We start from the raw sequence: 144,179 nt of genomic DNA, 5'->3' as shown, positions 1-144,179 counted from the left end.
TTTTCCTTGACCAATCATCCAGGTAACAAATATTTCTTGGGCACTTTGTTGAGTAAGGCACTTTGGGAACACAAAGAGATGTACTTAAGACTTAGCTCCTGCTCTCAAGGAGCTAACATTCTCCTTGGGAAGATAAGATATATGTACATGGCAAGTGACCTAACAATCCAAAATAGTACATGTCAGTACCAAGAGCAAAACAAAACAAAGCAACAGACCTTTCATTTGCAAACTATAGATGTTTGCTCCAAGGCAGAATAAAATTAGTAACTACCAAAGCAGGATTAAATTTCACTCCCTTGGTAAGTCTCTAAGCTTGAAAGGTTAGAGGCATATAATTTGGGAATGAGAACTATTCGTCTACAGATAGTGCAAGTCTAGATTGTGAGCCAGATCCTTCAGACAGGTTAGTAAGTGGAAGAAAAACGAATTTCATAGAGGCTACGTGAAATGACTGTTTTATCAAAGTAACTATTGGAAAGGGGACAAATCATTCCAGCAATTCCCAGGCAGGCTGGAATGATTGGACACCAAGCATCAGTAGAAATAATGTTAATGAGATTCCTTCTCAGGTGCCACAAAAAGCATTATTCTTCCTCTGTTCATATCATTGCGGAATAACCACAATGGCTGATGTGCTATTGACTTTCTGGAACCAAAATCTTGTGCAGCTAAATCAGCCTTTCTTACGGTTCACGCTGGGATTCTCTAGATTTCACCATCAGAGTCCTTGTCACATACAGGGTTCTCCCTTCCTGCTTCCCTTGAGGAGGTAGAATCATCATTGACAAAAGAGGCCAGTTGCTTCTCTGCTCATTCATCCCACCTGAGATGAGTGTACCTGAGCTGTTTCAAACAATGCCCCTCCAGATTAGAAATGACCTAGAATGAGATCAGACTCTGAAAGGTGGTCCATATCTGGAGAAGGTTAAAATATGAATGTGGCTTTGTACAAGACATCATTAACAATGCCTGAAAACCAACAGTTGAAGCCAAGGACCGGTGATGACCAACCATATAACCAATTTGTAATACGTGGAGGTTTGGGGGGACCACTATTACTTTCAAGCACAAAATTTCCCGTTGCTACAGAAAAAGGAATATAGAAAGAGCTATGAGAAGGGAAAGAGGCTGACTCAAAACTCAAACAGGAATATTTCATGTTAACAAGCTGCCTGCCAATAGTTTAAAAAAAATTCAGGAGTCTCCATTAAATTGAATTTCAAACGCATCTCTTTTGTGATCTGTTAATGAGGACAGTTTGACATTTTCCCAGGTGAAATAATTTAAGTAGAAACCATGTGACATTATAATCAATTTAAGCAGCTCTCTAACTACTTCAAGTTTGTCAAAGTGTTTTACAGTTAAAGCTATAATTAGCTAGCCCTTCTAAATTCACTGTGAGGTAAAGATTTGAATTATCAAGGAAGCTTTATAACTGTGGAAACAAAGAACAAATAATTTTCAGAAAGAGGCAGCCATTTGGGTGCTGGTTACAAAGATACGTTCATCTTGTGAAAATTGATCAAGCTACTTAAGGTGTGTGCACTATTGTGAATGTATATTACATATCAATGACAAGTTAAAATAAAAATGTGTGTGTGTGTGTGTGTGTGTGTGTGTGTGTGTGTGTGTGTATTAAGAAACCTGGTATAAAGAGAAAGAAGAAAGATCTCCTTCCAGACTAACTTTTCTGAAACTACCCAGTAAGGGCGTTTGTGTTTAGTGTAATGGGCCTTTGTCCTGCTGAGCCAGACGCTTGAGGTGCTAAAACTAACTCAGTTCCTCCTAGACTTAAGTTGGAGTTTGAAAAGCATAGAATTGTGTGTTCAGGTGTGTAGATGGGAGTTCAAGTGGCAAGAAGACAAATAGATGGATTATCACATGGTTTGTTTACCGAGGGGTTTGCTTCCTCCACGGAACTCTTGGGTCTTCACGGAACTCTTGGGTCTAGACGGCCCGGTGCACTAGAAGCAAGTCATGACTGTGACCTCCAGGTTCAAAGCTTTCATCTCACGGAGATGGGAACAAGCTCCTAGAGGTGAAATTGCTAGAGAGTGGCTGACCTGCTCACTCCCAGGGCCTCGGTGCTTTAGATCCAGATAGACCTGGAAGCAAATTCCAGCTTGATGGTACCCTGGGCTGTGGGCAAACCAGTGGACCTTTCTGACTCAATTTCCTGAGAAGTTTAAAGAGAGAATATAATAATGCCCATACGGTAGAACTGTTGGGATGATAAAAGGGAAAAAACACACAAAGGTCTGGCAGGCACTGTGTTGTATGAATTCCTGCACCACACACACCACTCCTTTTTTCATTTAAAACCAGAGAAATGGATCAGATTAGTCCCAGAGTTCTCAGAAATGGATCAGATTAGTCCCAGAGTTCTCAGCAGGCAGGAAATGGAAGGTGACAGCACCTTCTTAAAGCAAAACTCACCTCCGTCTCCCTCCCTCTGTCTCCCTCCCTCTGTCTCCCTCCCTCTGTCTCCCTCTCCCTCTCTCTGTCTCTTTCTCTCTCTCACACACACACACACATACACACTCTCACACACACGTTCCTCCTTGACCTGAGTCTCCTGACTATTTTCTGTCCCTTCTTTCCACTAGCTTTCGATGTCAAGCTTCCTGAAATTTGAGTCTGCTCTGCTGTTTGCGCTCTCGCTTCTCCCATTCAGTCTTCAGTCTCTGAGATCTGGGTTCTAGCCCCACCACTCCACTGCAACCACTCTGCCAAGATCCTCAGAGATGTCACGCTTACAAAAGTCAAGTCCCTTCTTCAACTTGATCTTATTACTTTTCTGTGGCATTTGTCCCGTCGATCGCTCTTTCTCTGAAACACATTCCCTCCTTGGATTTTACATGGCTCTCACGGTTTTCATTCTGCCCACTGCTTTTCAGTCTCTTTTTCAGGGTCTTTGAAATGCAGGTGATCTTCAGGGCTCCCTACCTCTCCTTGACCATCTATCTCACCCCCACCTGTGACTCCTCCTACCTTCCAGATGACACACAAATGTATCTTTCTATCCTGTCCTGTCTCCTGAGCTCTACGTCTCTGTATCAATCACCCGTGGGATCTCCATTGATTAAACATCTTGTCTCAGCTGTGTCCACCATTGCCGCTCTCTCTACTTCCTCCTCCTCTATCAGGCTCCCTATTCCTGAGCCCTGAATTGTACCACCATCTATGCTGTCGCTTTAGCTCTCCCTTCACTACCAGCAACGAATCCATCGACAGGTTTGTTACGCTCATTTCTTATAAATCCTCTTGAAGCATATGTGTTTCTTGTCCTCACACTCACTGCTCTAACCTGGCCTTTTCTTTTTTGCGGTACACGGGCCTCTCACTCTTGTGGCCTCTCCTGTTGTGGAGCACAGGCTCTGGACGCGCAGACTCAGTGGCCATGGCTCACTGGCCCAGCCGCTTCATGGCATGTGGGATCTTTCCGGACCGGGGCACGAACCCATGTCCCCTGCATCGGCAGGCAGACTCTCAACCACTGCGCCACCAGGGAAGCCCCAGGCCTTTTCTTTTTAACTATTATTATTTACTCTTTTAAAAAAATATTTATTTATTTATTTTTGCTGCGCTGGGTCTTCATTATGGTGCGCAGGCTCTTTGCTGCGGTGCGTGAGCTTCTCTACTTGCGGCTCTTGAGCTTCTCTAGTTGTGGCACCGGGCTCTAGAGCATGTGGGCTCAGTAGTTGCGGCTCGTGGGCTTAGTTGCGGTATGTGGGATCTTAGTTTCCCAACCAGGGATCAAACCTGGGCCCCCTGCATTGGGAGCATGGAGTCTTAACCACTGGACCACCAGGGTAGTCCCTAGCCCTGCCTTTTATCCTAGTTGGTTTTCTTGATTTGAGTCATTTAGAAAGGAGGTGACAGCCTATGTACAACACTGATGCTGTGAATACAAATTAGATTAATCCCTTCTTAAACATGCTAGTCATTGCTTCCCATCTACTTCAGAATGAAGTTCAAGCTCTTAGTATAGCCTTCAAGACCCTCTATGATTGCCCTGGCTCTCTTTTCCAAATTTCACTTTTTCATTCCATATCTCATATCTTGAGACTGTGCAGCTGAGATTGCCAGGAATGTCCTTCGCTTTTCCTGAACAACTTCCATTCATCTTTCAAAACACAGTTAGCTCTGGGAAGGATTCTCTCACCTTCACCTCCTGCACTCCATCCCCAGCTGGGTTGGGTGCCTGGTTCATAACATTCTGCTCATAACAGGAGACCTCCCTCTCTGCATTGTGATTGTCTGTCTACTTGTCTGACTTTTTCATTAGAGGCAGGAAATGTGTTCTTTCATCTGTTTTGCCAGGGCATAACATGATGCCCGCATGTACCAGTCCCTCCATAAATGCAATTTGAGTGAGTGATGAGTTGGCTAGAGCAAGTCTGTGGGAAACTTTGGTGAGGCTTTGGAGGAGGAGGGAGGTGTGAGTGTGTATGAATCGGGTGGCTTATCGACTCCTCCACAGTCTAGAACTAGCTCAAAAGTAATTTAAATACAAAATGAGAAGCTCATTTTTTTCCCCTGATCCACCCACATTATCATTTCACTGCTACCTGAAGACTAAAAACCATATAGCTTTCTGTTGCTTGCATGACCCTGTCAAGTGATCTGAAACATGTCATTCGTGAGCAGTGTCTCTGGCGGGGCTGACACCCACAGGAGAAGATTTCTCCCAGCCTTTGCTTTTTCTCTCCTTCATTCTTCTGAAACACATCATATATTCCTGTGAGCTTTTTCATCCCGGAACAATTCTCCTCTGACGAAAACATCCTCTTCATCTTGTTCCAACCTCCCTCTTCCCCCAAAAACCTCCATGGATAGAACAAAGGTGATGACTTTTTAAAAATTTTAATGAGGCATCCAGGGGAGTGGCGTAGAAGGAGATTTTAATGTTGCACTTAAAAGAAAAAACAGACAATTTGTCTGAATCTTCTTTTGGAAATGTATCAAAGGAAAATATTTGGAATTCAAATGTAAATTGTAAAACAGAAAACAGAATGTCCATTAGAATGAAATTGATTCTGACCAGTGGCCCAACGATCCCACAGAAACAAAGATTTTTGTTCCTTTGAAGTTAAATAAATGTTAGTTATACTATGTTTTTGACCTCATCTGTTTTTCCTTAGAAATACTAGTATAGAATGGAAGATAAAAATCCATAGGCAAACGACTAAACTCAATCTTATCTTTGTTCATCTGTCTTCATTGTTATTTTACATCAAAGTCTGGATCAACTTAATTTATAAGGAAAAGAATATTTATTCCATGACCCTGTGTTGAAGGAAAATTGTTGAGTTAAAAAACAGTTATTGGGTAGAGGGAGCATGAAATATTGAAGAAATTTGTTACCTTTGTGGACATCAGTATCTGTAAGCAGCTACCTTACAATTATAAAAATTCATTTTGCTTAAGTGAGAGAAAGCCTCTTAGGGTTATTATTTAGTCACAGACTTCCTCCATTTTCAGTGGGTGTTTACTAAGAAAATGGGAGTAGAAGAGTGATTATTTGAGCAAAATGTGTTTTAGTGCTGATTACCAAAAGCCTTATTTTCTCTACAGAGTTAAGATCTCTTCAAATTCTCTCTCAATTTCTCTTTTTGTTTTTGTATTTGTTTCTTTTTTTACTTTGAGTAAACACAGCCATTAATGACTGAGCTACTGCGGCCAGGCCCCCAGTCACCTACTGCTGTGGCTGCTGGCCTGGAGATAATTTACCAGGGAGGAAATAATGTAGACGAGAAGCTGGCAGGGGGCAACGCGTAGCAGAGGGTCTCTTAGTAACACAGATCTTCTTTCTCAGTTCTCATCTTTCATTTATCCAAGTTCCATTCCCCCAAAGAGGTCTTCCTTTCCTCTCCCTCCAGGCCCTCTGGTTCCATAGCCCTCAGCAACTACATTCATACCTATGCTTATTTATGGACTTTTCTCATGTCCCTCTCAGATTATTGTCCATCAGTAGGTTTGATTTTCTCTAGTAATTTATATATTCTCTAGGAGACTGGGTTTCTTGAGTTGGGAGTTGAGAAACAGACAGAACCCTCATTCTCTGTCAGTGAAGGTGACCCTTCCACTGGGATATTGTATTTACCGTGAGTTTTTATACTGTTGGTTTGGTAGTCTAGATAGCACCCTTTTCTGAAGGATGAGGTCATTGACTAGGTCAGTCATTCGAGGAAGATTTGCAGCACTCAGATGCTTATGGAAAGTTGAGAGAAAAGAGGTCCAGGAGGGCTGTGGGATGGGAGTCTGTTGGGGTTTGGGCCAGAGGGTCTCAAGAGGTCCAGGAAGTAGTTCCCAAATGTTGGATCATAAGATGGCAATCTCCACAAAGAACTAAGTTGGGAGCAGAAGAGACCAGGAGTTTGCAGTTCTGGGTTTGTCTTTGGTGCTGGATTAGAAGGCAGAGACTAGACATGCTATGCTCAGTCAACCACGACAGGGTCAGATCCCAAAGACCCATGTCAGAATGTCTGTAAGCTTATTTTATTCTCTGTGTTCATTTCCATTTTATCTGCTGAAAATACTGAGTAAAATCTTTTTGAAAATTTGAGCTTTTTTAAGATATGCTAAGAGGAGCTAAGGGAAAAGGTATAGGGTTAGGTTATGCCTCTAGACCAGGAATAAATATTTTAGGTTTGTGGGCCATATGGTCACTGTCACAGCTACTCAGCTCTGCTATTGTAGTGTGAAAACAGCCACAAGCAACACATAAATGAATGAGTGTGACAGGGTTCCAATATAAGTTTATTTACAAAAACAAAAAAGTTTATTTACAAAAACCCTGGTGATCCAGTGGTTAGGACTCAACGCTTTCACTGCTGGGGGCCTGGGTTTGATCCTTGGTTGGGGAACTAAGATCCTGTAAGCTGCGTGGTGCCTCCCCCCCAGAAAAAAACCCAAAACAGGTAGGAGGTTGTCGTTGGCCCACTGACCTTAGTGTGCTGTAGACAGGAAAGGGGGTATGATCCGTCTCTGAGGGCCAGGGTAGCGGTAGCAGAAGGAAACCAAGTAAGAGATGCAGAAGGCATAGGTGGCTCAGGAGACAGGCTAGGATCTCCTGGCTGCCTAAGACTTGAGTGTTTGGGTTTTAATTTATTAAGAGAGATACTTCCCTACCCCTACCTCAAAAAAATCTTGAGAACAGGGATTTTTTTTCTTGTTTGTTTCTGCTGTATCCTCTGCACCCATGCAGTTGCCTGGCACTCCAAAACACTTGTTGATGAGTAAATATGTAGTGAATAAAATTATCTTACATAACAGGGTTGAATGAACATTTAGTATCTCTGTGACCCTGGGCATGATTCAATATATGAACAAACAAGCAAAAATACTAGTTTCAGTATTGCAAGGCTAGAAAAAACAGTTGCAAAGAGAAGAAATCAAATATACACTTTCAATTTAAAGCTAATTGAAGATGAGTGTTGTGTCTGCTCATCTCTGCATCCAGCACAGGACTGTGCCCTATGTAATCCACACTGTGTTGGTAATGAGATACTTGAGGGTGGAGCCAAGTCTTGAAGGCAGACCCTAATGGTGGGCAGTGCTATGGTCTGAATGTTTGTGTCCTCCCCCCCGCCCACCCCCAGAATTTATATCTTGAAACCTAATGCCCAATGTGATGGTATTAGGATAAGAGGCGGGGGGCTTTAGGAGATGCTTGGGTCATGAGGGTGGAGCCCTCATGAATGGGATTAGTGCCCTCATGAAAGAGATGCCAGAGAGCTTCTTTGACCCTTCCACCATGGGGGTGACAGTGAGAAGGTCCCATCTATGAATCAGGAAGCAGGTCCTCACCAGATGTCAAATCTGCCAGTGTCTCCCATTCTCCAGAACTGTGAGAAATAAATTTCTGTTGTTTATAAGCCACCCAGTCTGTGGTATTTTTGTTGTTACAGCCTGAATGGACTAAGATGGCAGGGGAGGGGAGGATGACTTAGCAAATCTTCACTAGGCTTCTTACAGAATTATCCATTGCACCCATGTGGAAACCACCCTACCTGCACGTTTTGGTATTTTCACTAATAATACCTTTTTGGAGACCATGCTATTAGGTTATATTGTATTATGTTTAAAGTATTATGTGGCCTAAGTGCTTACATCTATGCTTCTTGCAAAGGGAAGGCAAGTTCCCTGCACTTTTCAGATTTCTCTAAGACAGGGAGATTCCTGAGCCCAGAGAGAGCACGTCTCAGTGTAAGCAGAGGCCAGAGGGCAGTGGGAGAGGACAGACAGGTGAGCAGGGGGAAACCCTCCAGCTATCAGCCACCCGGCTCTGTGTGTGTATGTGTGTGTCTGCAACCGTGCACACGTGTGAAAATATTGCCTCTCCAAGGGCCTTCTAAAATCAAACCTCCTGGAAATGATAATCCTTTAAGTCTTTCAGTGATTATTGCCTCATTATAAATTGGTTTATCAGATACTCTTCTCGGGCTGCTCTTTCTTGATTAGTGACCACAGACAGGCATTTTGCTGAGTACTCTGCATGTTCTATAATTTAATCTTCTCACCCAAATCTGTAAAACAGTTACATTATTTTCCCTGTTTATTACAGGGAACACCGAGGCTCAGAGAAGTGAAATAACTTACTGAGATTACTCAGTAATAAGAGGAAAGGACTAGGGTGAGGCAAGTGAGGCATGCGGAGTACCAAGTTTAAGGACGCAAACTCTCAGGTTTGAGCAAGTTCAGGCTGATGCTTGCAAGAACCTGAGAGTATCTCAAGTTTTGCATCTAGCCTGCCTCACCCCCGTCCCAGGAATTCTTAGGTCTTCCAGCCTCCAAAGCACATGCTCTGGACCACTACACCACAGTTGAAAGCAGAATATTCTGCAGTCAAATACTCTACCCCTGAGCTATGCCTGCCAAAGCAGAGCATCACAGATGGTAATACTGAGAAGGGAAGAGGTGTAGATTGGAATAAGGTAGCCCAATGGTCTTCAAAGTTTTTTGTTTATATATTCCAGGAGAGAATTTTCAAAAGCTATGTATTCTTTGCACCTGTTTAAGTTGATATCTAAAAATTTTCACGTGAAGTTTACACAGTTGCAAAGGATTTAATTTCCTCTTTTATTTAAAATAAAATTGATACATCATTTTAATGTATTCAACAAAGCCTAAATCTCATAGTGGTAAGAAAGACATGGGTATAGATGAGGGGAAATTTTATACCATCTTCTTTGTTCCTTACCCTTTGAAATTGTATTTCTATTCCACTCCCTGATAGAAATTTTATCCTAGTGCTTTCTGTATTTGAAAGTCTTAAATATTTTTCTCAAACAAAAATATGTATAGAAATTGAAATTAATTTTTTGACCACAGGACCCTAAGCATAAAGGTTTTCTTCTAGAATTGAGTTATCATTACAATTATTATCAGGACTCAGTGGGTTCTCAGCTTAATTATATTACAAATGTTAATAATTACTAAATATAAAAATAAAATTCTATTAGAACTGCATCTCTTAATGAGATAGATGGGATGTTTAAAAAGTTATTTCATGAATTCATAGAAGAATATTACTTATGGTCAGAAAAAGTCAGGGCTCAGCTCTAATTTCCATTATGCATTTTTATAGATGTGTTGAGAAATTTTGTTCACTGAGTAAGTAGGTGGTAGTGGAAAGAGTTTTGTTGTTAGGAAAGCCTCTCACCTCTTCAAGATGTAGCCTAACAAAAATCACATAGTAATCTGTGAAAGAAAATTATTTTTAATGATTTATCAGCTTTTTTTCCAAAAGAATCAGGAGCCACTTGACTTGCAAAAGGATTTGTTAGTCACTATAGTTGCAACACCAATACTACTACTTTTTTTTTTTAATTAATTATTTTATTTTTGGCTGCATTGGGTCCCTGTTGCTGGGCACGGGCTCTCTCTAGTTGCGGCGAGCAGGGGCTACTCTTCGTTGCAGTGCGTGGGCCTCTCATTGCAGTGGTTTCTCTTGTTGTGGTGCATGGGCTCCAGGCATGCAGGCTTCAGTAGTTGTGGCTCACGGGCTTATTTGCTCGGCGGCATGTGGGATCTTCCCAGACCAGGGCTCAAACCCATGTCCCCCACATTGGCAGGCAGACTCCTAACCACTGCACCACCAGGGAAGTCCCACTACTACTTATTTTAAATTGAAGTATAGTTGATTTACGTTTCAGGTGTGCAGCAAAATGATTCACTTATACATTTTTTTAGATTCCACATAAAAGTGATATCATATATTTGTTTTTCTCTGTCTGACTTACTTCACTTAGTATGATAATCTCTAGGTCCATCCATGTTGGGGCAAATGGCATTATTTCATTCTTTTTTATGGCTGAGTAATATTCCATTGTATATATGTACCACATCTTCTTTATGCGTTCATCCGTCGATGGGCATTTAGGTTGTTTCCATGTCTTGGCTATTGTAAATAGTGCATTGGGGTGCATGAATCTTTTCGAATTAGAGTTTTCATCTTTTCTGGATATATGCCCAGGAATGGGATTGCTGGATCATACAGTAACTCTATTTTTAGTTTTTAAGGGCCTTCCAAACTATCTTCCAGCCAACACTACTACTTTAAATTGATTTTACCTTAGTTGCCTCAGAGAGTTTTAAGCCCTCTGGTAATACACTGAATTGAGTCCTGATAGGTGAGAGGTATGCCTTCTTTTTCTGTTTTTTTTTTTTTTTTTAGGTGAGAAAAGGGTGCCTATGAAAGGGGGGACAGGAACAGAGAACCAAAAGGACACCTTGACCACAGGCTCTTTCTCAGGGAGAATGGTTTTAATAAAAAGCCCATATGAAAAAAAAAAAAAAGCCCATATGGACGCTAAGGATTTGGGAACTGATTCCCATAACATTACCTGTGTCCATTTTGAGGACCACTGGGGTAGGGCATGATGGAAATTCTTGAAAGAGTTGATAAGAACTCTTTCGAATGATAGGATGACAAGGGTGGGAGGGAGGTGTAGAAAAGGCAGTGGGGAGGAGGAAGGCAGCACCAGTCCGGTAGGAAAATCGGGGAGAACTGAAAGGGCACAAAAGAGTTAACTCACCTTTGCCTGTGATTGGCCCCCTGTGTCATATACTGGGCATTGACTCACCCTCACCAGCACAAGATTTAGAACCTAGTGTTTTTGTCTTGTGTTTGTTGGACGAGCTGATTTTTATTCAGGGTTTCAGTCAGGAAAGGAATCAATATTAGAATATGTGGTTTACAAAACAGGTCAAGATTAGACGATAGAAAGGGTACAATTTGGAAAAAGGAGAGAGGACTTAAGGCAAAGTCTGGGCAGGCTGATTTTGTGTCCCTGGCTTGTGTCATTAGCACTGTTAGCAGCAGATGTTGCTTGCTCTTCTCAAATTAAATTTTAATGTCCTTAGAGTTGGAATAATGCAGTTCAGTTATCTTTCAACCAGAGTATACCATCTCTCGGTACTTTCAGAACTGTTAAGGTGTATTTTGTGTGTAACCTTTATTTTGTGTGTAATACATATGAATGTTTTTGAGCATCATTTAGAGACAGGCCATTTCTCTTTGACAGGTCTGTATCGATTCAGGGAAATGTTTGCTATTAGGCTTACACTGTTGTCAGCTTAATCCAAAATAACCTATGTTAAGATTAGGCTCTATAGGTGGAAAAGTCACTAAGCTAAGTTTTAAAAACTACCTTTGAATGAACAGATGAAAAGAAATAAGAAAATTAATTTTAAAAATCTTTACTTGAATTCAAAGTTCACGAAACTCTTTTGTGAACTTACTTTTAATACATAACTTTAAAATTGAAGAAAATATTTGAAAATTAGTTTCATATTTTTTCAGCACTGCTTTTAACTCTGTTCACCGGAATTGCAAAACTTATCTATTTGTAGAAATTTTGCTTTCTAAATACGACTCTTAAGCATATGTATTTATCTCATTGTTAACACATATCTTTACAAAAGAAATAAGCAAAAGTTATAGTCACACAATTATCAAAGTATCCCGTGTAGATGATTTCTATTTTAATGAGAAGTCGAAAAAGACTTCTGAGACAGAGCCTTCCCTATTAAATACTATATAACCCTCTCCCTGCTGATGCCAACTAGATCATATTCCAAACTGATGATCCAGCTGTTAATTCATAAAATAAAGCAGGTGAGAAGGTCTCTATTTTGCCTTTAACTTTCATTATTTTAACAATTTTTTCTTTCTCGCTTCAAATGCAAGTCATTAGCAAATGTCACCTAAATGGTACTTCCTTTGTGACTTTGCAGCTCTCTTTGTTATACATTCAGCAGGCCTGAAGCCTCTTCTGTGTATTTCTGGAAAGCTATTCCTCTGTGTAAGCTAAACAAATGGTGCTGTTTAAGCTGTTAAAATACAGTACCATAGTTGTTTGTTTTTTGGTTTTTTGCATCCTCAAGTTGCATCTAAATGAGAGGTCTGACTAATTGGTTCTAGGAATAGTATCAAAAGCAGCCCTGGAGAATTTCTCCTGGTATTAAGGGAATGCACTTCCGGCGCTCTCGCCGACCTCAAACAGAAGGAAGGGCGTCCCGGTTTCCCCTGGAGCCGCTTGCACTTATCTCCACCAGCTTAGTGGTAGTGGGATGCGGTGGTGGGGAGAGCAGGAAGAAAGATAAACGTGGCATACTGCAGGCAGACCCGTGCTTGGAGGGGAAGGAACTGCTCCAATCGAGAGAGGAGCCGGGGCAGGGCTGGCCACGTGGGCGAGCGACCAGCGCTGTCACACAGGGTCCTGCGCCCAGAAGGGGGGCCCCCCCGCACTCCCAGTTTCTGCCGTAGCCGTTTTACCATAATGATTTATCTTTGAATTTGTGTCAGGTAAGTGAAGTCGGACGGGACAATGAAGTACGGGCCGAGATCCTGGAGCCTCCCGCCGCCCTCCCGCCTCCCCGGGGACCGCGCATCCTCGCAGCAGCCCTTCTCCCGCGCCGGCTGGGCAAGGGCTCCGGGAGGGCGGGGGGCGCGCGCGCACCCTGACTCTTGGAAAATGAAGGGAGGGCACTAACCGAGAGTGTGGAATATGGCACATGAAGGGATCGACTTCTTTCCGACCCCATGCCCTCTCCTCTTTAAAGCTGCTTGAAAGGTTTATTAGTGGTTCCTGGATCTCTTTCCCAAAGGGTTGGAGTAATGCCCTGAGGGCTTGTCACGTAGGCCTTAACCCCTTCTAATCAGCCAGATGGCAGCTGCGGGAAGCAGCCAGGGAGGCAACAATCACGGGACAGTGTTGACAGGGAGGTCTTCAACTGAATGGGGAACACGAGGAAGCATATGCCGTGGAGTTTCTCCGCCTGGGATGTTAGATTCGCTTTTGTCAGTTGGGTTTTACGTATTAGTTGGGAATACTTCAATAATAAACAACAGCTATTTGATTATGTTCATTTACTGGGCCAAAATAGAAAATTGCTTTAAAAAAAAAGCCCTTCTAGATTAAAATTTCATCTCAGAAACATGGATAACTTGTCACCGCTCTTAATCTAAAAATTTTCTTACCTTTGTAAGTGGTTCAAGGTGTGTGTGCTGTTTGTGCTTGTGTATTTAGTTTTTTATTTTTATATGAGAAATTATATAAAAAGAAAACACACTCTCTTCAGTAGCAACCTGTAAATCTCATAATCCTTAAGGGAAAAGGGACCAGAGAAATGGAGCTACAAGGAGAGACGTTGCCTGCCTTTGCAGACCTCAGTGTGGTCACTGGCTTCCCTCAGCAAGGGCAACATACCGTGCAGATGTGCAACAGAAAGCAAGCAGAGAGTCTAATGAAAATGCCAGTAAACCCTTTGGGAAGCTGGCAAAGTGTGTGACAAACGCGGACACAAGCTCCATCCATAGGCCTATTATTAGAATAGGGACAACGTCCAGCTCCCTTAACTGTGGAATGACATACTTATACCTGCCACTGAATTGCCTCAGTGTCACCTGTGAACTATACCTAATCTTAGACAGCAAGAACATTTGCTCATTCAGTTATCTGTCTATGTGTCCATCAACTCATCCATCCATCCAAAAGATTGAATGTGGTCCTTTAAAACTGTATACAACAGGCTCTTCTGTCAGTACAAATATTCCCTCTTGGAAACCATAATGTGACATGAGTTATGATTAAGTGGATTATATTTTTCCTACCAAAACAGCATCAAAATTGAGAGCTTGCTTCTGTTCAAATCCCAGAAAAAAGGTAAACAAGACACAAAATATTTGGCAAAAGCATCAATACAAGTAAAACCCCACAAGCCTCTATAATCTATAATACAGTAGAAGTATATGTGAGAAGACCAAAGCTGTGAGAGAGGAAAGGACTTGCCTGGTGTCAGTCACTTAACTCAAAAAAGCTAAGCTTATAAACCTGGTCCTCAGATCCACGTTCCTTTTCTGATACCATATTTCCTCTCTCAGAAAAATCCAAAGATTTATTTAAGGTTGCTTAAGTAAGAGATCACAGTATACTGTAATACGTGCATACAACATGAAAGGTTACAACTATATTTCATATGATTAAATTAAATCATTAGCCAAAATATATATTGAAATAGTTAAAGATTGTTATTCAATTAAGAATGTAAATCAACTATACTTCAATAAAAAAAAATAAAAATTGTTTGCTTTATTAAGAGCTACTAAAATTTGGCGGGAACAGGGGGGAAGCCCATTTCCCTTAATAAAAGTGCTCAGGAACTTCTGAGCCAGTAATTAAGTGGGCTCGGTCCGTTGTTTGCCTGACTAGGTTCCATCCGTTCCTTCTTCTTTCCCCACAGACCCTGATTTTATTTGGGTTCCTGTCACTTCTCTGCCCCTTTGTGCCTCAGTGGCGTGGACCCCTTCCCAGCTCTAGGGCTGGTCTCCATGAGTGAAAGGAGATGTCCACACCCTTGCCCATGATTGGTTTTGGGAAAGTCATATGACTTAGTCAAATGGGACAAGAGGGGAAGACTGTTGGAAGCTCTGGGGGAGATTTCCAGAAGATGCCGTCTCTCTGAGGTTATTTTGTCAGGGCTGAGATTTGCAGCAGCATCTCACTACCTACCCATGAACTAACAATGAAGTGAGTCAATGAATGGTGTTTATTGTTTAAGTCCATTGAATGTTTTCCTTTGTTTGTATCCCCAAAATGGATGCACGGATGCAGCAAGTGCCCCCCTCCTCCCCCCCCTTCCCTGGCTCCCTATGTCCCCCTAGCATGTTGCTATGCACAGGTGTCCTCCTCATTGTGGAGGATGCTTAAGTGAACGTGAATTCAGAATCCCTGCCCCCAAATGGCTTACAGCAGGCTTCACAACTTTTTTCATAACCAGTGCCCTCCCATGAAAATGTAATACCACAGGTATACTATATATGTGTGTGTAATATCTATCTATCTATCTATCTATCTATCTATCTATCTATCTATCTATCTAAGCTTTATACATTAAAATAGTAAGACTTTTTTGTCCGCCCAAGAAGCAATTTTTGCCTTCTTGGGAGAGATATTGCCTCTGTTGAGAACGGTTTAGAGGGAGAGATGGAAGCAGGTAGTCATGATGAGATATATTACGATGAGGATATCTCCAGGATGGGAGCACCTATACACATACAGAAAGCAGAGGCATTGCAGATTCTTTTACAGAACAGTCATTGCAACACACAAATATTTAAAACTATTACCATGGGCTTTATTTGGTCTTAAATTTATCTTGTTCCATTCTTTTCTCTCTTTCCCCATCATCTTCTCCCACAACAGCTACATTCGGACAGTCTGAAAGAAGAAAAGCAGAACCCAAGGACAGCCAGGGTTGGGGAGGGGCTGTAGGGAAAGAGGCTTCGGGTCATAAACCTCAGTTTTGTTGGCAAATCATCTTATTTTCTGTCATGTCTCTGAAATCTCTTTTTCATCTTTCTCTTCTTTTTTGTTTTCTTTGCTATCATCCTCATAAGCCTGTATTGCCTCTGGTCTGGGCAATCATTTCTCTCTTTTTTAAAATTATTTACTTAGGACCAACTGAATTTCAAGTACTTCCTATTACAGTCTCAAGCAACACAACAACCATGTGGATTAGGTATTAATGCCTCCATTTTACAGACAAGGAAACTGAGGCTCGAGTGTTTTAGTGACTGGCTCAAAGCTAGAAGCTAGTAAGATATAGACAGAGCTGACACTTAAACCCAGTTTGCAACCTATGCTTATGCTCCTTCTGCTGGTGTTTTGTAATGTATTTTAAAAATTACACATGTGATAAATGAATACCTTCTCTTGGCAAAAAAATCAAAAAGCTATCACAACTTAATATTCTTATGAATCACCCCTCCCTATTCCTATTCTTCCTGTCCCCATCCCCAAAGGTAACCACAGTCACAGTTCGGTGTGGAGCTTTCCAGATCTTATTCTAGGTATTTCATGTGACTATTCGTGCTCCACTGCACTGGAGGGACCAATACAGCACCTCAGGCATTGGCCCCCCTGCTTGGATGACTTCCCATGACACAGTCCAGTACCTTGCATGTAGCTGAGCAGCTCCACTTGGTAACTGGCTGGTTTGCAAATCCTTCTCCTCATAAATTACAGCTTGCCAATGTGCAAGTGGCTCTCTCCTCTGCTCCAGACCATGCCGTGAATATTAGGTATGTTCCTTTTGGTTTATGTTTTCACCCCTTCCCCTCTTTACACCATTTTTCCTCATCACCTTTTAACCAGAACACTTGGGTCCCTTTTTCTCTTTAGGATAGCAGTGGTTCTTTTTGTTGCTGACTGGGAAGAGTACTTAGGTAAATATCAGTGTGGACTGTAAAATAAGCTTAAGATAGCGCTTTTCTACCATGGACTAATTTACTACCTCCTTCTTTTTTTGCACCTTTTTCTTCAGTTAACAGAACTTGTGAGCTAGTGATAGAGAAAATAAGTTATTTTAAGGTTACAAACTGCCTGCAGTCAGCCCCGGGGATTATCACTAGACTAGATACACGCCGTTGCCCTTGCTCCCCATACACTGCTTCTGCAGCCCCTTCCGAGCTCGGCAGTAGGACACTAGGGAGGAAAGGGGAACATATTTGCAGGGGAGAAGCTGGTGTTGCTGACCTTTATGGAGATAGGCAAGTGGGGCATGGAGTCCAGAGGGACCAACCTCAGCCTCTGTGCCTATGCACCCCAGAGCCCCTACCCAGCCTGGAGCCCTGGCTGTGCACTCCAGAGCCCGCTTCCAGCATGCAGATCTCTAGGTAGAGTTCTGGGTAGAGACCATGCACGACACCAATCATATGGCCATGATGCTGAAAGGGGAGGTGGCTCATCTTCCCTGCAGAGACAGAAGTCAGACCTCAGGGCCTTTCTTGCCGTACTTAGTGGACTGTGGACACACACTTGGTCCTCGCTGGTGTTACTTGAGGCACCAGTCAGGGGGTTATACCAGCTGGAAGGAATGTGGAGAATAATGGAGGAATCAGCCACTGTCTACACCCCACAGGTAGGGGCAGGGAGATGAGAGAGCGCCAGCCACTGTGGTCCAGAAACTGCCCCAGCCTCTGGGAGTCACAGGTGGGTAGTCACAGATGCTGCCACCCTCCCCCATAGGGATGGACACCATGCTGCAGGGGTCTTGTCAAATCTTATCAGCTTCCTGATGAAGGAGGGCTGGGAGGAAGGTGAGGCCTGACAGATGAGAAGAATGGAGAGAGGGGAACGAATCTGGGTGAAGTTTTGGTCAAGTTTGCCATCCCCATTCATCTTCTCCGTCTCAGGACTCCTTATATGAAAACCAGCCAACATGTACTTTACTCAGCGATTCATCCCTAAGTCCCGCTGATGGACAGAAATGCAATGTAATAACTTCCACCACAAGGTGGCAGCAGCATCTCCTTGGCTGTGCTCAACTAGCCTGGTGGGCACATTTTCTTTAACTACAGAAGAAATGGTTTTCTCCCCGCTTGTACTTTCAGAAACAAGTTGCTCTTTGAGCACCCGAGGATCTTCACAGTACTTATCACAAGGAGTTTTCTGAATGTTTCTCTTTCCTTAAATTAATGTCTTGGAAAAAATGAGGTTATGCATTAGCAGGTGCCTCTTCTGTCTTTGCCTAACAGCCAGTATTTAAAATCTAACTCTTCGTATCTGTGAAGCCAGTGGTTTTACAATGGGATTAAGGGGACAAGGGAAGGTGACCAGATGTTCTAATTGAGGCAGACAGTCTTGGTTCCGGTAATGAGCAGGTGCTCTGGAAGAAGTCCCAGGCAGGCTCTGCTGCGCCCCTTATCTGAACCAAGCTGATGAGCTGGCCCCTTTCCAGAGGAGGGTGACCAGAGCAGAGAGGGATCTGGAAACCAGGCGCAACCGGGACATGTGGAGGCGAAGGGGGATGTTTGCTGAGGAAGAACGCTGCATTTAGACATTTGAAGGGCTGTTGTGGAGAAGACAGGTGGTTGGAATCAGATTGGTTAAATGCTAATTATGGAAGGGACCTTAGAAATCCCATCAAACACACTCCCCAGTTTACAAAAGGGGAAAATGAGGCCAAGAGAGTGACACTTTCCTAGTGTCACACAACTGGCTGGTAATAGAGCTAGGACAAGAACATTGACCTTGGACTGTACCTAAATATGGTCACTTACCAGGTTGTAAGCTGTACCCAAGGTGGGGGGAGGGAGGGTGATGGCTTCTGTTTAGTGTTGAAGCAGAAACTGAATGTCCATAGAGAGAGTTCCTGAATTGCACAGAGGGCTGGCCACAGCCCAGCCACTAGAAAACCTCTGCGGTTACTTCTAGGTTCTCTGCCTCTGTGCCGTTGCCGTGGACTCTTCCAGTAACTGGTAGATAATTCATTGTGTGTAGTTGGGTGAGGTGAGGGTCGGAAAGGCAGTCCCCAGGAAAGGTCTGGCCTTCAGAAAAGGCCACGTTTGTGTGCTTCTCCACAACAGGAGGCTACGGAGTTCTCCGGCCTGGGATCCCCTAGTGTTCTTGCCCTTGCAGAGTCCCCAGGCTCTGACTTGGGAGTGGGGTGGGGAGAATGGAGCCAGGAGAAAGGGGCATTGCAGGATTCTCTACGCAGCAGCCAGGCCCTTGGAAAGGGGGCGGGGCTACTTGTGATCTGAACTTGAAGCTCCCATTGCCAGCTTCACAGGACCCCACTCTTGTCTTTATCCCTGAAAAATCTTTCTAAAGCACTATATGATATTAATGTTCTATCAGCTTTCCATGTGTTTATTCTTTATTAAGGTGCCTGCCTGACCTGGGCATGAGGTTTCATCACACCTTGCATGCCTTTTTTTTTTATTTTTAAATTGATGTATAGTTGACTTACAATATTGTGTTAGTTTCAAGTGTACAGTAAAGTGATTCAGTTTCATATATGTATATATTCTTTTCCATTATAGGTTATTACAAGATATTGAATATAGTTCTCTGTGCTATACAGTAGGTCCTTGTTTATTTTATATATAGTAGTGTGTATATGTTAACCCCAAACTCCTAATTTATCCCTCCCCCCTTCGCTTTAACCATAAGTTTGTTTTCTATGTCTGTGAGTCTATTTCTGTTTTGTTAATAAGTTTATTTGTATCTTTTTTTAGATTCCACAAGTAAATGATACCATGTGATATTTGTCTTTCTCTGACTTACTTAGCTTAGTATGATAATCTCTAGGTTCATCTGTGTAGCTGCAAATGGCATTATTTCATTCTGTTTTATGGCTGAGTAATATTCCATTGTATATATACCACATCAAAAAGACAACATACGAAATGGGAGAAAATATTTGTAAACAATGTGACCGACAAGGGCTTAATTTCCAAAATATACAAACAGCTTATACAGTTTAACATAAAAAAATCCAAACAACCCAATCAAAAAATCGGGAGTAAACCTAAATAGACATTTCTCCAAAGAAGACATACAGATGGTCAACAGGCACATGAAAAGATGTTCAATATCACTAACTATTAGAGAAATGCAAATCAAAACTACAACAAGATATCACCTCACACCAGTCAGAATGGCCATCATCAAAAAGTCTACAAATAATAAATGCTGGAGAGGGTGTGGAGAAAAGGGGACCCTCCCACACTGTTGGTGGGAATAAATTGATACAGCCACTATGGAGAACAGTATGGAGGTTCCTTAAAAACTAAAAACAGAGCTACCATATGATCCAGCAATCCCACTCTTGGGCATATAACCAGAGAAAACTCTAATCTGAAAAGATATATGCACCCAATGTTCAGAGTAGTACTATTTACAATAGCCAAGACATGGAAGCAACCTAAGTGTCCATTGACAGAGGAATGGATAAAGAAGATGCGGTACATATATGTGCATTTGATGATTATCTGGGTGATGAAGAAATGAGTGCAGGCCATTCCCTAGATATGAGACACTGCAGCAATTAATTAAGCACTTAATGACTATTTTCTTAAGATGGATAGGAGTGACAGCAGTGCCCAGAGGAAAATGAGGTCCTTCCACTGCATTCAGCCAGAGAGTGGAAAGGTCATGCTAGAAGAAACAAGGGCAATTATGCTCCCAAATGTGTCCCACATACCATAGGGATGCTGAAATGACTTAGGTGTGAAGAGGAACATTTCCAAATGGAATTGTTGTGTACATATTTTCAAGTGTGCTAGAAATCCATGGCTGGTGTATTAAATATATTTGCTTAGAATGAGGCCAAAGCAATTACTTAAGTTAAAAAAGTAGGTAGGTTAGAAAAATGACAGCTGATACTAAGTGCAGTGTGCCTAGTCTTGTACTAAGTGCTTGATAGCTAGTCCCTCATTTAACCTTCTCACAGCCATCCTATGAGTTGAATTCCATTTTACAGGAAACTAAATGAGAGCAAAGAAAAATTGCATAACTTGACCAAATGCACACAGTTATAAGGGGCAGACCTGTCTGGTTGCAGACAAACTCAGATCTGTCAGAATTCAGAATCTGGACCCGGAACACCGTGAGATACGGCTCTCCAAAATGTAAGTCTGGACCCAGAACACCGTGAGATGCGGCTCTTCAAAATGTAATCACTCCTCCTCCCCAACAGAGGGGCTTTGTTTCTGCTGGATCCCCAGTGCACAGTAGGGCCTTAACAAATCTTTGCTGAATGGATGAATGAAAGAATGAGTAGCACGTGATAGATGCTGATTGAGGCAAAAGTCATAAGGTGGTACATGGATGCCTGAAGCTTAGGAAACCCTGACCTAGTTTAATGGTTTCAAAGTGTGTTCTCAGGAACTGTCCTGGGATTTAAGCCGCAGAGGAGCCTCTGGGGCTGCTATGAGAAGGGGGGGAGGTCAAGAGGCAGGCTTCCAGCCCATTCTATCAGCTTCAACCAGGGCAGCTCTCTTTGTTTTTAACGTTTATTTCCCCTCCTCCCACTTTAATTTTTGAAAGTCTTTACTGCTGCTGCAAACAAGACAAAACAAAGCAAAAATCAAACAAACAACAAATAACCCCTCACAACGAAAACCTCCCAGTGATCCCAGTGCAATAACCTCATGATACAGATGAAGAAACAGTCCCAGAGAAGGAAAGTTTAGAACAAAGCCAGAACTTGAATCCAGTCTCTCTGACCCTTATCCCAGTGCTTATTCCATCACACTGAGAAAGTGATATTTGAAGTTTTGTTGGAAAACATCATTGTAGTACTGATGTCTGTATCTTGTATGTGGAAAGATAGCTGTAAGGTCCAACCCTGACCTACACAGAGATGCATTTTAAATGCTGGGGCATTCTGTAAAATGCTGGGGCATTTTAAATGCCCTCTACAGAAATGTCTTAGGTGAGTTCAATTCCCATCATTCACTTGCATAAGGAACAGGTAATTTGGAAGCATAAATTTAGGAGGAGTAGGCGGAATTAGCCAATCCGATCTTTCAAAAAGGGTTTAGTACACATTGTAACAAAATATATTGCTCAAATGAAGGTGACTTAATAAATCATAGTTCAAACCCTAAACATAGATAAAAGATAACATTATTACACAATACATGGTAAGTGCAAGATGAACTGTAGACAAAAAGTGACTAGTTAAGCAATAGGAAGAAAGTCCTTCCAACTAGGGTGGCTTCAATGCTTTAAGATACCAGCAACTCCTGAGGGGGCCTTGAAGGATTGATGGGGTCCAAGCCTTCATGATATAGGGAGGGGGAAGACTTTGGGGAAGGCAGGTAAGGATTTTGGAAATACTTTTATGATTGGAGCTGGGGCATTGGGCTGGGTAGCTGATGAATGTGGTAACATTCTTGAGGCAGAACATCTGTTATACTGTTTACTTGAACTAAATGATGGGAAAGAATTTTTAAACATTTAAAATAATGTGGAAATCAAAGAGGTATGCATTATTATCAATAATAGTAAATTTATCATTTAAAAATACAGTTTCCTTCAACTATATGCAATGTAAGATTTTTATTCTTTAAGATCTATTATTGTTTTAAAATCACATATTTGTCCAGTTTTATGGAATAAATGTAAATTGTTAAATGTAAATCAATTTTAAAAATCAAAATCCTATTTCAAAGGAACTGGAGATTTTTTTACTTAACATAATCATACTGTGAATTTTTTTTGTTAAGTAATGAATCACTGTACGTAAAAAATTACAAGTTTTGTGTTTTAGAGGAAATAGGACTTGACACATTCATTCTAAAAATAAGACTTATTGTGAAGAATAATTTGTGAGATTACTAAGAAAACTCAGAAAAGATAAGTAATGAGGGAAAAGTACTGAGGATTAAATCAAAAAACCTTAATATAATAGCTTTATACTCATACAATAATACACATAAATCAATGGAACCAAAATACGTACTAGTTCATAAGGGGATTTTATATGTGATACGGAGGGTACATTACTTTCCTAGGGCTGCTGTAATGAAGTACCACAAACCGAGTGGTTTAAAACAACAGAAATTTATTGTCTCACAGTTCTAGAGGCTAGAAGTCCAAATTCAAGGTGTCAGCAGGACAATGCTCCCTCTGGAGATTCTGAGGAAGAATCCTTCCTTGCTTTTTCCTAGCTTCTGATAGTTGGTGGCCATCCTCGGTGTTCCTTGGCTTGTGGCAACATGACTACAGTCTCTTGGAGCCGCCTTCATATGGCCGTCTTCGCCCTGTGTATCTGAGTCTTCACTTGGAGTTCTCCTCTCTGTCTGCTTCTTTTCTTCTTATAAGGGCAAGCATCTTATTGGATTAAGGGCCCATCCTACTCCAGCGTAACCTTAGCTTAACTAACTACGTTCTCAATGACCCTATTTTTTTTTTTTTTTTTGCGGTACGCGGGCCTCTCGCTGTTGTGGCCTCTCCAGTCGCGGAGCACAGGCTCTGGTCGCGCAGGCTCAGCGGCCATGGCTCACGGGCCCAGCAGCTCCGCGGCATGTGGGATCTTCCCGGACCGGGGCACGAACCCGTGTCCCCTGCATCGGCAGGCGGACTCTCAACCACTGCGCCACCAGGGAAGCCCAATGACCCTATTTTTAAATAAGGTCATTATGAAATACTGAGGCTTAGGACTTTCAACATATCTTTCTGGAGGACACATTTCAATCCATAATGGATGGTATCACAAAATTGTAGGGAAAGAAACCATTGCTCAAGAAATGACAATTTATTTAACTCTTTTGGACAAAAAATAAAGTTGCTTGGACACACCTTACACTTCAGCCCCAAATAAATTTCAAATGGATTAAAATTAAGCCTAAAATATGAAAAAGCAAAACAGAAAAATAGAAGAAAAATGACTACATCCTAGGAGGTCAAAGACTCTAACTATAGAAGCAGTAGTAGATGTTTGTCTAAATTTGTCAGAAACCCTTAAAATTAAAAAAATGAAAAAAAATACTAAGGCAGGGAAAACACTTGCAATAAATATGACAAACATATGCAGAATTCTTCAAACTCAATAAGAAAAACACTAATGCAACAATAGAAAAAAGTGATAAAATTGTGAACAGTTAGTATATTTCAATCAGACTTTAATGTAACATATTCAAAAATAAATTTAATGTAAAACCTGCATAAATAATAGGATAACCATGAAAACTATGTCTAAATATATGAGCAGAAAAGACCTGAAGGTAAATATCTCAAAATGTCAACAGGGGTTTTCCCTTGGTGCTGGAATTACTGTTGATTTTTATTTTCTTCCGTATATTTTCTGTATCCACCCAATACACATGTATTCTTTTTACAGATAAAAAAAGTTTTCTTTTAAAGGCCACCCACTCCAATTTATTTCTGTGCAAATAAAGATTGCTAAAATTGAATTGCTTAATGTAAAATTATAGCCCTAGTATACTAAATTAGTTTTCCAAACTGATGTAACAGAAATGCACAAAGTTGGCTCGAGACTGCTTGTATGTTAGAGATATATGTGTGTCGTATCATTTTTTTGGTTTTATTGCATATCTGAATGTTCTGAATTTCCTTTTCAGAACAAGTAGTACATACAGCATTAGTTTTGATGCTTTAAATGGGCCCTTTAAGTGGTTTGGCTTCCCAAGAGAAGTTCTTTGAATATCTCAGATCATGGGAACGAGGGTCAGGAATATGCAGACAGAGACTTCAGGCAGAATTTGGCTTTTAGACAACTTCCCCCAACTTGGGGGACCTTTGTTATACTCCAAGGTGCTCTTCTCTCCCTCTCTTCAGTCAGATTCCAGTTGTTGCCTTTCTAGTGCCTCTGACTGGACTATAAAAGCAGAGCTGTTAGTCACCCAGTCACTGGTGTGCATCTCTGCTAGTATGTTAAATGAAGACCTAAGGAATTTTTGGTTGTGGGAAGCTGTGTGTGTGTAGGTTGTACAGAGGGTGGGGAGAGGACTTCTTTTTCTTTTTAAGGTGAAAAATATTTCCGGTAATCTTCATTGCCATTGTTCTGATTTCTCTTTACTCCTCCAGAAAGGTTAATGACTCTTTGAACAAAGTTGCCCCAATTCACAGTACCCAACACTTGGGAAGTGACCAAAGGTAGCAAGGGAACTATGCCTGTATATTACAGGGTAGCAAGTTTGGAGGTTAGCAAGGAAGGGTAGCAAGGAAGTTGAGCACCATCCCTTTTTACTTTTTAAAAAATTAATTAATTAATTAATTAATTTTTGTCTGTGTTGGGTCTTCGTTGCTTCACGCAGGCTCTCTCTAGTTGCGGCGAGCGGGGACTACTCTTCGTTGCAGCGCACGGCCTTCTCATTGCGGTGGCTTCTCTTGTTGCGGAGTATGGGCTCTAAGCGTGTGGGCTTCAGTAGTTGTGGCACGCGGGCTCAGTAGTTGTGGCACGCGGGCTCAGTAGTTGTGGTGCATGGGACTAGTTGTTCCGCGACATGTGGGATCTTCCCGGACCAGGACTCAAACCCGTGTCCCCTGCATTGGCTGGCAGATTCTTAACCACTGGGCCACCAGGGAAGTCCCAGACCACCATCACGTTTGACCCGTAAAATAAAATATACTCAGGATTATAGTGTCTTTAACCCACATCTCTGGTTTGTGACTGAGTTGGGGGCAGATCTGCATTTTACTTGCAGATGGTCACTTAATATTTGTCTCATGAGTTTCATCGTTCTTGCCTTAATGGGATGATATAATTAATATAGTCAAATTGCATCACGAGGCTAGCTGACCATACATAAATTGTTAAATATAAATGGATAAACAGAGGTTCATTTTTTCCAACTGGCCCCATCTGATGGCAAAGGAAGTAGAACTGCCAAAAGCTAAGCCTGTGTTTTGAAATCAAGTAATTATTCTGGGTAGAGAAACTGACACAGGAAGGCACAGTGGCAAGCCAAGCATACCCCCGCCTAATGGGGTGTGTGGCATGTTAAATTGCCTTAAATTCCCTGAAGTGGTAGGTGTCTGGCAGGCTAAAAACAAAAGTCAGGAAAGTACTGATCCAAAATATATTGGTCATCTCTATTTGGAAGTGGATACTTTAAGCCAATCCCCCTTAGCATTCCTGTACTTTCATAACTCTTGTTGCCTTATCCGTAATTCTGAAGACATGACCTTTTTCGTTGGCCAGGTTCTAGACTAGAAGAAATTGTGCATCCAGCTCTGGCATTTGTCCCTTTGGAAAACGAATGAACTACTCAAAACTGTCTAAAAATCCTTTCTCAAATCTCCAGAGGAGATGATTTTCTCCTAGACTATGCAACCCAGCTATTGATACCCTCTCCCTGTGTCTGGCTGGTTAATTAACCTGGGCATGAAATTCTGGGGCGTCCCTCTCCTTTCATTCTCTCTCCCTCCCATTTTGCTTTTCTTCTCTTCTCTTCCTTCTTTCTCAAAGCAAAACACATTCCTCGACTTGCCTCTTGAATCTCAATTTAGCATTTTTCTCACTTGAAACCTGATCTTGAGGTCTTGTCTTACCCTCAGTCCCAATCAATTTATCAAAATATTTTTTCCAGATAAACATAGAGCACTTCCTCAGAGGAATTCCAGTGAGTAAATTTTCTCTGTCTCATTCCATTTATAACAGTGATGTTATGGAACTTGAAAAGTATAATATTAAAGACAAAACGTTGCCTTACTTAAAAGATAAACAATATTTATGATGCAATCCTTATGTATTGATCACTCTCCAAGTGATTTCCTTGCCTTCTCTTACTAGCTAACCTTTCTGGCAACCCTAAAAAATAAATGTTTTATTCCCTGTTATTAAGCAACTTGTCCGAAATCACACAGCTAGTAAATGGTGAAACTGGGATTTGGACGTAGGAGTTTGGTTTTTACTATGACATACACTTACATCTAGGGAGGCATGAAGGACATTAATTTTTTTAAATTTCTTTTTGACATTAAGTTTTGAACAAGGTATGAACAGAGAAGCAGGAGAGAGTATTAGATAAGTAAAATATATTTGGGAATAGGTACTCAAAAACTGCTTTATTAATTTATTAAATATTCTCTATTTTAGAATTGCTTTTTTTCACTGCTATAAAATTATTTTATTGTCATCATTCATTCATATATTGAGCATTTTTGCATTCCTTTTTATTTATTTATTTTTTAGTTTATTCTTTTTTATTGAATGAAAGATTTTTTTTTAAACATCTTTTTTGGATATAATTAGTTTACAATGGTGTGTTAGTTTCTACTGTATAACAAAGTGAATCAGCTATACGTAAACATATATCCCCATATCTCCTTCCTCTCGTGTCTCCCTCCCACCCTCCCTATCCCACCCCTTTAGGTGGACACAAAGCACCAAGCTGATCTCCCTGTGCTATGTGGCTGCTTCCCACTAGCTATCGATTTTACATTTGGTAGTGTACATATGTCCATGCCACTCTCTTGCTTTGTCCCAGCTTACCCTTCCCCCTCACTGTGTCCTCAAGTCCATTCTCTACGTCTGTGTCTTTATTGTTGTTCTGCCCCTAGGTTCTTCAGAACCATTTTTTTGTTTAGATTCCGTATATATGCGTTAGCATACGGTATTTGTTTTTCTCTTTCTGACTTACTTCACTCTGTATGACAGACTCTAGGTCCATCCACCTCACTACAAATAACTCAGTTTCGTTTCTTTTTATGGCTGAGTGATATTCCATTGTATATATGTGCCACATCTTTATCCATTCATCTGTCCATGGACACTTAGGTTGCTTCCATGTCCTGGCTATTGTAAATAGAGCTGCAATGAACATTGTTGTAGATGACTCTTTTTAAATTATGGTTTTCTCAGGGTATATGCCCAGGAGTGGGCTTGCTGGGTCGTATGGTAGTTCTATTTTTTTTTGAAGGAATGTCCATACTGTTCTCCATAGTGGCTGTATCAATTTACATTCCCACCAACAGTGCAAGAGGGTTCCCTTTTCTCCACACCCTCTCCAGCATTTATTGTTTGTAGTGAATGAAAGACTCTTTAAATTCTATAGTGCTTTACAATTTTCAAAAGTTTCACACACATGATTTCATATAATCTCATAATAACTCTTTTTTAAATGCTCTGCCCCTATATTGCCCCTCCTCCCTTCCCTCTCCCCATGGATAACCATCTGTTTGTTCTCTATATCTGTGAGTCTGCTTCTTTTTAGTTTTATTCACTAGTTTGTTGTAGTTTTTAGATTCCATATATAAGTGATATCATACAGCATTTATCTTTCTCTGTCTGACTTATTTTAATGCCCCCCAAGTCCATCCATGAGGCTGTAAATGGCAAGCCTTCATTCTTTTTTATGGCTGAGTAGTATTCCATTGTGTATATACACCACATCTTCTTTATCCATTCATCTGCTGAAGGACAATTACATTGCTTCCATACCTTGGTAATTGTAAGTAATGCTGCTATGAACATTGGGGTGAATGTATCCTTTTGAATTAATGTTTTTGTTTCTCATTTGGTATGTGAGCTAGTCTAGGCACAAAACAGTTCTTGACTTCAAGTTTGAGTTTTGTCTTCTAACCAGTTCAGAACCCAAGGAGGAAGTTGGGGCGGGGATGGGAGGTGGTGGTTAGGGGTGGCTTTTGTACCCTGCCAAACTCCACTCCTAGCTCCTAAATGAGGGATGGTCCTTCAGTCTCAGCCCCTAGGGCCAGTGCCCCATCCTACCCTGTTGGACATCCCTTTCTATTTAGATACTCATCTCTCCTTGGACTCTCTGTCTCCTCCTTGTTGGGTCTTCTAGCCCCTTCTGACCTCTGCTGCCTCCAGGGAAGAATGCTACTCACTTATCCATTCTGGATGGGGTGGGCTGAAAATGTATAGTATGTGTGACATCTGCAAGACAATCAGTACATATGCCCCTAGGCTTTCTGTGTAGTTTTTATGCCCTCTCTCTAGAACTGCGATCCCTAATGCCCTCTTCTCATATCTAGGCTTCTGTAAGTATCAAGCCCAGAAGGGTATATGGTGGTGAGAGTCAGAGGATAGAAACCATTTTTCTTCTATAAGCCATTGCTTTTATATCTCTGTGCTCCTGAATATCAGCAATGAGTATACTTTACTATTATAAAATGTACTTTTTGGCGAATGGCAGAATAGTGACTATTGCTTGGAAGGGACCACATTATTTTATATATATTTTTTTTGCTTAAAACAACACACTCCAGAAACTGACACACCATTGTAAAGCAATTATACCCCAATAAAGATGTTAAATAAAAAATAAATAAATAAAACGAAAAAACCCAACACACTCATACAATCATTATTACTACCATTATACCATTTTTTTAAATATGAAAGGACTTTCATATATATCATTTTACTTAATCCTCACAACAAGTTTTAGGAAGGTAAGTTAGATATGATTATCTGCTGTGAATCTCAAGTTTGTATGTTCTCCTTATTTCCTATCTACATTTTCTGGCCTGTGATTGTTATGTTCATGAAGATATGCTATCTTACCGTGTCTGGTTAGTTTTTCTAAACTCTTTTCCGTGGATTAACCTCTGTTTTATTCTTTTTTATTTCTTGGATTGACAGGATATAAAAATATTAAATAATAGTTTTACATTTGACATTTTTTATTGGTACTGACTTTAAAGAGAATGGCTCCAATATTCCCCCACTTTTTCCTATTTTTAAATTTTATTTTCCCTTTGTATTTTTTGAATGCTTTATTCTTTTCAGATAGCAAAATTACCATACATCATAAAAATTTTGGAAAATATCTTAAAAAGCACAGAGAAGAAAATAAAAATAAGTTAATATAAAAAACTCCACTTAGAAATAAACCTATAAACTATGTTGTGTCTATTCCTTCTAGCGTCTCATTTCTCTCAATTTTATACTATCATAAATTATTAAAGCTCCCAATTGTTATACATGTTTAATGTTTATAATTTTCCTATATTTTAAGGGATGCCATAATAAACATTTACTTACCTATATATTAGAATACTTCTGGGAAGTTCCTAGTAAAATTGCATAATCAATTTTAAAGCTTTTGATGAATTATACCAGATGGTTATTCAGAAAGTTTTACCAATATATGCTTTTAAAAATGTTGCGTGAGTCTATGTGTTTTACCACGTGCTAAATAATCGTAGGTATAATCATTGTTTCAATCTTTGCCTCCTTGATGAGTAAAGTAATACTTTAGTGTTGTTTCATTTTGTATGTTAAACTCTGATGAGGCTGAGTATTTTTGTGTGTATGAATTGCCTTTTCCCATCCTTGGCTCATTTTTTTTTTTAATCGAGGAGCTAATAAAAGAAAAAACCTTACTCTAAGAACTTTCTATACTAAATATATTAATCCCTTGTCGATTACATATTCTAATTAGCCTGTTATTTGCCTTTTTAATGGCATTTTAACAATTTTTTTGAATTTGAAAATTATGAATGGTTATTGAGTTTTACCAAGTATCTTATTGATACTTATTAATAGTTTTTCTTATTTTTAAATCTATACATGTGATACATTGCAGGAAGAAAAAGAAACCATATGTTGGACTATCCTTGTATTCCATAAACTCTTTTAGACATGTCATAATTTTGTTTGAATCTGATGATATTTTTCGGGAGAACAAATCATTTCGTGTTATTAGAGATGCCAATTATTTCCTGCCTTGGGGATTCTTCTGCAGCTGAGCTGTGGCACTGCCTTCCCAACTCCAAGTATCAGGTGACTGCTGTAGAATTGGACACCTGACCAGAGGGTTCCCTCAGTAGACTCACCAGAGACCAGGCTGGCATGACTCTTAGGAACGTGGAACTTTGAGTGATTCAACGGTGAGCACCTGAGCTGCAGGTGTGTTGGGCCACATACAAGATAAACAAGCAGCTATGCAAGAAACCCTGTGGTTCCTGAGAGGTGGGAGGTGCAGGGTGGCTTCTTGAGGGCTCTTGAGTTTCTCAAGTTTCCAATGAGTCTCAAAGGCACTGTCTGCCCCTGGATTCTGAGCCCCTCCAGGGTTCTTTCAATCATATACTTTCCTCTCTTTTAAGGTAGTTGGAGATTTCTGACTTATGCAACCAAAACGCCTTCAGTTGACACTCAGGATGTCACTGGCCTCCTTCAAAAATAGGAAAGGGGGCTTCCGTGGTGGCGCAGTGGTTGAGAATCCGCCTGCCAGTGCAGGGGACACGGGTTCGAGCCCTGGTCTGGGAAGATCCCACATGCTGCGGAGCAACTGGGCCCGTGAGCCACAACTACTGAGCCTGCGCGTCTGGAGCCTGTGCTCCGCAACAAGAGAGGCCGCGATAGTGAGAGGCCCACGCACCGCGATGAAGAGTGGCCCCCGCTCGCTGCAACTAGAGAAAGCTCTCGCACAGAAACAAAGACCCAACGCAGCCAAAAATTAAAAAATAATAAAAAAAAATACGAAGGGGACGAACTCAGCACTATCTGATCTGGAAGTTTCCCTTAAGCCCCACAGTTCTATAAGTCTATGGAATTAATGGTCCCCTTTATTGGGACAGTTTCTAAACCCAGCTTGGTAGAACTCTGGAATAACAAAGATTCAGTGAAAACCAGGAGCCAGATGGCGATGTGTTAAGACAGACCTCTTAAGACAGGAAGACATTTCCAATTTTCGAAAAATTGTGTTTCCTTAAAACCTGAAGGAGCATTTTGCTTCTCAGTCCCTGAATTGAACGAGTACCTCTGCTTCCTAAACAGTGTAATTTCAGCTGTCTGTGCTTCTCTTCACGTACCTCAGACTGGGCATCTGGCAGTGACAGGTAATCAAATCATATCGAGGGACACTGAGCCATCTGCCTTGATCTCAGTCCTCAGAACTGAGCTATTGGAAAGGGTTTCAGCTTTTCATCTGCAGCTTGCAAGCCCGCATGGTCCAGTTTTCTCAATGAAAGTATTGATTTAGGCCTTTAAAAATAATTCCCGGCCTTGCTGACATCAAGGAGACGACTCATAGCATCAAGATAAAAGAGAATCAGGCTGTGAATAAAGCCATTCAGTTTTCTTTTACGCACAAAACAAAAGTCTGAAATGCCCGCCTTCAATGGCCAAAAAAGAGCAGCGAGATAATTAGGACTTTAGGATTAAGAAAGCACAGTGTTGGGAGGTAATGAGGAGGTTGAGGGTGACAGCAATTCCTGGGCTGCTGTCAGACGGGATATATGAAGAGGGTTGGAGCTTATGCTCGATGCAAAGAAGGATACCTTTATTTCTGTTAAAGACTTGAATGTACAACAAACATCAAAACTGATTGGCTTTTAAATTACTTTTAAGTCCCTTAGTATCTTAGTCAGTTTGCTATAGCAGATTACACTAGACTAGATGACTTAAACAATAAATGTTTATTTCTCATGTTTCTGGAGGCTAGAAGTCCAAGGTCAGGGTGCCAGGATGCTCTTAGTGAGAGTCCATGTGGTTATGTCCTCACATGGCCTTTCCTTGGCATGTGCACAAAAAAAAAGAGGGAGAGAGATCTCATGTCTCTTCCTCTTTTTATAAGGGCACTTATAATCATGGGGACTCCACCCTTAAGGCCTAATTTCCTATTTACCACCACCAAATACCATCAAATTGGGGACAAAGTGTTTCGACAAAAGAGTTTTGAGAGGACACAAACATTCAGTCCATAGCACTTGGGAATACGTATTCTATTCAGGGGTCTTTGGATTGCATCTTAGGTTGAGTTTCCCATAAGTGGACCCTGAGATAAGGATTCATGGGAAAGTAGTTTATTAGGAAATGTCCCTAGGAGAAACTGGTAGGGGAGTGGGATTGTGCAAGAGTGTCAGATCAATATCTCACAGGGCATAACTCTTACTCAATCCTGCAGTAAGTAAAACCATCCAGAGTAAGGCAAGGGTTACAAATAGCTCCCAGGGGATGTAAATTCCCGGGTAGTTACAGCTCTTAAGACCAACAGGCTGGGCAGCCTGAGAGTAGTCCTCTAACAAAGAGCTGCAGGTACTGGTTGGTAGGAGTGAAACCACCTTGAGGGAAGGTCCTTGTGCAGGAAAAGGATCCATAGGGTATGGATGGTGCAAAAACAGCAAGTTGCAAGAAACAAAAACCCACCCAAGGTAACGTAAGCAAAGGGGTATCTCAGTTAAGATTTCATCTGGCTGCATATAATAAAAACTGGATTCAGCACCCAACCAAAAGAATTTATGTTTCTAATAAAATAAGAAGTTCAGAAGTTGGCAGTCTGGGATTGGTGTAGCTGCTTCCTGATGGTATCAGTGAACAGTGTTCCAGCTCAACCTTCTTGCTTTTTGCTTCATGCTTGCAAGACGGCTCTTCTACCTCCAGCCTCATGTGTGCATTCCTGTAGGAAGAAGAAGAGGAACAGAAAGAAGGCCATATGTGTATCAGGAAAACAAACACCAGAAATCTAGAACAGCCTTCTGATTATTTTTTATTGGCTCTGAGTTGCATAATTACCTTTAGATGTAAGGAATTCTGGGAAGTGGCATATGGCTCCCCTGAAAAGACTAACTTTTCTTTTAGTAAAGAAGAGAGAAAGGACAATGACTGGGCATCCAATAGGGGATTTTTTGCAAAAATACAGTGGGCCATCTTATGGGCATCCAAGGACAAGACACAAGCACAGCTTGGATTCCTGAGGGATGGTGCCAGAACTGGCCAATGAGGAGGCTGTGTTTTGTAAGTTAAGTCTGAATAGATAATGGAACAAGCCTGTGCAAAGAGGAGATACGTGAAGTGACAGCACACAGCACACACGCACACACACACGCCCTCATGCACGCTGGCTTAGTCCTGTGGCACTGTGAGCAGTGGCCAATGTTCGTGCTAAGCAGTTAGCTTGGCTGCACACGCCAAGGCTGGGACCTGGGTCCGGATGGTGGTGATGATGGCGACAGCAGCAGCAGAAGCAGCAATAGTGGCAGCAGTAGCCATAGCTCTGGAGAGAGGAGGGTCCGCGTTTGAAGACGATGCTAGGATCCATGGTGGGTGCCTGTCTGCTGATCTGGTCGTGGAGCCTATCTCTGGGGCACTGACACAAATCTTAAATCTTTGGCCAGGAACTGCTGGAGCTCAGCTGGTAAAACTTTGTCAGCAAATTATTACTAAATAAAAAAAGACACATGGGCATTGTAATAAAGCCTATCAGTGAGTTGCTAGAATTCTTCATAATTTAAAATCTCTGGTTTTGAAAACTGTTGCAACGTTGCCAAATACATATCCACAAGCCTAGAAATAGAAATTAAACTTAAAGATCATCACATCTGATGGAAAAGAACACTATTGTCATATGAAGCATCAGGTGAACCAATTATTAATGAAGGAAATCATTTTAAAATTAGTTTTCTCTTGTAATGGAAGATACAGTGATAGAATACATAAACAGATGTTTGAATTGTATATAAATCATGAAGTCAGATTTCTGTATAACCCCCACAAGTTACAGGAAATATAAGAGGAAATGTTAACATGCCATTGTTCAAATTTGCATTTAAAATTAGATCCAGACTTACATGAAAGGGATTTGTATGAAGGATCACATTTTTTAAGAAAAACTGTTCTGCAAGAATCATCAGCTCTAGATGTACTGATATTTGTATTTCAAAATAAATAATCAGAAAATTTCCCCAAAGTTTTCACAGCCTATAAAATACTCTTAACGGCTCCAGTAACTGGAGTTATCAGAAGATAGACATGGGCTTCCCTGGTGGCGCAGTGGTTGGGAGTCCGCCTGCTGATGCGGGGGACGCGGGTTCGTGCCCCCGTCCGGGAAGATCTCACATGCCACGGAGCGGCTGGGCCCATGAGCCATGGCCGCTGAGCCTGCGCGTCCGGAGCCTGTGCTCCGCAACGGGAGAGGCCGCAACAGTGAGAGGCCCGCGTACCGCAAAAAAAAAAAAAAAAAAAAAAAATTCGATCTTGAATTTTCCAAGAGCATCTCACATTGCTTTCAATATCAATTGAAAATGAAGTTGCTAAAAGTATAAATTTTGATGGCCTAATAATTATGTTTGCAGTAGTGAGCCAGAAAAGCCTAATGATCAATCAAGCCACCACACTAATAAACTATTATTTATTGTGTTATATGAGATCGTGACACAAAAGAATATTATTTTGTTCATTTTGTAAGTTCAATTCGTAAATGATTCCTATGTGTCACGATTATTCCCTTGTTATGGACTGAATTCTGTCCCCTGTCCCCAGTTCATATGTTGAAATCCTAATAACCTTCTATGTGACTGTAGTTGGAGACAAGGCCATTAAAGAAGTAATTAAAGTTAAATAAGGTCATAAGGCTTGGGCTCTAATCTCATAGGACAAGTGTCCTCATAAGAAGAGGAAGAGACGCTCGACATGTCTCTCTTTCTGTGTGCACAGAGTAAGGGTTGTATGAGATACACCAAGAAGGCAGCCATCTGCAAGCCAGGAAGAGAGGTCTTACCAGAAACCCTAGCAGCACCTTGATCTTGGACTTCTAGTTTCCAGAACTGTGAGAAAGTAAATTTCTGTTCTGTAAGCCACCCAGTATGTGATACCTTGTTAAGGCAGCCTTAGCTGACTAATATACCCCTGTACATTTTATGAATAATTTTAAAGGAAAAATCTTTATATTTTAGTACCTTTAGTGGCATTTTCCCCCTTGCTTTTGAATAAGGGGGTCCACATTTCCATTATGTGCTGAACCCTGCCAATTATATAGCTGGTCATTCTCTGAATTGAGGTCACACTCTGCGTCTCTCCTAGGGTCTCTTCTCTCTGCTTCCTTTCTTTCTAATCAGCTTTTCATGGTTGCATATAACCCAACAGGCCACTTCCATCCCGATTCTACATGACCTTTTAGGTCAAGTGCTCAACATCAACCCATTAGTTTCATCTCAGAGCCCTGACTCTATATTTCCAAGGGAAAGAATCTAACTGGCTTGGCCACACATGTGTTCCTGGATGTCCAGGCCTCCAGCTGCAGGAGCTGAGATGGAAGACGATTCCAAAGGCTGAGGACTGGGCTTGTGCTCTTAAGTGAGGCAATTAAAATGCATACGTGGGGACTTCCTTGGTGGTCCAGTGGGTAAGACTCTGTGCTCCCAATGCAGGGGGCCCGGGTTCAATCCCTGGTCGAGGAACTAGATCCCGCATACATGCCACAACTAAGACCTGGTGCAGGCAAAATAAATAAGTAAATAAATAATTTAAAAGAAACAATAAAATGCACATGGGGAGGATAACTGGCTTCAATTCCAAGCTCAACTTCTTTTCTAAGGGTGTGCGCTATCTTCACTCCTAAATGTAACCAACCTCAGTTTAAAAAGGAAAAGCAGAAACCACTGCTCTGTGCTAGCAAGTATTTCAGGGCTGTGTTGCTCAGTTCTCCATCTACAAAGAACCCATTAAGAATAGGATTAGGTGGAAATTTTCAACAGAATAATGCAATGTCCGTGAATTTTTAGTTGAGGATCCTCAATTCATTCCAACATGGATTTTTGACATACTGTCTCACTTAACATTAAACTGTATTTGAAAAAGTTAAACAGCCAAGATATAAATAAAAATAGCAACATAAATATTTTCCAATGAGATAAATTTTAATAACATTTTTGGGTTAGATTCATACCTATAATTTTTAAAATGTACTAAAATCAGGAGTCTTGCTATACATTTCCAGAAGCAAACTTGGAAGAGTCCTGTTGAATTAAACGTACAAATTAAAATCATTGATTACTGACAACTACCATATGCTATCACTTATATGTGGAATCTAAAATATGACACAAATGAACTTATTTACAAAACAGAAACAGGCTCACAGACAAAGAAAACAAAATTATGGTTACCAAAGGGGAAAGGAGATGCGGGAGGGATAGACTAGGAGTTTGGAATTAGCAGATACAAATTACTATATATAAAATAGATAAACAACAAGGTCCTACTGTATAGCACAGGGAACTATATTCAATATCCTATAATAAACCATAATGGAAAAGAATATGAAAAAGAATATATATATATATATATATATATATATATATATATATATATAACTGAATCACTTTGCTATACACCAAAAACTAACACAGCATTATAAATCCACTCTGCTTCAATAAAATAATCACCAATTACCAAAAAGTTTAATATAGTCACACCTTAGTTACCTAGAATTCAGGCTTATTGACAACTCCTGCAATCTGGAACCCAGCAATGGAACAAAGTTCCCTGAGGTACTGAGACATCTCTCACAGAATCAGTGCACTGAAGCTCATTTGCGTTAATTGTAGATGCGGGACCCAGTCAGAGCCCGCTCACCCTTACTTTATACTCTCTCTAAATAATTTTGATTTTCTGGTTTGCCAGCCCACAGCAGATTAAAACCCCAAATTTATTAGGATAGTGGAAATAAGTGAATGGAAAGCAGAAATGCTGCTAAAACATATAAAGTGATTATTGACATTGGAGAGGAAACTGAAAGAAGGAACTGTAAAACCACAGTAGTTTGGAGACATTTAATGCACACATGCATCCATTTTGCATTCTCACATACATTTAATGAACATAAGCCAAGTGCCTCCTATTAGCCCATCACTGTGCTTGGTGTCCAGGAAACTCAGTGCCTACCCACAAGGGCTTATAATCCAGCATAAAGATTGACAAATAAAAATGCCATTATGATATAGTAGGGCGAATGGTTAAGTGCTGGATAAGACTGAGCCCAGGGCCATGAGCCAGAATACATTTAAAGTGTTCCGGGTGAGACGCGAAGAAGCCCTAATTAAGACAGTGGAAATGAAGAAATGTGTGAGATATGAAAGATCAAGGAGGTAGAATTTCCACTTCAGGATGACTGATGAGTTGGGAGAGGTGAGGGAGAAGGAAAAGTCAAGGATGGCTCTGAGATTTCTGGCTGGCATGAAGAAACAGTGAGAGGCTCCAATCTCTCCAATAAGGGCATCACCTTATTACAGCTGACATTTTAAAGGAAGACTTGGGAATCATGACATAAGGTCAGGGAAGTATGAAATCCATTTAGTAGTGATTTTCTGTATTGGGGAATAAAACACCTCATTGTAAATGAACGGTATACAGAGAAGTCCTTGTAAGTTCCTTGAGGGCAGGACATACATGATTTATCCTGGTGTCCCCAGTGCCCAAATCTGGTAGGTGCTTAATAATAATTTATTTATTTGACTTATAGAAACCAATTAGAATCACTCTGACCTTTTCTAGTCATCTCCCTTTAGGGAGTAAGATAAAACGGAGGAAATTTGTAAATGTCTTTCGTGCTTGAGCAGATAGCTATTGGCTCCAGACACAATCTTTCAAACAGAATTTTTCTTAAGGCAACTGAAAAGTCTGTGTTGTCATATTGGATCAGATCTTCTGAAGACCCTGGCAAGTAGCCTTTCCATCTCCTTAGATTTCCAGTGGCTTTTACAAAAGTAGCAGACACCAATTCGCTCTCTGATGCTGTAGGATCTGGAAGGACGCTGGCAGTGCCACCTCAGGGCAGCGGGAGTGGCCCTGTGTACTCATAGGCACTCTGCGTGCTCACAGGTCCAGGGATACGTGTGCAGTAGGAGCCTGTCATTCCCTAAAGGCAAGGAGGCCTCATTCAGCCTTCCTGACCAAGTCCTCATGGGAATCTATTCAGAAAAGAAGTTTATCTCCAAGTGGCAACTTGTAAACAATTAATTAAGTCAAGATGCACTTAAAAGAAAAGCTCAGAATTAGGTCAGGGTTGAATGAAGGGAAAACACAGTCTAGATGCATTATGGAGCTTCTCTGAAAAGAACTGTTTTCGTGATTTTAATCACTGACATCTACTGGAGCAATGTAATTTTCTTTTATTTGAATGTTTAATTTTGGAAGTTAAGCCTGAGAAACAGAAGCATTTTATCCTTTATCAGATAGCTATGAGTCATGATTGATACGTATGAAAAAATGAGTTATAAAATCTCAGTTGGCTTTGAAGCAGGAACAGAAACAAGAGAAAATAAGAATCACATTGTGTAAGGAAAACCAACTTCCAAAAACACTCCTGAGGATGTTCATCCTTGCCCATGAAATATAACTTCCTCTATCAGATTGCTAAATTTGTGAGATCAAATAGCAGATTTTGTCACTACAAAATCTCTAGTTGGATCAACACTATACTGCAAGGATATGGGTGTGCGAATTCAAACGACACTGGGCAGTGGGCCTTCTTGGTCTTTATGTCTTATTCTTTATGTCTCTCGGTTGGAGGAGCCATGCTTTTATTTCTTTTGAAACCCTCCCTCCCCGTCCCCCGCGAGCAGCTGGGATTTTCTGTAAACCTGAAAGTTGTTCAGTAAGTGTGGCTGGCTAGTTGCCAGGTAGAGGTGAACTGTTCCCACTTCAGCCACCTCTGGGTGGGGAAATCATTCTGGAAGCATTTAGCTGGGAAGGGGGCCGCCAAGGAAAGGGCACACAGCCTAGCTCCTGGGGGCAGAGAGAGGCTCATCACCTCTCCCTGGACTTGCTGCCCCCGACCAGGGGCTGTGGGATTGCGGGAGGGCTTGGTCAGCTCAACGTTCACCTGGGAGCAGGTGGGGCCTGTAGATAGGCAGGCAAAGGAGGCGCCTGGGGGCGGCAGGGTACGGGCAGGCAGCGCGGGGCGCAGGGACTAACCCTGTACCGTTTCTGAATGTAAGTGGAGGGGGCGCGCTGAGAATGGGCTCTCCTGTCACGAACGGCTCCTCGTCCTTAGGGGAGGGTGATGAAGCCGACTCTCTTCTGAAACGACCGTTGGACCCGAAGGAGTCAGTCTGGGATGTAAAGGTCAGTGGCTTTGCCTGCTGCACTTCACGGAAGACGGTCGGTGCGCTCTGCCTTCCCGCGCTGAGCCAGCCACCTCCCTGGAAGCTGAGCCTCAGGAACGCTCCGCGGAAGGAAAGGCGGCAGGGGCTGCACCTGCTCGCAACTGCTTCCCACTCCGGCTTTCTCAGAGTCCTGACCCCGGCAGCAGCGTGGAACTCAAGTCAGCAGATGCTCAGGGATGTGAAGACGGCTTGGGCGGCTCCGCAGTTGAGGGCATATGTAGGAACCAGAGGCGGGAACCTTCTCTGTCAGAGACAGGCCGAGTTTATGTATTCGTAGATGAATTCTGGGCTTGTCTGAAATTTTGCTGGGGGTCTCCAAATGTAATCCTTAGGCGCTGATTTCTGTACTTTCCCTGGAAATACAGCTATGACTCAGAGATATTTATGTTCACTAACTGCCTTATCAGATACGTAGGGTCTTTAATAATTATTTTCTATCATACCTACCACCTAGCCTTGAATGCTGTTTAAAAGGCAGACTTATTGAGGGTTAGGGCCCTTGCTCCTACAAATATATTTGCATTTCGGATTCTAAACAAACCAAACATGGCTTCCTAAGAGAGCATCTGTTTATATCTAGCAGTATTGAAATATTCAGCTAATTCATTCCACTTACAACTACAAAGTTTACTTTGGTTCTTTTAAATAGTTAAAATTAAATGTTCCCAAGGTTGTATGAGCTCCTTTTTCTGGGACTGCGTTGAAGAGCTATCATTATTCTTCGGGTGGTAGACTGCGCTGTTTGCTAATTTCCAGCCTGATAGACGTCTCAGGGGACGATTCACCGTCAGCGTGCCTATCAGGTTTTACTTCCTAATTTCAAATACATTTTTGAATGTTCCTCTCTGAGTTTATACACTGTGCCTATACTTATAACATTGTTGGAAGGATGTAGTTCATTTAATTCTCACTGTTCCATCCTAATTACTTTATCTGTGAGTCTTTGGTCTTTAAAAATGCGATAGCTAGGGCTTCCCTGGTGGCGCAGTTGTTGAGAGTCCGCCTGCCGATGCAGGGAACACGGGTTCGTGCCCTGGTCCGGGAAGATCCCACATGCCATGGAGCAGCTGGGCCCGTGAGCCATGTCCACTGAGCCTGCGCGTCCGGAGCCTGTGCTCCGCAACGGGAGAGGCCACAACAGTGAGAGGCCTGCGTAACGCAAAAAAAAAAAAAAAAAAAAAAAAAAAAAAAAAAAAAATGCGATAGCTAGAGGCCTCTCTGTCCTTGAGGGTGGTGCGGGTAATAGCAAGAATGTGCTCCTAATAGAATTTCCACACTTTTCTAAATGTCACAAGTGATGCATGACCATGATGAAAATGAGAAAACATGTAAGCAGAAAGAAAAACAATGCATTCTTATATGCATATTTATAAAAAGTATTTATAAAAATGTATATTTGTAAAAATGTGATTCATTTCATCACTTTTTAATATTTTCCTGCTTAATATAATATGAACATGTTCCTTGATTCTAATGGTTGCCTAATTTTGCCTTGTATGGATGTAACAAAATTAATCTTTTGTTGCTGGAGATTCAAATTATTTAAAAATCTTTGCTATGGTCAATGCAGTGATGAACATAGTTATATTCCTGTGCATTTGCTCAAGTATTTTTGCAAGATGAATTTCCTGAACCCAGTTTCTTTTTGACAGTAGCTTTGCTCATGGCCTCAAGTGGCCTCCCCCTTCAGTGGGACTTGATTCTCCCAACACAGAAGCTTTTGCCTCTACTTGATTCTTCATATTAGTTTTTCTGATCTCGAGTCTTCATTTTAGTTGCTGTATCTCACTTTGGGATTTTTTTTACTTTTCAGTTTTGGCTGTGTTGGGTCTTCGTTTCTCTCTTTTTTAAAGTGAAGGTGACCACTATCTACCTGCACACAGTCGTCCAGATTCAGTCAACTGATGTTTGTCGACTGCATCACATCATATCCGTCTCCTGCATAAAACTTTCTGGTGGCTTCTCATTGTCATTAAAGTGTAACCCAAACGTCTTACAGCTGCTACATATGGTCTTCATATGATATCACTTACATGTGGAATCTAAAATATGGCACAAATGAAGTTGTCTGCAAAACGAAAACAGACTCACAGACCTAGAGAACAGACTTGTAGCTGCCAAGGGGAATGGGGTGTGGGGGAGGGATGGGGTGGGAGTTTGGGATTAGCAGGTGCAAACTCATATACAGAATGGATAAACAACAAGGTCCTACTGTGGAGTACAGGGAACTGTATTCAGTATCCCGTAATAAACTAAAATGGAGAAAATATGAAAAAGACTATATATATACATATTACCGAATCACTTTGCTGTCAGCAGAAATTAACACAGCATCAACTACATCTTAAAAAAAAAAAAAGCTCCTGGTTTTTACCTGCCCCCTGCCTTCATCTTCTTCCAGGTTCCTCCTCGCTCACTATGTACTACCTGCCTTCCTTCTGACCTTCCCTTCAAACTGCAAGTACATGTACATCCCAGAGACTTAGCACTTGCCCTTCCCTCGGCCAAGAACCCCTTTCTGGAATATATTTTTGGTTTGGTAATTAAAAACTCATTGTTAAACCCAAGGTCACCTATTCTACTATGTTTTCTTCTGAAAGTTTCATAGTTTTGCATTTTAAATTTAGGTCTGTGCTCCATTTTGAGTTAATTTTTGTGAGAGGTGCAAAGTCTTTGTCTAGGTTATTTTTTTTGCCTGTGGATGTCTAATTGTTCCAACACCATTTATTGAATACATTATCCTTTCTCAATTCAATTATTGAATTGCCTTTGTGGCTGGATCAAAGATCAGTAAACTACATTTGTGTGGGTATATTTCTGGGCACTAATTCACATAATTTTCAAGATTCATTTATTCATATTTTCCATCAGCAAATATTTACTGAGAAACTACTATATAATAGACACTTATTTAGGTGCTAGGAACATAGAGTGAAAAAAAAGGTCAAAATCCCTGCCTTCAATATTTTGGTCCACTTGGCCCTATGAAACATCTTTACTCATGAAACTACTAAAATCAAAGCTTTGATCAATCCACTATCAGAGATCTTAACTTTGGATCTAAACAGAGATGTAGCCTCACTGAACACAACTCACCGTACCTGAAAAGAGTTCGTGTTGATATATTCCAGTATTCTCATTGACTTGACCCAAATTGATCAATTCAGGTAAATATAATTTGAAACCTTAAAAAAAATCCCTGCCTTCATGGAGTTTACATTCTAGAAGTTAGGTAATATATTACATGTAAGAATATTTTTAGAGTTATTCACATTCCTTTCCCAACTAAGTACAGTGTGCCCTTAAATGCCCCTGTCTTTGCTCACACTTTCCCATGCACTTGCTTGTTCATCACAAGTTTGAGCTGAGTGCTGCGCACTGTTCAAGGTGCTGGGCTATGAAGAGACCCCCTTCCCTCCCATCTCTGTTCATTCGATTCTCACTTTCTCTAGCTGTTGGAAAAGAACGATAATATGATATTTAGACCTAGGCATACCTGAGACCTTGAGTACACTAAGAAACGAGATACTGGCTAAGTTGTATTTACCAGCTTACTCTGATGCTTCCAGCAAAGAAACCTCTACTTCAGTGCTAACTACCTTGGGCTTTTCTGTATAATTGGAAGGAGAACAGATAATATTTATTCAGGTTGAAGGGTGATATAGGCAATGTTTCTAAATTGTAAACCACTCTTAACCTGTCATTTATTTGTACTTCTTTGATACATAGCTGTCTGGTCCTGGTCTCAGAGTCAGAAAGAGATTTATGGAAACAAGATGGGTCCTGAGCCTTATTTGTGTGAAGTGTTCCCTTTTCTGACAACCCAAAACCTTCATTAAGGAAAAAAAAATGATAAAAGAGACTTGCTTAGGCAGGATAGCAATGACAAGGAGAAATAATTTTTAAAAAGACACTGGTTTTTAGACTCACACTGTTTTTTTGTAAGGGAGAGAGCTCAGAAGAGTCTGTCTAGTGCCAAATGCTTCAGGTGGGAATTTTTCTTTTTCTTTTTTTAAAAATATAACACTTCACTCCTTATTTATTTATTTATCTATTATTATTTTTTTTGCGGTATGCGGGCCTCTCACTGTTGTGGCCTCTCCCGTTGCGGAGCACAGGCTCCGGATGCGCAGGCCCAGCAGCCATGGCTCACGGGCCCAGCCGCTCCGCGGCATGTGGGATCTTCTCGGACCAGGGCGCGAACCCGTGTCCGCTGCATCGGCAGGTGGACTCTCAACCACTGCGCAGCCAGGGAAGCCCCTTATTTTGTTATTTTTATTAAAAAAATATTTTTTTTGGCCGCACAATGCGGCCTGCAGTATCCTAGTTCCCCAACCAAGGATCAAACCCAGCCCCACGGCAGTGAAAGTGCAAAGTCCTAATCACTGGACTGACAGGGAAGTCCCCCAGGTAAGAATTTCTAAGCTCTTGTACATCACATTCAGGGAAAGGCACTACTTGGCTCGCCTTAGCTGTCCACAAAGAGCAGGTCTATGGCAATTTACGAAAAACAGGATGAGTGACTAGCTAGTGAACTGCCTGGAAGAAAAAGGAGAAAAGGGGGGGAAATAAAGAAGATCCCAAATATTGTTTTTTCATAGTAGACATTTAGAGGCAGAAGAGAACTTAAAGACCACCTATGTCAACCCCCAGCCCCATGGAGGAATCCTCTCTGCAAAAGCGTCAGCAGAAACCAGCCCATGCTTGAACCTTTCCTGTGACAGGGAACTCAGTTCCTCATATGGTTATGAATTACGAGCTGCCACTTAATTATAGAAAGCCCTTCCTTCCTTGGAACTGAACTCTGCCTTCTAGCAACTCCCAAATATGTGTCCTAATTTCTTTCTCTGGAGCAATAAACACGTGGCCAATGTCCTCACTCATAGAAAAGTCCTGTGCATGTGGCAGTTGTTTGGACTTCACTAAGCCCTGGATTCCCTCCACACTTCCCCTTATGTCCTGGCTCCTGGGCTCTCTTTGAGACGCTTTTTGGTTGTTCAAGCCTTTGTTAAAATGTGATGCTCAGAATGAACATACACTCTAGGTTTTTGAAACTGGGGTTAAGATCATGTGGGTGGCTAAGAAGAAATATTAGCACACCTTAATTATACTTCTGTTTATACTTCATTTGGGGGAAAGTTAAATGTTTAAAGTTCATCGTTATGCCTGGATTAAAGGCGTTTCCACTTGAAAGTGTTTAAATTTGTAATTTTGCAAATTTTTCATTTTGGAAGCTGCTGGCAACAAGCTGGCTGGAAATATGGGACTTAGGAAAAGCAAACACATTCTATTTGCCAATGGTCACTAAGCATGTGTAACCAAGGCAAGCTTATTACAGAAAGGAACAGTTAGCTGGAGTGTAAAGGCAGAGCATTTGAAAGTCGTAATCCTTCTCTGCATCCTAAAAGCAGCAGAGATCAACTATTAGCTGCTTCATAAGGAAGGGATTTATTTACATTATGTAATTTTTGTCAGTGGGACTGCCTGCCTGCCTGCCTGAGATCTTTTATTTTTGCGGTACGCGGGCCTCTCACTGCTGTGGCCTCTCCCGTTGCGGAGCACAGGCTCCGGACGCGCAGGCTCAGCGGCCGTGGCTCACTGGCCCAGCCGCTCCGCGGCATGTGGGATCCTCCCGGACCGGGGCACAAACCCGTGTCCTTGCATCGGCAGGCGGACTCTCAACCACTGCGCCACCAGGAAAGCCCGCCTGAGATCTTTTTAACTCATTATTACCTGTGAGTAGGAGAAGGTGCTTGCATTTCAGAAGTTTGTGTGAATCACGTGTCCTCCTCACTTCCTGCCAGGGCTCAGGTATTCACTCTTTGAATAATGGCAGTTCTCAGCCGAGCCAAGGCACGCCCTTCACCACGGAAACCCAATGAATCAATTGGTCAATAGTTCTTTTCTGTTCAGAATTTTAGGCATAATCAAATCTTGGGAAACTAAGAAGATCGGTAAACAGAATATCGTCATAAAATACTTGTTTCCGACTTGCAAGGGAAAATGTTTAAGAGCGATCATCATTCCAAATAGCTTTACCAATGGTACAAAGCTGACACTGGTTATGGAACCTATGAGAATGACACAAAATTTAGGGGCTTTGGGGTACCATTATTGTTTTCCTTAATTAAATATATACACATTAGAGGATATATTAATACATATGTGCAGTTTAAAGAAGAATAATCAAAGGAATACACTGCTTCTACCATGTTTAAGGAGACTGTTACTAGTTCCGCTGAAGTTTCCGTGAGCTCTGTGCACTCCCATCCCCTTCAGTCCACGGGGGGAATCCATGATCTTAAACTTTGTGTTAATCATTTCCTTGCCTTTCTTTATAGTTTTACCATGTATATATGACTAGTGTTTAATTTTGTATTTCTCGAGATGTTATGTAAATGGATTTATCCTCTGTATATTCTCTAGAAACCACTATTTTTGCTCAACACGCCTGTGAGATTCACGTTGCCATGTGGACGTGTAGTTCCTTCCTGTCCATGGCTTTCTTCCGCTGATAGATAAATACACTCATTTTGTGTCAGGCACTCTTCTAAGAACTTTCAATATATTGATTCCTTTAAACCTCCCACAACCCTAGGAGGTAGGGACAATTATTATCCTTATTTCATAGATGAGGGAAGTTGGTCCCAAAAGGTTAAATAAATTGCCTAAGGTAATGTGGATGAAAAATGTCGCCTGCCGTATCCTGACGGTGCACGCTGAGGTGTTTCAGGATGGAGAAAAGCAGGACGTTGGCCATAGATAGTTAAGGTGCATATCAAAGGAATGATTTCAATGAGCCCAGACTCTTGGATCTTCCCAGACATGGAAAAGCACTAAATTCATTAACTTGATATGTCTGGTTTTCTTTAATTAGCAGTAGTCTTTTGATGTTCTGATTGATCGTGTTTTTTTTTTAATTTTTATTTTATATTGGAGCATAGTTGATTAACAATGTTGTGTGAGTTTCAGGTGTACAACAGTGATTCAGTTACACATATACATATATCTATTCTTTTTCAAATTCTTTTCCCATTTAGGTTATTACAGAACATTGAGCAGTGTTCAATAGATCGGGATAGATCGGGAGTTGGGGATTGACATGTACACATTGCTATATTTAAACTAGATAACCAATAAAGAATTACTGTATAGCACAGGGAACTGCTCAATATTCTATGACTGATGTTTTTTTGCAAAAACTCTTATATAGCCTGGCTCTTCTCTTACCTCTTCGGAACAGTCTATCAGAGTTACGTGAGAGGCTGCCTCCTGGTCTTCAGTCCTCAGAAGGTCTGCCGAGTAAAATATAATTCTCACCCTTTAGGTTGTGCAGTTTTTTTCACTAGACAGTCCATACATCCCTTTGTTAGTCAAATGCTGCTAAATTCTTTTAAAAGCACAAAATTGACAAATTTAATGAAGATCCAATATCCCATGCCTCCTTTTGGGGGGGGTTGGGATTAAAATTCCCACTGATTTTTTTTCCCCTCTCACATCAAATGTTCTGAAGCGTCTGCATTTCAGATTGGAGAAGAATGCACTCGAGGAGAAGGAAGAATATGTAAACTATCTTAACTCTATGAGACCTCTAAAAGCAGTGGCTAATTCATACGTCCCACAAAAGTCAGTTCCAGGGACAGGCAAATGGCAGATGGTAGCTATCCCCAGCAGCGTTCATTGTCTCAGTGGCCTGGGCGTGAAAACACAAACACCAGACGATGGACATATGGCTTAATACCACTTAATACCAAATACCACTTAATCTAGAGAACGACGGATTGAGATGTCAAAAAGAAATCTGTTGAGGAAGTAAGGGAGAAAGTACCTCGTCTGTTTCCAAATTTAGCAAAGTGCCAGAGACAGGGTTTTAGGGAAACCCATGAAGAGGCAGCCTTGCCTGAGGACAGAAGGAGACTCCTTCAACCGGCACCAACACAACGTAACCCCTCCCGGAAGGGAGCCTTGGATGAAGCAATGCTTTCAGAGCCTTAACCTGCCATCTTTACTGGCATTCAGAAATGAAAACCACCTGGAAGATTTGTTGCAGTCTAAAACTAGTAAAGTACAAAAGAAATCTTGTGGCTGCCACAGGCAAAGGAATCTGGAGGAAAATCAGTGATAAACATGAATGTTTATCCAGGATTTACAGTGAGAGCCAAGATTGCCTTCAAGGATCTGTCACTGAAGATCCTGAAGACCTTTAGAGGAAAGGTGGAAGGTGGTCAAAACTAAGCACAGGGGAGTCCAACACCCTCAAAGGGAAGATACACGACCATCTAAGAGTCATCCAGCCACTCTGCAGAGGCAGTGAGTTCCAGGAAATAACATTTTGGAGAGGTTCAGTTTTCTTTAAAGGATTCGTATCACTTTGCTCTTAATAATGCCAACTTTTGGTTGCTGTTCGACTAAAAAAGTTTTAAAGCATTAAGTTTAGAAAAAATAATTCATCACCTGTCATTTCAGTTGTTCTAGTTTGGATAAGATTGGTGCTTCATAAAGTTAATCTAAGTATAGTTAAGACAGTTATATATTTTCGAGTGAGTGAAAAGAGCAAGTTATAAAAGTTCAGTAGGATTCCTCTTTTGAGGAAAAATAGATACATAAATGTATTGAAAGTGTCTGGAAAATTCTACACCAGGGTTTATCAATGTGGGCTCTATTGACATTTTTGGCCAGATAACTCTTTGCTGTGGGGGGCTACCCTGGGCATCGAAGGATGTGGAAGAGTCTTGGCCTCTCCCCACTAGATGCCAGCAGCACCCTCTCCCTAGAGTTGCGACAACCAAAAATGTCTCCAGATATCGCCAGGTGTCCCATCGGGGACAAAATCACCCCCAGCTGAGAATCATTTCCCTACCCTAAGATGTGTACAGTGGTTAAATCTGGGTGGGAGTATTACAGGTAATTTTAATTTTCCCCCCTTTATCTCTAGTTAGTTTGTAATGAGTATGTGTACATTCTTTTATGTGTACATTTATCTTCTACAGAAAAAAATAAAATCTAGTCTTAAAATACCCACAACCATTGCACTATTTATTTATTTATTAGATTTTAAAATGTTCTAAGCTTATTGGCTGAACTGCAACTAGCCAATAGGCTCCTTGAAACTAAGCAGTAATATATCTTGCTGGTAATTTGTCTGTAGTCACACTCTTCTTTTTTACATTTAAAAAATGTTTATTTATGTTTTAATTTAATTTTTATTTCATATTGGGGTATAGTTGATTTAGACTGTTGTGTTAGCTTCAGGTGTACAGCAAAGTAATTCAGTTATACATATACATATGATTTCTTTTTCAGATTCTTACCCCATATAGGTTATAGAATATTGAGTACAGTTCCCTGTGCTATATAGTAGGTCCTTGTTGATTATCTATTTTATATATAGTAGTGTGTATCTGTTAATCCCAAACTCCTAATTTATTGCATTATTTATTAAAAAATTATAGGCATATGTTCTTGAGCAAAGTCTTTGAAAAACCGTGGATAGAAGATTTATGGAAGATATAATGTGGGAACCACAAAGGAAATAGAAAAAGTTCTTTCCAAGGTAATTTAGCAAAAATTCATCTCAAGATGTGGGATGGCAGTGTGTGGGCCAGAAAGAACTTGATTTATGACCCAGGTGCACTGATCCATACTGGTGAAGCCCTCTATTTGATGTTCTCATTAGATTTACCATGCTGCGCTGACTTGCACTCCGGGCTGTACAAATAGTTTTTCCCTGCACTGATTTCCTTTGAGGTGAACTCAGCCTGGGGGCACCCGATCTTCCCCATGTTGTAGGTTGAGGGGACAAATGTCCCTCTTCTACTTCATTCCCATGTGCAGGATGTGGCACTAGGTTTCATTCACTTTGTAGCAGGGGGTATTTTTATTCACCCAGTTGTTTAGAATTTATGGGGTACGGACATAGGGCCACTAGCAGACATTTTCATGTGGAAAAATCACCTAATGTGGAAGAGGTATGTAAAACCCTAAAACTGATGAACAGCTAGTGGAAGGATGAAGGTGCTGGTCAAAGATTCTGAAACCTCAACTTCCCAGCTCCACTGCGACCTCAGGCCTAGGGATGGAATCTAACGAGGCCCCAGAGGATGACTTCTCGGAGCTGCTGAGGCTCGGGCCACAGAGGTGACAGGAAGCACGATGATTGTTGCTCATAAAGGTAGACTGCATCGAAGACTGTGTCACTTTCCCCCACAAGACATACCTACTGTACACTCACATTTGAATATATATATATCTGCCTGCATTATGTATGTTGCAAAGTACTAAAGAAACAAAATTTTACAAAGGCTCAATACTTCTGATATGCTTAGAATGATAAGAGATGTGAAAGCAACTCAGAATTAGATTCCCTTTTACAAAACCACAGATGGATTTCAATCTGAAGGCATAAAGTAGGAAGCAAATTACTCTTGTACTTTTCGGTAAGAGAAACAAAGAGAGGCAAACTCTGCCTTTGAATCAAAATAGTCATATGTCTAAATGGCTTCTTTTCCTGGTGTTAAGCACAACGATAACAAACACCTAACACTCGTTATGTGCCAGGCACCGTTCTAAATGCCTTCTACGTTCTAACGCTTTTTCATCCTCAAAGTAACCCTAAGGTTGTTGTTATCCTCCCTACAATGAGGACATTGTAGGACATAGTAGATGCTCAGTAAGTATTTTGTGAATGAAATGAATAAGCCAAACAATCATCAATCATTTTATTTTCTTTTTGCTCTTAATAGCAACTCATTCTTTCCCACTCCTGAATTTCCTTTATAGTAATAATAAATTTGTTCTTCAAAACTGGCTGTTTTGAAGCAAATGGTGAAGGAGATGGGAATAGTTAGTGGAAATTAGCTAGGGTAGTATTGTTTTATGATATACGTTCGTTCCCACAGTAAATTATGTCAAAATTTTAATACACTCTCTCTTACATATTTATTTAATAATAAATTTGTTCTTCAAAATTAGCAGAATTATTTTTACGAAGATTGAGAAGAACAGAACACTCTGGTTAATAGAATTATGCTCTAAATTAAATCACTAGATCAGAAGCTGTTTGGATTTGTGGACAATCTGAAAAGACCATGACTTCAGAATCCATCTCTCTTACCAGGGTTGTCTGTCTGTGCCAAGAATATAAATGAGAAAATACGGATGATATCTGTTTTTCTGAAAGAGTATCAATGGATCATGAGCTCATGATTAAAGCAAACATATGCTAAGGTAAATCATACGAAATTGCTGTCTCTACAGGTCAAAAACAGTCAAATATCAACAATTTTATATGGCTCAACTTAACAGATTCTGTCATATTTTAATACAATGTGACTATCGAATTTAATTTTCTAAGCAAATGAAGAAGGAGATGGGAATGATTACTGGAATTTAACTAGGGTGATATTGTTTTATGATATACTTTCATTCCCACAGTAAATTATGTCAAATACACTCTCCCTTACATATAAACTCAACTTATTTCTTTTGTATGTCTATATTTATTGATTTTAAGGTTATGTAGATATGGGATATTCATTCACACATATTCCAAGGAATCTCTAAGGCACTGCTCATTCAAATAGAATATTTAATATTATAATAGTAACAGTGATTCAGCTACTAAACATGTTCTAGTTTATAGATTATCTAAATATCTTTTGAAAAACACATTTCCAGAAATAAATGTACTGTTCTATTATAAAATGTGGCATTTTTTTTTCAGGTTAATTCCCTACTAAAAAGCCTCTGCTAGTTATTGAGAGGACATTTTAAAATTTATTTATTTATTTTTGGCTGCCTTGGGTCTTTGTTGCTGCGTGCGGGCTTTCTCTAGCTGCAGCGAGCGGGGGCTACACTTGGTTGTGGTGCGCACGCCTCTCATTGTGGTGACATCTCTTGTTGCGGAGCACAGGCTCTAGGCACACAAGCTTCAGTAGTTGTGGCTCGCAGGCTCTAGAGCGCAGGCTCAGTAGTTGTGGTGCAGGGGCTTAGTTGCTCCGTGGCATGTGGGATCTTCCCGGACCAGGGCTCGAACCTGTGTCCCCTGAATTGGCAGGCGGATTCCCAACCACTATGCCACCAGGGAAGGCGAGAGGACATTTTCTGACTATAAACTAATAAAAACAATTTATGTTTACACTCGAGAACTTCTCCTAAAGTATTAATATGGCCACTTAAAGTAGCCCAAAGCATATGACATCAAGATCTGTGCCTGATTTATTCACTCTGAACATGGATTATTATGATTGAACAGTAGGTTAGGTCTTTAAATGTGACCACTTCCCACCCACTTAGTGGTATTTGCATGTTTTAAGTATCTCGTCATTCTGGCAATAAACCAAATTCTAAAAAAGTAGCACTTATACAATGAATGGTCTTCATGAAGTATTTTTTACAGTGCTATACGCTTGGTAAGGGCCCAGAAAATAATTGTGCAAGTGCTTGTTAGAAAATCATAAATAAAGAGGCCACAGTACACCCACCTGAATAAGTTCTGCATCCAAGTTGGCCAACATTTTTGAATACTTACTGGGTACAAAGAGGGTCAGCCACTGCACTCTGGGCGCCCACCGTCAGTGCGGGAGACCCACACGCACAACCCAGCACCCACAGGAGGCGGAATGAAACAAGCACTATGAAAATAGAAGGAATAAGTAATTCTCACTGACTCAGAAATCCGAGTAAACTTCTGGCTCCGGTACTTTATTATTCGGTCACTTATCTGTTTGCACTCACGTGTTTTGTAACAGTAGAGGTCTGGCAAAGGGACGTTTGAGTGTTAGTCTTCCATTTGTACATATAATCCCCATTCCTCCATAAACTGCATGAGATAGGCTTCATGTTCCTCCAGTGTCTTGTCTGGAGCCCGATCCTGGTAGAGTCTAGATAAGAGGCCCTCGTCCTCGAGTCCCTCAGACTCAGGATGCTTACATCTCTCTGAGTCATGTTCAAAGCTGGATAATGAAGGTATACACAGCCTGCCAGTCCGAGGGTCCCAATCGACCAGTGTGGTTGATGGTTCTGCCTCTGGCCCCTCCTCTGTGTCCACATGCCCCTGCGGCAGGTGGTCCAAGTCTCTGAGCTGAGGGGTATATGAATATGGTAGTGTTTGTGGACCCAAGTCTGCTAAAGTTGCCTGTTGCTCAGATAACTTTCCTTGTAGGGACACTTCCTCCTGCAAATTGAACTCCTGGTCTCCAGGCCCCACAGAAATGTCGCTAGTTCTTACATCACATTCATATTCGATGACTGTTTTATCTGTGGGCATTGTCCTGCTGGGTGGCTCTTGCTGGCTTAAGGAAGTCCCTTGGGTGCTTTTCTCAGGGTCATACACAATGTCCACCACATGTGAAGCATATCCCAGGTGTTTCACCTCCACTTCCTCCTGATGGGGCTCCTGGTCCTTGCTGGGCTCATTCAGGTCTGAGGCATCATTGCTTTTTTCCATTACACTTATATCCTTATGAGAAGTTTTAGAATCCTCCAAAATATTGAGAGTGATAAAGTTAATCACAACTTTTTCAGCAGGTACAAAGACTCTTTTGTCAAATTCATTTCCATAAATCAAAATCTATAAAGAGAGAAGAGAATAGTTTTCATCTTTTCACTTTAGAGAGACATTAAAAACAGCTGTTAGATAGTTAGAGAAAAGCAAATCATTAGAGAAATGCAAATCATTAGAGAAATGCAAATCAAAACTACATTAGAGAAATGCAAATCAAAACTACAATGAGGTATCACCTCACACCAGGCAGAATGGCCATCAACAAAAAATCTACAAACAATAAATGCTGGAGAGGGTGTGGAGAAAAGGGAACCCTATGCACTGTTGGTGAGAATGTAAATTGATACAACCACTATGGAGACCAGTATGGAGGTTCCTTAAAAACTAAAAATAGAACTACCATATGACCCAGCAATCCCACTACTGGGCATATACCCAGAGAAAACCATAATTCAAAAAGAGTCATCTACAACAATGTTCATTGCAGCTCTATTTACAATAGCCAGGACATGGAAGCAACCTAAATGCCTGTCGACAGATGAATGGATAAAGAAGATGTGGCACATATATACAATGGAATATCACTCAGCCATAAAAAGAAACGAAATTGAGTTATTTGTAGTGAGGTGGATGGACCTAGAGTCTGTCATACAGAGTGAAGTAAGTCAGAAAGAGAAAAACAAATACCGTATGCTAACACACATATATGGAATCTAAAAAAAAAAATGGTTCTGAAGAACCTACGGGCAGGACAGGAATAAAGACGCAGATGTAGAGAATGGACTTGAGGACATGGGGAGGGGGAAGGGTAAGCTGGGACGCAGTGAGAGAGTGGCATGGACATATATACACTACCAAACGTAAAACTGATAGCTAGTGGGAAGCAGCCACATAGCACAGGGAGATCAGCTCGGTGCTTTGTGACAACCTAGAGGGGTGGGATGGGGAGAGTGGGTGGGAGACGCAAGAGGGAGGGGATATGGGGATATATGTATATGTATAGCTGATTCGCTTTGTTACAGAGCAGAAACCGACACACCATTGTAGGGCAATTGTGCTCCAATAAAGATATTATAAAAACAAACAAACAAATAAAACCAGCTGTTGGTTAGAATTTATACCGTCCCCAGATAGTTGTAAAGGCCTATTCTTACCAACTCATGGAAGTGAAAGTTACGTTTGGAATACGCGGGAAAACTCCCTCACCTTGAGGCAAGAGACCCAAGATGCACGAAAGGCATATGGCAGTGAAGAGTGGTTCCCTGGGCGGTCCTGATCCAGTCCAAGGATCGGGTGTGACCGCCTCTTCCTCTAACTGGCTGAGGGAATTCAGGGGGCTTATTTAATTTCTTGAGCCTCCTTTTTTGAATTCTGTAAAATCAGAATTTCTGCTGTGTCAGGAATGGTGAAGACTGAGAGTTTTTGAAATTGCTTTATTAATTACAGTGTACTATGTGTTTATCAATAAGCCATCCTCTGGGCTACCAGCTCTTTTTTGCATATACGCTGGACAGGAAATGTGGCAGGGCATGAAAACTAGTGTAAAAAGAGAAATAAGCACATGAATAGAGACGGTTTTACTTACTTCCCCCATACACCAAACTAATCATGCTATAATAGGGCCCAAAATGGAAATTCACCTGCCAATTTACAGCAGAGAGAGAAACTCTAAATCATGTCAGGAAAACTTGTTTAAGATTAAAGTTTTGCTGGCAATACATGGAAGGTGCCTGTTTAGGTTGTCAATGATGAGTTATGTTACAATCCTCATCATCCACCCTATGATGTGATTTCATTTAACTACAAAATAGGAACTTCAGCATCTTTCTTTTACAAAAATGTGGGTTTCAGAAAGTCACAGGCTGTCAGTTCTCCTGTGCTTTTTCCTCCTAGGAAAGGTCTCCCTACGTCATTGAAAAGCTAACTCTGAAACCTAAATGAAGGCAGAATAATAGAAACATTTAAAAACAGAACTAACAGGAATGCATGTATGTATCGTGTACACGTGAACACGTATTTTGATAATTCCCAAAGAAACAGTTTTTGATTGTTAAAATATGCTCAGCCTTGGGAAACCTCCAGTACATGGTCCAGAAGCATAAGGTTTGTTCCTTCTTTTACTTTCTTGCTTCTCCTTGCTGTGAATGATTAAGCCCTGGCCGCTTTCCCCCTAAACGTGTTTCCATTCCGTGTCTGTCTCCAGCCCTATATCCCCCTCTCCTCTTTTAGACTCTCATCTTCTCTCTCCTGGACAACTCCCACAGTCTCCTAGCTGGGTTTGTTTGTTTGTTTGTTTGTTTGTTTCTAGTCTTCCTCCCCCTGAAGTTGTCTTTAACACTATCCAGTTGTATCTAAAACTCAATCTTGACCATAATGATCCTAGCTCAAAACCCTACAGAGTTTTGCAAACACAATGAAGTCCAAGGTCCTTAGAATAGCTCCCCAATTCTCCCATTATCTGGCCTTACCCCCTCACCCTCCAGTCTCTTCTTTCATAGCTTCTCATCAGGAACCTCATGGTTTTGCAATATTATATGTTTTCCCAAACATCCTCCTACCTTTGCCCCTGCTGTTTCTTCCGCTTGAGGTAGGTGCCCTAACTCTTACTGAACTTTCACGACCAAGCCCAAGCATGAAACTTCCGATCCTCCACGTAGGGTGGCAGCACCCTTCCTGTACCCGCAAGAGTCCCTAGAACCCACTTTCATCTTAGTCTTCACATATCCTTTAAAACTTCTAGTCCCCAACTAGACTTAAGCCTTCGGAGGGGCATGGGTCATGACAATTTATCTGTGTACCTCAAGACCTAGTCTGATCTGTTCCATAAATATAAAATCTTTGTCAAAAGGTAAGGAATCTTTCTCTTTGGTTATGGTACTGAGTTTGTCTAGTACAGAAAGTGTTTTTAATTCATCAACTCTTTTAACTTGAAACTCACTCTGCCCATAAAAGGAACGGTATCTGTTCTAGAACCTCCTTTTCTATCTTCCTGGGTGTGTTATAAAGCCTCCTACCACTCTAGGCACTCACCAGATTTGCTGGGTGTTTCTCTTTGCCGACGTAGGTATATCTGTACATGGAGTAGCACATCACAGAAAAAATAAACACAGTAACAGATATGGGCAGAACATAGCAGAAGATGATTTTAACCTTCAGTGTTGATGTTTGATCTGTAAAAAGAAAAGTAGGGTGGGGTAGACAGCTGTGATTTGGTGTGGTGGGAAAACACTGGTAACGTCAAGAAGCTTTGGAGAGATCAGTTACTTTTAGGAATTCAGTTTTCTCATTTATACATTGAGAAGCTTGAGCTAAATGTTAGAAGGGATCTCAGAATTCTTACTCTCTCTGACAATAGATGGGCTTAAGGAATCATCGGGACTTGTCTCCAACCTTTACAGCAAGGATGCCTTAACAACCCAGGTCAGCAGATATTCCAGCATTTTATATCTGGCTATGAGATTCACACCGGTTCTTCTATTTGCAGAAAAGTGTGCCTGATACTCAAGTAACTCACAGCGCTTCAAACCAAACAACAAAACCTTCTTGTGAAGATCCCATTAAGCTGCCCCACGTTTCCATGCCCCTCATTTGACTCAATCTTTTCCACATATTCAGGACCTTGCCACGAATGTATGGCGTCATCTTCTGTGTGACAAACAGAATCATCCTTACACAGCTGGCCAGGCTTTCTAGTAGGTCTGGAGCTTGGGGATGTGTGGAGAGGCAGCTGAGCTGGTGTGTGCTGAGAATGGCAGTAACTCCCTCCCTGGTCCTGCTGTGCCGTAGGTTCATGATGAGTTTAAAAGTCCATAGAGAAATGAAAAGATCTGGTGAGTAGTTTTAAGAAAAGTAGCCCTGGATCACCATGGATCAGACTATATGCTTGATAGATAGGACTCATTGTGACTAATTTATATTTGTTAAGCTCCTGTGGAGTACTTGTAAATTGTGAAGGTTAAATTTATGTGTCCATCTGGCTAGGCCACAGTACCCAGTTATTTGGTCCAACATTATTCTAGATGTTTCTGTGAAAGCATTTTTTAGATGAGATTAGCATTTACATTAGTAGACATGAGTAAAGCAGATTGCCCTCTATGATGAGGGTGAGCCTCATCCAATCAGTTGAAGGCTTTGACAGAAAAAAGACTGATCATGTCCCAGAAGAGTGAATTCTGCCAGCTGATCACCTTCAGATAAGAACTGCACCATAAATTCTTCCTTAGGTCTCCAGCCTTGCAGATTTTAACTTACCAACCTCCAAAATCATGTGAGCCAGGTCCTTAAAATAAGTCTCTATCTCCATCTTGATGTGTGTGTGTGTGTGTGTGTGTGTGTGTGTGTGTGTGTGTACATTTATACATAAAGATTACGTATATTGTGTTCTATAGAGAACCCTGACTACTACAGCATTTAGCACAAATGACAGAAGTTCTAGGGCATTCCTTACGTGCTAATACAATCAGCAGGAGTGTCGTGGGAGTATTCTAACCCATTGCAGACGTTGGGTACTCCTGATGCCTAGTCCTGGGAGAGAGCAGCTAAGTTACTGTCTGGTCAACTGTCTAGTTAAAGAGTGGAAGCAGAAGCATCATGGACTTCTGGTCAACAATAGCCAGTGGGAAAAGCCCAGGTATGGGGGTCCAACTGCAGGCTCTTCCATCCCGAAGAGCACATCTGTCAACAGGTTCCACATAGAAAGATGCCAATAATGCAGATGGTGCAGATGGCTGGGCATCACCTGCCCCTACTTCAGGCTACAACTCAGTCCGGTCCTTTTTTTTTTTTTAATTTTTATTGGAGTATAGTTGATTTACAATGTTGCGTTAGTTTCACGTGTACACCAAAGTGATCAGTTATACTTATACATATATCCACTCTTTTTTAGATTCTCTTCACATATAGGTCATTATAGAGTACTGAGTAGAGTTCCCTGTGCTATACAGTAGGTCCCTATTAGTTATCTCTTTTACATATAGTAGTGTGTATATGTCAATCCCAATCAATCCAGTCCTCTTAATACAATCCCTGGCCTCTGGACCAAACTCATCCTGATAAACAGAGCCATGACAACAATGACTGAAGGCACTTAGTATACACCAGCACATGTTTGCAACAACCAACTAATAAACTGTATCTGTATTTTAGGAATTGGGGGATTGTGGAGAGCAGAAATATTTCAAAGAATAGTCCCCAAAGAGGTAATAGTGAGTTTTTGAAAAAGTAGACCCTCATAATGGTGTCTTGGAAAGGTATCTGGGGTGCTCTAACAGCTGGGATATCAAGAAAGGTCAGAACATGAAATGGTACCTTGTTATTACCGTTCCAGGACTAGTGAGAAGGTCGGCTCCTTCTGCTTACTGGGAAGTATTTCATTTAATCTGTACTTTAGTTGCTTTAGCTCTGCCAATGGCTTAAATGACTTCCACTGGGAATTCATTCCTACCATTTGCCCACTGATCAAGCTGTTAGTAAACAGAGCACTTTTCCAAATACAAAAATGATTTCCTCAATCTGCTTTGCTTTGCCTTTTGCTTGCCTTGCATTTTAATTTTATTGATATTTGACATATGGTAGAGAACCTTCATTTTAAAGGGAAGGGTATGATAATGATCGAGATTCAAAAATAAAGCTTTTCACTTCTGATATGTATTCACAAAATTCCCTTTTTAATCCTTAGGACAGTTTCATCTCGAAATGTGGGAGGCTTGAGGGGAGAGGGAAACAGGGGTTCTGTCAGCATTCCTGTCCCATAGCTGGTGACGGAACCAAGTCTTGGGGAAATGATTGTGACGTTTGGAAGGCCAGCACATTTGGAAGAGAGAAACAAGAATGGATGAAGAGCCATTCAATGAAGGTAACCTTTAGGATTTATTTTCAATTTTTAGGTTTTGAGTTCAGGGTCTTACCACCCTTAGGGGAGAACAATTAAACAAACGCCAAGCTCCTATAACTCTAGTCTCCTAACAGGAACAAGAATCTTCAACCACACTTCCTTGGCAGCCAAGTTCAGAAAACACGAGGAGACAAATAAAAGGAAAGAGAGAGAAGCAACTATAAGAGTGAGGGAGTAGTAACTGATTTGCTGATCCCAGGCCCTTGCACAGCCTTGCACAGTGAGTGATATCTGAACACAACCCGCAGCGCCTATAATTTGTATTCCCGAGGGGGAGCAAAAGACTCTGTCGTAAGTGTTTTTAGGATACTGCTTTGTTCCTAGGAATAAACTCATGTGATGTTCTTAAAGACCACAGAAGTTCTACTGATCAGAGTGATTATAGTTTTAAAGAAGAAAAACCGTGTGTGTAAAAATTCCTATAATTCTTCTTTCCCAAGATAAAGTCTTGTTGGACTGGTGCTAAGAGTGCCCTAGGAGGTGAAAACACTCCCTACTGTGAGCCAAGTTCAATGGTAGAGTCCCGGGCTGCTCAGTGCATTTCTGGTGGTGGTTGTTTCTGCCTGCACTTCAGCCTGTTTCTGGTAGACACGGATTTTCAAAACCTTGTCTACACCACCATCCTTCCTTCTAGTTTTAGCAGATTTCCTACCTCAGACCAGCTGAGATTCTCAAAGCTTACCTTTCAAAGTACTGACACACTGCTTCTCAGACGGCTGAACAAGGCGAGGAGGGCCTGGGATGAAGGACTCCACGAGGACGCAGTACAGAGTGTCCGGCTCCAGCCAGCTGAATACCAGCGTTCGGTTTGTCACACACTGGGACCACTAGGATAGGGAATTGCGAAGAGCAGTTAGAGCCAGAGGTTTCCAGCACCACCCCAGACAAGTAACTTTAGAAGGAAACAGAAGACTGAGGTACCAGTAAGTCCTTTACTATCACTAAGAGCTTATTTTTTTAGCAACAACTTTAAAATATCCTTTTCCTTTAGCTTGGCAGTCCCAGTTAGGGACTGGGCAAATTGTGGGAACAATTCTAAATAATGACATAAGGAGGGATTTCTTCTTCCACTTTGTCCTGGGTTCTTGCTGATATGTTTTTCTTTCTTGGAGAGTGACTGACAGATGTTAAGCAAGTAAAAACTCTCCATCAAAGTGAGGTGGACAATTGCTCTACCCACCCACAGCAACATCATAGCAGAGTCTTTCTGTAAAGGAAATCTGAAGGCAGTTTTTAAAACTTCTACACATCAGCTTCAACTGTATCTTGTATGGCAACACTTTTGAATGTCACACCTTCCCAGATTCACATGCCGAGAATTTAAGCATCAGGGCTGTGTGTTCCAGCATTAGCTGCAAAAAGTGACACAAATGATAGGTCCCCATTCCATTTCAGGCTTACCGTTCTGTTTGATTTAGTATTATGTATGGACACATTATACTTCAGATTAGAGTATATTTGTTCCAGGGAAATAGAGCTTTCTTCTGGGTTTTTCTTCCACTTCTTTGGAGCCGTCAGAACAATAGATATGGATTTCTCATCAGTAGTCAAAGCAACCTCTGGTGGGCCAATTTGTGCTTAAAGGGGAGGGGAGAGGGAATGATCATGTTCAGATGTAGAAATCACCTCGGATGAAACAATATAATCCTACTGGGATCAAAGCTCTAAAGCCCACCCTCTTATCTGAGATGCCTCAGAATGCTCTAGGTGGGCCCAAGTGATACCGAATCTTGAAACAATCATGTCACACACTGATAGAACGTTAAAGCAGCAAATTTACTTAGTCACATGTAGTTCCTAGTCACATGGCTAAACAGTACTAGATGACGGTAAATATAATTAAAAGTGTTTGCATGGGCTTCCCTGGTGGCGCAGTGGTTGAGAGTCCGCCTGCCGATGCAGGGGACACGGGTTCGTGCCCCGGTCCGGGAAGATCCCACATGCCGCGGAGCGGCTGGGCCCGTGAGCCATGGCCGCTAAGCCTGTGCATCCAGAGCCTGTGCTCCACAACGGGAGAGCCCACAGCAGTGAGAGGCCCATGTACCGCAAAAAAAAAAAAAAAAGGGTGTGCAACACTCCTGGGACCTGAAACGTTGGTGATAAATAACATTAAGAGGATTTGATGTGTTTGTAAAAATCAGAAATGGAGAAATGAAGCGCTGCTAAAGACCTCTGGGGAAGTAAACTTTGGAGAATGATCTAGAACAGAGATTAGCAAACTTTTACCATAAAGGTACTGACGTAAGTATTTTAGGCTTTGCAGGCCATGTGATCTCTGTCGCAACTATTATTTACATAAATGTAAAAACCATTCTTAGCTCTTGTCTTGTACAAAAACAGAAAGGGGAGGGGGTGCTGCATTTAGTCCGAGGCCATAGTTTGCTGACTTCTGATCCAGAAAGGCAGCAAGGGAAAGGCTCCAGCTCCAGAACTCAGGGAGTGCTTGTAAATTTCATCATGGCAGCTCTGAGTGGGTCCTCTATGGCCAAATCAGTCACAGATCAGGGATGGAAAATTTTCAAAGGAAATACCAGGAAGATGTTGCCTTAATTCTGAGTTACATCTAGAAATTATGTAATAACTCTACCAAGTTTGTAACAAGAAGAGACTTAGTTTGGTGATCAGAACAATCTTCAATCAACCTGCGGGCATATGTCAAATAGTTTATAAACCCACAACATGAAAATAAATCTGTCAGTTGTTCCTCAAATTATATAATCTCAACTAAACAATAAAACAAAATCAAAATTTGATAATATTGGCATCTAGGGCTTCCCTGGTGGCGCAGTGGTTGAGAGTCCGCCTGCCGATGCAGGGGACACGGGTTCGTGCCCTGGTCCGGGAAGATCCCACATGCCGCGGAGCGGCTGGGCCCGTGAGCCATGGCCGCTGAGCCTGCGCGTCCGGAGCCTGTGCTCTGCACAGGAGAGGCCACAACAGTGAAAGGCCCGTGTACCGCAAAAAAAGAAAAAAAAAATTATTGGCATCTAGCGTCAATTCTGGATCCGGGAGCAATCTTAGAGACACTTGGCCAAAATTTTCATTCTAAAGATGAGACTCTGAGATGCAGCAAGGTGAAGTACCTTGGGCTGGTCACTTCACCTGATCGACAGAGTGCAGAGCGCTGGCCTCGACAAGGCTGTCTATGAGGCAGAGACTGTTACATTAGGGGGTCAGATGAACTTGATATTGATACATGTTTAACAAACAATTGTGTTACTTACTTTCTAAAAGAGGATAGAATCGTCCAGTTTCTGCCCATTTAGAACAATTCGTTCCCCAGATGGCCTTAGCTTTGGCATAATATTGACGTTCGTAGTCAGAAGTTTCAGCAGAGAGATCACAGTAGGTCCTACTGATATTTCTGCATTCGGATTTATTCAGCCATTTCTTTTGCCCATATCTGCTGAGAAGGAAACTGTGAATTAACAATGAGGTGCTCTCTATGCTTCACAGTAGGAAAAAAAAAAAAAAACAGTCATTATATAAAACTGAATGGAACTTAAGACCTTCTCTTCAGAACAACAAAAGTGCTTGTCATTGAGATAAAAAAGAATCTAATTTTGCTGCTGGCAAATTTTTTCATTAGCTGTCAGGAACATGAGTCAGAGTTTCTATAATCACCTTTCTTTTCTGTGAATTATAATGTGGACAGTACATTTTGAAAGCATGTATTTTATTATTAGGCTTGGCCTACAGTAAACATTTTACAGATTGTGTGATCAATTCTTTTATGTAAATTTTTAGCCCACATGCATACCAAGGTCAATTTGATGCGTCTTTTTTTTTTGGATGGATTGTTTTAAGAAAAATTAGTCATTTTTTTCTTGGAAATTCTTCTTGACATTCTCATAAAATTTAAAAATATACTTGCCCTCAAGGGTTCTGGGGAAAATTCACTAGGTTGGAGTGCATTCCGAAATCAGCATTTTCAATGATCATAGTGATGATGATGATATTAACTAGGTTGTTCACATCTGTTTTTCCTCCCCTTTATTAAAAACATAGCACCCATAGAAAATAGGAGGTGGGAAATATTTTAGCATTTCTCAGGTGGAAGAGACTGAGGTATTGAGAGTTTAAGTGACATGGGAAGAGCCAGGTGAAAGAGACAGGGTTGCACGAGAGGCTACTGAAAGGATTAAAGCAGGTGTGTCGGGCTTTTAGACAGCTAACTCTGGTGGTAGCGTAGAGAATGTAATGGGTCAAGGATGGCTGACTGGGGAGCAGCTGAGAGGATGCTAGAGTGGTCCAGGTGGAAGAGGTAGGTGGCTTGCACAAGGATGGTGGCAGTGGAATGAATGACAGGACAAAAGGAAAAAATATTAGGAGACAAGACTTGGTGATTAAGTACATGAGAGAGATGAGGGAAAAGAAGATGTTAAGGATGATGTCTCTTTCTGTCCGGGCTAGTTGGGTGGAATGGTGGTAACATTTACCAAGATCAGGAATGCGGAAGAGTGGGTTTGGGAAATGGGGAGAGGAGGGGGGAGGGAAAGATAATGAGTTTAGTTTTTGACATGTTGAGCTTAAGATACGTAAAAGGTATCCAAATGCGGATGCTCAGAAGGCGCTGGAGCTCAGGAGAAAGGGGTGAGTGGGAGGTAGGGATTTTGAAATCTATGGCATAAAGCTGCTCATGGAAGGCACAGGCATGAATGAAATTACCCATGGAGACAACGCAAAGCCTAGGATCAAATTTCAGGAGCAGCAAGATTTAAAGGTGAGATACAGGGACTGCCCTGGTGGCACAGTGGTTGAGAGTCCGCCTGCCCATGCAGGGGACATGGGTTCAATCCCTGGTCCGGGAAGATCCCACATGCCACGGAGCAATTAAGCCCGTGCGTCACAACTACCGAGCCTGCGCTCTAGAGCCCTCAAGCCACAACTACTGTGTCCGTGTACCACAACTACTGAAGCCCACATGCCTAGAGCCCATGCTCCGCAACAAGAGAAGCCCGCGCACCACAACGAACAGTAGCCCCCGCTCACCGCAACTAGAGAAGAGCCCGCGTGCAGCAACGAAGACCCAACGCAGCCAAAAATAATAAATAAATAAAATAAATAAATTTATTAAAAAAATAAAGGTGAGATACAAAGTACACTTAGAAATAGCAGCTAAAGAGGGAGAAGGAAAAACAGACATCACAAAAGTCAAGGGAAGACTGGGTGTTGAGAAGGAGGAAATGTCAACTTTATCAAGTGTTGCCAAAGCTTAAGGGTATCTTCTCTTTTCAAAATATGGCAGCAGAGTCCTGAAAGTAAATGTCTCCTGTTTCATAAGTACCATAGCTACCAGAAAACATTAGAAATATAGTTAGATCTTGTTGACCAATTTCTCCATTCAAGTAATCACCATGCTGAGGGGCTTTCAAACTTTTTATTGACTGTGAGCCATAGAAAGAAATACATTTCACAGTGTGACCCAGTTCACACATATATCCAACATACTAAAACAAAGGTCTTGGAAGATAATACCTAAACTTTACAACATGCCAGGCACTTAGTTATTTTCCATTCTAATCCACTCCACACCATTCTAATCCTTCCCGTTAAAAAAAAGATGCTAGGGCTTCCCTGGTGGCGCAGTGGTTGGGAGTCCGCCTGCCGATGCAGGGGACACAGGTTCGTGCCCCGGTCCGGGAAGATCCCACATGCCGCGGAGCGGCTGGGCCCGTGAGCCATGGCCGCTGAGCCTGCGCGTCCGGAGCCTGTGCTCCGCAACGGGAGAGGCCACAACAGTGAGAGGCCCGCGTACCGCAAAAAAAAAAAAAAAAGATGCTAGTTATGTCCCTCAAAATTGACTTCATGGCCCACCAACAGGTCTTGACTTGTGGTTTGAAAAATATTGCCATCCCCTATTTGACCTTTTCTCCTCAAATTTCCTGACTTTGCCGAGGGCAAGGCAGCTTCCCATGACAGATGTCAATGAAGGAGAAACGCTCTTTACTGAATTCTGGACAAAATGCTTTGTAAGTCTGACAAGCTGACAGACATGAATCATTCAATAAATACTACAGTAATGATGTTCATGCATGTCAAAAAGTCATGCGGGGCCCTCAGTGGTCTCTGATTTCTGGTAACGTCAGGAAATATTTATCAAGTGCCTATTATGCGCTTGGACTGCTGCTTAGGATTTGAAAGCTTTATCTCATTTAATTATCATAATAACCTTAGGAGGTAAGTACCGTTATTTTCATCCCATTTTACAGATGAGGAAATTGAGGCTCAGTGATATTAAGGGAGCTGCTCAAGGCAGTCTGACTAGTATAACAGGCATATCTGGGATTTGAACCACTTTTCCCTGATGCTAAAGCTTGTGCTTTTAATGCTACACTCTTATTTTCAGCATTAAATTCTTTGGGTAGATATAATTTAAACTTTTGTTAAAATTTCATGTTTTGCTTAGAAACAAACTTCACTCAAAAGTAAAAAAGTATAATATGTAACCTGCCCAAGGCTACCCATTTAGGTTCACAGTCTGGCTATGACCCCAGGACTGTTTGTCTTTGGAAATGAGCCTGGAGCCCTGTCAGTGACACAAACTGCCCTGTATTCCTGCCCACTGTCCACATTCACAGGCATGTAAGAACTCCACCATGGCAAGTTTCTTTTCAAATATTCTTTTTTGAAATTTATGTAATCTAAATTATCTACTCTCACAGAGCAGTGATTACTCTCTCTCTCTTTTTAAATCCTTTTCTGAATCACATAAACACATAAAGAATAGAACAAGCTCCTTGCTCCACCTAATGAAAAAGGAGACAAGGACACACTCATGAGCCATTTCTCCTGGCAGAGTGATGCCTCTTCCCTAAAACACTGGTTCCTGAGAAATTCTTCGGCAATGAGAATGAAGTTGTAGATAAACGAGGTCATTGTGGGTAGCAGCCAAAGTCTTTCACTGCCTTTAATGGTCAGAATTTTCTTTTCTTTTCTTTTTTCTTAACATCTTTATTGGAGTATAATTGCTTTACAATGGTGTGTTAGTTTCTGCAGTATAACAAAGTGGATCAGCTATACATATATCCCCATATCGCCTCAGAATTTTCTTTTCAAAGACAAAAATGATGTTATTCTTTTTTGTAAATATGGTACAGTTTTTAAACTCAGGCAGTCAGAAAAGTATAACCGAGAGAGAAATAAATTACCCTGAAGCCCATTACCCTGAAACATTTGGTACACATGATTCTGCACATCTCATTATGCTTATATGTACCCAGAGGAAGGATTCAATAGCTGAATATATAGACAAAAGCTAGGTTATGCCATACTTATGATTTTAATAAAAGTAGTAAATTTAACTTGATTGAAACTTTGAAGAAAAAGAAATTGAAATGAATCACTGCAGTTCAAATGTTTCATCACCACATGAGATATTAGTTCTTAAAAAGATCTTTTAAATTAAGAAAATTGTGTATGAAAGATATTGAGAGTTTACTTATTAAAATGATGACATATTTTCATTTTGGATCACATATAATGGCTTCATGCTACGGAAGTCAGTACATATACAGTTTTTCCCCACCTTCTGATTTGTTATATTATTGATAAGGTTCAAACATTTACAAGAAAGTTCTGTAACCATATTTCCCATCACTAGTCTTAGTTCTACATTTAGATAGTTTCAATACCTGCTCCCTTTTTGCCAAAATCTTGTCATTTCTAAGTTCGTTTAGGCTCATCTTTATCCCTCTGTCAGTTGGATATCATCTTTAGTTAGTGTTCCCGCCCCACCACAGCCTGCAAGAAGGTCTCAGGGGAGTGACAGCCCAAGTTCAACCTGCTTGAAAATACAGAAAATACATTTGCTGAACTTGGTAAGAGTCTTAGGTCACACTTATTTTTCCCTCAGAAGATACATCACTGTCATGAACTGAGTGTTGCCAGATAGAAATCATTGCTTTTGCTGTGACGGTCATAAATCATTTCATTTTCTTCAAAGTTAAATAACTTTACCAAGGTATGTCTTCCTATTATCTTTATTAAATTTTCCTAGACAGAGCATGCATTTACGATATGCAATTCCAGGCAGTCATTATTACCTGTTCAATTATTACTACCTGTTAGGTATAATAGGTTTTTCATCTCTATATAACATTTTTATTTTCCATCTTCTTCCTAAGTTCTGCCACCGTGCTTTTTAAAAAAGTTATTCTTCTTGTCTTAGAACCTCTTCTTCGACTGTTATCCCTTCTTTGAGGTTTACCATTAGAGAACATGTTGTTTATGGATTCAAAATATGAACCATTATTTGTCTGAATTTTTCTTTAATTTCCATGAGAAAGCTTTCAGGAACGTTTGACTTGTGTTCGTTTTGTCTTTCTCCCTTTCAGGAATTAGGGATAGGTGTGCTGGATTCTTTGGGACAATTACGCTTTGAATGGAGCCAGCTCTTTATTAAATATTAGGTGAGTGGGTATAGGAGTGAGGATCTAACACACACCCACTTACCATTTTGCATTCCTTCTTGATTGCAATGAGTGTTGAGCGAGAGGTGAAAAGTGAAAATGTCCATTCACTATTATCTTTAATAAAAACTGTGAGTTGTACAGAATTCTGCACTCAGTTTCACTTAAAAATATCCTATAATTCTAATAAGTATAGATGTTTCAGAGGTGATGGATTTCCTTGTTTGCTCAGCCACAGAATAACGTTTTGACAGACTTCTTTTCTCCATTTAAATAACTTCTTCTTGCCTAAGTACTCAATACTCTGTTTCCATGAAGAAACTGTTGTCTAATTTAATCTAACAAAACACAATGAGACAATTTAACATGAAATATCTAAAACCTTTCTTTTTCCTCACTCATTTAATACAATAGATGGTTTATCTTTGCACAGTTAATAGGAGTCTGAGTCTTGTGCTTATAAATTAGCCAAAACGAAAAGAACCAACTTACATGAAATACTGCACAGAATAAGTAACTTCCACTCCTTGTAGGCCCTGTGGTGGGTTCCACTGTAGGATATTCTTCATGTTTATAGATAAGAAGGTTATATTTGTAGGTTTAGGCAGACCACCAGAGACACAGGAAACTGAAAAAGGAGTAGAGAGGAATTGAGGTCTTAATAGAGAGAAAGGAAGACCTAACATGTGGTAGCTGGTCTCCAGATATGGCCCCCAATGAGCCACACCTTCCAGTACTCATGCTCTGTGTATTTCCTTCCAAACTGAACATGGGCTGACCTCATGGCCCTCTTTAACCAACAAAATTGATACTGGGACTGAGCCTTAACAAGGCCTACGAGCTTCCACTTTTGTCCTTTTGAAAGCCCTGAGCTGCCATGTAAAAAGTGGGCTACTATGCTGGAGAAACCATGTCAAGAGGCCATGTGAAGAGGGAGAGGTTCGGCTGTCCCAGTGTCCCAGCTGAGCCCAGTCTTCCAACCAAGGGGCCAGAATGAAGCCACTGTGGACATTCCAGCCCCATGTGCCAGACTGAAGCTTCATGAGAGGCTCTGAAAGAGACCAGCTGAAGAACCATCCAGCTGAGCCCTAGATAAATCCTCAGAATTATGAGAAATTATAAAATGATTCTTTTAAACCACTAAATGTTGGGGCAGTTTGTTACGCACCAGAAGATAACTGAAACAATCCCTTTATTAGATATAGAAATAAAATTTAGGATAGATGTCACTGAAAGGCCAGAGACTGGAGACTGGAGCTGGGGTTAGCTTTACTAAAGTATATAATAAAGAAATAGTTATAATAAGAACTAATGAAAGAAGACAATTTATTTAATTAAACACTGATATGCAGGCTTCCCTGGTGGCGCAGCGGTTGGGAGTCTGCTTGCCGATGCAGGGGACACGGGTTCGTGCCCCAGTCTGGGAAGATCCCACATGCCACGGAGAGGCTAAGCCCGTGAGCCATGGCCGTTGAGCCTGCACATCTGAAGCCTGTGCTCCGCAACGGGAGAGGCCACAACAGTGAGAGGCCCGCGTACGGCAAAAAAGAAAAACAAACAAAACAAAACAAAACAAAAAAACACTGATATGTTCACCTAACTGTGTTCTAAGAAAGACTGTATCCTAGAGGATTAATTTATAGAAATCCTCTGTAAAGGAATGATAAAAAATGGAGAAACTACCAAAAAATTAGAAAAGGAAAAAAGAAAAGTGAAAAATAGTTTCTTATAAAAGAAAACAAAGACGATCCTTTAAATACAATAAATGAAAAAATTCTGTGGTGATATGAAAGAATCAAAATATTAATTTAAACTACTGGAGAGATCCCAAAGTCCTGAGTAATAAATAATCAGATATTATGAAGAACTTATCATAAATATGCATATTCTAGTCAATGAATTTGGAAAATATCAAATTTTGATATTTCAAATCAAACAGGAAATAAAACTGAGCTAAGTCACTGAAGGCTGGTCCAATTTTGGCTAACGTTCAATAATTCTTGTATAAATCAACTGAGACTAATGTCGGAGAAAGGAATTAGCTTTATGATTATGGTAATCCTTGGCTAAGATTATCTCTATACAATGTATTGTAATCCCACAAGCCAGATGAAAAGAAAGAAAAAATTCTTTCCTTTGGAATTAAACTTTATAACGTAACATGACCCTGATTCTGAGCCAAAGTAAGCCCTTTAACACGTGGCAGGGTGACCGAACTATAAGTGGCTGAGTTTGTGTTCAGGCATGTGTGCAAGCATGTGCTACATTTGTAATGACTCCTACTTTAAACCTTGCTCATTTTTTTTAATACCTCAGTTTTATTTTATTTAATAAATTTATTTATTGGCTGCGTTGGGTCTTTGTTGCTGCGCACGGGCTTTTCTCTCTAGTTGCGGCAAGCGGGGGCTACTCTTCGTTGCGGTGCGCGGGCTTCTCATTGCGGTGGCTTCTCTTGTTGAGGAGCACGGGCTCTAGGCACACAGGCTTCAGTAGTGGTGGGACGCGGGCTCAGTAGTTCTGGCTCGTGGGCTCTAGAGCGCAGGCTCAGTAGTTGGGGCACATGGGCTTAGCTGCTCTGCGGCATGTGGGATCTTCCTGGACCAGGGATCAAACCCATGTCCCCTGCATTGGCAGGCGGATTTTTAACCACTGCGCCAGCAGGGAAGTCCTCAGTTTTATTTCAGAGAGGGAAGTTAAACACTCAAAGAGAAGCTCTGTCAACTGGTCACTGTGTGGATGTGTGTGTGTGTAGGAGCAGTAGAAAGGATCTCTAAAGGATGCCACCTGCCATCAAAGTGTCTGTCTTTGATTTCTATTCTTCGAACTCCTTGGAACCACTGCATATCAACTGGTATTGGCTTTTTCTGGAGCTTATATATAATGAATAATTATTAATGATTTAATACTGCTCTGTGCTATCACTAGGTTCTAACTTTTAATCATATTTTTAAGACAAAACAGAGAACTTGGGGAAGCAGCACCATGAAGTATAGTATTCCCCAACCCTTCAAAAGTGGGGAACAGGGCTTCCCTGGTGGTGCAGTGGTTGAGAATCCGCCTGTCGGTGCAGGGGACACGGGTTCGTGCCCCGGTCCGGGAAGATCTCACATGCCGCAGAGCGGCTGGGCCTGTGAGCCATGGCTGCTAAGCCTGCGTGTCCGGAGCCTGTGCTCCACAACGGGAGAGGCCACAACAGTGAGAGGCCCGCATACCGCAAAAAAACAAAACAAAACAAAACAAAAAAAAGTGGGGAACACTGTCAACATAAACAATTCCGAGGATCTTTCCAGATCTAAAATGCTGTGGTTTATATTTTTAGATGACACTAACATGTGAAGAGTGGTTAGCATCTTGTAAAAACTAAGTTAAAATAGACTGTGTATTATAATATCGCGACGGAAGACATTACCAAAACATGGCTCCACAGAACTAACTGAGAAGGAACCAGAATAGTCTGATTTGTGGCAATTTGTTTTCGGAGAATAAAAAAACACAAGTTATCTTAGATATTATAATCCAGGCATATTTTCTCAATGTTTATCTATACAAACGTTTATCTTCTACATTGGTTTCTGTGTGACTTTTAATATAAGTAAACAACAGAATTCTCAAAATGCCTAAAACATACCCCCAAATTTTTAAAGAAATAACTTGGAATAAAGTAAACGGACTGCTCATTTTAATCTTTTTTTTTTTTTTGCGGTACGCGGGGCTCTCACTGTTGTGGCCTCTCCCGTTGCAGAGCACAGGCTCCGGACGGTGAAGTAATCCATTTGAAATACAAATAGGCCCATGGCTTCCACTGCATAAAAGGCTTAGCCTTTTATGAGAGGAAGGAAGAAAGATGGGGGCAAGAATAGCACTGGAGAGACCTGTGGGACTGCAGTTGCAGCAGCCCCAGTGAGGAAGGCTGAGCTTGCACCGAGATGCTGGCTGTGGATATGGAGGGTGAGGTGGGCGCAGCTGGGAGCTCTCTTTTCAAAGTAGAAACAGGACCCCCTGATGAAGCAGAGCTATGAGAGTCACATCAGTAAGAGAGTTGCTGTGTTGTGAAAGCTAAATCAACAGATGAGGATTTATCAAGAAATATTTGCCCTTTTGATGATGCAAAAGAGTGATAAAAAATAGAATTAGCACTTTGTTTTTGAGGAGGAGAAACAGTATTCTAAAAAGAACAACTTATAACTAGTATTTCCTTGTGGTGTTTTCATCTTCGCAAAGTTGTAGGCACTGTTTGTTTCCAGTTTGGAAAACATAAAGAAAACACTCCTGAATAAATGTTCCAGTTGAGATAAGTCATTTTCCTAACCTGCCAGTATCGATAAGATAATTTAACCAACACCAAAGAGGAAATATGTCACACCCACATTGATATCAGGAGTCATGTGCCAATTCGTGGGTAACAAAAGCATTTTTGTTCGCATAGATTGATGGCCTGGAAGTACAGCTCTGATCCTCTGAAAGTCCGTCCATTTAATATCCCAAATCACGAGGCTGTTGGATTAGCACACATAATTTTATTTCTGGGAGTGCTATACCATTACAACTTCGGTTTGGTACACAAAGTTCTCCATGGTCTGGTCTGGCCTCTCCTTTTGTAATTCTGCCAAATGCACTATGCTCATTAGTCACACCAGATCACCCGCAGAACCCTGACTAGCTCTGCGGTTTTTATGCCTTTACAATTTTGGTACCCTCCTCCTATAGTATCTTTGGGAACTAAAAGACGCCTTATTTTTCCATGTGTACCTCCATTTAGAGTACTGGCTTGCACTATTTTAATGACGTGATTACGTTGTGATGTTGTGGAGCGTGTGCATGGTCTCCTCTTAAGGGAGTGGGCATTCCTGACGACAGTCACTGGGTGGGAGGCTGGTCTTTCAGGAGAAAATGAAACACAAAAGATCTCAGAAAGGGACAAGAACTCCAGGCTCCCTTTGAGCTTCCCTGACCGGGGTATGGACATTGGTCAATGGAGGGAGACTTGAGGGGGGCCCCCTTGGATAATGGGTATTTAAGATGGCTTCTGCAAACTAGTGGTTCCCAGTGGGGAGGTGGGGAAGGGCAGTAGGGGTAGGGGATTAAGAGGCACGGACTATTATGTATAAGATAAGCTACAGGGATATATTGTACAACACAAGGAATATAGCCAATATTTTATAACTATAAATGGAGTATAACCTTCAAAAATTGTGACTCATTATATGGTACACCTGTAACTTATGTAATATTGTATATCAACTCTACTTCAATTTAAAAAAGGAAAAAAATTAACCAATGAACAACAACCAAAAAGATGGCTTCTGTCCTAACAAAGCTGTGAGGGGACAGCAAGAAGGGGTCCACTTAATGAACTCCTAAGTAATGATGGGTTAGCTATAGCCTGTAAGTCATGTCATTTAGACCTGTGTTCCCTTCCAGTGTTTATTTTCCTCTCATTATATCTTGGCCTTTGGGAAAGTCTTCTAGCCCAGCTTCATCTATGTTATAACCCCAAAAAGAAAAAGTCCTCTATCTCTTCTTGGGTCCTTCTAGTAGAAAGAGAATAAATAAATGGAATTTGAAATGGGTAAATCTTTGACAACTTCATTAGTGGAGTTTTATAAAATGTGGCTGCTACATTAGTTCCAAGAATTACCTTATAGTTACCTTTCTGTAGGTGGAATGAAATGGTATGTGACATTTTCTTAATGGCCTCAAAGATAATACTAAGGTCATCATCTTAAGTATGTTGCAGTTTTAATTATATGCCTGACAGTAAAAGGTATTTCCATTTCATTATACTGTCGGAAAAGTCTATGCATAAATTAGTGCCTGACGAACACTGGTAAAAAGTGGTGAGGTTTTCGGAGTGAACTCACAAAGGGTAATCAGGCTCGTGGTTACCCAAACCTCTCTCTTCTGGGGCTGAGGCTTTCTGAGTTTCCCATTATGGACAGTATGCTCATTCACTCCTGTGGAAAACCATCAGACTACAAGAGGCTGAACCGTCAAATGTGTCCACTTTTGGGGACTTCCCTTTGGGGCCATTCAAGTCTCTCAAGCTCTGATTAACAAGGAAACCTCAGCATTGAGGAAGCCCTGCCCACCTTTGCCCAGAGAAAGTCTCCAGCCCGCCAGCCCCATCTGTCTTTCTGAAGCTAAGCAATGAAGGCATCACTAGGCTCTGAGCTGTTTGACCCTGGGCACCATGTCTTATAAGATTCTTTGTATCCCCGGTGCCTCTCAAATAAATACTTTTTTTTTTTTTTTTTTTTTTGTGGTATGTGGGCCTCTCACTGCTGTGGCCTCTCCCGTTGCGGAGCACAGGCTCCGGACGCGCAGGCTCAGCGGCCATGGCTCACGGGCCCAGCCGCTCCACGGCATGTGGGATCTTCCCGGACCGGGGCACGAACCCGTGTCCCCTGCATCGGCAGGCGGACTCCCAACCACTGCGCCACCAGAGAAGCCCTCAAATAAATACTTTTGAACTGAACTAACCAGGGACCACTGGGCTCACATAAATTGTAGAGAAAGGGCAGAACCCGGATTCACATGAGCATCTGGATGAGGGTGACACAGTCTGAACCACCAAACCCTGATAGCTTGAAATCACCCCGGGAAACTTACACTATACACAGGGGATTAGCACAGTCAGAAGATACTCAACAGATGCTTTTTAACGAAGGAAGAGCAGCTCATGGCAAGTGGTTGCTACATCTTACAAGTGCCTTTCAAAATAGGAAAATACCTACTATGCTTGTAAGACCAAAAAAAGAAAAAAAAAATCACCTCCTGAATGAGTTTTCTGTTGTGGGAAATGGGGTTAAAAACAATCAATGTACAAGAAGCACCAGAGGGTGATTAATCAGTTTCAGGAAGCAAAAGTTGGATATATCTCATCCCAGCCTCCACCAAAGGAGAGCCAAACAGTGTCACTGCCTTCAAACAGATTAAATATTGTTGTAACTTCATCGTGCTGAAAGGAAAGGCATATTTTCTTTTGTCTTAAGTTATCAATTGTCTCTCCTGAAAAAATATTAACTCCTTTCCTCTTTTCCCCCTTGACATATATTACATATATCAAGTGCCCTTAGAAAGTGAGTCATCTAAACAACACTTGAAATGTTATTCAGGAACTATTTACCTGAGAAAATATACTTAACTGTCTTCTGTAAAGGAGCCAGTACGGTTTGATGTTAACGTTAGTTCCTCTGAACTCGATTATCTTCCTCTATCGATCCCGCTACAATTTCTCTAATTATTTCTTTGCCCACTTGCTGCTGTACTTGCACACTGCCTGTTTTCTCTTATTAGTATACTGAACGTTATATAGGGCACTGCCACCCGCCCTATCTCATTGGCTTCTAATAATTGTTTACGTGAGTAGGTCAGGCAGAAGTTTTAAGAACAAGAGTTCTAGAGCCACACTGGGACCTACTCCCCGTTCTACAGCGTACCTAAGCTGTGTGCCCTGAAGTAAGTCATTTAGCCTCTGTACTCGACTTCCTCATTTGTAAAATAAAACAATCATATCATCTGCCTCATAGGCTTGTTGGAATGATTAAATAAGGTTCCCAAAATAGCGCCTGGTACAAAGAAAGAGCTCAATAATCATTAGTTCAGTATCGTCCTCCATGGTTACTATTCTCCCTTTATAGCTGATTAGATAGAGGGCCAGAGAGGCGGACTGATTTGCCTGTGGTTATCAGCCATCTGGAAGCTGTTTGAGCCCAAGTGCTCTGAGGACAACAGGGTTCTCTACTAGGACACTCACTTACTGCCTTTAGGGAACGCTTCGAGGAGCAGTGCTGTGGGAAGAAAAGATTGCATGGTCATTGGAAAGTGTGCATGTTACAGATGACTGCTTCTAAGGAGATATATAAGAATTTCAATGAGGAGTTCAATTCTTAAAAATGCAAATGCTTCATATGCTGCTTTTCCCTATCTTTTCTCAGTGTGAATAAAAATATGTACACACACACACACAAGGAATTCAAGGAGGAAAACCCTAGTATTTCTCCTTCACTGAAGTTTTTTCTGGTGGAAAGGTACTTAGTCATATCATTCATTCAACCTCATTACTGGGCACCTACTAGAAACAGAAACTGACAGTTACTAGGGTTCAGTGGCAGACAGAAACACACAGAAGGCCCTGCTCTCACAGAGCAGATATTTTCTGAATCTGGGACACAATCCATCAATACATGCTTTCCCTGCCAGGTATGTGAACTTTCATATGGATGAGCGATATATAAGTCATACATAAAAAGCATGTTATTTCTTTATAGCCACACCTCAATAAGTCAATCTATGTGCTTAAACATGTTTTGGAATATTGCTGTTAGTGCTTGAGAGCAAGTAGGACTTTAAGGTTGAGACTACTTCTTAAAATAAATATACTGGCATCTACCCATCAAAAAGAGTGTGCATTGTCCTAGCAGTTCCCTTGGGAGGGTTTATAATTATTCCCTGGTACTGCTCAGCTCTGGCATCTGGGGCATGCTTCCTTTCAGCTACAAATGTCTTCAGCGGTTGCTTGCATACATGCAAAAAATTCCATCTCATTTTTTTTTTTATAGTCACACCTTGTTTTTGCCCAACATAGCATTTCTTAGCTTGATTACCCAAGTTGGTCGGAAGTGGCTTTGAATGCTTTTGAAAATTAAACCACACCTCCACGATGAAGGTTTCCACTTAATGGCAAACCTTAATCTGACCGATGCATACAGGTTCTATTGAGAACTCTGAAAAAAGGAGTTTAGGAAATACATTGTGAGATTTTTGTGCACAGCCTCCTAAAATGTCTATTTTGAAGCTGCCATTATTAATTTGAATATGTTGGTCTCGTTGTTAGAAAAGCAGTCCCACTTCCTTATGTCATCCCTTGTATGTATGTCTTCCCTTCCCTTTCCCTTTCAGACTTGCTTTTTGAGGCCAGGGACTTGATTTTTCTCCACATTTTGTGATCTCCAAAGTGTTTATCCAAATTGAATATCATAGTAACTGTGGAAAAATAGATTCAAATGTGGGTTGGAGTCTCTACAACTTGATAACTTGCCTCAGAAAGGAAAAGATAAAAGAAATAACAGAGTCAAAGACAAACCATTTGAAACCACTAAGGTATTGGAAAGAATAGCTGTTGGGAACTCCCAGTTCCATCACTAGGTGTTTACTAAGTATCAACATACATCATCCACTTTATTTTTCAAATAATTTTCATAAATCATAGTACTTCTTTTTATCCTCACATAAGGAATGTGATGCTTCCACTAACATCTCCATCACTTGAAATTTTCAGAGAGAAAATCAAGATAAAAATGTGAGAAAAAAATTCATAGAAAAAGTAAGAGAGACAAAAATAATGACTTAGTGGAGATTTGGAAGTAATTAGTAGTATTTACTTCTCTTGGCCGTCGATTGGGATTTTGAGGCAAACGAGGTTGAGAGTGTGATCTCAGACTTTCCAGTCAAACAAGATGAAGACAGAGGTGTACAGCAGCCCTCAAGAACACTGTCAGAAAGGTGCAATATTTTTCAATAGGTTAACTCTCCTTCACAGTGACAAGTCCATGCTTTGATGTTTTTGATGGTGACGGGGGCTCGGATCACACCTCTTCAGGGTTGAATTAAGCCTCAATGAAGTTGTGTAACTAAATGTGATAAAATGGACAGGGGATCCACGTGCTGCGCGGGGCTCGCTGAAGATCAGCTCTCTGAGGTGGTTATCCTACCACAAAGATATTAAAACACACTGGTCAGGATAAAAGCAGAGCAGCGGTGAAGAGGCCACCCACGAAGAGCCAAAGGCTCTGACGACACTGGAACCTCTCAGAGAATGGATCAATGAAGACATTCCCTTTGCTCTTGCTGTTAAAGCTAACAGAGCCTTCAAAGGACTGTGTTGATTCAGGAAGTGAGAAAGTGCGCCTCGGGCACCAGCCCTCTAGAAAACCACAGCTGTAACAAGGGAGCCTTTTGATACCTGTTTGTGGTTGGATTCAGTGTTGCACAGAGCCGAAGACCACAGTGACCTGTTGAAGCTGTCAGTGACCTTGAGGTCGGGCTGTCCTACAGCTGCAAAGCTCCTTACTCCCACCCACCTGGCAATAAATACCATCGTCAGAAAAAAAATCACCTGTTTCATAGGATTCTGCTATTTGTTGTTGGGTTTTGTTGGTTGATTTGTAGTTTTACAAGAAAGAAATGTAGGTGGGAAAAAGGAATGTTAACTACGTGGTAGTTTATAGATAGAATATGCTTAGAGAAGGATTTAACTTTATTTTCTTGCTAGCATTTTAAATGCAAAATATAACAAGTATATTGGCAATTCTCATAAGTCTCACTTTCCCTTTTCATAGGAAGCCCTGCCTGACTCCTGGATTAGATCCGTCGCCTTGCTCTGTGCTTCTAAAGAAGCTTGGTTTCCTCAGTTCTGGCATTTATACTTTGATGTAATCACCCGAAGTTAAAAGCTCCACGAAGAAAGAGGCCCTGTTTTCTTGTTCACCTCAATACTGAGAACAGTTCCTGATACGTATGAATGAAAGATATTGAATAAATGAAAGAAAGAATGAATAAATGAAAAATGCTCAAAAGAAGGTTATTTAAAAATCACATTGTGTCAAGTTGTATTTTAACTTATGAAAACTCAAAATGAATGTGTGGGGTGTGAAGGTTAATTCTTTTTCATTAACTCTGACCATCTCCAATACCTCATTCCCCTAAGTTATTTGCTCCTAAGGCACATGTGATATTCTATTTTGCACCTAAAAACTATCAGCACATTTAAAAAATAACAACGTAAAGCATTCGGTAGGATAATTCAGAGGACCTTTTACTTCTTTTATACTTTCATTTAAAATGGCGGAGGAGGGCTGACTTGGAGTCATGTGGACAGTTAGCCTTAAGTACGAAAATGGTCCATGCTGGAGCGAGGGTGAAGATTTTGCAATGAACGTGCCACGTAGAGCAACAGAGATGGAGGTCTGACGAGAGTGAACCCCTTTGCTGAAGAAATTTAAACTCCACCATCTTTATTACATACCCATTGACGTTTCTCTCCTTTTTAAAAAACAGGTATAATGAACATATAACGTATTAGTTTAAGGTGTACAACATAATGATTCCATGTTCGTACGTATTGCAAAATGGTGGCTATCTTTTATGTTCATGTTATGGAAAGTACAGGAGACGACTCATCTCTGCCCTTTACATTCTCAGGAGAGCCTTTCAGACGTGAGACTTCTGCAAAGGTTTCCTTTTGGCAGTGGACAAAGACTAATAAACACGTTGAGGAGGAAAACTGCATGGGGTTGAAAAGGTAGCTTTTCGGGCTTCCCTGGTGGCGCATGGTTGAGAGTCTGCCTGCCGATGCAGGGGACACGGGTTTGTGCCCCGGTCCGGGAAGATCCCACATGCCGCGGAGCGGCTGGGCCCGTGAGCCATGGCCGCTGAGCCTGCGCGTCCGGAGCCTGTGCTCCACAATGGGAGAGGCCACAACAGTGAGAGGCCCGCGTACCAGAAAAAATAAAAATAAAAAATAAAAGGTAGCTTTTCTCCACTTTAGAAGCCAAGCTCAAGTCCTGCTCACTGCCCTACAAGCCGTTGAGGGTGTGGTAGGTGTTATAAATTCAACCGTGGCCCCGCAAAGAAATATGTTGAAATCCTAGTCTCCAGTACCTCATAAAGTAACCTTAATTAGATATAATGTCTTTATAGAGGTAATCAAGTTAAAAAGAGGTCATTAGGGTGGGCTTCAATCCAACATGACTCGTATCCTTATATAAACGGAAAATTTGGACGCAAAGAGAGACGTGCACAGAGGGAAGATTATGTGAAGAGACAGAGAACAGTGTGTGAAGGCAGAGGATTGGAATGATGCTCAACAGGCCGAGGAATGCCAAGGATTGCCAGCAACCACCAGATGCCAGGAGAGAGGCGTGGAACAGATGCTCCCCTACAGCCTTCAGAAGGAAGCAACCCTGCCAACATCTTGATTTCAGACTTCTAGCTTCCAGAACTGTGAGCTAATACATTTATGTTATTTTAAGCTACCCAGTTTGTGGTACTTTGTTATGGCAGCCTCAGGAAAGTAACATAGTAGGTGTCTGTTCCTTGTATCTTTCCTCGAAAATGAACACAATGTTTATTTAACAGAAGCATGAATGCTTTAAGGGCTGCCAAGTAACCTGGAAGTAAGGATGGAGGGATTGAAGTAGGAGAAAAAAAAAATGTCTGCAAAGTTGAAAAAGAGGAAATTCAAATGGCAGAAGTAATGTAATCAAATGCTTCAACTAAGAGGATACATTTGCCAAAATATCTCATATCACCAAAATACAAATGTTAATGGTATGGAATGGAAAATTTCAGGGGGCTGGATTAAAGGCATACATGTTGAGACTCAAGAAGTATAAGGAAAACTCCCTGACAAATCTGTACAGGACAAGGTTTGCCCATTCTCTGTGCCGGGGGGTGGAGCTGGAGTTCGATGATGCGGTGCATAAAGTGATTGGAGAAGCTGAGTGGAAGCCATTTTGGCGTCTCAACGTGCACTGTGGTGACCACCACACTTGAAAAACAGATCTGATTTTGAATAGATAATATTTGTAATCAATAAAAATTTCCAGAAGAGTCTCCTTAATTGCGTTAAAGTCCACCGTGACGGACATCATGTGCTCTAGATAAAACATCATACCGGGCTTCCCTGGTGGCACAGTGGATGAGAGTCCGCCTGCCAATGGAGGGGACACGGGTTCGTGCCCCGGTCCGGGAGGATCCCACATGAGCCATGGCCGCTGAGCCTGCGCGTCCGGAGCCTGTGCTCCGCAACGGGTGAGAGGCCACTACAGCTAGAGGCCCGCGTACCGCAAAAAAAAAAAAAAAAAAAAAAAAATCATACCATACTTCCATTCTCTGTATTCTGAGAAGTAAAGAGAAAGAAAATTGCCTCCACAAACTGAAATTGTATTAATATGAAATGCTGAGTTTAAATGAGGGGTCAAGGTCTGTGTCTTATAGGAAAAGACAGCAAAGGTAAAAAGGGAGGGTAACTTTTAGGCATCAGGAACCCTTTGTTCACCAGGAAACTGATGCTGAATCACTTAAGGACCAACATGCCAGGGGCAGTGATTACAATCTGGCAGACCAGCCATGTCATCATGATCTACAGTGAGTATGCCTGAGAACTTACAGACAATCTGGAACACACACATACAGAAAAGACCAGGAGAGAGAGACGCCTGGCATGACACAACTGGGGAGGTGCTTAGCTGAGACGAATGAAGACAGAGGAAATGTGATGGTTGCAGTCAATGAGCTGAGCAGCTTGTTCTGCATGACTGCATCAGCTTAGAGTGAGGACCAACAATGTGACAAGATGAGAGATCAAGACCTCAGCTCGTTCATGGGAAGAACATTCTAGTAGCTGGAAGTCTACAACGACAGGACATCCTGTCTTGGGTGTCAGGTATCAAGTTTCTTGTGATGAGAGGTGCTCCAACAGCAGATAGGTAATGACTCTGAAGTTATGTTGCAGGGAACATTCACAAGGGAAGCAGCTGGACGGGATTTTAAGGCCCTTTCAAGCCTAGTTTTCTTTATCAAAAGGAATTCTGAAAATAAAGCAGAGGAAGTATTTAATTGTATTGTCTTCAGCCAGCATTCTTTTTTAAAAAAGTTCTCTTGTTCTCCAATTTTATATGGAATTGACACATCTTGAGACAGATTATAGAGATTTAATTCATTTTTCTAGTATCACCTTTTGAGTCAAATAATCATAAATGTGGAGCAAGAAAAAGTAAAAATGCTGTCAGAACATCACAATCATAGCATAAAGGTAATGTTATAAATAAGATGAATAAAATGATTTCACTTCTTAAAATATATACTACCTTAAGCTGCAGTTAATACTTAGCAGTCTTTTTTTTTATCATCATGGAAGTAAACATGTCAAAGATACCTGGTAAAATTGTACATGAAGAAAAAGATGCAAGTAGAGAGTCAGTTTAAAAGTATCATGCAGGGCTTCCCTGGTGGCGCAGTGGTTGAGAGTCCGCCTGCCGATGCAGGGGACACGGGTTCGTGCCCCGGTCCGGGAAGATCCCACATGCCACGGAGCAGCTGGGCCCGTGAGCCATGGCCGCTGAGCCTGCGCGTCCGGAGCCTGTGCTCTGCAACGGGAGAGGCTACAACAGTGAGAGGCCCGCGTACAGCCAAAAAAAAAAAAAAAAAAATCATGCATATAATGAAAGATGCCTTTTAACCAAAAAGGCAAATTTACTGAGTGACATTTGTGAAAAGCACTATGCCAAGCACTTAAACATAGTTAATGTTTTATGCTCATAACGTTTTATGAGATGCTTATACTAAAGTATTAGTTTTATAGCATTAATATTAAAAATTTAAAATATATGTGACTGCTTATTGTCTTTGTCTAAAGTTTAGGCTTAAATGCAAAATCTGCATCCTACCTATGGCTCTGAGTCAGAGCTGTATGGAATGGTGCACTCAGGGAACTGACACCCCTCCTCAGCCCTACCGCCTTGGTCGTACACCGTGCCACCTCCTGTGGGTAACAGATCTCCTTTATTGTTCTCTAGGGAGCAAATTCTGCCTTTCCTGGGTTTGTTCTATAGGAAGCTGGATAAATAGCTACAGGCAGTAGGAGCACATCTTCTGAAAGGGGAGGCTGGTGATACCTATAGCCACACGCTCAGATCTCAGGTATATGACGCTCTCCAGACATGCTGAGGATGGGCTTCGAGCTGATCAATGAGGAGCTATATAACAGCCAAGAAATGATAAAAGTACATGCAAATGTACAAGAAATCCCTCATGTCTGCTCCGAAGGGAATGGGAGAGAAGCTGGAAAAGAGGACAAGCTTGTTTGATGGAAAGAACATTTGAGAAGACAAATCCTGCTTTAGCTGCAATAGAGCACCCAGATGTAGACCAAGTTCTTGACTTTTAGCATACAATATGTTTAAAACCAGGTGCTTTCCTGCGAAGTTGAAGCAAGATTTGGAAACGATTTAGCCTTGATATGAATTTGGCCGGTATAGTCAGGGCCTACCTTTGAGGATTACAGATTTGTGAAGCAGAAAAGACACATCCTGTTAAGTGAAAAAATGCTAAGTGGAAAAGAGAACCTGTAGTATGCTAGGTTTCATGTGAGAAAGAAGGGGAATATGAGAAAATACACACATATCTGTTCACTGGTGCAAAAGAAATACAGGAAGGATAAACCAGTAACTAAGGAGACTGGTTACCTATGGGGGTGACGTGGAATGAGAATAGGAACCAGATTGTAAGGATGATGAGGGGGCAACCCCTCTCCAAGTGTACCATTTGGTACATCTCTCTCTGACTCTTAAACTACAGTAATGTCTCACATACCCTTCAAATACTCCCAAATCAAGAAACAAAACCAACTAGCATGTGGGAAACCCCAACTGAAATACAAACAGTAACAAATGAACCTAACCTTATTACAAATAGACAATAAAGTAAAGAAGGTGAAAGAAAACCGGTCTAATCTAAGTAACTTTGGTCAACAGTATCTTGACTGGGTATTATAAAGCTAAAGACCAAAGAACTGTATATAGATGCTATAATCTAGTTAGTAAATGTCCTTCTCATAGAAGCATGGGTTAATACTTCTGAAACTCTAAACTAGAAATGAAGAAATAAGTAAATCTATTATAGATAATGATATCAGGTTTCTCACTGTTGGAGAAAGAAGCTACAAATAAAGACAATGAACTCTGTGCTCTTGGAATCAGAGGTATCAGTGTAAGCTTATTGTCTTTTGTATACATAGACACATACATATAGATACAGAAATACAGATGTGTGTGGATGCCTGGGTTAGTATACATATTTATAACTTCCAGCTCTTTCCGCTGAGAGAGCCTAGAAACAACATTCCAGTAGCAATGAGTATGCCTGGCAACTAGATTTTGGTTTCTAGATCCTATTCTCCGGTAGAAGGAGCTAGAGCTCCTTGGGGAAGTAGCTGATTCAGCCCTGGGGAAGGGAAAATACAAGATGAACCTGAAACATTTTATGTTGCTAGAAAGCAATGAAATGCTTAAAAAGAATGGGGCTTGTTGAAAGGACATGGGAGCCAAACTAAAAGAGCTTTTAATGGCCAAAGCTGGAACAATTTGAGCAGCAAAATTAATAATAATAGTATTGGATTATAACTCAAAGAATAAAGTAAATATTTATGAGTCCATATTGATATATTTAAGCAATTGAATAAATAAATAAATGGGGGAGAAGTAAATGCTCTTCTTTGCATTAGAATTCCAATTTAATAAATAGAGAAGGAAAAAATGAAATTAGAAAAATCACCATTAGGCATCATAGTCGTTGCATTCAGTATCCACTGATGAATACTAAAATTAGTGGGTGTAAGTTTGAGGAGAAACAGGATATTTGCATGATCTCAAAGTATCTTCCCACAATGTATTTATTAATCAGAAAGTGAAAATAGTAACTATACAGTGAAAAACCCTGCAGACACCACCTAAACCAAATGATCAAGGTTAACATCGCCAGGAAGAAGACACATTGACATCATAAACCCTTTGATATGATGCGCTGGGAAACACAACATAATCTCTGTGGTATTATTGCCCAAAAGGAATAACCTCACTCTAATCAAGAGGAAACTTCAAATGAACCCACATTGAAGGGCAGCCTGAGGAGGAGGTGATAAGAACTCTTCAAAAATGTCAAAGACATGAAAGCAGAGAGGCTGAGGAACTGTCGTAGATTGGAAGAGAGGAAGGAGACACAGCAACTAAGTGTAATAAGGATCCTGGATTGATCCTGGAACAGAAAAGGGGAATTAGTGGAAAAAAGGGTGAAATTGGAACAAAGTCTATAGTTTAGTGAATAGTGTCAATACTATACCAATGTTAATTTCCTCATTCTGAACACTGTACCACAGTTACGTAACATGTTAAAATTGAGAGAAACTGGGTGAGGGGTTTATGAGAGCTCTATTATTTCTATAGCTTTTCTGTAAGTCTCAGAATAGTTCAAAATTAAAAGCTAAAAAGAATAAAATAATGAAGAAAATTTAATTAGTTCACTGGAATAATTTGTGTGTGTTTGAAAAATATCCTGAAATAATTTCTCAGTGAAATAAAATACCTGATGCTGTTGTGTTCATATCAAAGAAGACACACTTCAACAAATACCCTCATTCTGTTAATTATAGTATATTAGTTCTAATAAGCAGAGATGCTGTAATAGACTGCATTCAAAAGCTCCAAACCTAGAGTTTGGCTCATTTGTTCATAGGCATAATAAACAATATTTTTTCCCTCTCTGGGGATTTTGGGAAGCTCTCCTTGAAGGACGCACATTGGAGGTGAGATGCCAAGTCTGAATAGGAGTTAGCCGGGGACAGAGTGGACAGGAACATTCCAGCACCAGGAACTGCAAGTATGAAGTCCTGAGAGGGAAAACGGTTTGGTTTGCTCTAGGAACTGGAAAAAGGCCAGGATAGCAGGAATTCAGTGATGTAAGGCTGGAGACACAGGCAGGAGTGAGCCGTATAAGACCACGTAGGAGAATTCAGATGGAAGCCTTTGAAGGGCTTGAGGAGAGGAGATACATGACCTTGGAAAGTCATCTCCTTCCACTCTCTTACTGGCTTTAAATGCTTGTTTATATTATGCTGACCACGGTTCTTTATCTTCACTGAGGAATAAGACATGGGATTGGGCCAACAGGGCAGAGTTTGATAAACCACAGTGATAAACTTCCTAGTGAAACTTCTGTCCCTGGAGACATAAGAGAGTGAAGGTACAGATGTGTATCCCTCCTGCCTTGAGGGAGTGGCACAGACGTTCTGGATTCCTTTAAAAGTTTACCTGAAATGAACTACGAAGAACTTTCCTAAAATGTTGATGCCCCATTGAATTTTTTTTCTTTCTCTCTCTTTGGATGTTTGGTATTGTACAGCCTGATCCAATCACAGAGTTGTGTGACTTCGAACTTTTGTGCTAAAAGTTCGAAAAATTAAAGAATTCGCCTACTGGAGAATGGTAATGTCATATAACTATTAGAAGGTTCACACTGCTCAGCAGATATGGTGGCGGATCAATCAATATAGAATAGCTCTCTCTTAAGAGCCAGGTATGTAACCACATACCATGTAACCACATATGCCTTCTCACCTGGTTTTCCCAGCAGTCCTCAGGGTGCCTGGAGGCCCAGAAGAGGACAGGAACTCTTTAAGAAGAGCTAAGAAAGTACCTGAGTCTCGTGGGTCCGAAAAGGGTTTCTTCTGTTTTGTTTTTTCCCCAATTTTGCTTTGAAGCCAAGAATATTATTACCTTCTAATGTCAGCCTCCCAACCCAATTAAGGAGCAAGCTTTATTTCTTTGATTAGAAATAGAAACAACTAAATTCATATCTGTTAGTTGAGGTTCAGTATCTGGATAGGTCAGGAGCAGATCTTCCCATTCAGCTTACCTAAGAATATTTATCACAAGACAAAAGAACTACAATTTCTGGTAACTTTAGGATTTAGAAGAGAAACTTTTTGTGTATAATGTCTATTGTCCAAAAATCTCTCCAAGATCTATATGCACACAATTCTTACCTTTGTAACTATATTGAACTTTAGTAACTTTTTCTTTGACTACTAAGGACACCGCAGTTTCATGAACAACTTTCTTCCTGCATTCACTGTCATTGTTCAGCTCTGGGTTAAAAACATGGAAGCCTGGATCAAATCTGTACAAAGCACAGTATTCTGGGAAGTTGTGTTGCTTTAACTTTTTTTTTTTTTTTAAAAAAGGAGGGTCCTAGATATCTTGCTTTTAAAAAATTTCTTTCTCTCAAACACCAGAAATGAAAAAGGAAAAAAAAAAAAAAGAAATCAGGTTAATGAATCATTCTGGTTTACTGGATTCCAGATGGTAGAGAGTTAAAACTTAAAACCAAAAAGCCTTGAGTTACCTATATCATGGATCAGTTCAAAGTTTTGTTACTTACAAAAAAATCAAAGAGCACATACATGTACAAGATCAAAACTGCAAAGGAAAAAAATGACGTGCCCAGAAAGATCTTACTTTAGAAACGTTGCACTTTCTAGCTCCGGTTCCCTCAAAGCCCACTCTTTCAGGAAGTTTGATTTTTAAAGCGCAGACATCGCCTCCTTCCCTGGGGTGCTCTGTTGAAAGGCTACAGGTCTGTGCGGCCACGGCTTGGGTGGCGGGAACCTGCGACGTGCCGGCGAGTGCAATGCGAAAGGTCACTGTCACCGACCGTAAGTTACCAGCTGTGGGGACCGCTCGGAGCTACCACCGTCAACCTTCCTCTACCTCGCCCGCAACGAAAAGTGTGAAACGCGGAGCGCGCGAACTTGACCCTGAAGCCGGCCCACGCGAGGCAGCGGCGAGTTTCTCCCTGGGACTCCAGGGCTCCCGGCGCTGACCCGCGCTCCTCCCGGTCTGCGCTCTTGAAAGCGAAACCCGGGGGCTGGAGGGCCTAAACCAGCCGGAACTGGGCGGTCGTCGCGGCCCCGGCGCTACCCTCCTACCTGCCCGTCCCGTCGGCGCGGCCACCAGCAGCAGCAGCAGCGGCAGGGCCGGGAGGCCGGGTGCCGGGGCCCCTATGGCAGCCGTCTTCGCTGGGGGTCGGGGGGCGCACATGGGCGGCGGGGCCGGGTCACATCTCCGCGGGCGGCCGGTAGTGTCCGACGCCCCCTCGGGCCGCGGGCGGTGGGAGCGCGGCCTCTCCTCGGCGCCCCGGGCCCCAGCTCCCACTGCGCGCCGCGCTCGGGGCGGCCGGGGAGGCGGAGTCGCGTCCCGCCGCAGCCCGGGCCGGACGCCAGGGAGAGGGGAGGGCCCGCGACTTCTAGTCCCAGCTCCTCAGGCTCGCAGCTCTGACAATCTGAGACTCTCCACCGCCGCGACCAACGAGATTACTACTGCAGGGAAAACCTCCCTCCAGTAAAGGGAGCGTGAGCCACGCACACTGAAGAGTGATTCTGGTCTTCGGGCCTGATGGTCATTTCTGTAAAACTTTTGAAATGTCCGAGTTCAGTGCCGGAGGAAGAATGGATATTTATTTCTCCACACACTGTCAGTCACTCTGCCATCCATTGTATTTGATTCCATTGATTCCATTTAATCCTCGTCATCTGCAATTAGGCATTGTCCCATTTTACAGATGAGGAAAGGGACACTCAGAAAGTTGGGGCGTCGGCCTGAACTCCCACAAGCCTGTGAGCAGTGACGCCCGGATTTCCACACAGGCTTGATTCTAGGTCCCATGCTCTTCATAATGGGAGGGCGGGGCTGAAATTAAGACATGTGCTGAAGAGTCACAGATATAGAAAACAAATTTCTGATTCGCAAAGGGGAAAGGGAGTAGGGGAAGGGTAAACTAGGAGTTTGGGATTAGCAGATACAAACTACTGTATATAAAATTGATAAACAACAAGGTCCTACTGTATAGCACAGGGAACTATATTCAATATCTTGTAATAACCTATATTATATCTCTCTATATCTATCTGTCTATCTGAATCACTTTGTTGTACACCAGAAACTAACACAACAATGTAAATCAACTCTGACTTCAGTTAAAAAAAAATGTATTGAGGGCTTCCCTGGTGGCGCAGTGGTTGAGAGTCCGCCTGCCGATGCAGGGGACGGGTTCGTGCCCCGGTCCGGGGGGATCCCACATGCCGCGGAGCGGCTGGACCCATGAGCCATGGCCGCTGAGCCTGCGCGTCCGGAGCCTGTGCTCCGCAACGGGAGAGGCCACAACAGTGAGAGGCCCGCACATGGAAGCAACCTAAGTGTCCATCAACAGATGAATGGATAAAGAATGGATAAAGAAGATGTGGAATATTACTCAGCCATAAAAAGAAATGAAATTGAGTTATTTGTAGTTAGGTGGATGGACCTAGAGTCTGTCATACAGACTGAAGTAAGTCTGAAAGAGAAAAACATGTACTGTATGCTAACACATATATATGGAATCTAAAAAAAAAAAAGTTCTGAAGAACCTAGGGGCAGGATAGGAATAAAGACGCAGATGTAGAGAGTGGACTTCAGGACATGGGGAGGGGGAAGGGTAAGCTGGGACGAAGTGAGAGAGTGACATGGACATATATACACTACCAAATGTAAAACAGATAGCTAGTGGGAAGCAGCCGCATAGCACAGGGAGATCAGCTCGGTGCTTTGTGACCACCTAGAAGGGTGGGATAGGGAGGGAGGATGGGAGGCAGACGCAAGAGGGAGGATTTATGGGGATATATGTATATGTATAGCTGATTCACTTTTTTATAAAGCAGAAACTAACACACCATTGTAAAACAATTATACTCCAATAAAGATGTTAAATAAAATAAAATAAAACCATATGTGGTAAAGGACTGTTTCCCTCCCCCCAGCAAAAAAAAAAAAGAAAAAAAAAAAGAAAAAAAAGAAAATGAAGCCAATACATTTGAGGGGTGAGCTGTAAAATAACACATATATTAAGATGTATACTTATTAATTTATGAAAATGCAGAATGGGTGTGATTTCCTTAGCGTAAGTTACTCTGTAAGGGAGAAGAGATGTCCATTCTTGGATACTCAGCTGTGGACAGGGCAGGCTCAGAATGTACTAAGGTGATTGCTCCAGAAGTAAACCTGAAGATTAGAGGACAGGTGGCAGTTAGAGGGAGAGAGCTGGCAAGATAATGTTCTCTGAAAAGTATTGGGGGTGGGGACAAATTCGAGAAAAGGAGAGTTCTGGGGAAATAATAAGCATCTGGTACTTAGAGGATTTCTATGAGCCTTTTAGTCCACTCTGCCATTCTCTGTGGCTGTTTGGGGCCACTAGCAGTTTTTGTCATGCTGTCTGCTTAAATCAAATTATATCCAATATTTAAAATCCTATGGCATCCCATCTCATCAGATCTTCCTCCAACTCTTCAGTTTTTGTTTTGAAAAGTGGTTCATGCATTTTAAAAAATTTTGTAATTGTGAAGCCTAATATGTATACAGAAAAATGCACAAAGGTAGTTGTTCCAACTCAATGAGTTATCACGGAGTGAAAGCATTCGTAAGCATCACTCAAGTCAAGAAATAGGACAATTCTAACCTGACAGAGTCACCTCGCCTACTCTTTCTCTTCTCCCCCAAATCACTCAGGGTGTATTCTATTGTATTTGGCTTGTCTCACTCAACATTAGGCTATGAGAGTTATCCATGTTGTTGCCTGTAGCTGTTGTGCCATGCTGTGAAGTTATTCATTGCATGACTATGCCACAATTTATTTATGCATTCTATTTTTGATGACATTTAAATTGTTTCTGGTTTGAAGCTATTAAAAGTGCTGCTTTGAACATTCTTGTATGTGTCTCTTGCTTATGTGCACATATTCCTGCCAGATACACACCCAGAAGTGTAATTGCTGGATCATAAGACATACCTAATTTCAACCTCAGTAATTTAAATAATGCCAAACCTGATTTCTGAAGTACTTGTAACAATCTACACCCCTATCAGCTGTAATGAGAGTTCTTTTTCCACATTCTTGCTAACATTTGGTATTTTCAGGCTTTATAATTGTAGCCATTTTAGAAGATATGTAGAATTATCTCATTGTGGTTTTCATTTGCATTTTTTTGATGATTAATGATGTTAAGAACTTTTTCGTAAGTTATTAGCCATTTGGATAATGGATAATTTATCAGCCTTTTGGATAATACATAATTAGCTCTTGTATCATGGATATGCTCAAGTTCTTGCCTATTTTTTTCTATACGATCGTGTCTTTTAATTTTATTTTTAATTGGTTTGAAGGAATTTGTTACATCTTCTGAATATGAGGCCTTTCCCAGTTATATATGTTGCAAATATTTTCCTTCTTGTTGTGGCTTGTCTTTCCAGTCTCTTCAGACAGTAATAAAAGAAGTTCTTAAATGTAATCAAGTCTAATTTACCAATTATTTCTTTTATGGTCATTGCTTTTTTGTGTTCTGTTTAAAAAATGTTATCCTAGCCTAAGGTCATGAAGATATTCTTCTAAGTTATCTCCTGAAAGCTTTATTATTTTATTTTTCACATTTCAAACTATGATCCACCTGGAATTGATTTTATATATGATGTAAAGTAAGGGTTCAAGTTTTATTTTTTATGTGAGTCCAACTGACCCAGCACTATTTACTGAAAAGTTATCCTTTCCTTACAGCTCTTCATAAACTGTCTTTCATGAAGGGGTCTGTTTATAACCATCCTCTGTTCTGTTGATCTATTTGTCTATTCCTACGCTAATACCACACTATTTTAATCATCTTTTTGCTGGCAAACAAGTCCTTCTACTTTGTTCTTATTCGAGTACCTTGGCTATTTTTTTCCCTTTGCATTTCCATATAAATTTTAGAATCACTTGCAAATTCCCACAAAACAACTTGGCTGAGACTTTTTTAAAAAATGCTTTTTATTGTCATACATAAAATAAGGTGCATAAAGTCCACTAATCTTAAATCTTTCGTGTATACACAACCATGTTACCAACTACAGAACAAAATATAGAATATTTCCAGGACTCTGCAAAATTTCCACATGCTCCAATCAATATCCCTCCAACACAGGCAATCACTATTGTGGCTTCCATTACCATTTGATTACTTTTTAATCTTCTTGCCCTTCCTACTAATGGAACCAGATAGCATGTATTCTTTTGCATCTGGCTTCTTTTGTTCCACATAATGTCTTTGAGGCTTATTTATGTTATAACATGTATTAGTAGTTTTTCTTTTTTATTGCTAGGCTGTTCCATGATAAATTTTTTATTTTATTTATTTATTTTTTTTGAGGTACGTGGGCCTCTCACTGTTGTGGCCTCTCCCGTTGCGGAGCACAGGCTCCAGACGCGCAGGCTCAGCGGCCATGGCTCACGGGCCCAGCTGCTCCGCGGCATGTGGGATCTTCCCGGACCGGGGCACGAACCCGTGTCCCCTGCATCGGCAGGCGGACTCTCAACCACTGCGCCACCAGGGAAGCCCTAGTTTTTATTTATGTACTTCTGTACAGAAAATTTGCAAAGGTAGTACAGAGAATTTCAGCACACTCCTCATCCCATTACATTACCATGGTAAATTTTCAAAACTAAGAAAGCTACATTGGCATGTTACCTTTGAGTAAACTCCAGACTTTATTTGGATTTCTCTGTTTTTTCCATTTTTGTTCCAGGACCCAATCCAGGGTACCACATTGCTTGCGACAGCCATGGCTCAGTCTCCTCTGGTCTGTGATAGTTTCTCAATATTTCCATGTGTTCATGAACTAGACTGTCTTAAGGAATATTGGCCAGGGATCCTGTAGATTGAAAAAATATCTATGAATAATTAAAAAATACCAATATGAGTCTAGCAAGTTTTCTAGACGTAAATTCAATATCCAAAAAGCAATTGCACATCTGTACACCAATATTAAACAGGTAGAAAATTAAATAAAATATTGTTTATAATAGTATGAAAGATACCTAGTATGTGAGAAACCTTTATAAGAAAATGTATGAAATTCCAATCAATGACATTGAAGAATAATTTTTTTTTAGGTGGGGAGATATGAATTGTAGTTATCGATTGAGGACTCAATATCTGTTAAAATTAGGTCATATATTCAATGACCACAGATTCAAATCTAATCGAAATTTTAACAGACCTTTGTGAAACTTAACAAGGTGATTATAAAATTTGTGTGGAATTGCAAAGGTCCAGAAATAAAGACTTTTTTTTTTAAAGTTCAGATGGAAGGACTTTCCTTTCCACATATCAAGTCTTATTGTAAAGTTACAGCAAGGAAAGGTGGTAAACTAAAAGATCAATGAAACAGTATACAGGCATACCTCAAAGATTTTGCAGGTTTGGTTCTAGACGACCACAATAAAGTGATTATCACAATAAAGCTAGTCCATGAATTCTTTTTGTCTCCCAGTGCATATAAAGGTTATGTTTACACTATACTATAGTCTATTTAGTATGAAACAGCATTATGTCTAAAAAAAACTATGTACATACCTTAAATAATACTTTATTGCTGAAAAATGCTAACCATCATCTGAGCCTTCAGCGAGTCATAATATTTTTGCTGGTGGAGGGTGTGGTCTCAATCTTGATGACTGTTGGCTGATCAGATGGCTGCTGAAGGCTGGGATGGCTGTGACAATTTCTTAAAATAAGACTACAGTGAAGTTTGCTGCATCGATTGACTCTTCCTTTCAAGAATGATTTCTCTGTAGCATACAATGCTGTATGATAAAGTTTTACCCACAGTACAACAGTGGTCAGTGGAGCAGTCAGAACACACACAACATTTATCGATTAAGTCTTATATGGGTGCAGCTCTTGGCATCCCAAAACAATTAGAGTAATAACATCACACATCACTGATCACGGATCACCATAACAAATATAATAATGAAGAAGCAGTTTGATATTGCTAGGATTACCAAAATTTGACCCAGAGACAAGAAGTGAGCAACTACTGTTGGAAAAGTGGCACCAATAGACTTGCTCAAAGCAGGGTTGCCACAAGCCTTCAATGTTTAAAAAATGCACTGTTTTCAAAGCACAATAAAGTGAAGTTTAATAAAACGAGGTATACCTGTATAAAGTCCAGCATTTATAGACATTTGTTGGCGACATTTTACAGATATTTTAGAAGAGTGGGAAAAGAGTGGGATTTCAGTGAATGGTTCTGGGAACATAGGGTATTTATCTTATTTTACACCACATGAAAAACAACTTGAGGTGCATTGAAGAGCTGTTTTAGATTAAATGATGTCCTTTCCCCCTGAAATTTATATGCTGAGGTCCCGACCCCCAGTTCTTCAGAAAGAGACCGGATTTGGAAATAGGGTTGTTGCAGATGTAGTTAGTTAAGATGAGGTCATATTGGAATAGGATGGACCTCTAATTAAATATGACTGGTGTCCCTATAAAAAGGAGAAATTTGGGTGCAAACATGTACGCAGGGAGAATTCCATGTGAACAGAAAGGCAGAGACTGGGTCATGCATCTACAAGCCAAGCAACACCAAAGATTGCAGGTAGACCATCAGAAGCTATGGAAGAAGCATGGACCAGATTCCCCCTCACAGGTGTCAGAAGAAGCAAACTTTGCAGACATATTGATTTCAGACTTCCAGCCTCCAAAACTGTGAGACATTTAAGCCACTTTTCTTAAGGCAGCCTTAGCAAACCAATCCAAAAACTAAACGTAAAGGTAAAACCAGAAAGATTTTGGGTGTGACCCTTGGGTAAGAAAGCATTTCTTAAGTATAAAAAGCATTAACCATAAATAAAAAGATTGGAAAATTTGACTACATTAAAATTAAGAATTTCTGCTCATCAGAAGACACTGAAAGAGACACTTAAGAGACAAGCTGCAAACTGAAAGACTGTATGTGCATCATATATAACATGTATTATGCAGAACATTATATTATGTATACATATATTTTGGATATATATGTGTGTGTGTATATATATATATATACACACACACATATATTTTTTCTGGATATTAAGCAACTTTAATTTCAAAGAACCTTTTTTCTATTGAAGTATAGTTGATTTACAATGTTTTGTTAGTTTCTAGTGTACAGCAAAGTGATTCATGTATAAGTATGAATTTTATATATATAATATAAATATATTTTTTTCTTATTCTTTTCCATTATGGTTTATTACAAGGCAGTGAATATAGCTCCCTGTGCTTGCTATACAGTAGGATCTTGTTGTTTATTTATTTTATATATAATAATTTGTATCTACTAATCCCAATCTCTTAATTTATCCCTCCCCCATCCTCTTTCCCCTTTGGTAATTATAGTTTGTTTTCTATGTTTGTGAGTCTGTTTTCACTTTGTAAATAAGTTTGTTTGTATCATAATTTAGATTCTACGTATATCTGATGTCATATGATATTTGTCTCAAAGAACATTTTTATCTAAGGGATTTGTAATGTGTTTTTGGTCATCTTTTCTATTTTGAGAACTACTATGGAAAATGGAAACAGTACTCCTAACAGAAACTGGCTTCTGGAAGGGTTTATAAAAAGCCATAGTAGTTACTTCAGCCACTACCGTAAAGCATGGTGGTAATAAAGAAGATGAAAATCCTTGCAAATGCTGAATGACCTTGGCATTCATGATCATCAAAAAAGTTCTCGGGCCTCCCTGGTGGCGCAGTGGTTGAGAGTCCGCCTGCCGATGCAGGGGACACGGGTTTGTGCCCCGGTCCGGGAAGATCCCACATGCCGCAGAGCGGCTGGGCCCGTGAGCCATGGCCACTGAGCCTGCGTGTCCGGAGCCTGTGCTCCGCAACGGGAGAGGCCACAACAGTGAGAGGCCTGCGTAACGCAAAAAAAAAAAAAAAAAAAAAAAAAGTTCTCAAAGCAACAACTGTTGGTATAATAATTCAATTGGTAGTTGCACCTGCCAGGCATGCTAATTAGCCAGCATATGTGAAAAGAAACTAACGATTCCTCTTTTCTGGTATGGAAAGACAAAAGCACAACATTAATAATCCTCTTCGGTCCAAATCCAGAGTAGTCTGGCTTTACTTGGTTGTAGCATAGTACCCTCTGCTGGGTAATTTAAGGAATTTAAGTCTGAAAACTTTTGAAAATGCTAGGTTAGCACAGAGGTCATTTCAGAGTTTTTATTTGAAAAGAGCCTAGAATAGCCAAGATATATCTTGGAGAAGAACAAAACTGAGCAACTTACACAAAGACATCAAGACTTACTATAACGCTACACATTGATAAATTAGAATTCGTTAAAAGTAACAACTGCTGTTTATCAAAAAACACCATTAAGAGAATGAAAGAATAAGAACAGAGCAGAAGATATTTGCAATACATATGTATGACAAAAGAATGCAGAAAATATGAATAACTCCCACAAATTGATGAGAAAAAGACAGACAACCCACTACAAAAATGGGCAAAAGTTTTAACACGTACTTCACAAAAGAAGATATCAAAATAAACAATAGGCTTCTCAACAGCATAGGTTATCAGGGAAATGCAAATTAAAACTACAATGAGATACGAATACACTCCTACTATGATGGTTAAAATGCTAAGTGTGGGTAAGGAGTTGGAGCAACTAGAACTCTCATGTATTTCTAGGGGGAGAGTTAAACGGTAAAGATACTTTGAATAACTCCATGGACAGACTCATGGACAGGTGACCTGTGCAGATGCTCAGGGCCCATAACTTAGAAGGGCTGTATGCATGGTTTGATGCCTTGCTGTCGACATTTTGAAATTCTTGCTGATTTTTTTTTTTTTTTTTTTCGGTACGCGGGCCTCTCACTGCTGTGGCCTCTCCCGTTGCGGAGCTCAGGCTCTGGACGCGCAGGCTCAGCGGCCATGGCTCACGGGCCCAGCCGCTCCGCGGCATGTGGGATCCTCCCGGACCAGGGCACGAACCCGTATCTTCTGCATCGGCAGGCGGACTCTCAACCACTGCGCCACCAGGAAAGCCCCAAATTCTTGCTGATTTTAAACTTTTTTTTGTAAGTGAAGACTTGCAAGACTGCGGAGCATACACCTGAGCAGGAAAGGAAGTGCAGTTTGTGTGTCTATGCTGTTCCTTTGTACCCCGGTCATGGATAGCATTCACTATATCCATGGGCACAGTATTCTAGTGGAACCCCAATGCCTGGGAGTTCAATGAAATTCAAAGAAATGCAAGGTAAGTGGGGGACACTGACAGCCCTGAGAAGCCCCATTTCTGCTTAAACCAGAACTTGCACTGAACAGAAAGAACCCAATGATGTTTTAAGAAACACACAAAAACCCAAAGAATTCTATCATAGCCTTTCTTACTCATGTTACTTCCCTGCATTAACCAAAAGCGTATGCTAACAATGATAACGTGGAAGGAAAGGAAAGATAGGGCCACCTATAGTTTTTTTTTTTGATCCTACTTTCTCACCAGTAAGCTGAGGGTAGAAAGTGTTGACATAATGGGCATGTACAAAGAGAAGACACAAAAATATTTAACTTAGTTCCATGCAGCATTTTCACTGTTCTCTTAAGAATGAAATACATATGCATATACAAACTATGAAAAATGAATTGTGTAATTTCAGTGATCCTGCATACAGGTTAAATGCTTTAATATTTGCATATAAAACAGCCATTGCACAATATTCATTCATATTCATTCATTAAAAAGGTGAAATTTATGCTAAAATTTAAACATTTAAGTTTTTTTACTTACAGGACATTAAATAGAAAATAAAAGAACACGATGACAAGTTGAGAGAGACTTGGGGAAAAGGAAAAAGTTTTATATTTTAGTATCTTTAATAGCATGTTTCCCCACTTTTTGAATAAGGGGCTTTTCATTTTCATTTTGCATTGGGCTTGCAAATTAGGTAGTTGGCCCAGTTTCTGAATCAGTGACTTTAATCCTGGATAGAAACTCAACAAAAATGAATGCTTATTTTCACCCAAAGACACGTACAGAAATGTTAATAATAAATTTATTCATACTAACCCCACCCAAACAAGAAATTATCGCGAAGTTTGTCAATAGTAGAACATATAAACTGTAGCATATTCATATAATGGAATATTAGACAATGAAAGCAGATAGATTACAGCTACATGCAGCCACATGAATGAATCTCACAGGTGGAATGTTGAACGAAAGAACCCAGGTGCAAAAAGAGTACGTACTATGTGATTTCATGTATAAGAAGTTCAAAAAACTGGCTAAATATATGGTGACAGAAATCAAAATACTGGTTATCTTTTGGAGGTTAGAAGGAGGGGGACAAAAGAGACACTTCTGAGGAGCTGGGAATGTTTTATACCTTGATCTCAGTGGAGGTTAAACTTACACATATGTCAAAACTCATATGTAAAAATTAAACAAGCTGCACCCTTAAAGGTATGTGTAAATTATATCTCAAAAAGAGGAAACAAAAAGAAAAAAGTTATCTTTCCCGAAGTAGCTTTATCAAATACCATAATGAATGTAAAACCCTTTCTCCACTCTGTGTGTGTGTGTGTGTGTGTGTGTGTGTGTGTGTGTAACACCCTAGCTACCCCTGGGAGCACTGGGAGGTCTGGGCATGTTGTGTATGGGGACAGAATGAAACATCTGACTATCCACGTTCCTGACTCACTGCCTTTACTCTGAAACAAATTGATTATAAATAGTGGCATTTTGTGGCAAATTGATTATAAATAGTGGCATTTTAGTGGCATATGACACTATTTTACTTTGGGTCTGAATTCCTAATTCAAAGATTGGCTGTAATTAACTCTTGCACTCTCCCGTATAAAATATGAAAGCTGAGTTTAGGCTTATAGGTTCTTTTCATCTTTAAAAATAGATTTAAACTGCTTTCATATGTAATTATTTTTATTTCAACACTGACATCATATTTCATTTTCTCTAGCAGCTGGATTTTGCACAGCAGTTCTTCTTATCATTTGCCTTTCTCTATGTTTGGAAGGCTCTCCTCTGATATATGCATGATCTGACCCTTCAATTCAGGTTTCTGCTCAAAGTCCTCAGAGAGACCTTGTATGGTCACCATCCAAGATAGCAGCAATTCTCTTGTCAAAATCTATGCCCTTGTTTCATTTTCTTTTTAGCATTTACCATGACCGGACATTATGGGATGTCTCTGTGTGTGTGTGTACATTACTGTCTTCCCCAGGAGGGTAAGGATTCCTCTTGTACTCACTGCTTGGCACCTAGTAGGTGCACAATAAACATTTGTTGAATGAATGACAAAGCTTACTTTCAACACCAGGAAAAAATGTAATTTTGGAATTTTACGTTTTCTCAGTTGTTGATCATTAACATTTATTCAATTTTATGATACAATTTAAGACAATGCAGCTGTAGGGAGAGATGAGTGCTTATCCTGAAAGTAAAAAAAAAAAACCAGGAGAAGATGTAGAAGGATAAATATTATTGGTAGAACCTGGTTGATCTGAAATCAGAATCTTCCTGGCGTCTCACAGGGTTCACAGGCTTGGAAGGCCAAAAGCGGAAGTCAGCACCTGGAGTAGAGTGAGTCCCCGTCCCTCCCAATCAGTGTGCACCACACATCAGAAATGCAGCCGGCCGGCCACTGGATGTCACTGTTTCCCACGCTACCGAGTCTGGGTGTCCGGCTGGTCTCTCTACGCATGAATATGCAATGTCCTAGTTTACAACCCTGACAGAGGGCACAGACTCACCTGTAAAGGCCTCCTCAATATGGGATCACTTACTTCTCTTACATAAAATTTATTTTCGGTTCTGAGCAGCACAGAAAGGTTCAGAAGAGATATGTGATCTCAAGTGCCGCTCTCAGCTATAGTCTCAGCCTGAAAACAGTGCTCGGTGGAAGCAACACAGCTGCCAGAAGGAACCCAGCTGCCGTTTATCTTTTAGTCAAGAGTCAAGACTCTTCTACAGACCCAGGCTTGGACACGAGGACTGGAAATCATTTGGGTTTCATAGCTGGTTCAGATTACATTCAAAGATAACACTAAAATTCTTCCATTAAAAAAAGAAACAGGAAATGAAAAACAAGGCTTAGTGACCAGTTTATATCAAAACATGACAGTTGCTCCCTCTTCGAAAGACTAGTGCAAGGTTCCAGTTTGACTTAGAAGTACATCTTCAGCCAGTTCCATTAAGATTTTTAACCCACAGGCATGACCTGCTTGCTTTCCATACTTACACAGCCATATAAGTAGAATAAAGTAGGCAAGTTGCTACGGGCTCCTTACCCATTGCTTCCCTCCTGCCCCCTTTGAGCCTATGCTCGCTCACTTTTATTCATATCAAGGTAGGAATATAGGAACTTGTTACACTTCCATTAGGAATGTTTCCTCTTAAACTCATTTATTCAACTATTAAACAAATATTTATTGAGTACCACCTTCTAAGTACTAGGCACTATTTTAGGAGCTGGGGACACAACAGTGACACAACAGATAAAATTCCTGTTACAGTGGAGCCCACATTCTAGTGTTCAAACAGAGATTAAAATCTTAAGCTAAAGGGAGATCACACAATTGTTTCTATAGATGTCAACCAAGTAAGTGGAGGTGCATCTGTTCTTCTCATCACTGAGAAGGTGGTTTGATAGCTCACTGAGTAAAAAAGGTTCTACTGATTGCCACCACATCCCTGTATAGGCCACTCCAACGGCCTCTGAGAGCCTGCTTTCTTCATATCCATTTTTGCTCTCTCCAATCTGTTCACATAGCCAAAGAGATTTTTTTAAAAGCAAATCTTATAGTAAGAGAGAAAAACAAATCTGACTCCATGTTGGCTCTGTTTATTTAACTTATCCTATTGCTTTTGCTACAAGTTGATCACTAAAGGGATGTTGCCTAGAGCTTAAAGTAGACATAATGGCCCATCTCCAGGAGCCCTGCCTCCTATGCCTGAGCATTAAGCTAAAATATCTTTGTTTAGATCACAGAAAACATGCTGACCAAGCCCACCTGTGAATGGCTCCAGGAAAGAAGAAATTAACACATCCCCTCCAGAGTCTGGCAAGAAACAGGAAATATTTGCAACACCTTATCACCTTTTTTTTTTTTTTTTTTTTTTTTTTACTATACCTCCTCACCTCCTCCTCTTTGTTCTATAAAAGAAACTAGCATCCAAACCCAGGCAAGATGGTTCTTTGGGACACTAGTCCGCCATCTTCTCAGTCTGCTGGCTTTCCAAATTAAGTCGCTGTTCCTTGCCCCAGCACGTTGTCTCTCAATTTATTGGCTTCTGTCGTGCATATGAACTTGGATTCAGTAATATTATCTTTTAGCTTTCTTGCTTCAAATCCTTCAATGATTTATCACTGCTCTTAAGATGACAACAAGGTCTTTACCACGGCTGAGACTTATCCCCTGCCTATTCCTCTAGGCTCACCAGGCGCCATTCTTCCCCTTGTTGCATTTCCACTCTCTAGAGATTCATTTCCCAGTTCTTCTCATTGCCAGGCACTTTTGTGCATCAGAGCTTCTGTAGATGCTGTTTCTTTTGGCTGGAAGTCTCTTTGGTAACCATCCCTCATTCCCTGTCACACACACACACACACACACACACACACACACACACACACACACACACACACACACACACACACTCACCCTTAAGTTTGGCTTGAACTCCAATCACTTCTGCAGTGAAGTCAGTCCCACCGGATTAATCAGGTTTTCCCTATTCCATAGTCCTGATAACGATGCTGTCCATGGTACCTCTCAGATGCCTGAGCCTGTGCACTGCCCTGCATGTTATCCCATTCAGTTCACCACCACTGGACATTTTGACAATTGACTGCTACAATGTACCAGGTTATCAGTTCTCCACGTATGACTCTTTGTAGGGTCCTCATTACCAGCCGGCCAGCAGGCCACCTATCTCCCAAATCCCAAGTTAGAGTCTTATTCTTAGGACCATTTCTGTAAACAACTGTCTTTGGTTGGGTCCCCCGGGAACAGCTCCGAAATGGAGATTTATGGGTAGTGGTTAATTGGTTAGAACTCCAAGGATTAATAAGGCTAAGGAAGCAAGGGAAGCAGTGTTGGTGGAGTGAGGTTAAACTTTGCTGTAGTAGCTGCAACAGGGGTTTCAGCCAATCCCATGAGGAGCTCTGGATCTGGGAGGGGTTATCCTAATTGAGGGAAGAGGCTGATGGGCCTTGTAACCTTGCATCCATCAGTCACTGGGTTCCAACTGCTCCAGGAGAGGGGAGCACAACCTTGTGTAAGGGAGCTCTGTTTAGCCAAGGGCAGTTCCCTGGGACGGACTCAGCTGTGACAACCAACACTTCTGGCAGCTGGAAAAGAAACGCCTCAGTCTGAAGTGGGGATGCGAGTGGTGTGGAATAGCATCCCTTACGGCAACCCAGCCAGGTTTTCATATGGTGGGGTTCAAGAAATTATCGATGGATTATTTTCTCTCTATTAAAACATGAACCTGCTACCCTGACCCTACTTTGCTACTTGCTCTGCTCTCAGATTTAATCTTTGTTGACTCATTATCTCTGCCTTTTATTCTTCCAAACCTAAAACACACGTTCCCTTGGCAGAAAAAAACTTGACTAGAAAGCTTACTATCTATCAGGCACTGTGCTGGGTATGCCCTTTTTCAAACACTAACCTTTATTTCTGTTCTCTTCCAAAATTTGTTGAACACTGAATTCTACCTCTTTGTTTTACCTTTTTATTTCTGAGATGTTCATAAAATTGTTCTGAAGCTCTCTTTCTAAATGAAGACTTATAGTGATCGTGTGTGCGCTAATTGCAGTAATAAAATGAAAACTAGACAAAAACCGAAAAAAGTTATTTCCACAGTAGTATTTAACTATATTATGAGTTATTTTATTGTTTTTTAAGTTGCTAAAATGGATTCATCCTTATTATTTAACATTAACTTCGAAAGGCAAGAGCTTTTAATAACTGTCTTATAAATTTATACATGCATATGTTATCTGTAAATTTCTGCAAACAGTAATTGCAAACAAGAATGGATTTTTAAAAGAATCATTTCACAGCTCTCCACAAGCCCCCTAAATCCTATATTGTGTGCTTTATAATTCTTTTTTGTGTGTGTGTGCTACGCGGGCCTCTCACTGTTGTGGCCTCTCCCGTTGCGGAGCACAGGCTCCAGACGTGCAGGCTCAGCGGCCATGGCTCACAGGCCCAGCCGCTCCGCAGCATGTGGGATCTTCTTGGACCGGGGCACGAACCTGTGTCCCCTGCATTGGAAGGCGGACTCTCAACCACTGCACCACCAAGGAAGCCCTATAATTCTTAATGAGATATTTATTTCTAGTCTCTTGAAGCCCCAACTATATAGTAAAAAATGAAATAAATGTCACTTAGATTGCCATGATATTCTTTTATCTGTTTGACCTAATGATCTCTACAAACCTTAGATTATTATATTTTCATCTTAGAATCTTCTCACTGTTTTGACCTTTTTCCTCATATGGTTTTAGCTATCCCAATATTCATTCTAGAGAGATTAGCACAATACTAGAAGTAAAACAGACTGTATTCTAGAATGAGTTTTAGTTTTCTTATATGTGAAACAGAATTAATGTTAGTATATTTTGCTGTGAGAGGGATTAAGAAAATCTATGTAGAAGTGCACTGAAAGCAGTAAGATGTTTTAAAAATAAAAACATTTTTACTAAAAAGAGAAAAATATAGGAAGAAAGAAACATGAAAGACATTCATTGGCTGTGCACTGTGTTCCAGGTGCTTAATATAGGTTATTTCACAACTGTGCTGTGAGGTAGGTATTGTTATCCCTGTTTTAAGGATGAAGACACTGAGGCAGAAAGAGGTTAAATAACCTCTTAATGCCACTGGCTCGAAAGTGTCTGAGTCACGATTCACACCTAGCCTTTTGGATATTCCAAGCTGTGCCTTCTTTTCACTGCACCAAAGCTGACTCTCAATTAATTGTGTATAATCCATGGAGATTAGTTTACTACAGTCCACCCTCAGTATACATGGGGTGATTGGTTCAGGACCCTCGTGGATACCAAAATCACGATGCTCAAGTCCCTTATATAAAATGGTGTGGTATTTGCATATAACCTATGCACATCCTCTGTATATTTTAAGTCATCTCTAGATTACTTATAATACCTAATACAATGTACATGCTACATAAAGAGTTGCCAGTGCATGGCAAATTCAAGTTTTGCTTTTTGGAAATTTCTGGAATTTTTTCCCAAATATTTTCCATCAGCAGTTGGTTGAATCCCTGGATTTGGAAATTGTGGATATGAAGAGCCAACGGTATTGTGCATTTTTCCATTTATTCTCCCTCCTATCTCTTTCCTTGTCATCTCTGGTAGTGTCCCCTGGAATCTTAGGGAGGCAATGGATTATAATTAAAACTTGTTTTTTGGCAGTTCAGTTTATCTTGTTTCCCATGTTTGTTTTAGATGAAGAAATCTGAACTTGAAAATACGTGCTATCACTGTGAGTTGTGTGTATTTTTATATATCTAATTTTAATCCTTAAAAGGAAGAAATTGCTTTCAGGATGCATCTCACAGGTCACTTCCAGAAGGTCAGGAGGTGCAAATGAACTGAGCTGTTGATTCAGCTGAGGTAATATTGATGAGCACATGCTTGCCTGTGGTTCTATAATGTGGTTCATCTCCGTAAAATTCCAAGCTTTATGGGTTTGAAAGCATTAACTCATGTTTTAGGAACATTCCACATAGATTATTATAATTCTTGGTGTGCTGCCTGACCATCTGCTTACCTACAGGAATTACAATCAGATAGAATGGCCCCATTCAAATCTAGCTCAGAAAAGAAATATGAGAATACCTGAGTCTTTTTCTGTTTTGTTGAAGCAGCACAATTTTTTTACACTCTGCCAATCACAATAATAAAAGTACAATAATTTGTGACTTTTCTTGCTTCAGGGTGATTAGAGTAAGAACATAGTTATCTTTCCTCCCTCCTGTGGTTCTGTGAGAATGTATCAGTGATCTTGTGCAGCATGCCTGCAAGTTAATCATACTTAAATTCTTGCTGCCTTGCATCCTGTCAGGACTTCTCCTCAATTTCAGTTTGCAGATTTAGCTAAATCACAGCAGAAAATATATGGCAGCTCTATTGGGTCGCCTAGTCATGGTCTGAATGAAAGAGAGGGAAAGTGTGAAGCAGAATGACTAGATTCCCTTTATTAAACCAGACACATTATAGATAAAGTATTATTTTCATATTATTGATGAGGAAACTGAGGCTCAAAAGTATTGGTGTACCTAGTTTAAGATCTCACAGCTAGAGATTTGGTGTGGGTAAGAGGGGAACTGGAATTCAAACCCAGACGGTCTGGCTCTGAGTCTATCCTCTGAACCATTAAGCAGCATCTCCATAAATGGACCTCCAATATGTCAAAGGCCAACTTCTCACCATCCTGTTTTGTTTTCACCTGCAGGCACCTTCAGCTAGGATGTCATGTGACAGGTAATTTATACTAAGCCCAGATACACTGAAAATAAAGTCTTACAGTCAGAACGGCCATCATCAAAAAATCTACAAACAATAAATGCTGGAGAGGGTGTGGAGAAAATGGAACCCTCTTGCACTGTTGGTGAGAATGTAAATTGATACAGCCACTGTGGAGAACAGTATGGAGGTTCCTTAAACAACTAAAAAGAGAATTACCATATGACCCTGCAATCCCATTACTGGGCATATACCCAGAGAAAACCATAATTGAAAAAGACACATGCACCCCAATGTTCATTGCAGCACTGTTTACAATAACCAGGTCATGGAAGCAAGCTAAATGCCCATCAACAGATAAATGTATAAAGCAGTTGTGGTACATATATACAATGGAATATTACTCAGCCATAAAAAGGAATGAAATTGAGTCATTTGTTGAGACATGGATGGATCTAGAGACTGTCACACAGAGTGAAGTAAGTCAGAAAGAGAAAAACAAATATTGTATATTAACGCATGTATGTGGAACCTAGAAAAATAGTACAGATGAACCATTTTGCATGGCAGAAATTGAGACACAGATGTAGAGAACAAACGTATGGACACCAAGGGGGGAAAGCCACAGGGGTGTGGGGATGGTGGTGTGATGAATTGGGCAATTGGGATTGACATGTATACACTGATGTGTATAAAATTGATGACTAGTAAGAACCTGCTGTATAAAAAATAAAAATTAAAAAATAAACTAGGGATAGAAGGAAAGTACTTCAACATAATAAAAGCCATATACAAAAAACCCCATAGTGAACATCCTACTCAATAGTGAAAGGCTGAAAGCTTTCCCTCTAAGGTTAGGAAGAAGAAAGGAATGACCACTTTCACCACTTTTATTCAGCATAGGGTGGAAGTCCTAGACAGAGACATTAGGCAATAAAAAGCAATAAGAGGTATCCTAATTGGAAAAGAAGAAGTAAAATGATCTCTGTTCACAGATGATATGATCTTATATGTAAAAAACCCTAAGGATGCCACAAAAAAATTGGTAGAACTAATAAATGAATTCCGCAAAGTAGCAAGATACAAAGTCAACACACAAAAATCAGTTGCATTTCTCTACTAAACTTCTCTTCTAACAGAAGAGAAGTTCTGAAAAGGTAATTATGAAAACAATTCCACATACAGTAACATCAAAAAGAATAAAATACTTAGGAATTAACTTAATGAAAGAAGTAAAGCATTTATACAATGTTAATTACAAACCATGACTGAAAGAAATTAAAGAAGACATAAATAAATGGAAACACATCCCATGTTCATGGGTTGGAAGAAATAATAATGTTAAAATGTCAATATTACCCAAAGTGATCTATGGATTCAATGCAATCCTTATCAAAATCCCAATGACATGGAGTATTTTTGGCTGAAAACCCATCCTAAAACTTATATGGACTCTTAAAGGACCCAAAATAGGCAAAGCAATCTTGCAAAAGAAAGAACAAAGCTGGAGGACTTGAACTTCCCGATTTCAAAATTTACTACAAAGCTAAAGTAATCAAAACAGTGTGGTAGTGGCATAAATACAGACATATAGGTCAATGGAATGGAATAGTGAGCCCAGAAATAAACCCTTACATATATAGTCAAATTGTTTTTGACAAGAAGTCAAAACCATTCAATGGGGAAAGGACAGTCTTTTCAACAAATGGTACTGAGAAAACTGGATATCCGTATGCAAAATAATGCAACTGGACTCTTACCTAACACCACATACAAAAATTAACTAAAAATGGTTTAAAGGTCTAAATGAAAGACCTAAAACTATAACAGTCTTAGAAGGAAACACAGGGCAAAATCTATGGCAATGATTTCTTTGATGTGAAATCAAAGGCACAGGCACCAAGTGACAAAGTAGACAAATTGGGCTTTGTGAAAGTTTTAATGTAAAATGGTACAGCCAGTATGGAAAATAGTATGGCAGTTCCTTAAAAAATTAAAAACAGAATTACCATGTGATCCAGCAATTCCACTTCTGGATATACACCCAAAAGAATTGAAAGCAGGATCTCAAAGAATTCATAGCAGCATTACTCACATTAGCTAAAACATGAAAGCAACCTAAGTGTCCATCGATGGATAAACAGAGCATGGTGTATACATACAATACAATATTATTCAGCCTTAAAAAGGAAGGAAATTCTGACATATACTGCAACATGGATAAACCTTGAGGACATTATGCTAAGTGAAATAAACTAGTCACAAAAAGACAAATTCTGTGTAACTCGTATTAGATGAGGTACTTAGAGTAGTTAAAATGATAAAGACAGAAAGTAGAATGGTGGTTACCAAGGTTTTGACAGAGAGGGAGGTGGAGAGTTATTTGTTTAATGGGTATAGAGTTTCAGTGTTACAAGATGGAGAGAGTTATGGAGATGGATGGAGATGGATGGTGGCACAACTCTACAAGTGTATTTAATACCAGCGATCTGTACATTTAAAGATGGTTAAGATGGTAAATTTTATGTTATGCATATTTTACTTCAATGAAAAAAAATGAAAAAAAAAACCAGGTGTAAGTATAAATTGTGATATACCCATACAGTGAAATTCTCCTCAGTGATAAAAAGGAATGGATTACTGATACACAAAACTAAGTTGATGAATAATTAAGCTGAGTGAAAGAAAACAGGCAAAAATAGTGCATGCTATATGATTATATTTATATAAAATTTGATAAAATACAAGCTAATGTATAGTGAAAGAAAGCAGATCAATGATGCCTGGAGACAGAGAGGTGGATAGAAGTGATGGAGGGAGATGATACAAAGGGACATAATGAGACTTTTGTAGATGATGGACATGCTTTGTATCTGGACTGTGGTGATGGTGTCATGGGTATATACCTTTGACATAACTTATCAAACTGTACACTGTCAATATGTGCAGTTTACTGTATGTCAGTTGTATGTCAATAAAGCTATTAACTTTACAAAACCTTGCTAACATTTTCGGGATACTTGTTTGCTGCTGTGGGTGTCTGACAGGCGGTAAGCACACCTAACTTAAAGGTCAAAGGTGGCATGGGCAGCCGTCACCATTGCTACTGTTGCTGCTGATGGCATTGCTCCTACGACGACCTGGGGATCCTGGGTGATAAGAAGTACAAATGAGAGACAGGGGACAGAGTTACAGCTTCTGCAGTGTGGGGATTCTGAGTCAGATCTCTTTTCCCACCTGGTCCTAGGTGGTGGCCACCCTGCCAAGGGCCTGGAGGAACTTCTGTCATCAATTCCCTCCTTCCTTCTCCCCATTTCTCTCCAGGACTGTGCACGGGCTCCCAAGCCCCACAGCCCAGGTTCATTTTCAGCCTTCACCACTTAGGAGCTGTGTGACCTTACACAACCTAGGGCCGCCTAACAAAGTACCACAAACTGGGTGACTTAGAATAACAGAAATTTATCATCTCACAGCTCTGGAGACTAGAAATCCAAAATCAAGTGTCAGCAGGGTTGGTTCTTCTGAGGGCTGTGATCTGTTCCAGTCCTCTCCCCTAGCTTCTGGTGGCTTGCTGGCCATCTTTGGTGTTCTTAGCTTGTGGCAACATAACTCCAGTCTTTACATGGCATTCTCTCTGTGTATGTGTCTGTCTCTTCACATGTCATTCTTTTTATAAGGACACAGTCATACTGGATTAGGGGCCCATCCTCCTGCAGACCTTCTCTTAACTAACTACATCTTCAATGACCCTATTTCCAAGTAAGGTCACATTCTGAGGTGCTGGGTACTAGGACTTCAACATATGAATTTTGGGGAGACACAATTCAACTCATAACAGCAATTTATTTAACTTCTCAGTGCTTTAGCTTTGTCATCTGTAAAACGAAGCTATTAATAATACCTACACTGTGGGGTTGATATGAAGATGTAATCATTAGAGCACGTAAAGCATTTTGAGATGTCCTGTCCCCAGCACACGGTGAGCCGTTGTTACGTATCAGCCGTCACTGTTGTTCTCTTTTCATACGTGTGCAGATTCCAGCCCTGGAAAGATTTTCTGTTCTGGGTTTACAAACCCACATTCCCTCCCACCCAGCAACCACCCAAAGTTTTTACCACACACATGAAGATAATACAAAACAGCATCTGCTAAGTACTAAAGTATAGAAGGGGTGAGATTTCTGTGGGCCAAGTAGTCATAGGAGCCTTCATGGAGATGTTAGCAGACCTTGGGAGGAAGATTTGAATCCTTTTCTCAAAATCTCTTTTTATTCATCTCACTTGGGGTGGGGTTGGGGGAAATTACTGATCTTTGAACTTAAACTTCTCATCTGTAAAACAGGCATAACACAATTATTGCACTGATTAAATGAGACAATGGAGGGCAAATGTTTGTCAGAAGGCCCAAATAGGAAAGGTGCTCGGTGAATATAAACAAACACAATACAGACGTCGTGCTGTGGGTAGAACTGGGCGAATCCTCAGGATGTGGGCTGTGGCTTTCGAGCAGAGCAAAACTGGGCTTATTAGCTCAGTGATTCCACATGCCAGTACAATGACAACCAGTTTCCCAACGATGACACAGGAGCACAGGGACCATGGTACTCAGGGGACCTCTCCTGCTGTTGCTGTTTGGCCCTCAGAAGCAGCTGGGTTTCAGTTGAAGACGGCACTTTGAAATATGGCCACAGGGGGTCAGTAGTGTTCTGTGAGGTCACCAAGAGGTAAAAAACTGCACCTTCTCTGCTCTTTCATGCATAGATTCCTTCTTCTTAACGAGGAGCATCTGTTCCTTCCATACCTGCAGATAGATTGATAGAGTAGCTTGAAGAAAGTATGTTTGCAGCTTATAAAATAGCAGAGGCACTAATCTCTTCTTAAAGATTCATGTACTACGATACCAGTGTGTCGGAAGAAATGGTGTTCTATTAAACCTATGTTTTGGTTAAGGGTGTTACCACCTGGGTCACATTTAGATCACCACTGTTCAAAGAAAATACATTCTGTATATGTATAATTGGATCACTTTGCTGTACACCTGAAACTAACACAACGTTGTAAATCAACGATAGTCCAATGTAAAATAAAAAGTTTAAAAAACCCAAAACATACACAAACACATCTATCATTAGAATTAGAGTATGCATAATTTCAGATTTCTTTGATGTTTGGGATAGCACTTCAGTACCTTGGATCTCAACCTAATGGACACCTGAACTTATCCGAGCCTCAATTTTGCATCTTTAAAAATGGGGATAATACAGTTATTGTCATAGTTAAATGAGACAATGTAGGTAAAGTGCCTATCATAAAGCCCTAAAATTTGTGGCTCTGGGTGCCCAGTGTCCTTCCTATTTGGGGAGAATCCAAAGATGGATGGGAGACAGGGCTTGCACGACCCCAGTGGAAGCCACAGATCCATTTTCTACTCTTGACCCCTGACTGCTAGAGCATGGGTGGGTGGCCAAAGGGTGGCCAGTCAGATGCTCTCACTGGGAGCATCAAAGGCTTGGGACCACTTAGATATTATTTGTAATGGCAGCTGTGAGGCTGGTGGCCCGGCAGCGAGGACCTAGGAGGAGCGGAGTTCAGCAGGACGTGGGCTGGGCTTTGCTGACCTTAGTTTCTGCCTAAACACAGTTCTCCCAACAATTCCGTGAAGTAATTTATATCCTTTGAGCAAATGCCTGTTTAAATTAGCCAGAAAATTTGCTGTTCTTTGCAACCAGAAGCACTGAAGAGTGTAAGCTTCAACTTTAATTTTAGAGGAAATATGCAAAATAACTAGTTAAAGAAGGATTCTGGTTAGTGGATTTTTGAGTTTCTCCTGAGTTTTACTCCACAAAACAATCAACGATTGTGAAAGAAAAGCTGGATAATTCAAAAGAAGCCTAGTTTCTTGATATTCCAATATAAAAAATATTTCCTAGGCACAGAAAGCAGGGTTTCAACCATACTGTAGAAAATTGTCTGAGAAATAGAGTCACAGATGTAGAAAACTAACTTACGGTTACCAAGGGGGAAAGGGTGGGGGGAGGGATAAATTGAGAGACTGGGACTGACATATACACACTACTCTATATAGAATAGATAACTAATTAGAACCTACTGTACAGCACAGGAAACTCTACTTGATACCCTGTAATGACCTATATGGGAATAGAATCTAAAAGAGAGTGGATATATGTATAACTCATTCACTTTGCTGTACAGCAGAACCTAACACAACATTGTAAATCAACTGTACTCCAATAAAAATTAATTAAAAAGTAAAAAGAGAAGATTGAGGATGGCTGTGGGCACTCATCCTGAGCTGCCTGGATGAGTTAGCTGGATCCCAGGTGGCTTACCTTTCTTCCAGTTCAAGGGGCTGCACCCAAGCTCCGTTTCCCATAGAAGCAGCGACTTCCTCTCTCATTTCCCCACCCCCACCAGACCTCAAAGAGACTGAATGGAAATACCTCTGAAATCCATTAGTAAGAGGGCAGCAGAAATATTGTGTACGCTTGTGTGTGTGACATGCCTCAGTATTAAAACACAGATCCATATGGCCACTAGCCATTGTATCTGAAGGTAACTATTTACCCTTCAAATGATGTTGAGGGTCATTTGTTCAGTTTTTTGTTTGTTTTTTGCGGTAGGGCCTCTCACTGCTGTAGCCTCTCCCGTTGGGGAGCACAGGCTCCGGACGCGCAGGCTCAGCGGCCATGGCTCACGGGTCCAGCCGCTCCGCGGCATGTGGGATCCTCCCGGACCGGGGCACGAACCCGTGTACCCTGCATCGGCAGGCGGACTCTCAACCACTGCGCCACCAGGGAAGCCCCATTTGTTCAGTTTTTAAAGTTAATGTTTTCTGGTTTTGAAATTTTCATTGTGATTTGAAGCCAGTAACTAAAAACAAAACAAATCCCAAACTACTGCTATTTATCTCCCCAAACTGCTCTTATTCTCACATCACACTCACCACTGCAAGTTTCTTGACAGGAGAACTTCTGCTTCCTTCCTTCCTCTCTCCCTCTCTTCATCTCTTTCTTTCCTGTGGCAAATATATAATGTTTGGTTTTCAAGCACCTGGAAAGGCGAATGTTTTCCTCTCACTCTTCTCGGCTGCCTACCCCTCCACCCTTGCCTTGGGAATGAAGCGGTCAGAAAGGATGATCTCATAAATGTCCCCATACTAGGGAAAGACATATGTATCATCTATATTCTAGGTTGATTATAAAACCATCTTATAAAACTGGTTTATTATGCTGGGATTCAACTGTTTATTATGCTGGAAAAGAGGGGTTGGAGGGAGGTCCGAGGTGAAGAAATTGGTGGTGAGGGAGGACTCGACTTACAGCTTTTACTAGCAGTGAAATCTGAAGCCTTGCAAAATCTCAGTAGTGCCCGATTACATAAAACCAAGTTAGTGTTTCTTGCATCATCAATATTTAAAAGCCACTTGGTGGACCATATTGGGACACGTGCGTTTTGAAACAGCTGTGATCATGTTTATACTATTCTATTGAATAACGTGCTTCCAATTCAAGAAGTGCAATTTCGCATTGGTAATGTTTACAGACGTGTTTGCATCCAGAGTACCTAAAAAAAAGTCAAAATGATGTGAAATCTTGGAAAAAAGGAGGCAGCTCATTTCCCTCACCTCCTTTGCTTTTTAAAAATCCTCTCTTTGAATTTAATGTTTTTGCATGATGGTTCTTTCCCTCTAATACCTAAATATTTTCAAAATCACTTTGAAGTCTTCAATGACTCCTTTCTGTACCAAACAGAGACACACTTTGCAGCAGCCCCTTCTCTTACTAACTCTAACGTACAAACCTCCATACTGACATATGTCTCAAATATGGTAAAAGGGATGTTATCTTTCCAAAATAAACCAAGGGAAATGTAGGTAACAAAATCTAATAAAGAGAATGCATTTAACATCATGGTATAGTAGAAACAAACAGATTTCTTTTCCTTTTTTTTTTTCACCTTTATTGGAGTATAATTGCTTTACAATGTTGTGTTAGTTTCTGCTGTACAACAAAGTGAATCAGCTATATGTATACATATATCCCCATATTCCCTCCCTCTTGAGCCTCCCTCCCTCCCTCCCTATCCCACCCCTCTAGGTCGTCACAAAGCATTGAGCTGACCTCCCTATGCTATGCAGCTGCTTCCCACTAGTCATCCAGTTTACATTTGGTAGTGTGTTTATGTCAGTGCTACTCTCTCGCTTTATCCCAGTTTCCCCTTCCCCCCAAACCCCGTGTCCTCAAGTCCGTTCTCTATGTCTGCATCTTTATTCCTGCCCTGCCACTAGGTTCATCAGTACCATATTTTTAGATTCCATATATATGTGTTAGCATACGGTATTTGTTTTTCTCTTTCTGACTTACTTCGCTCTGTATGACAGACTCTAGAGTCCATCCACCTCATTACAAATAACTCAATTTTGTTCCTTTTTATGGCTGAGTAATATTCCATTGTGCCACATCTTCTTTATCCATTCATCTGTTGATTGACACTTAGGTTGCTTCCATGTCCTGGCTATTGTAAATAAAGCTACAATGAACATTGTGGTACATGACTCTTTTTGAATTATGGTTTTCTCAGGGTATATGCCCAGTAGTAGGATTGCTGGGTCGTATGGTAGTTCTATTTTTAGTTTTTTGAGGAACCTCCATACTGTTCTCCATAGTGGCTGTATCAATTTACATTCCCACCAACAGTGCAGGAGGGTTCTCTTTTCTCCACACCCTCTCCAGCATTTATTGTTTGTAGATTTTTTGATTATGGCCATTCTGACCGGTGTGAGGTGATATGTCATTGTGGTTTTGATTTGCATTTCTCTAATGATTAGAGATGTTGAGCATCTTTTCACGTGTTTTTTGGCAATCTGTATGTCTTCTCTGGAGAAATGTCTATTTAGGTCTTCCACCCATTTTTGGATTGGGTTTTTTGTTTTTTTGATATTGAGCTGTGTGAGCTGCTTGTATATTGGGGGGATTATTCCTTTGTCAGTTTCTTCGTTTGCAAATATTTTCTCCCATTCTAAGGGTTATCTTTTCATCTTGTTTATGGTTTCCTTTGCTGTGCAAAAGCTTTTAAGTTTCATTAGGTCCCATTTGTTTATTTTTGTTTTTTATTTCCATTACTCCAGGAGGTGGGTCAAAAAGGATCTTGCTGTGATTTATGTCATAGAGTGTTCTGCCTATGTTTTCCTCTAAGAGTTTTATAGTGTCTGGCTTTACATTTAGGTCTTTAATCCATTTTGAGTTTATTTTTGTGTATGGTGTTATGAAGTGTTCTAATTTCATTCTTTTACATGTAGCTGTCCAGTTTTCCCAGCACCACTTATTGAAGAGACTGTCTTTTCTCCATTGTATATTCTTGCCTCCTTTGTCAAAGATAAGGTGACCAGCTGTGGGTGGGTTTATCTCTGGGCTTTCTATCCTGTTCCATTGATCTATATTTCTGTTTTTGTGCCAGTAATTTCTTTTTCTTGCATCACTGATATTTATAAGTCACTTGAAGCCATTTTGAGACACCTCTGTTTGTTGCAAGTGTAGGTAACAGCTGGGTCACATTTATAGCATTCCACTCAAAACATGCTTCAGAGTCCAGGTTTAGAAATTCAGATTTGCAATTTATAGGCATACTTGCCTCCAGGTATCAGAAGACTTTGAAGTTGGATAAAATCATAGCAAACAAGGTATATCATTCTACTGCAAATTTTTTAAACTCTTTTTTTTATGCAAGTCAAGTATTACTATTAGTATGATAGCTCTTTTTCATATTGCTTTAATTTAGAATAATCTTAATATCTTAAACCCTCCTCCTTCCTACCAATCAGAGTCATTCTTAGCCATTTCTTTCTATACCTACCCCAAAGTACAAAATGCAACCCTGCAAACAATTGAAAACAACTTTTTAATGTGGAATATTGTTGAATTTTATGATGAGTCTTGTTGAATTCTCCAGTCTTTGGAGCAGAATGTGTTGAGAAAAACATGGTCTGTGGATTCTGACCCACCTTTGTTCAAACAGTAGTTCAGTTAGATATCCCTGCACTTGACCTCAGTGAGCCTTGTTTCACTCTTTCATGAAATGGGTAAAACAATGCCAACTTTACAGAGTTGTTTCAAGGATTAAATGAGAATGACAATAGTAGCTAAGATTCATGAAAGAATTTCTACATGTCAAAAACTGTTGGGGAGGAAAAACCTTTCCTCTATTCTCTTAGGTTCTGTGTCTGGGGGCCTTTGAATTTAACTGACAAAAGACAGATTAACAAGAGAAAACAAATACACATTTATTAATATTTTTACATGCACAGGAATTCACAGAAAAGAAGTGAAACTCTTTTGTTATGTAACATTTTAACTTATGTAACATTTTAACAAACAAAAGAGGGTTTGGACTTCAAGGGACTATAAATTGTGGGGAAGTAACAAGGAAATGTATGAGGGAACTAGTGGAAGATACAGGTTATTTTAGTAAAGTTTGTTTATGCAGAGTCACCTTGGTGTTGACTGTCTCTCGTAATAAAGGTCGCTTTCCTCATTCTGGAGCAGGAACATGGGGAGAACTTAAGCCACCCCTCACAAAGGGAAATTTATGCCCTGCATGTAGGCAAGTAAGGGGAGGGCAGAGAAGTCTTCCTGTGTCTGTTGATTCTTAAATTTCCTCTAGCTCAAAATAATCTTTATGTCAAATTGACATATCTGGGGGTGGTATACATTTATTCCTTTCAATACTGTGTGGAAAGCTTCACATAGACTGGACACGATGCAGATCAAATGCCCATGGAAAAGGTGCCACATTAATTAGGCCAGAGAAGTGTGAATTTATTCCCGCTTCCTATGTCATTACAAATTCTTGTAAGAATGATTTTTAATGAGAACTTAATAGCCTAAAGGACACATCCAATATACTTTGCCATTTCCCTATAGCTGAAGAGCGTTTAGATGGTTTCCACTCTTTGTTTTGCTATTAAACTTACACTGTAGTGAATATCACTGTGCCTGAATTTACACCTGCATTTTGAAATTTTCACCCTTAGTATAGAGGCCCAGAAATAAAATTTGAGTCAAGGGATCTGAACACTTCGAAGCTAATTTGTTTTCCAGATTGATTGCCCCATTTATTGATGTCATCCCATCCTTGCTATTATAATTTAATCTTTCCTAGCTGATAGGTGTAGAATGGTACCTTGTTTCAACTTAAGATTTTAACATTACTAATGAAATTTGCAAAACAAAAATTTACTGACAATTTGTATTTTCTCTGTTGAGAACTGTTTAATTCTGTCTTTTTCCTATTTATCTGTTGCTTTGGTGTTTTCCTTGTTGATCCCTAAGAGTTTTCCATATGTTAAGATTATTCTTTGTTCATTATCTGTTGCAAAAAAAAAAAAAAATCACACCATGCTGTTTGTCTTTTAATTCAGGTTGTGCTAAATTTGGGAATTTAGAAAATTTAAAGTTTTATGGGATAAAATCTATCAATCTTTTTCTATTATAATGTCTTCCCTTGTTTTTATAATCTAAAGTCCTTTACCTTCCAGAGATCAGAAAAAATTGTTAAAGTGTTTTCTTCTAATTTTATTTTTTGTTTAACTTTTTTCCATTTAATTCTTTGGTCAATCTAGAATTTGTTTTGATGTGTGGCATGAGGGGAAGATCGGAGTGTTCTTTGGGCTGCACCACAAAGATGGGCCCACATAACTTGGGCCACATTAAAAGTAAACGAACAAAGACATTTAAAGCCAAACACCCAAAGCCAAGTAATCAATTAATGGATTTTTTTCTTGGAAAAACTGTCTTTACAAAAGAAACTTAGAAGACTTTTTGTAACCTCAGATTTAGCTCAAGATTTAAAAATACAAGAAAGCCTCTTTCCTTTTTATCTTAATTATTCAAGGCATATAAAACATTACTTCTACCTTATTCTAGAAAATCCATATCTTGGTATGTAAAGACTTTGAGGCTTATATTTCTATATCTGTATCTATATCTGTATCTATGTCTATATCTAGTCTTTATTATCTACATACATGCATGCATTCCTTATTTGGCCACTACTCACCTTCTAAACCCTGTGAAAATAAAATGATCCTCCAGATGAATGAGGAACTTATAGTCATGATACAAAGGACTTGCTGGGTTAATTCTCTGCCACGCTGCAAGTTAGGACCTCAGGAGGGTATCCTGATTGAGACTGAAGCATATACATAAATAAATCCCTAGCCAATGCTTGATTTGAATAGATATATGGGAGTTGGGGACGGAATTGACCAGATGCTGGACCATGTGATAAACACAGAGGGTCATGGTGTGGTATAAAAACCGGGCATTTATATGGTACAGCTGGCTGTGCATAATCTTCTACTAATTTATAAGGCAGGAGCATCTGGTCTCTAGCTGCCACTCTTTCCAATTTTCTAACGGCCTTCTCCTTGAGTCTCTTGTTTAATCAAGCAGCCCCCCTGAACGTGCTGCAGGAAAGAAGGGCGGGTGGTCACAACACGGAAAAACAACATGGTCCTGAAGCTGCCTTTCAGAGAAGAAAGGGAGAAATATCTCCAGGAAGATTCTTGGTCTTATTCTAAGTAAGACTTCTTTCTAGGATGGTGGCATTTTGAAAACGGTCTTTTAAATGGAGCATCTTGGTTGCCATCATTGGGCCAGGGCTTTCTCTATAAGGAGAAATTTCTCTCTGCTGCTTAATCTATAAGAGGAGAATTTAGGCTGAATTGAAGTCTCACATTGCTTTCAGACAGAATTAGTTTCTGTTTAATATGAACTGACTAGCATTACTGGACACTATGTAGGTAAAATTGGGAAGCAGGAATTGTGATGCTCTCCTTGCCCTACACCTCCCCTCAAAAAATACCTTTGAGGGGATTTGCCTTTCTACTCACTGTTCTTTCCTTCTGTTACCATTTTTCTTTCTACTTCCTGCCAGGGTGTGGTGCGGTTACTGTAGTGGCATATGCTTTGTTACCTACTATAGTAGACCCAGCTTTCTACTACCTCTCTACTTAACTCCACAGATGTATTAGTTGATGGAGGCTTAGAATATTTTTATTTTAAAAATAAATAAAAAAGGAATGAACATCTTCATGACAGAATTTTTGTTTTCTGGGATACATGGATCATATAATTTAAAGAGAAGGAACACTTTACCTTCAAATAATACTATTTTGGAAGAAACCCATTGGTCTAGGGTATAGAAGAGGCTTCAGTTCTGATTCACAAATAGCACTGTGATGTTGGTCATGTCACTTAGGCTCTCTGAGTCTGTTTCCAGAATGTCACAGTGGGGATAAGATCTTCAACTCTTTTTACAAAAAATGCCTTTTAAGATGTAAGGCATTAGACAAATATAAGTGACTATGACTAGAACTATGGACGTGTGGAATTTTAGAGCTATATGTAATTTATATAAGTAATGTAAGTTATTAAGCCAGGATCTTTTGAGAGAGAATGGGGGTGAGGACTGCGCAGGAAACTGAGATAATAGTAAATTGTCTGGGGAAAACCTGGACATATGGTCTCCCTGGCCATAAGAGGCTTTAGAAGCCATATGCTCTAATTACTCATAAGACCAGCTTTGTCCCTCATGTAAAAGAGGATACAAAAGTAAATAAATAAATAAATAATAAAAGGCTTTTCCATTGATGTGTTGTTATATGTTAGGGAAAACCAAGCACATTCAAAACACTCAATGAATGCTGCATTTGATGACCTTCCAATATTGCTCTTTAACCCTGTATCTATCACATTTTGGCCATTTGTCCTCCCTGGAGCCTCCTGCCCTTCCCATCCAATAGTACTGGTAGAGTAGTAAAGAAGCATGCCAAGTGGTTGAGATGATTTCTGCAGTGCTTTACACCCAGTGGGCAGGGGTCAAGGCAAAACTGTGCCCCTGATGATCCCTTCTTATCCCCTCCTTCAGCTTTACCCATTTCTTCTGGGGCTGCATGCTGTCCTTGATTGCCTGTGATCTCCCCCACCATGCCCTGCTCCAACCTAACACCATCTTCATTGATGGTCCCCTGAGTTTTTATGCAATGAATTTTCTTAAACTCCTCTGATCATAAGAATCACTTGGGGTGCTCTCCTGGTGCTTCTGAGTTAGGAGGTTTAGTATAGGGCCTGCTGATCTGTATATTTAACCAAGTTCTCAGGTGATTTTTATCACCACGTGAGTCTGAGATACATGGATTTAATAAATACGAAAGTAGAAAGATGTCCTCAAGATCCTTTAAGCCAGTGGTTCTCAAAGAGTGGCTTTCCAACTAGCAGCATCAGAATCACCTGGGGACTTGTCAGAAATGCCAATTATTGGCCCTCTGTTGAGTAGGAACTCTGGAGGGGGACTCAGTAACTTGTGTTGTAACGGGCCCTCCAGATGGTTCTCACATAGACTGAAGATCCAGACCACTGACTTAGACCAACCCTTTCCTGTTGTCCTCCATTTTACAGACGAGGAATGTTGGCACTCTCGTCTCTCACTTTGGGACTTTGAGTGTTTAGGGAGGGATAGTGCTATAATCCCTAGATGATTGTGAACAGGGTGGGATGACAGATGGTTAGGGAGCTATTGAGGATGGGGCATCAGTGAATATGGCCCTTAATTCCCTCTCCCTACCTCCAGAGTGAGGGGTCTTGCCTGTGTAGATAAGGACTCATGTTTGTCAAGGGGATTGCTGAAAGACACAAGCTTCTGAAGAGCCACGCCCCTGTGGTAAACCAGAGCCTGGTGTTAATAGTGACTTCCCACCTAAGAAATCCCCTGAGAACCCAGACACCAAGAAGCCCCAGTTCCCTCTAGACAGACATGTTTCACTCTTGCAGATGTTTCAGCTCTGCTTTTGGTGGTTAGTCTCTGCTCATTCTCAGGGTGGTTGATGAAAGACTTCTAATTAGTGCTGACTAAGAATCATCTGAAATTGTAACTTATGGGTGGACACTGATGTGGTTTGGTCACATATCTTCCCACGTCACACCGGTGAGAAAGAATGACATCTCTGGTAAGCTCAAAAGCAGTGTTCCTGGATTTCAGTCACTGATTACAATTTTCACAGTGTTTTCAATACTCAAGTACAATATATTCTATAATTTATTTAACATTTCTCATTTACTCAACTTTAAAAAACGCTTTTAAAATAGTTGTACATTTACAAAAATTTTCTGAAGATAGTGCAGAGATTTCCTATATACCCTACACCTGATTTCCCTTATTATTATCTTACTCTGGTATTGTATACTTGGCATAATTAATGAACCAATCATGATACATTATTATTAACTGAAGTCCATACTTTATTCAGATTTCCTTAGTTTTTACCTAATGTCTTTTTTTTTTTCTGTTTCTTGATCCCATTTAGGATACCACATTAAATTTAGTTGTCATATTATAATTGGGTCCTAACCCAGACCTATTCTTTTTTATAACTTATTTATTTATTTATTTTTGGCTGCGTTGGGTCTTTGTTGCTGCATGCAGGCTTTCTCTAGGTGCGACGAGTGGGGGCTACTCCTCGTTGCGGTGCCCGGGCTTCTCATTGCGGTGGCTTCTCTAGTTACACAGCACAGGCTCTAGGCACGCGGGCTTTGGTAGTTGTAGCACATGGGTTTAGTTGCTCCATGGCATGTGGGATCTTCCTGGACCAGGGCTCGAACCCACGTCCCCTGCATTGGCAGGCAGATTCTTAACCACTGAGCCACCAGGGAAGCCCCTAACCCAGACCTACTGAACAGTGAACTGATGCAAAATGATGATACTCTGGCTAAGGCTATTGCTGTGAGTGTTAAAGCTCTTTGTCTCTGACCTAGGAGTCTCATGTCTGCTGCTAGCATTGAAAAAATGTTGACAGGCTAACTTGTTAGCTTCTGAGCAGGGTAAGCTATCAGACCTCTTACAGTTCTTGACAACCTGTGTGTTATACAATTGAGGTGTTCAAAAGGATATGGAATATATTAAATTTATAAATATCTAAAATCATTCAATTAAATTGTAAAAGCCCTCTTAAAAGTGATTGCTGAAAGTTGCCAGATTTATAAACAAGAGTAATAAGGTTTATGAGTTGAACTTAACAAAGAATAACAAGGGATTTGAATTTGCAGTTTTCATAAATCAAGAATTAATTAAAAACAATCCCAATATCCCCTGAATAATTTTTTCTGGCAAAAAAAGCCATTGCTAAGGATGCCATAAACCTCATATAAATAATCCCAAATTGTGTGATCTTGGGTTGCTGTCCTGTGAGAACCCATCCTAGAAATGAATTTACTCCATGAACACCTACCTCAACCCTATATTGAGAACTCTCTCTAAAATTCCTTCTCATCAAAGTGGGTATGTTTTTTCACATTCCCAATTTCACTCCCTCTCTCCTTTTAAAGAAAACCTGGGGTGGGAATTCTGGACATGACCACTATCCAAGGAGAGCAAACAATGCCTAGGAAGTGACACTCAGTTGGAAGAAGAAACAATTACTCCAGAATAGCTCTGCTCAGAATTGCCCAAGACCTTATCTCTGCTTATCTCCATCGTTGCATTTCTGTAAAGAATGGCTCACTCTCCCACACTAACCTGTGGAGGAAGATAGGCAGCAGATTGTACAAAATGATAAGAAAAGCCTCCTCCCCTGTCCTCCTCACCAACTCTCCCATGATGTCAGTGGTTCCACTCTTGCTTCATTAAATTATCTCACAAATATTAATTGAGCATCTGCTATGCACTGGTTCTGTTCTAGAGGATGAAGAGATAGCTGTGGGAACAGAACAAAATAAAGCAAAACAAAATGACAGACCCGCCTTTACATTCTAGTGGAGGAGGGAAAGACAAACAATAAACAAGATGAACAAGTGAACGACAGTGTGTCAGGTGGTTTAAGTGCTGTGAGGGAAAATGAAGGGTAGAGAGAGTCACGGTGGGTAGTTTGCCATTTTAAATCGAATGGTGAGGGAAGCGTCACTGATAAGGCAACCTTGCAGCAAAGACCTAGTGTAGGTGAGGGCGCCAGCCTATGGACTGCTGGTACAGCTTTCCAGGAAGCAGCTGGTAGAGAGGCCCTCAGGCCAGAACATTTGCATTTGAGGGCCAAGCAGCAGGGTCAGTGTGCTGGAACAAAGTGAGAGTGGCCAGAATTAGGGACTGAGGCCTGAGAGATTAGGAGAAAAGGAATCAGATCATCCAGGGCCTTGGAGGCCATGGGAAGAACTTTGGTTTTTTACCTTTATGAGACGGGGAGCCATTGAGGGTTAGGAGCAGAAGAGTGACATGATCTGATTTATGTTCAAAGCATCACCCGGCCACCCTGCTGAGACCAGACTAGAATGAGGCAAGAGCAGAGAGGGAGACCAGCCATGTGTCTCTAGAAATCATCCAGATGAGAAAGGGTGTTAGCCTGGAATAAGGTAGGTGTGAGAAAAGTTATATTTTGGAGTTTAGAGCCAGTAGAATTTATTGACAGATTGAATATAGGATGTGACTGAAAGGGAGGAAACAAAGATGTCCCCAAAGCTTTTGGCCTGAGAACCTGTAAGAGTGGAATTGCCATTTGATCATAGGGCAAGGTCAAGGAATGCCTGAAGTCCTGCTCAACACTGTTTGCTCTTTTCTGGTTGGAACTTAGTGTAGGTCTAAGAAGTCTAATTAGGATTTCATCTGACAGAATTTACAAGTCTATCCTTTAAAAAACCCAAGTAACAGATATGTCAAAATACAAAGCAAAAAAATTAAAAGATTTATTGAAATAGTACAATATATTCCTAACCCAATGAAGAATGTAACAGTTATCATGTTTTACAAAGTATTTTACTCTTGCCTAAGCATGCCTAAATAACTTGCCTAAGCATGAAAGCAAAAACAAAGTACAACAAACATAAAATAAAACTTGATGCTACCTAATAACTTTCATGAGGCAGCCATAACTGTTTTTAGATCAGTCTTCAGGACTACTGAATTTCAAAAACTTAAATGCTATTGGTCACGCACCAATCCTTACTCCATACCCATCCCATTGCTCTTAATTCCCCCTCAAAAGGACAGCAAGGAAAAAAAAAAACAAAAAAAACACAACAAACCGTAATTCAAAAACATAGATTAAAGTAATTTTTATCTCGAGATGTGTGCTCAAATTCATTTTTTTTGACCACATGGGAAAGCGGTGAAAATAATTCTCTAGCTCTTTCTCTGTCTCTTACTATCTCCCTCTGCACATTTCTGAATTTTTAATCAGTTTATTATTGTGTGTAATTGTATATAACCAGAAACACTTAATATATTTTTGTCACATTTTGTAGCAATGTTCATGAGGAATTGTACAAATGTTCTCCAATTCATATCTCTTCACAAAATAGGACAGCCTTAAACACTGAGCCCAAGGTGAGGAAGGTAGCTTTCTGTTGCTACACGGAGCCTGAGCCCATAGACCTTCACTTGTTGTGGGCTGGAGCTGCTAGGAGATTGTTGGTGGGCTTTAACTGGCTCTACAGTCTCTGCCAGCACCAGCCCCTCTCCCCAATAAACCCACCACCCATGCTATGCTTTCATAGCAAGTCAACTTCTTTACCTGGTCCCCAACCATACCCTATGTCCCCAATCAAACTGTCATTCAAAAGATCCTTGTATATAGAAATTATGAAGATGCCACTGGCAAGGGACCCTTCACCAGGAGGATTGAGTAATGAGTGTGGTATAAATTAGAGTTAAACATTCTTTTTTACTTTGTTGCTGAAAAATCTTATACCTGACTTTGAGAAGAAAGATACATTCTTCTCAGGCAATATTAAAAAACAAACAAAAACAGAAAAGAAAACCTTAATGTGAGTATGTGTTAAATGAAGGAAATTGTATTGAGTAGGCATCCTTTTGTATTTAGATGTTATTGCTTATAAACTTAACCTAGATATTAATCCAGAGATCATGAGAGGCTTTTTTTCAAATATTATTATTTACATAGAATAGAATTTAAAAGAAAATATTGGTTCATTAAGTAAGAATATTATATAATAGAAAATGAATGTATGGAAAGTATATTCATATAAAATAGAAATGTATGGGAAAATGCTCATTCACATAAAAATTCCACTTATGTGAAAGTTGAAATATCTATGTCAAGTTAACTGTCAATAGATAGTGAAAAAGGATTGCATCAGGATTGCTTGTCTGTGATGCTATTTTAAAAAATTAATTCAACATTTAAAAACATGCCTACTGCTCCTTGGTTCTTTAATTTTTACTTAGCTGACTTAGAAGAATGGAGATTATGTTAGAGATGTTACAGTCAGAAATAAAGTTCTGTATTTCACAGAGCCCTTTGTTTTCTGCCTCTTCTTTAAATTCTATTTTTTTTTTTTTTGCGGGGGGGAACCGCTTAAATTTAGTTTACAAATAAAATATAAAGGAAGAAAGAATGATTAAACAGAGAGGTCTGTGAAGTATAACGGTGAACATTGCATTAAGAATATATAAAAACTAACTAGCACAACATTGTAAATCAACGATATTTCAGAAAAAATATATATATATATAAACAACTTTCAATGAGATTCTTCAAAACGAGCCGTCCTATTCTCAGAGAGTTTGGATTGCCCCTCTGCAGAGCACTTCAAGGACTTTCCACACATCTCTCTTGGCTTCTCTGACTTCTTCTGTCTAATGTGGGCTGATACATTTCAGCCACTATACAGTAACCAGTGTGAGGTGTTAGAGCTTCAATTTCAACAACTCTGTGAGCTCCTTCATATACCTTTTGCTCCTACACACAAGGGGGAAAAATGAGATGATAAATGGTTTCCAGTAAGTCATTGACTTGCTCTATTTTTGATAAAACTAAGTTGTCCATGACCAGTTTAGATGGGCTGTAGGGTTTCTTCCGAGACACATCCTCCTTCTCCAGAGTCCTAGCTCACAGACTGAGAAAGGGACAGGTCACATGGCTGTGGAGGAACCACATGACTTCTCCCTAGTGATGCTGATTGATTGACCCAGTGGTCAGAGTCTCTTTTTTAAGAATTTGAACTGTGCAGTGAGGAGAATGGAGTAGATTTGGAGACAGTTGTAGACATGTGGCATGCGACCACAGAGAAACGGAGTGAGATTCTTTACAACTTGCTTCTCCATTTCTCCTTTCCAGTGACTGCAAAGCCTGGCAGCACTTTATTTCTTGCTTCTGGCTGTTGTAAGAGTGATCATTACCTCCGAGTAAAAATCCTCCTCTCCCCTCCACTTTTCTATTTGAACCAGTTTGAATGGGTTTCTGTTTTCTACAGCCAAAGGAACCCTGTCTTAGATGGACACACAAAAAAAGGAACATTCACCAAACCAAAATAAAGTCACCAATGGAGGATTATAATATCAGAGCAAAACTGGCACTAATATATAATGCTCCGATCCAAAAGCCACTTTAAAATAAGGTGTGTAAAGTCCATAAAAATGAATATTTGTGACAATCAAATGGAATTAAATATTGTTAATACCAGTCTTTAGATATGCAGGGAAAATCAAAAGGAAACCAGCTGAATGACGGAAAAGGTGCAAACACACGTACACACAATTCTGATGGCGATGGTAACCACTAATTGCTTATCAATGAGGGTGAAAGTGAGAAGGAACTAAAAAACGATAAGGAAAAATAAGAGGGGATAGAGTAGCAAAAGACAGGACCTATTTTATGGCTAAAATGTTGCTTAAACAAAAGAAAAAATACCAAACTTATCTATTCATCTGAACTTACCTTTTCCAGTGAATTGTTAATTACAAAGACTCGGTATACTAGCCCATAGTATTCCATTGATACATTTTTTCTTTTTTGGTCCCTATATGGTAAGTTGGGAGCATGGAGATTCACCAACAAAGATCCATTAACTTGGGTTATATTCATGAATGGAGGATCTATTTTTGCTGAGGAAAAATAGGAAAATTTGACAATATCACCCAAAAATGTAATATTTCATATGGACACATTATACATAATAACAAATCATTATTAAGCTCAGGGATCTGGCAAAAATCATTATGAAGAGATATTGCTAACACCTAAAATATAAATATCTGAGAAGTTTCTTTGCAGATGATTCTTTATTTGCAAAGACATATATTCTGAATCAACTTTAAGAGGACCTTTATCAATCATTTCCACAGCCTGCAGTGATTGTTTTGGAAAACGAAGTATAAAAAGCTATTTGGGTGAAGATCTTAGTGTAAGGCAAATATTTTGTAGGTCCTTAAAGATGTAAAATTTCAAAGCAGCTTGAAAATCATTTGAAGACTTGTTGCTAGAAAATTATTTCAACAGAATTATGTTATATACTATGGAATAGCAGGAGAAGGATCAAGAGAGAATTTTTGTTTCTTGCATTTGGTATCAATAATCAGATGATTGTTAAATAGGAAAGAAAACTAAATAAATTAATAGTCACTTTAATTTCCCCCAGATTAACTATGGTAATTCTAAATGATTTAATTCGTTAATGGGTTTTGTTGTTGTTTTCTTGTTCGGCATTCATTATGTATTTTTAGTTTGTAGATACATATCTTTTATAATTCTTGAAAACTAGCCATAGCCATGATCAATCAACTTAGAGATAGATAGAGATAGAGACAGAGACATACATGCTTTTAATCTAGAATTTCAGTTCAACATCTGTTAGCATTTCTCATTCGATTTTCCATATGTCATTTTCTTTTTTCTTTTTCCATCTTTTTTTTCTCAGTGGAGTATTCTGAAGAGTTTCTTCAGAGCTGTCTTCCAGTCCATCAGTTTACTACTTTGTCATGGCTAAACTGATCTTTAACCCCCCAAATCAACTTTTTGAATTTCAATGATTATATTTTTTTCATTTCTATGAGCTCTATTTGGGTCTTTTTCAATCTATTTGGTCTGAGTAACATTTTGTCCTTTGATTATGTTTTTATTCCCTCTGTTATTTCTTTAAGTTATTTAATTTATTATCTGCTTCCAATATTACAAAACCTTGAAGCGCTGGTCCAGCCAGTACTTGTTTCTTCCAGCCTTGCTTGTGTTGATCTGCTTCCTTGTGTTTTTATTGTGAACACATGTTGAAAGTTGATGCTTTCTTTTTTGTTGTTTAGTTAGAATTTTAAAATTTTAAATACACTTTTATCAACTTATAAGATAGATACAGACAAATAAATCGTGAGGATATGGCTCAACAAATCTTTACAAATAAACACTCCTGTATAGCTACCACCCAGAACAAAAAACAGGACATCACCAACACCCCAGAAACCTCCTTCACCTTTCCTCCAATTACTTAACCCCAGAGGATAACCACAATTTTCCTAACTTTTATCACCATGTACATTCATTTTTGGAATCATACAATATACACTTTTTTGTGTGTCTGCCTTGTTTCACTCTTTCACTTTTATTTGTATATATATAATTATGGGCTGAATTGTGCCTCCCGTCAAATTCATAGTATGAAGTCCTAACACCCAGTACCTCAGAATATGACTGCATTTGGAGATAGGGTCTTTTTTAAAAAAGCATATGGCTTTTTAAAAAATGAAGTCATATGGGTGGTATGGGTGGTCCCTAATCCAATATGACTGGTGTACTTATAAGAAGACACATACAATTGAGCACAGAGGGATGACCATGGAAGGACACAGCAAGAAAGTGGCCAAGGAGAATGGCTTCAGAAGAAACCAAACCTGTGGACACCTTGATTTTGGACTTCCAGCCTCCAGAAGTGTAGGAAAATAAATTTCTGTTGTTTAAGCCACAAAGTCTGTGGTATTTTGCTATGGTAGCCCTGGCAATCTAAAGTCTGTACATCTATCCATGTTGCATGTATCAGGAGTTTGTTCTTTCGGGACTTCCCTGGTGGCTCAGTGGTTAAGAATCCGCCTGCCAATGCAGGAGACACAGGTTCGAGCCCTGGTCCGGGAAGATCCCACATGACGTGGAGCAACTAAGCCCGTGCGCCACAACTACTGAGCCTGCATGCCACAGCTACTGAAGCCTGCGCACCTAGAGCCTGTGCTCCTCAACAAGAGAAGCCACCGCAATGAGAAGCCCGCACACCACAATGAAGAGTAGTCCCACTAATTGCAACTGGAGAAAGCCCATGCACAGCAAAGAAGACCCAGTGCAGCCAAAAATAAGTAATAAAATAAAATAAATAAATTTATATATATATATATATATAAAGAATGCTATAAAAAATTTTAAAAAAAGAGTTTTTTCTTTTGATTGCTGTGTGGTATTTAATTGTATATATAACACAATTCATCCATTGTGTTATTCACAGACTTTTAGGTCGTTTCTAGTTTTTGGATATTCTGAGTAAAGTAGCAGGAACATTCTTGTATATGTCACTTGGGAAACATTCATTTTGTTGGGAATATAACTAAGAGTGGAATTTCTGGGTGATAGAGTTTATATATGTTTAGCTTTTGTAAATTCTGCCATTTCCCCACAGTAGATACACCAATTTATATTCCCTTCAACAGTGTATGAAAGTTCCCATTTTTTTCACATTCTCTCTAATACTTGGCATTATTATTTTTAAAAAGTTTAATTTTGGCCATTCTGGTAAGTGTGTAGTACCAATTTATTGTGTTTTTAAGTTGCATTTCCCTGATGACTAATGGAATTTCATATGTTCATTGGCCACTTGAATATTCCCTTTTGTGAAAAGCCTGTTCAAGTCTTTGCCCATTTTTAAAATTAATTGTCTTGTCTTTTTATTATTGATTTGTAAAAGTTCTTTGTACATTCTGGACATAGTCCTTTGTCCCAAACATGCACTGTGAATATTTTCTCTCTATGGCTTGCATTTTCAACAGGGTGCCAAGATCATTCAATGGGTAGAGAATACCTTTTCAACAAATGATGCTGGGACAACGGGATAGCCATATACAAAAGAATGAATTTGGACCCTTACCTCACATCATATATAAAAATGAACTCAAAATTGATCAAAGATTTAAATGTAAGAGCCAAAACTATAAAATTCATAGAAGAAAGCTTAAGATAAATCTTCATAGCCTTGGGTTTGGCAAAGAATTCTTAGATATGACCCCGAAAGCATGAGTAGCAAGAGAAAAAATAGGTAGATTGGACTTCACCAAAGTTAAATACTTTGGGGCTTCAAATGACACCACTGAGAGAGTGAAAAGACATATCACAGAATGGGAGAAAATATTTGAAAATCATATATCTGATAAGGTAATGGTGTCCATAATATACAAAAAATTTAAAACTCAGTAATTAAAAGACAAATCATTCAATTTAAAAATGGGCAAAGTATCTGAATGGACAATTTTCCAAGGGAGATATGCAAATGGCCAATAAACACATGAAAAGATGTTCAACATCACTAATCATCAGGGAAATGCAAAGCAAAATCACATGAGATACCATTTCACATGCACTAGGATTGTTATAATCAAAAGGTGACAGAGTGGTGCTAAGGATGTGGGGAAATAGGAGCCCTCATACACTGCTGATGGGAATGGAAAATGGTGCAGCTGCTTTGGAAAACAGTCTGGCAGTCTCTCAAATGATCAAACATACAGTTACAGGGTGACCAAGTGATTCCACTCCTAGGTATATACCCAAGAGAAATAAAAACATGTCTACACAAAAACTTGTACATGAACGTTTATAGGAGCTCTATTCACAGGAGCTAAAATGTGGAAACAACTCAAATATCCATCAACTGAGGAATGGATAAACAAAATGCAGTATATCCGTGTACTGCAATATTATTCAGCCACAAGAAGGAACGAAGCACTGATACATGCTACAAAAGGGACAGACCTTGAAAACATTATGCTAAATGAAAGGAGCCAGTCACAAAACATCACATATTATATGATTCTATTCATATGAAATATCAAGGTGAGGGAACTCTTTAGAGACAGAAAGTAGATTAGTGGTCACCTAGGGCTGAGAGGCTAAAGGAGGGAGAGAATAGGAGGGTGATAGCCAAAGAGTATGGAGTTTCTTTTTTGTGGTGATGAAAATGTTCTAAAATTGACTATGGGTGATGGTTGTACTTATCTGTGAATAGAGTAAAAAATTATTGAATTATACACATTATATGAGTCATCGTAAGGGATGTGAATTTTATCTCAATAAAGCTGTTTAATAAATCTAGGTGGAGGCAATGCCCATACACTTGATCCTTAATTCTTCTGGGTTATAACAATATTTTCAAAGAATTGGAAGTTGAGGCTGCCTCCTGAAGGTTGGGATCTCTTTATGCCATTTAACCAACAAGGAGGAAATGTGGTACTTCTGTTGTCTAGGGTGACTGGTTCCAATTATCAAAGGGAAATAGAATTATATATACAGCGGGGTCAAGTATGCTTGGTATCCTTGGACGTGCCTCTTAGAACTCCTATATTCAGTGATAAAAATTAATTTAAGACTATGTTAAGCTAATATGGAAAAGATCAAAAGGACTCAAACTCCTCAAAAATGCAAAGTTGAGATGCTGGCTGAAAAGAAAGAGAATGTTGAGTTAAGTCATGAGAAAAGCAGTTATAAATATTAACTACAGCTTCATGACTAGTTGCCATTGTGAGGACTGTAGTAAATACCCATGTTTTCTGTCTTGTTATGCATATCTTTGTACATATACATTAAACTTTTTTCCTCATACCTTTTGTCTATTTTTTTTTTTTTTTTTTTTTTTGCGGTACGCGGGCCTCTCACTGTTGTGGCCTCTCCTGTTGCGGAGCACAGGCTCCGGGTGCGCAGGCTCAGCGGCCATGGCTCACGGGCCCAGCCGCTCCGCGGCATGTGGGATCTTCCCAGACCGGGGCACGAACCCGTGTCCCCTGCATCGGCAGGCGGACTCTCAACCACTGCGCCACCAGGGGAGCCCGTTATATAAGGTCTGCTGGCAATGGCTCCATTTATAATTTACATCATAGATTATAGTATATTATTCTGACATTATGACTAAATTAGAAGAATATACATCATTGAGAAATGGATACAAGAGAGTACTTTTTGTCTCCTCTTTTGGACAGGTGACTAAAAGTCTTAATTTCCTCAATAGAAAATTTTTCTAATGTGTATTTTCAAGAACCTCACCGTCATGCTTAGGGATAACCCCATATGGCTCCTTTTCTGCTATCTAAAAATACTTCTTTTTTCTAGCAGGCAGCATCCTGGCAGTGGGATAGAATGTCAGCTCTGAATCAGAGGCAGCCAAATTTGAATTCTGAGACCTGGGCTACTACTAAAGTTTCTGTGCCCTGACTTCCTGGGCTGTAAACGAGAATAGTAAAAGCCATCTGCTAGAGCTGTTCTGAGAATGACATCAAGTGAGACGATGGTGTGGACCTCACCAAAGCACAGGGCCTGGTAGCTAGCTAACCATGCTCCATGAGGGCTATTCAAGGGCAGGAAAAGCAAATGCAAAGAAACTCCATGGAACTCACTTTCCCACCAGGGAGAGAACCGCTGTGTCATGGTCCAGCCTGAGTGGACCCCAGCCAGGGTCGTCCTCACTCTCCCGTAGTAAGGTTCCCATATGTCTGACGTTTCATTGGTAAGGTCACAGAAGAACTCTCGAATACCCCAGCAGTCCTCTTTATTTTTCCATTGTCTCTGTCCATACCTATAGAAGGGAAAAGACAAAAATCTGCATTCCTTTATTCCATTGAAGGAGTCTTCAGTTTTATCAGTCTATTCAGTTTTCAGACTGGCTGAAATTTGTCCTCCAATATCAGTGCCACTGTGAAAGCTGACAGCTGTTCTTAAGTATCTTTAAAAGTTTTAAATTAATTGAAGTGCTATCAAAGTGTTTTCTCGTTGAAATATAAACTCAAGCTTGATACCTTCTGTAACACTAGCATGAGGGTTTTTGGATTTTTAGTACTTAGTGAAGTTTTTCTTCTGGGGTCTGAACCAACTTCCATTTTTGACTACGAGCTCTCCATGTCCTTCAGTCTCCTGAGGTTTCAACACTTTGTGGTTTTCCTCACTTCTTATCAGCTTGCTGTTGAGTAACGTGGCTGATTCTGAGAAGTTGCTACCACTTTTCATCTCAGGTGACACCCAACACATAACGTCAATCTCTTTTTTGATAACTGAACGAGGGTTGTAGGAAGGGCTCTTTAAGGAGTTTTGCAATTAGAGGCTGGCAGAGAATGGGGAGAACCCAGGAAGAAAAGGTAATGAGGCAAAGCGCCAGATACGTTGATTCAGCCTAAGACTGTGGGATGGTGTAACAGCAAAAGGGAGGATTAATGCTTCCCTTCCTTACCAGTCACAAATCAGAGAAAATGCAATAAGATGATGGTGGGAACAGAGCAGGAATTAGAGGCTGGGGAGAAAGCTTCCAAAATATTTGTTGAAGGACTTGAAATATAACTTTTTAGCCATATAATGAAGAGCATTGCTGATGTCTACTCTGTAAACTATATGCTGACAGCAGTTTCATTATATCAGAAGACAACATAAGAACATAACCAACAACATATATTAAGCACAATTTAATGTTTTCTAACTCTTATTAGATATTTCCTAGCTGAATTTAGATATTATCTTATTAGATATTTCCTAGCTGAATTTCCTAGCTGAATTTAGCTGTAATGACTGGTTTCTTTTTTAGTGTAATACTTCATTATTTGTCCTATCCTACATGGGACAAAAACTGTCAGTAGACCCATGAGAACTGGATAGACCCAAAACGAAAGATTTTGAAAATATAAATCTGCATTGTGCTATTGAAAATATCACATAGGTAGGAATGGATCCAGGTATTCTGAAATTTATACAAATTTAAGAGCTCTATTTAAGAAAAAGAATTACAACTATGAAATGTTTCCTTGGGGCCCTAAAGTTTAATCTTCATTAATTTCATGGAAAAACAATGTCTAATCCACTGTTTGTGTTGAACCGTAAATAGGCCCACTTTGGATATGTTTATGCTGCCTACAGGGGAAAGATAAAAAGATCACCAATCCCCACTTCCTACAGGGAAGCGTTTCCAACGACGCACACATCTGTTTTGGGAGTGGAGAAATCTTTATTGTAAAGATTTGTGAAGTTTACAGTTGCTACACAAAATATGTTGAGAAAAGCAGTAGTTAAAGACTGAGAAACTTCTGGAAATAGTCCTTCTGAAGTTAGTGAGAGCTTGATAAAGGGAAAAATCTGACTTTAGATCTACCCCATGCTGGAGAGACATGAAGGAATTTATGGCACAAAAATTGCTACTTTGGTCCATAGCTACATCTAATCTTCTGAATAGAAAATCATAAAAGCTAAACTATAATATCTCCTGTCTCATGTTCAGCCGGAATCTCAATCTACGTAAGAGAAGGAAGCGCTTCAACTCCTCTCTGCATACTCCCACCCCAGCCCCCTGAGCAGAGATGTGTGAAGGGGAAAACCTGCCATTTGCAAATCAGGAGCTTCTGTTTCCAGGCCTCAATCCAGGAAAGGAGTGGGTTATATCTGAGTTTTGGCAACGATCCACTAGAATTAGTCTAAAGATCACACAGGAGGAACATGCCTCAGCGTGTTCCAATTTGCATTCATGCTTACAGGAGGCGTTCATTTTTGAAAGGAATTTTCTAAATAGTAAACCCACTCTAAAGAAATGAACTTTAAATTGAAAATGTAGTTTACACACTCACATCCATGTGTCCCACAACTTCTTTTTCAACTATCAATAGCGTCAATTTAATTGAGGACCTATTAGGTGCTGAACAAGTCGCTTCTAACATTCATTCAGTTGGACAAATGTGTATTGAGAGTCTCTGTTGTGAAACCAAAGGCTGACCCTGTGAAGCCTCAGTGCTGGGTCTCTGACGGGAGGGAAGTATCTCCCGTCACAGACTACACGTCATCATGCATTTTGTATCACCTTCAGGGAAGACACACTCCTGCCTCCACCCCTGCTTCTTCTCAACCCTTCTGAAGCTGACAAAAGTTCAGATCCTAACACTCCATCGCCTTCTAGAACATGGAATCTTAGTGGCCATCTCTACTAGCTGGAGGAAGCTCAGATTACTTACGTTTTATACTGCACAAAATAGATACTGCTGTTGCCGGGACAAGCCCGCCCAGGCTGCCAGTGCAAAATGTTGTGAAAATTTTGGGACTGAAAATGTACTCGTTGAGGTTTCAGAGACTCGTGGGCTGGCTGAGTTTCTAAAACAATAAGAAACAGAGCAACACTGAACATTGATATGAGCACCATCGTTATTAGCCATAAGTTTCAATGTAATAATACCTGCATCAGGATTCCTTGAAATAGTTGCTACAGGTGCAGATGGTGGAAGTGCAGCCCAGAAATCAACATTTCTGATCTTTGATGTGATGATTTTGATGCATGCTAAAGTGTCAGGACAGTTGTGATCCAGACTATAAAAACATACGTGATAAACTCCCACCCCACTCCTAAGCTGGAGAGGAAGTAACAGCAGTGAAAAGATAGTATTGTCCTTGATTCCACCCCTGGTGGTGATGGAATGTAATGACTGAGATGAAAGGCCTCACCAGGGCCACTTTGCCCACCTTCCTAGGAGACCCTGCGTTTCTGCTCCTCTGAGGCAAGCTTTTGCCTGGATTCTATTCTGCCTCCAGGACCTCAGCCTGGAACTCATTCCTCCTTTCTCTGGTTCTTTTTTTTTTTTTTTGCGGTACACGGGCCTCTCACTGTTGTGGCCTCTCCCATTGCGGAGCACAGACTCCGGACGCACAGGCTCAGCAGCCATGGCTCACGGGCCCAGCCGCTCCGCGGCATGTGGGATCTTCCCGGACCGGGGCACGAACCCGTGTCCTCTGCATCGGCAGGCGGACTCTCAACCACTGCGCCACCAGGGAAGCCCCTTTCTCTGGTTCTTGCTTCATCTCTTCTTCCTACTTCATTGTCCCTCACCTCTCTCAGCTGACCTGGCTTTATTGCATGTAGGCCGGTTCCACTCCTGAGTGGATGCTCTTACCTGCCTGCATCCTGGTTCCAAGTGCCCGAGCATAACTGCTCAGGTGGAATGGTCCGGGCTGTGGAGGGAAACTGCCCAAGGGCTTGCCACGGAACCCAGCATTCCCGATAAGAGTCTCAACAGGAGTCATGGCAGGAAGGGGGATAATTTCGCACTGGCATAGTTTGTGCTTTCTTGGTCAATTCATGCAACATGAGAGCTCAATCTCACCTACATTCAGTCCACTGGAGGCAAGAGACCTTTGACAAAATTTTATTCTAGGGTCTGAAGGAAACCAGAATATATTACCCCCAAATATGCCTCTTTGACATAAAAATTATTTTGAGCTGAAGGCAATTAAGAAGCAGCAAATGCAGGAAAAGCTCTCTTGACCTCCCCCTTTTTCCGCCTAAAGGCAGGATATATAAGGCTGGCCAAAAATTTCGTTCGGGTTTCTGGCAAGCTCTTGCAGAAAGACCCGAATGAACTTTCTGGCCAGCCCAATAAAGTCTCCTTTTACTTTACGGGAGACAGACTCTTATCAGCCCAAAGAAGGCACCAGAAGAATCTGCAAATGAAACTTACTCCATTAGTTTTCTCCCACGTATTTACTTTCCCACAGTTTCCTCCCTTGGAAGACTAAAACTGCTTTCCTCTGTCCTATCATGTTCCTACAGGTGTATCGTGCTTTGTTGAAGATGCTACAGAAGCTGGAATTCTAAGCCGCCATTTTGAGTTTCTCTTCATACAGGATCCCCCGGTGTTGTACGCTGCACTCATTAATAAACTGTTTTATTCATCTGCCTTTTTGTTAAGCAGTCCTAGCCGACTTTTTTATTGAATAAATTTGACATGTAACACTGTGTAAGTTAAAAAAAAAAAAAAAAAAAGAGTCCCAGCTGAAAACCTAAAATGGGCAGAGGTAAAGCTTTGCCTCTCCAATAGGCCCAAAGTTTCTGCTAAGGGATAGGTGGTGAGCAGGAGAAATGAGGAAGCACATCCCCTGTCTTTTTCTCATCTTCTACCACTTGCTCCCTGGCTTCTCCAGAGTGACCTCCTTTCTCCTGGTCCACCATGCTGGGAATGGCCCCATCTGAGGTCTCTGCCTTGGCCCTTCCCTTCTCCTAGAATACTCTTCCTGGGTGTTCCACATGCCTCATTTCTTCATCTCCTTTAGGTCTTTGCTCAAATATCATTACGATGGAAGGAAATTCTCCTAAGCCCATGGTCTCAGCTCTGAACATTCAAGATGTGTTATTTTCTAATGAATGGGGCTGTTTCCTTAGGTAGTTATTTTTACCAACCAAATAGTGTCATTACTGTTATTTGGGTTTTGTTTGTTTTTATTTTTATTTTTGGACCTCCTTCAGTGCATCAAGTGCTGATGTGTACTTGGAAAGAGTCAAATGCCACCATTGGTTTTGTTCACCCAGAACACTACCCGATCAATCGTATTTAGCACATAAAATTGTACTTAGCAGACATTTTCAGGAGGTGACAAGCACGCACATTTTCCGGAAGATCCTTCCTAGAGTCGATTTGCTGTCCTGAACATAGATAGTCCAGTGTCCTTTACCTCGTCTGTCTTCAGATTTCTTCTCTCATTTTTGTAACACCACTGCTAACCTCCATCAAAGAAAATAGCAATCCCTCTGTAGCAGACACAGAGGGGATTTTACCTGTCTTCACTGAGTCTGCCCAGCTCATCTGTGCAAAAGATATTATTGCGGTCTTCCTCTTACAGACCCAAATCCAAGTCTTGGAGAAGTAAAAGAGCTGGTGCAGCTGCAGACGGTGAGGTTGATTTTGTAACCAGGCTGTCTGGTCCTGGAGCCTGCCTCTCACCCGTCACAGCAAACCCACAGAAGAGCCTCAGGAGAGAGGAGCTAATGGAGGAAGCAGAGCAACGAGAGGCTGAAGATATTCCTTCTTCTTTCCCTCTGCCTCCTTCCCCTGGCCGGCCTTCATTAATCACTGAACGTATTTGAACCTTAAATGTATATCAGGCCCTGTGCTCAAAGCTTTACATCTTCTTTCATTCCCACAACCACCCAATAAGGTAGGTATTTTTATTAGTGCATTTTACACGTGGGGAAACTGAGGTCTAAAGAAGTTGCATATCTTGTCCATATGGTTACAGGTCTGGTAAGATGCAGAGCCAAGGTCATTTGGGTACCACTTGAATTCCTGCCATATTCTGCTAATTGAGTTCTTGGTCTGACCAAAGACCAAAGTCATAGTCTACTCAGATCAACATATTTCTGGGAAATGGAGGATTGAATTGTTGTTATGTTATCAGTCACTGGGCAACTGTACAGTCTTGTGAAAGTTACTTGAGACACTTATACTGAGAGGTACGCATCTGTTAACTGGGGGTCCTAATGACCTTGCTCAGAGGTATGTTGGGATGATAAGATGCCCTCTGCTCTTGAAGAGTTCTCCATGAATACCCACAGCAAATTCTCACATGTTGTTTATTTATGGTCTATTCTGTGCTAGGCACTCCTCTAAGCACTTGTCATGTATTAACTCATTTAATCCTCACAGTGACCTACAATCCCCACCTTACAGATGAAGTAATTGAGGCAGAGGGGCTTTAAGCTGGTTGCCCCAGTTTTTCTAGATAATAAAATGGCAGAGTTGAAGTCCAGATTCAGGCAGTCTGGCTTAGGAGCTATGCTGGTAACCAGTATGCTATCTTGTCCTTGAAGGCGAAAGAAAGGCTAAGGAGACAGAGAGGGGTGTATGTTTGTCCTGTGTGAAGGTTTTGCACCCACAAGAGCGCCTCCTCTTTAGTAGCTACTCGTGAAGTCCGCATGCAGTTATTCAGGCTGCAGAGAGAAACGGACCCCATGTCTGTCCAGACCAGTTAGTGACAGGAGAAAGCTGAAATTTTTACAAAGCCCAGAAATGCACCACGGCCATGTCTGACAGTCCCCTTGAGCAGACTCAGATGACAAAGCTGTGAGCAATTAAAAAGAAATGAAGCACTTACCTACCACACCAGGCAGGAGGACACCGATGAGGAAGGCTAGAAAGCAACATTTAGGTGTCATGGTTGCGAGTGAGACTGGTCAGGCGACCGGCGTTCCCCTCGAGGGGAGGACAGCTCTGGACAGGAGAAGAAACTCGAATCGTCCCACTCAACATCCCCTTTTTGGTTGTAACCATGGTTCTTGAAGCAAATACAATTTCATTTCGTTCATAAATTATATTGTATTATAATTTGGGGGTAATAAGTATTAAGAATCATTTCAGAAAACATTTGCTGTTAAGTCACTTTGATGTGGACGCTTGTTTTTTTGGGAGCTTTGCTAGCTGAGAAGAGGCGAAACACTGAGGATGGGTGGCCCGGAGGGCAGGTAGGGTGAGGAATTATGCAAGATGCTCGCAGGTGAGTGAAGGAGGCCTTCGGGGATTCTGGCAGAGAGGGCAGAGGGGCTGCCAGGGTGATTCTGAGTAAAGGGCTTGGCAGTTGCAATGATCAGGGCCCCTGGCAGTGGTTCAAGCAGGTGGGGTCTCTGGTTGATTCTTCCTTTTCTTGCTTTCATGGAAGCTCCTCGAATAACCTCCCTGGTGCAGGCCTCATACCCTCTGCCCCCTCAGCCTCTCTGCAGGACTCCCTCCCACACTCCACAGCCGCCCCGGTCAATGGGCCCCACTCAGCTCATGCTTCTTCCTTTTCCATTCCTGCCCTCGGTTTCCAGCAACCTAGCTGATAAAGATTTTGAGCCCGTCAAACCAAGTAATTCCTTAAAAGGATGAATGCGGGGGCAATGTTCATTTTGAACTACATTAACTCTTTGTCCTATCTTCTTATCTAATCAAACTAGGTCATCTGTTCTTTGCCCATGATTCACTACATCAGTTTTATTACCAAAAAATTTTTTTGTACCACATGATTTTAGAGACACTAAAATTATACATTAAAGCACAGGAAAGTCATAAAGATTGTTTTAAAGGGGCTTTTCGGGTCAAAAGAAGAAATATATGCTGGTTTCTTTTTCCTCTTGGGTAGTCAAACTTTCAAGTTCTTGGTAGAATAGCCCCTTTAGTAAGGAATAGTGAAGGCTGCTGAGCAGTACTAATTAATCAATAATTATTTAAGTATTAATTAATTAAGTCAAGAACATATATTTGCCGCCCTACCACGTGCTAGGCATTGTTCTCAGCAGCAAGGATGCAGCCGCAAATAAAATAGACATTGCCCTACCTACCCAAACCAGACTTCTAAAGGGGGAAGTAGACATACTTCCCCAGCAGGATGGAGGGTGTTTCCCAGTGCCGTTGTGCTGTGTCAGACTTCTGAATCCAAACTCCTTATCTCCTCCAGGTGAAGTTTCCATTGCTTCTAAGCTGGCTTAGGCTTTCAAAGAAGAAACAAGCAGCCTATCTTAGGTGCCCTTTGCCCCTTCTGGGGACTCCTTGTCTCCTAGCCTCCTCAGCATCGTCCTTCATCTCCTTGCTCATGTTAGCCACTGAACTCTAGACTTTTCATTCACCTTGGTTTTAAATGGGGAATAGAAATCTGGGTTTGAACTATCGATGTTCAATGTCTTTAATGCCAATAGCTTATGTTTTGGAGCAACCAAATTGCTTCAAATTCCAGTTAAGAAAAAAAGAAAATATCTTAATTTAAGGTTTAATAAGTAGCAGCAGAGAAGGAAATTGGGGTTTCCACTGGGTTCCTGATGTTGTAGAACAAATAAGGGGAAATGGGGGAAAGAGAGCAGAGCATCAAATATTCTAAGAACTGAATTCTCTCAGAGATGTGTGAGCTTCTGTGCTATGTTAAATTTCAGAAACCAGGGACTTCCCTGGTGATTCAGTGGTTAGGACTTCACCTTCCAATGCACGGGGTGAGGCTTCAACCCCTGCTCAGGGAGCTAGGATCCCACATGTCTCGGGGCCAAAAAAACAAAACATAAAACAGAAGCAATATTGTAACAAAATTCAATAAATAGTTTAAACAATGGTCCACATCAAAAAATCTTTAAAAAAAATTTCAGAAACTAAACTAGTCTTGTCATCCTTAAATGAGCTCACTGTGTGATATCAGAGTCTGCATAAAAGCCACACTACCAACTGTGACTCAAGGTAATGAAAAGATACAATTCAATTCTAAAATCTCACCAATTTGGAAGCAGAGGAATTTGTACAGAATTGTTTCAAATGAAATGAGATTTGTTTGGGGAAGTAAGAAAATTACAGATAATGGGAGACCCTTGCTTTACTTTTCTTCAGGCATGAAATGCTGGCTTCAAACTTATTCCCTCCCCTCCCCTCTATCTCGCCCCCACCCCCAACCCCCAGCCATCAGACCCTCAGCACAAAGAGACCGCCTTGACAGTGACAGTGGATGCCTCTATCATGTTGGATCTGGAGAGAACTTACCTAAAGCCCTGCCTTGGACCGACTCGATTCTCCTCTTTTCTCCTGTGGCTTCCAGCCGACCAACAATTCATCTAATTAAGGAATCATTATTAATTTATTTTTAAGTGTGATATGGGATTTTGGTTATTATTATTGTTTTAGAAATAGATATTGAAGTATTATAGATGACATGACATAATGTCGGGGATGTGCTTCAAAATAATCCAAGTGTTTGGGGAAGAGGATGACCAGCCATGAGCTGATAATTATTGAAACTGGGTATTGGGTGCACAGGGGTTCATTATACTCTGTACTTTTGTATATATTTGAAAATTTTCATAAAAAAGAAAAAATTTTTAAGCTTATCTACAAGATGTCATCTTTATAAAATTTCTTACAGTAATTTTAATGGTGTTTTAGTGTTGATAATAATATCGAATAATTGTGGGGCACTATGGTGGATTCTTTTCGTACATTATCTTTTTTTAAAGTTAATGAATGAATTTATCTATTTATTTTGACTGTGCCAGGTCTTAGTTGTGGCATGCGGGATCCTTAGTCGCAGCATGTGGGCTTCTTAGTTGCGGCATGCATGCAGGATCTAGTTCCCCGACCAGGGATTGAACCTGGCCCCCCTGCATTGGGAGCAAGGAGTCTAGCCCACTGGACCACCAGGGAAGTCCCATTTTCATACATTATCTTACTTAATCATCACAACAAGCCCAGGAGGTCTGTATTATTATCCTGATGTTACAGATGAAGAAACTGAGACACAGAGAGGCTAGGAGAAGCTGACTAGGCTCCGTAGCATGCAGGGACACAGTGAGGGGTGCAGTCAGATCTCGCTGCCCTCAGGGTATGAGGTTTATTATAAAATCGTGCGTTGTTTTCACTTGTAATGTTGATTCCATAAAGAAAGATTTGACCATTCATTCCTTTCTTTATTCACTCAAACAAATCTTTACTGAGCATGTGCTGTGTGCCAGGCCCCAGGTTAGGCATCCAGTACTGAACAAGCCAGCAGAGCCCATCCACAGGGGGCCAACATCATCTTCTTCATCCCTTCTTGGTAATGAAGGGCTACGTGGTCCTTATTCTCTTCAGAAAAGTCTACAAACTATATTTTCTTTAGAAGAGTGTGCACTTCATTTATGCTTTTAAATGTATTTGCAGAGAGTTGAGCAAATTATTCCCTTATGAGGTATGCAATTTCTGTTTCTGTAGTTTCCCTATTATAATTTCCTACGTTAAGTAGTGATATTTTCTCCCTTGTTTTCTTATTTTTAGTTAGGTTAGCTAGTTATTTATCTTTAAGTTTTTTTCAAGGAACCAGATTTTATGATTAGTTATATATTCTGCTTTTTAAAAATTTAATGTCTCATTCATATCTCCTTTTACCTTTTAAAATTCCTTTCTTCTGTCTTTCTTCTATTTAATCTGTTTTTCTTTTTTTTACGAAAAACTCCTTTTGTCAGATGTTTATTTCATTGGTTTTATTCTTTATTTTATATCAGTACAAGTATTTACACTAGGAATTTACTCTGGAATGTATCCTACAGGCTCTCCCTTTGGCTCTGAAATGTAATTTTTTTTCTCTATCTATTTCTTTAACAATTCTGCAATTTAGATTACTTTTTCTGACCCAAGCGTTTTTACAGAGAGAATTAAAAACAAACCTTCCAAGTGGAGAAGCTTTTTCACTTCAGTTCTCATTGTTGCGTTTTCATGATTCCCAGGGAAGAAAAATATGCTGACTTTGGCAACCATTTGCAATTTGGAAATCCCCTTTCCTATTGTTTTGCTTTCTGGGAGTTGAAGGGCAGAGAAACAGATTAGTGTTCATTTATTATTCATGAGCAAAGGTCAAACATCCAGGCAATACAACAAGATGGACACTGAGCTTTTAAAAAATTTTTTTTAATCCTCATAAACCTGAGAGTAAGGAAAGTACCTTTATGTAAATGCTTTTATGTACTATTTTAAAATAATGCCTTTATGTACTATTTTACATAAAGTACTTTATGTACTATTTTACTATAGCATCATGAGTAACCATCGTAACTTATTCCAGTGTATTTACAGCTTCACTGAAGGCTGTACCTGGAGGTAGGTGCCTGTTGTCAAAGTTAAAGAATAACGTATATTCAAAGACAAGTGGAAGGTTTAGTGTCCCTTTGTTTACATAGGAAGCTAGAGACATCAGACCACAGTGGATAAAGCCTGGACTTCCGAGATAAGTGAAACTCGAGTTTGAGTCTCAAAATACATTTCTCTAAGATTCATTCGGTTGCAGCGGGGTCCCCATCCTGGTGCTCAAAGTCCTATAGGATGCCATTTTTATCCCCCTCCCCCAAGTGCCCAGACAAACCCAGAACACTGACTAAGTTTTGATTACTGGGGTCTCTGGACTCTTTTAAACATCCCATATGCCCCAAAATAGGGACTCCACCTTCATAACTGCAGAGGCCGCCTGCCTTCCCCCAATCCCTGGGGGAAGGGATGTGTCCTTCCCTCAGCCCGACAGACTCCCGCAGAGGGACCTGCTCAAGGTCACGCTGGGCTCCTGTCTCCCATATCCCAGCGCTTGGCTGACTTAGCCTCTGAGCTGCACCTGTCCCCATGCCCTAGCTGCACAAGGCCTCAGCCCTGCTGTCCTCAAAGTTTCATTTACATTCTGAGTTCCTATTATATTCCCAAGGCATATCTCTGTGATTTCTAGTTTACCTAACAACCTTAGCTTTCCTGTGCCCCAGTTTCCTCACTTGGAAAAAAATGTGTAATACTCACCTCACCAGGTCTCTAGGGGATCAGTAAGAGAAATTTGCCAAACATCTGCTTATAACAGAGACTTGATAAACATGAGTCCTACCTGCAGGCTGGGTGTGTGGGGACAGCTGTAGTAATGTTTCCCAAACATTCAGCAGGAGTCAAGTGGGAATCCTGCTATGTGGAACAGAGGATCCCTACAGATCTGGAGAGAGTCATATCTGGTTCCATGCAGCCCTGCACGACAACACTGGAAATGATGGAAAAGAACAGTTCTATAGATGGCATAACACAGGTGGAACTGTTGAGGTAAAATCAGTTCACTGAGTTTAGCACCCTGTTATGGAACGTGAAGATTGGTACTCTTAAAAAACCGAAGAGATGATTTTGGACTTCCCTGGTGGTGCAGTGGTTAAGAATCCTCCTGCCAATGCAGGGGACATGGGTTCAATCCCTGGTCGAGCAGCTAAACCTGTGGGCCACAACTACTGAGGCTGCGTGCCACAACTACTGAAGCCCGCACGCCTAGAGCCGTTGCTCAGCAACAAGAGAAGCCACCGCAATGAGAAGCCCGCGCACAGCAACAAAGAGTGGCCCCTGCTCGCCGCAACTAGAGAAAGCCTGCGCACAGCAACGAAGACCCAACGCTGCCAAAAATTAAATAAATTAATTAATGAATTTAAAAAAAGATTTATGCCCATTTGCATACAAATGGTATCTAAACAAAAAAAATAATAGCAGGTACAAATCCATTAAAAAAAAAGTTGTTTTTTTGTTTGTTAGTTTTGCAAATTGTCTAGCTTTTCTTAGCATCTGACTATAATTCCACACATTTATGCCATAACCACCAGCCGGCAGCTGAGATCTACTGGAGAAAGCACTGGAAGCAGAATCCCCATTCCGCCACTTACTGGGTAAGTCTCTTAATCTGATGGATTCCTCACCTTAAATGCGGACAGCAATTCCTCCTCACGGGGTGTTGTAAAGATGAGACGAGGTGGGTATTTTTGAAAACAGTTCAATAATTATACATCTGTTTTTGTTTGTTCATTCATTCCCAGCTGGTAACTCTAGTGACCAAAAGAGTCCAAGCTCCAGAATGTAGAGGCATAGAAGGGGAGAATGTGGAGTAAGTCCTGCACCTCATAAACGAAGCTAACTAGTCACCGAACAAACAAAGCTGGGATTTATGATGTAAGTCATCCATTTATACTCTTTTTAGGCATAAAATCCAGTATCCTAAAGGTGACACAGGCAGTAATCTTAGACAATTTAACTTGGCATGAAATGATGATGCAATGGCACGAGTTTTTGGAAAGCAGTAGTTATTTAGGAGAAAAATTAGTTTAAGAATCAGAACTGTGTCAGGAAGAGAATCCCCTTATTAGTTAATGTAAATGGAAACACTGATTCTTAGAGCCAAAGGTAGAGAGAATTTAATCCAACTCCCATGAGGCTAAGTGATTTACCCACAGTCACTAGCTTTTGACAAATTTAGTAGGTATGTTGCTCTAGAGAAACAGACTATTCCAATTTATCAAAGTTTGAAGACAAGGGAATAAAATACAAAGTACATTATTGGCAACAAGAAGGCAAGATGATTCTTATTTATAGACGACACAGTTGTATACTGGGAAAACCAGACAATCAACTGAAACTTCATTAAAAGAAAAGTTTAGATGTTAGCTGGATTAAAAACAATCTGTAACAATAGTTTT

The 144,179-nt window shown here is 40.5% G+C and overlaps 2 protein-coding genes across 12 annotated transcripts; both read right to left on the bottom strand.

Moving 5' to 3' along the window:
- Positions 1–32,134: 32,134 nt before the first annotated feature.
- IL20RA (interleukin 20 receptor subunit alpha) lies at positions 32,135–87,241 on the bottom strand. 11 transcript variants are annotated; one of them, XR_009543780.1, is made up of 9 exons: positions 67,921–68,056; positions 62,242–62,435; positions 60,419–60,594; positions 59,700–59,844; positions 56,155–56,294; positions 52,356–53,190; positions 52,103–52,252; positions 33,250–33,896; positions 32,135–33,133 (listed from the first exon to the last, which is right to left on the bottom strand). XR_009543780.1 is itself a non-coding variant. In XM_060167547.1 (7 exons), the coding sequence occupies exons 1-6, from the start codon at positions 67,995–67,997 to the stop codon at positions 52,399–52,401; spliced, it is 1,524 nt and encodes a 507-aa protein (XP_060023530.1). In that variant the 5' UTR covers positions 67,998–68,056; the 3' UTR covers positions 51,394–52,283; positions 52,356–52,398. The 11 variants fall into 11 exon arrangements, 7 of the variants coding, with proteins under 7 accessions (XP_060023530.1, XP_060023529.1, XP_060023532.1 ...); XR_009543783.1 differs by lacking the exon at positions 33,250–33,896 and having other exon boundaries at positions 52,150–52,252; XR_009543781.1 differs by lacking the exons at positions 32,135–33,133; positions 33,250–33,896 and adding an exon at positions 51,394–51,733.
- Positions 87,242–124,009: 36,768 nt separating this feature from the next.
- Positions 124,010–134,473, bottom strand: IL22RA2 (interleukin 22 receptor subunit alpha 2). Its single transcript, XM_060167662.1, has 5 exons — positions 134,344–134,473; positions 133,414–133,549; positions 130,828–131,006; positions 125,138–125,304; positions 124,010–124,159 (listed from the first exon to the last, which is right to left on the bottom strand). The coding sequence occupies exons 1-5, from the start codon at positions 134,471–134,473 to the stop codon at positions 124,010–124,012; spliced, it is 762 nt and encodes a 253-aa protein (XP_060023645.1).
- Positions 134,474–144,179: the final 9,706 nt, after the last annotated feature.

The sequence above is a fragment of the Lagenorhynchus albirostris genome, chromosome 12 (genome assembly GCF_949774975.1).
Source record: "Lagenorhynchus albirostris chromosome 12, mLagAlb1.1, whole genome shotgun sequence".
NCBI lineage: Eukaryota > Metazoa > Chordata > Mammalia > Artiodactyla > Delphinidae > Lagenorhynchus > Lagenorhynchus albirostris.
The sequence above is the reverse complement of the archived record's forward strand: the minus strand, read 5'-3'. Positions and strand labels throughout refer to the sequence as shown.

Coding starts and splice junctions, on each gene's coding strand:
- IL20RA (XM_060167549.1), bottom strand. CDS start 87,083: ATGTGCGCCCCCCGACCCCCAGCGAAGACGGCTGCCATAGGGGCCCCG. Junction 60,595..62,241: donor ATTCTATCCTCTTTTAGAAA/GTAAGTAACACA, acceptor CTCCCCTTTAAG/CACAAATTGGCCCACCAGAG. Junction 56,295..59,699: donor GTGTGTCAGTACTTTGAAAG/GTAAGCTTTGAG, acceptor TTCTTTTTACAG/ATCAAACATCAACACTGAAG.
- IL22RA2 (XM_060167662.1), bottom strand. CDS start 134,473: ATGACTCCTGTTGAGACTCTTATCGGGAATGCTGGGTTCCGTGGCAAG. Junction 133,550..134,343: donor TGGAACCAGGATGCAGGCAG/GTAAGAGCATCC, acceptor TTATTGTTTTAG/AAACTCAGCCAGCCCACGAG. Junction 124,160..125,137: donor TTAACAATTCACTGGAAAAG/GTAAGTTCAGAT, acceptor CCTTGTGTGTAG/GAGCAAAAGGTATATGAAGG.